The following is a 128,917-nucleotide window of genomic DNA, read 5'->3' on the forward strand; positions in this document are numbered from 1 at the left end:
TCTCCATGCAAGTCAAACAGGCCATCATTAGGCTTCAAAAACAAAATAAATCCATCCGAGAGATAGCTGGAATATTAGGAGTGGCCAAATCAACAGTTTGGTACATTCTGAGAAAAAAAGAATGCACTGGTGAGCTCAGCAACATAAAAAGGCCTGGACGTCCACGGAAGACAACAGTGGTAGATGATCGCAGGATCCTCTCCATGATAAAGAAAAACCCATTCACAGCATCCAGCCAAGTGAAGGACACTCTCCAGCAGGTAGGCGTGTCATTGTCAAAGTCTACAATCAAGCGAAGACTTCACGAGAGCAAATACAGAGGGTTCACCACAAGGTGCAAACCATTCATAAGCATCAAGAATAGAAAGGTCAGATTAGACTATGCCAAAAAACATCTAAAAAAGCCTGACCAGTTCTGGAAAAGCATTCTTTGGACGGATGAAACTAAGATCAACCTGTACCAAAATGACGGTAAGAAAAAAGTATGGAGAAGGCTTGGAACAGCTCATGATCCAAAGCATACAATGTCATCTGTAAAACATGGTGGAGGCAGTGTGATGGCATGGGCATGCATGGCTTCCAGTGGAACTGGATCACTGGTGTTTATTGATGATGTGACAGAAGACAGAAGCGGCCGGATGAATTCTGAAGTGTATAGGAATATACTGTCTGCCCAGATTCAGCCAAATGCAGCAAAGTTGATTGGAAGGCGCTTCACGGTACAGATGGACAATGATCCAAAACACACCGCAAAAGCAACCCAGGAGTTTTTTAAGGAAAAGTAGTGGAAAATTTTGCAATGGCCGAGTCAATCACCTGATCTCAACCCGATCGAACATGCATTTCACTTGCTGAAGGCAAAACTAAAGGCAGAAAGACCCACGAACAAACAACAACTGAAGACAGCTGCAGTTAAGGCCTGGCAAAGCATCACAAAGCAGGAAACCCAGTCTTTGGTGATGTCCATGAGTTCCAGACTTAAGGCAGTCATTGCCTGCAAAGGATTCTCAACAAAATATTAAAAATAAACATTTTATTAGTGATTATATTAATTTGTCCAATTACATTTGAGCCCCTGAAAATGGGGGGACTGTGTATAAAAATGGTTGCAGTTTCTAAAATGTTTACTTGATATTTTTGTTCAACCTCTTGAATTAAAGCTGAAAGTCTGCACTTCAAATTCATCCTGATTGTTTCATTTTAATTTTATTCTGGTGGCATACAGAGCCAAAAGTGTGAAAATTGTGCCTGTGTCCAAATATATATGGACCTAACTGTAATTATGTTATTAATTAAATTAATAAAAAGACAAAAAGACCTTGCGATATGTTTGGTAATTGTACCTGAATTAATTTAAAATTAATTTGCTATATTTCAGATCAATTTTAATCTTAATTTTAATTAACATTATTAATTAACAATGTAAGATTATTCTCATCTGAATTATAAATAATTGATTTCTGTATAAAATAATACTAGGCCTACCATTAAAAACACATTCGATTTTCTTTTTTAAGCAATGTAGAATGTGTAAGATTAGTGCTCCGAGGACAAGAAATGAAAACCAATGCAATATGATGAATGTCCAAAAGATGGGACCCACAGACTGTTTTGAAATGGAGTTGGATAAATATGTTTTGCTTTTAAAACAGTGTGTGTGATTTTGGTTGGGTGACAGTTGTAGGTTACAGTTTGACAAGAGTTTACAGTGTGACAAAAGCACAATGTTGTGTTTTATTGCGAGTGTACACAAATATAAGTAAACACTTTGCAGGTTTAATGATCTGTATGAACAAAATGGACGGAGTATGTTTTTTATGTTTCCACTGTTCGATCGCGCCCGCGCCTCTCTCGCTCTCTCTCTCTCTCTCTCTCTCACACACACACACACACACACAGTTCGATCGCGCCCGCGCATCTCTCTCTCTCTCTCTCTCTCTCTCTCTCTCTCTCTCTCTCGCACACACACACACACACTCCAGCATTGCAATCTTGACATCGCAGCCTGTTCATTATGCGGTCACACCAAACGCGAATAGAGCGTCAAATTCGCGTCTATTCGGCGCTAGTCCAAAGCAAATAGGACGCGCGTATAAAGCCAACGTTTGAAGTGAACGCGCGTTCAGAGCTATCTAACAGTAGTTCCGCATTACATTAATTCATTTGCACGCGAGTTTTATTTATTTTTACACCGTTTATTCTCCGTGTAAATTCGTGCACCGGAATTCGTGTAAATTTCAGGTGTGTGTCAATCAGCGTGTAACGCATTGAGATATTTTTTGTGGCTTATTTTGTGCTTAATAACTCTTTTAAAATCAGGCACATTCCACTCTTTATTTTCTTATTCAATGCATATTCTTTTCATAAAAAAGAAAAATGTTTTGCTTTTGAAGAACATTCACAACTTTCATTAATAAGTTGATATATTAGTTCCCTTTAGTTGTCACTCAAAGCAGAGCAGAGCAGAGCAGGATTGTACCAGACTTAACAGAAGGTGCGAATACATTAATGTACTTTTTCATTGTAGGCTAAATAAAGAACCTCTCGGTTACGTATGTAACCCTCGTTCCCTGAGTAGGGAACGGAGACGTTACGTCGGATGACGACGAATGGGGTTTCGCTTAGAAAGCCTATCAACTTCGAGTCTTACAAAACGAGTCAATGGAATGGAATTTGCATGGTGCAATCCTGCCCCACCTCGTGGGTATAAAAGGAGAACGCCGGCAATATGCAGATATGTTTTCGCTTCGGAGCCAAGTGTATGCTTCACTCCCTAAGCCATTCTGAGATCTTCTTCCTCTTCGAGACGAGCTTCTCTCCAGGTGTTGGTGTGACGGCGATTCCCAGCGAGTGCACATTCCCTGCGATCTGTGCAGTGATCTGCCAGTGTTTGTGTTTTCTCCCTGGTCGCTTCAACACTCTGTGGAGTTTATCCTCTCTAAAAGAGCAGCGCGTGGCACGTCTTTTTAAAGATGCATCGCCCGTGCACTTCTGGTTGTGGTCGACTTCTATCCGACTCTGATGGGCACAATCGTTGCTTTGTGTGTTTGGGCTTTGAGCACACTAAAGCAGCGCTTGTGGATGACTCATGTTTTCATTGCGGAAACATGGCCATCGCAACACTTCGGTCGAGACTCAATGATCTTGCAAAAGGGAGAGTCCTCTCATCCACACCCCGATCTACCGTTCCCACGGGAGCTGGTACTTCGGCTGGTGGCCAGGGTGACCTTAGGGTGACGATGTGGCACAACCAACCGACGATTCGGCCTCGGGCCACATCCCCCTCTCCAGTGTCTCCACCTTCGGGTGTGCCAGCATTGCCTGAGCCAGATCCCGAGATGGCCGCCATGCTCTCCCGGGCGGCCGCGAGCATCGGGTTAGAGTGGAACCCTCCGCCCTGTCCCGAGCGCTCGCGGCTTGATGATTGGTTTTTGGGTGCGGCCGCTGACTCTCGACTTTCCTCCCCTCGATCAGGCCGCTGCCGAAGGGTACACTGGGGTCCCCATGGTGGAACGCTCTGTTGCGATGCAACTGTGTCCGCAGAGTGCTTCTTCCCGTGGTGACCCAGAGCACCCGTCCAAAGCCTGTAGGTTTTCGTCCACTCTCGTGGCGAGGTCCTATAGAGCCGCGGGGCAGGCAGCCGCCTCTCTGCATGCCATGGCCATTCTGCAGGTCTACCAGGCCCAGATGCTCAAGGACATGCAAGAGGGGAGGACTGAACCAGGGCTCTTTGATGAGCTGCATGCCGCCACTGACCTCGCTCTCCGGGCAACACAAGTGACTGCACGCTCCCTGGGTCAGGTGATGTCCACTAACGTGGTCCAGGAGAGACACCTGTGGCTCAACCTGGCCGATATGCGGGATGCCGAGCGAATTCGTTTGCTCGACGCTCCCATATCCCAGGCTGGCCTCTTCGGCGGCGCGGTTGAGGACTTCGCCCAACAGTTCTCAACCGCCCAGAAGCAGACTGAGGCTATAAAGCATATTCTGCCCGACGGCCCGCTACTGCCTCCACCCAGCCGTCGGCACAGAATCCTCAGCCTGCTCGCCGCCGAGGGCTCCCTCCTGCCGCTCCTGCCCCTCCCGCACGGCCCCAGCAGCAGCCTTCACCCGGGCCGCGTCGTGGAGGAAGGCGCCACAGCCCTCTCCAGCCCCGCTAAATGTCAGGCCAAGCGGCGCTCCTGAGACGGGCTGCTCAGAGATGGTCATCAGTTCTTTTCAGGAGATGGTAGCAGGGCCACTCCTTCCCCCAATGGAGGGCCGGGGGATAATCCTTGGTTATCCACTCCCCGCTGCTCACCCCCGGGTGGGCAGCACCCTAATGTGGTTAAAGAAAGAACTGACACATCCTTCTCTGAGCACACAGAGTTCTCGGATGACAGTGTGCGCCGCCCACGGGCCTCGCCACTCTCGTCCCCCTCTGTCACAGAGTTCTCGGATGACAGTTTGCGCCACCCACGGGCCTCGCCACTCTCGTCCCCCTCTGTCGCCAGACCCCTGGCAGAGCAGTCCCCCGTGGAACGCTGGTCCTTCCCTGGCCTCCTCTGTCAGGACGCGGCTAATGACCGGGCCCCCACACCGAGCCGCTATGCCACCCATGTCTGGGCCGGTCATTCCGCCTCACTGCACCACAGAGGGGACGTCTGTGGTTCGCATGACCCTGCTGGTACAGTTCTTGGGAGCCTGGCTAGAGCTTCCCAACCTGTCCCGCTGGGTCGCCCGAACCATCTGGCTCGGCTATGCGATTCAGTTTGCACGGTCTCCTACCCGCTTCAGGGGAGTCTGGTCGGTGGCAATGCCCCTGTCATGAGAGCGGAGGTCGCCACCCTACTGGCGAAGGGTGCGATCGAGACTGTCCCTCTGGCCGAAATGAGGTCCGGCTTCTACAGCCCCTACTTCATTGTCCTGAAGAAAACCGGTGGGTTACTGAGACTGAATCCTCCTCGCCCTCCTCTCGTTCCCTCTTGGGACCTCTCAGTGGTTCTAACTGCCCTGCAGAGTGCTCCCTTTGAGCCTCTGCAATCAGTGGAGCTTAAGTTCCTGTCAATTAAGACAGCGCTCCTGGTTGCATTGGCCTCCATTAAGAGGGTAGGGGACCTGCACGCATTTTCTGTAGACGAAGCGTGCCTGGAATTCGGGCTGGCCTATTCTCACGTGATCCTGAGACCCCGGCCTGGATATGTGCCCAAGGTTCCCACCACTCCCTTCCGGGACCAGGTGGTGAACCTGCAAGCGCTGCCCCAGGAGGAGGCAGACCCAGCCTTGGCACTGCTCTGTCCAGTACGTGCTCTCCGCATCTATGTAGACAGAACGCAGTGTTTCAGGACCTCAGACCAGCTCTTTGTCTGTTATGGTGGGAAGCTGAAGGGAAAGGCTCTCTCCAAGCAAAGGCTGTCTCACTGGATAGTGGACGCCATTGCTTTGGCATACCAGCAGCAAGGTCGACCGTGCCCCATTGGTGTGACTGCCCACTCCACCTGGAGTGTGGCATCCTCTTGGGCTCTAGCGCATGGCGCCTCGCTAACAGACATCTGCAGAGCTGCAGGCTGGGCGACACCCAACACATTCGATAGATTCTACAATCTCCGAGTGGAGCCAGTGTCCTCCCATGTACTCGCTTCAACCAGCCGGTACTAGGACCCGCTCAGGTGTCTTCGCTTGCTCGCCATTCCACTCCACGGACTGGGTACGTGCGATATATTCCTGAGCTTCCCGAAAGCCCTGAGTTCCTCCAGCACTCCTGACGTCGGCGCCAGTGTCTATTGCCTGTGTGTCGGCTAGGTGCCTCCCGTGTGCATGGTCCCTCCCCTGAGCGACCCCCACATGTGTATTTCCACTGTAAGCCTCTCTGAGCATGTGTCTTTCCCTCGGCAAGCCACCTTGCCACCCCTGGGGTTGAAATATTCCACCTGCAGCTGGACACCCGTGTTCTCCATATGCATCCCTCCGGGTCATATGTGTATTCTCTAGCCCCACACCCCCACCCCACCCCCTCTGGGTTGGCAATAATTGCATATTTCTCTGACTTGAGATATGCTCCACAGTGTACCTTGGTATTCCTGTGCTAAATAGGAGTCCTTTGTCCGTGCTAGTCTCACGACAGGGATCTCAGATTTAAGCAGGGCACTGGAAGACAGCTGTGAAGGTGGCGTGATTAGACTGGTAACCCCATTCGTCATCATCCGACGTAACTTAGAGTGACAACAAAAGGGAACGTCTCGGTTACGTATGTAACCCTCGTTCCCTGAGTAGGGACTTACGTTACGTCTTCCTGCCACTTCCGCTGTACCGCGGGGATCGCCTGAGCTCAGCCTTGGCTCCTCAGCGAAGAAACATATCTGCATATTGCCGGCGTTCTCCTTTTATACCCACGAGGTGGGGCGGAGTCCCGCCATGCAAATTCCACAGACCCATGGCATTTCTTTGCCATTGGCTCGTTTTGTAAGACTCGAAGTTGATAGGCTTTCTAAGCGAAACCCCATTCGTCGTCATCCGACGTAACGTCTCCGTTCCCTACTCAGGGAACGAGGGTTACATACGTAACCGAGGCGTTCTTTATTTAGCCTACAATGAAAAAGTACATTAATGTATTTGCACCCTCTGTTCAGTCTGGTACAATCCTGCTCTGGGCAGATGACAAAATGCTCTCTCTGAGGGCAGTTTACATCTTGTTGAGGCAGTGGCCAAGGCCTGGTGATTGGCGACTCCACCCTCTAGTAGTCCATATGGCAGAAGTTCGGCCAGGCTAAAGTGGACTTGTTTGCCTACGAGGAGTCAACCCACTGTCTCATGTGATTTTCTCTCCATCCTCCAGTTGCTCTGAAAAATCTATATATTGCCTTATGTGAATGAGTGGGCAGGATGATTTTCACATCATTTTGAAGCAAAAATTCTAGGCTACATGATCCAGTTCCCAAAAATTGTGTGAATAAATATTAAGGATGGGTTTTATGGCCTTATTTCAGTAACTTAAAAAAAGTATTTTTTCTTTTCACAAACATTTTCTCAAAACTACAAACTTTTGCATACATGCTGCTCACATATTATTGTAGAATAGTTTGTGCTGAATACAGTGTAATCAGACTTTAACCATGAAAATGTTAGTAACAGAAATAAGCACAAATGTCAGGGCATGTAAAAAACACGGTTTATGGTTTTACGGTTTAAAGTTTATGTGGCTGTTATTTCGGTTTGCCACAACCAGATTGACGGGATGTCAGTGGGTTAACATGTTTTGGTGTCCCATTTTCTGCGCGGTGCCAGACGGTTGACACCCTGCTGCAGAACGGGGGTTTCATCTTGGGATTTTTCTGTGCTACTTGAAGGGTTGTCTACTGCTCCCTTCTAACCCCTTGAGACAAGGTGTTTTTTCTTGTTGCTTTTACCTCTCTCTAAAGGATAGGAGATCTGCAGGCTTTCTCAGTCACCTCTTCCTGTCTGGATTTTGCCCCTGGACTGGTCACCGTGATTTTGCACCCAAGGCAGGATTAGGTCCGTAAGGTGCCTTTTTTCACCGTTTCATCCTGTTGTTCTCCAGGCCTTCTCTCCTTCGCCTTTTGAAACTCAGGAGCAAGAGAGGCTGAATAATTGATGTCCATGCCATACTCCGAGTACGCGTCTCGCGCAGGTGTTATTTATAGAATTGATTACGCACTTCGTTGCGTCTCCTAACTTCATCCTATGCTTTGGTGTGTACTACACGTGACTCAGACAACGGCATGCTCTGAAGGCGTTCCCATTGTGTCAACAACATGACGCAGCGTCTCGTTCCCATTTTCACAGAACCGGGTTATTTACATAACCCTGAGACGTTTTCATGTTGTTTTGTGTGAACACACGGCTTATGAGTTCTTGTTTTGTTTGAGTGCATTGCTTGTGAATGTTCTCGCTGGCCATGTGCTTGTGTTTCTGTTTTGTTTACTGCATGGGTCTCCAACTTTTTTGTGAGTGAGGGAAGAAATAAAAAAGTCTGGAGGGCTATATCATATATATACCATTTTGATAAAGTCTTAACGAGTGTTGAGTAGTCTATCTAAATGGATCTATCTAATCTAAATTAAGCTTCGGATGCAGCCTGTGTCTTTTTAGTGGGTCTTGTAAAATATTATTGCTGCCTGCTTAATGTTGCTTTCAACTCACAAACTTTTTTCTTTTCTCAGTGATGTACCTGGTGCATAACAGCCATTGAAGGTCTTGTGGGTTGTGGTAAAATGTGTCTCTTGGCTAACGCTATGCTATAGCTACATAGATAAGGCATACAGCTTGTGAAGTTTGTGAAGAGGAATTCTGCACTCCTTGTTAAAGTAATGTCTTTTTTATTTATAGTATGACCTGGTTCATCAACATCCATAATTAATCTTTTTTATATAGTTCAATTCACCTTATTTATGCCGTCAGTCACCCCCTTAACTCACAGAATAGCATAAACCAACATACATCAAAGTACATTGATACACACAAACTTCTAAATATTTTAAATTATGAAATGATTATTTTATTTAATGTTATATGAAATGTTTCCACAGTTCCTTTTCTCACTTTTTTTTCACGACTCCATGCGGGCACCATTTTGGATACCACTGGTTGAGCAAATGGCTCAAAAAGCCATGTGCTTAAATTTATGAAAATAATCTTTTCTACAAAACAATTTATGATGTATTTATTTGTAAATGAATGTAAAATGAATCACAAAACATTTATTGTTTGCAGTTCACATGCTTAATTCTTTGGCAGTCTAGCCTCTCAGGCTAATGGTTTGACCTAGAGATTTGCTTTGAACACAAGCTAATAAAACTCATATTTATCTCTTATTTGACATAATACCAATGTAGTTACCAAATAAATGGCTGAAAATTGCAGAAATGTGTTGATTTCTGAAGGGTCCCGAAACACCAAATTTTTGGGGTGACTTTGTGTGAGGTCCCCTGAGACAGCATGCACATGGGTGGGGCTAACTCAACATTGCCAAATGTGATTGGTATGCAATAAAAAATGCCAGGGAATTAACAAATCACTGGATTGGTTAAAATGAGCAGCATAAAATATTAATTTTCCTTTTTTTTTTTTGGACTTCAGAGTTGAAAGTGGGCTTAAAGGGTACATGGGCTTAATGGGTACACTTACCCTAAAGCTGAATTTTCAGCATCATTACTGTCTTCATTATCACATGATCCTTCAGAAATTATGCTATGCTGATTTGCTGCTCATGAAACATTTCTTATTATAATCAATGTTGAAAACAGTTGATAAGAAAAGTTTCTTGAGCAGCAAATCATAATATTGATTTCTGAAGGATCATGTGATAATAGCTGCGTTTCCACTGCCGGGCCAGGGCTAACAGCGAGCCGAGCCAGTGGCCTCGGGCCTCAAGCACTGGGCTTGCGTTTCCACTGCCGGGCCAGTAGCCCCGCAGCGCTGCCCTAAACCCCGCCCCTAACGCGCCTTTCTGGATCAAACGTCATACAACCCAACCCATTTCAGCGGGTATTATGAATTTATTTATTTTTTAATTTAGGAAGATAGCATGTATATTAACTCACCGGCCGTGGCTGCAGCCTGCAATAGTGTCCAGATGGTCTCGCGAGTCGCCACTAACAGAGGGACGGTGACCCAGCACACCGTCCATCTTCTCGGAGCTCCGCTTTGTCCATTGTGCGTTTGAATCGCCTACAATACTGCGCCCGCAACTTTTTTTTTTTCCTGAACTTGAAGCGTTGCTCGCTGAATTAGCTTAGAAAGTTCAGCATTGATGTATATTATAATGTCTAAGTTTCTTCACTCGCCGTCAAATTGACGTTGTACCCTTTCTTCTGCCCAAATGCTCAGAAGAGCTTTGGTATCTTCGACAGACCAGTAGTACAGGCGATTCACCATTTCGAGCAGCGATTATTTTGCGCGATATAAAAAAGTGAAATGTGCATCTTGCTTCAGATCATAACGTTCCATAACACCGATAAACTCCGCCTTTTACCTTGACCACGCCTCTAGCCCGAGCTGGCCCGCTTTGGCACAAGGTATTCGACGGGCCAGAAATCCTGGCCGTTGGCCCCGAGTAAGCCCCGATCAAGCCCCGGAAGTGACAGTGGAAACGCGACTGGCTCTGGCACGCACTAGCACGGCTCGGCCCTGGCCCGGCAGTGGAAACGTGGCTATTGATGCTAATAATTCAGCTTTCCATAACAATTGTACAAATTAATAACAAGAACAAATTACATTTTACTATGTTTTTACTTAATTTTTTATCAAATAAATGCAGCCTTTGTTTCAAAAACATAAAAAATAAATCTTTTGACCGATATATGTGACCTGGCCATGTGCTGGGCATTACTGAATTTTTTTTCTTTCTTTTTTTAGCTAATGAGCTCTGACTGATCACTTTAGATCCACAGCAAAATTGCTGTTAGATCCTCATTTTTAAAGCAACCCTGGAAAGCAAAAATAATTATTACCATGAATGTATGCATTTGTGATGTTGTGCATTTTACATCAGAACATTCTGCTGTGGCAAACACTTTTCAGTGTTTATCGGAGTGTGGTAAAGAACTGTCTTGCACAAATCTGTAGGTTAGCAAATATATTTTAATATATAATATAATATTTATATATTCATTTAAGCACAATGACAAAACAGCATCATTTTGGTTTAGCTAAATTTACTCCAATAGAGAAGCCACATTTTTCACTGCAACGTAAGAAAAAAGAAAGAAAGCAAAAAGAATACTAAATAAATGCTAACAGCACACTGCCCATGAAGTTTTAATGTCAGAAGAGAAAAATGAGATTCAAACATCAGCGATTTGCAAAGCGTTTCAAGCCAATGTGTCTTGTGAAGCGATAACTGGCTATGCTGACTTAGAAAAAGAAAAAAGAGAACAACTGCAACACATCAATAAATAAATATGCAATGACCATAAAATGCCCAAACAAAGAAGTCTTTCAGCAACAGTCTAAAACAGACCAAAGTTCAGTATCTATTTTCATTTACAAGCAGCTATTCTACCCGACTTCAGCACAGCATGGCAATCCCACTTCAGTTTACACGCCACTACACCTCCAAAAGAACCAATCCGAGCACTAAACACTAAACACAACTGCACAGCAAAAACTTCTAGGGTGCAAGCTCTTTTTTAAATTGTATGTAGCTTCTTATCATGAGATTAATAAATAGTTCTGCATAATAAAGTCTGTTTTAAGCTTCTGAACAAACAAGAATTCAGTTGGCACTTTGTCATGGCATGAGAGCATGCTTTAATCCTCAGTGTAAACGTTACAAGAATAGCTCTTATGCGCACGATTTTGCATGTGCTCTATATTTGAATGTGTTTTCCTGCTACAAATGTACATTACCAATATATGACGTTTCTCTATTTGCCTTTTTTTTAAATTTTTTTTTTTATACACATTTCCGTTTCTGCAGTAACATTAACTTGTTTATCATGAGCTATTCAGCTCAAACATTCTCTACAAGGTCTTTACATGTGCACCCGAATATTTTAGATATGTGAAGTGAAGAAAAAAAGAAAGTTGCAAGAATATGTTTTGGGCCATATTTCACCCTAAAATAATAAAAATGAATAATATTAACTATTATTATTAATGCTGATTTTAATTCAGAAAATAAATCAATTATGGTTACCTGACACAATTTTACAATGTAAAAGAAGTCTTAATGGTCCTAAAATACATTTGACGGTCTTCATATAAAATAATATATTGTTTTAATTTTGGGTTAAAACTGGCCCAATTTCTCTGTGAGATTCACCGTACAGAAGTTATATCACCATATTTCTCTTTTCTCGGTTCTGTGATGATCAATGTTCCTGTATTCATTAAAGCACTGCACTACAATCCACTCCCTCAAACTACACCATATTTCAACACCGTCAAAATCACTCTCACAATCTTTTGATAATCTCCGTAACAGCATCACATAAATAATGATAAGTGTTGCAATCTCCACGCAAACCGATTCCACATTCCTCAAGACCTCATTTTTAACATTCTGACGGGGAATTTGATACGTACGTAAATTAATGAACCTTAAAGGTGTTCTTGCATTTACAGCCAGTGGCCTCTCATACAAACATTTCACAACATGACACAAGCATGGGTACTACACAGTCAAAATTGTCATATTATGCTGATAAGCATAACTAAGAAAGAGAACAAGCATTTGGAACAACACACAAATTGACAAAAACACATTTAAATGATGCTGTAAAGTTATTAAAACAGAAGATTATAGAAAAGGATCTTGAGCCCAGTGCCCTATGTTAAAACCAACATAACAGACCTAATCTGAGCCATCACACGCACATTTACAATTATGAATAGACGTTCCAATTTTGTCCAATTAGTAAACATACATCAGTACAACCAAAACAAGATACAATTGCATTAAATAAATTAATAATAAAACACTTTTATAAATCCACAATATTTTTGTATGTACAACTTAAGAACAAAACATCAGTCAGAACAAAAACAAAACAAAAAAAGAACATTTGCTAAAGATAACAAAAGCTTTTTTTTTTTTTTTTTTTTTTTGCATTGTGGCATTATTTTGACAAATAAGCACATCCTCCCCCATTGTCATTATTGTAATGGAAAAAAATACATCAAAATAAAAACCTCTATTACAGTAGTGAGACATAATTATATCAATACATATTGTGTGCTTATGCAAATTATATTTTTCATTACATTTATTTTGAGGAGTACTTTTCTTGACAAATCACCCTAAAGGTTTTCAAATTGTTTTCTTTTTTGTTGTTCATTTTTTTGTTTGGCTAGATTCAGTGATTTCTGTTATGCCAATATGAATCTTCATCATTACAAAGCTTTTGCAGCATTATCAAGGCTGATATGTTTTAATACCGTGACATCCAATCTGACAATCAAATGACATGAATTATGTGTATATGGCTTCAGTGGTCTCTTAGTTCTTACAGTATCGTATTGGCCGAACACATAATACTCTAGAGAACTGCATGTAGTGGTCATTAACAACATCGAAAATGTGTCTAGAGTTGACGCGTGTGTACCGAATATATTCTCTGCATAGAGGAAAGGAAGTGGCATTAAACTAGAGAAAGACGCTGCTTATTCCATTGAGCTCTACATTATTTCCTGCTGGCAGAGGAAATTCATCTGAATATGCCTCTATTGTTCAAAAAAGGAAACATGGAAAAGGGAGAGCGATAGCAATATGGCTATTCCAATGTTCTCCAGTTGAGGCGCTGTTTTGAAAATACACTTGTAAAATTATTTCAAGCGCAAAGCACAGTGCTTAACATATGCCCTTGATATAGACGAAGCTGTCATTCAACAAAGGCTAACCTACAGGTGCTCATGCACACAATATGTGAGCGGCAGAACCACATCAGGTGTGAACTGAAAACCACTGTAAATGGCGTGAGGACATCTGAAGCCCTTGGTTGCTGGTCTGGGGACGTTATAAAAGTCTATGATTGGTTGGTAAAACTAGCATAAGCATATAGAGAGCTGATCTAGAATCAGATATCACAGAGAACTCAGTCCACGGATGACAGGACCGGAGGATGCAAAAAAACAACAACCACAACATTACTGAAGAACTGAACAAAACAAACAGAAAAACAAATCAATTCAAAGACTGATCACGGTGTGTCCGATGAGACTGATTTGAGCGTTTGGCCGTGTGTCCAGAGAGACACTAGACAGGGAACATCACCACATGTCACATACCGCAAAATTCACAAGATGACATTTGTACACAATTGAGAAACATCAATACAACAACAACAACAACAACAACAACATAAAAAATCTAATAAATAGAATCAGGTACAATCTGTTTTTGACAGGATTATTTGTGACTCGTCGCATATATCTGGATCTTGCACTTTGGAAAATGACAAAAATGAACATTCTGTAATTTACTCGCCCTCAAATCTGTATGACTTTTATTATTTCTTGGAACGAAAAAGGAGAACTGTTGCATACAATGCAAGGGGATTTACGTGCATTCAAATGTGTTACAGTACATTAAGAGGCATCATGCCAGGTTTGAAGTCATTGATACTAAATGCTATTGGTTCTTACACAAATACAGTGATATTGAATGGGGACAGGTCAAGGCCCCAAATGGACTAAGAAGTATATACACTTTTTTTTTTGTCCATTTGGGGCCTTGACCTGTCCCCATTTACTTTCATTGTATGAACATTCTACTAAATATCTCGTTTTGAGTATATTTGGAACAAATATACAGGCTCGGAATGTAAAAGATAAAGAATTGTCCTTCTTGGGTGGCAACAACAGAAATAAAGTTTACATTTCACTGATCTAAAACTTGACAGGACATTCTTTACAGTCCTCAGAAATCCACAGTAACTATTTCAAATTAAAAGGGCCACAAATGTTCACAGCCAGTTGCAGTCTATCTTTTCAAAATACTTTAACAAATATGTAGTTCTAGATTCGATTTTGATATGGTCTTAGAACTTGTTTTCTTAGATTCAATGAAATCACACAACAGAATAATAAATAGAGAAACAGCCTGTAACTGAACGATGCATCCTGCCCTCATGCGTGGGTTGAAATGCAGACGCATAAAAATACGCATGGCATGTCCTCAATAACCGTTCTGGCTTTATAATATGAAAACAACAGTCTGCAGGGGTTAAGCAACAACACAGTGATCAAGCAAATTTAGAGTCGTGTTTGAACAGTCTTTCAGCAGATGGTGTCAATAAAAGGCGCAATCTTACCAACACAAAGAATATCACAATCATAATCATGATATTAATATTTGTAAACGCAGCATGATCTTAATATTCTGTGTTAGAACGATTGGCAAAGATGTGTGTTTTTCAAATCAATGTCATACTTATTAAAATATAGCCTAGTTTTGTGAAACAAGAAAAGTTAGAGTACAAATAAAAGAAAACACCTAAAAAATGTTGCGCTGTTTGGATCCACAATGTGATCCATACAGACTTTTGGCCACATAGAGTGCTGCAATTTATGGATATGTATTTACCATTTCATTACCATATAATTATTTATTTATTTTGACCACATCCTTGACGTAAATATCTCCGTTTTAGTCGCAGCTGTTTCTTACCCTCTATCAGTATACAAATTATAAACAGAAAATATATGTGATATCATCCTAATGTTTCATATAATGGTATACTGAGGCATCTGAATAAACAATTCACAGTAGAAGTAGTCAAATTTAAAGTTTTAACAAAAATATATGCCTTCTATTTCCTGATGCAAATACTGCAGAAATTGAGTTAAAATGTTAATCTAAACACATTCATATATATATATATATATATATATATATATATATATATATATATATATATATATATATTCATCAGTTTTGTGTTCTACCATGTTCTGTTTTGATGGACTTTTCGTGTTTTTAGGCCCGTTATACATCTAATATAGGATATTAATGTTGTCTCCCATATGTACTAGAACACTATTATAATGATATATAAGACTGCTGTTGTTTGATAATAAACATTTTGTATAATATAACTGATAATTTAATAAACTACAATTCATAGAAGTATGATGCAGAAATATAAAAAGCAGTATTAATTCTCTACTAGGTAATTGCATACCCTGCAACAATGCATTTAATTTCTAAAGAAGGCAAATATTGGCTTTCTAAGTGGCAATCACACAAATTCAGAGATGAATTCTCTGTAACACTTTTAAATGTTGATATGAGCTTTTTTAAAGGGAATGTACCAACCTCAAGTCTACCCACATTACTAACTAGGGAATAAATGTGTCTAAAGGAACAGTGGTCCAGTGGTTAAACCTCTTTCACAACTAGATTCACACCTTAGGCCAGTGGCACATTAAGACATCAACTGCAAAATCCCTATTACATTGGTCTGACCAACTTCTGACAATCCCACTTAATGCTATCAAGGGTCCAAATAAACTCTCTCTCACACATACAATATTCGACACAAGTGTCAGCGAACACAGAATGATTGTTTTTCATTCCGACACACAACTTGACCTATGACCCATTCACTATACAATTGTAACCAGACTACAAGTCTTGTGGTTGCTGTCTTTTTGTCCATTTCTTTGTCTTCCGTGTTCTTCATGTGTTCCATGCCGCCGTGGCATGGGCGTGGCTGTAAAGCATCTTGGCAATCTGATTTGCTGCTTGGCTTCTGTTCATTGGGAGGTGATGTGGGCGGGGTGGTGGGAGTGGTTTGGTAACTATGATGGGCAAGATGAAGTGCCGGGGATGAGGAGCAGAGGTCATGAACATTGACCTCATGCTTTTTTAGGGGGAGGGGCCAGTTTGATAATTTCATCTTCTGACGGTTGGCGAATGATATCTACAATATAGAAGAGAGACACAAAGAGAAATCTGTTACAGACAAGATTATACAGAGTGCTGGGTAGTCACTGATTACATGTAATCTGGATTACATAATCAGATTCCAAAAATTAAAAACTTGTAATTAGATTATATTAGGCCTATATTTTAAAATACTCGTAATCAGACTACAGTAACTTTTCTATTGCTTACATGATTACATGTTATTCTCACAATGGCAGTAACATTTTAACTAATTATTCATAAATCATTAATTCTACTTATTTGCTATATGTTAAATTTCTATAAAATTCTAATTCGTATATATGTTCAGGTTTGTTTAATTGCACACACAGACCAGTCACTAGTCATATGTCTATAGCCATGTTTCCACCGCAGGAACTTTCCCCAGGAACTAGGGACTTTGGGGTGGTACTCTGTGTGTTTCGACCACAGGGACCAGGGTCTAAATGAAGTTCCAGGTAAAAATGTCCCCCTTAGAAAGTCCCTGCTCGTGAGGTAGTGCTTTTTCAAAGTTCAGGAACTTTCGGGGGTGGACCTTGGGCGCTGAACATGCTGATTAGTTAACGCAGCATTTTGATTGGTTGACTCCACGCAGCATTTTATTTTAACCACCATTTTTAAAAGTCTGTTGTATTGTGTACAGTAAGAGTTGTTTGCTTTTCATTCCCCTTCTCAGGAAACTCAAAATCATTTTTTTGCTAGTACTTATGTGTATTTAAATGTCTGAAACCTAAAATAAACATTATGTGGTTGAAAACACTCAATAGTTGTGATATATGACAGCACTGAGTGCGTCTGTCTCTGGCTCAGCGCCAGCCAACGTGCGAAAGCACATTTGAATTTAGCAGTTGATCACGTGATGCACTGACTGTTCTAATCACACCGGTGTGATCGTACGCTCTAGGGACCAGCCAAGACTGATCACACCGGTGTGATCGTACGTGCGAAAGGGTTAAGCGACAGATAATATGGAGGGATGCCCCACAAGCAAACTTCCTCTACTTATTAGAATCTAGCATACATCCTTACTTCAAAACCCTACAGTAGTTAGGGAGGGAGGTAAGCAAAGTAGAGGGAATCTATACTGTCCTACACAAGTCTGTTCACCCTGCATCAAACCTCATGAACCTCCAGAGAGGGATATATCTCATGAAAGCTGCTGACTGAGACCCCAGCTCTGAAAACTTCTCTACGACTGCCTCATTGGCAGACCGAAGAGATCAGAGTGTAAGATCAAAGCATTGAGGATCAATATTTTTCCTTTTTCCTTATTACAGATGCCCCTCTTGGCAACTATAACAACCATAGAACGACCAATGCACTGGCTGTGTGCTTTGTAGCGCGGATGGATAGATCTGTGGCTTGAGCATATATTTTTTTTTGGACTGCCTCGGGAGATAGTACCACTCAATGTGCGGGGCTTCAACACCTGCGTCCTAACCTTAGGCAGGACACCATCCTCTGGCAGCACTGCTGTGTGGAAATTGGGCGGATTTCTTAAGAAGATTTTTGTGAATTCGGCCCAGACTTTCATCCCACGTGAAAAAAGCCAAGCCAGACGGGAGCTCCCTTACCACGACTCATCCTCAAGAGCTGAACGCGTTTGCTCCATTGGCAAGGCAGGAGCAGAGGAAGCGTTAAAAGAGGACGCAGACCCAGGGGCGAGATAGCTAGCAAGCTGCTCTTCAATTGGGGCATCCATTAAAACAACATAGCAGGAGTAGCCCAAAAGAGTAAAACTTCAGTAAGGCTCCTCCCTATGATCCACCTTCAATCCCCACTATTGATCCTGCCCTGCCACCTTGGCAGCCACAGGACTCAAACTGCGAGGTGCCTACGCTCAACTCACATCCCTCAAGAGAGAGCCAAGCATGGGTGTAGCTTCCCTCAGCAAACACATCACAATGAATGCATTCAGCTCCCTTGAGAGCAGAGCACACACCTTGCAAGCGCTAGATTCTTATAGAAGAATCAAGCAATAACAGAGCCTCTCACTGCGAATGCATCACCATGAGTGCCTTCAACTCCCTCGTGAGCCGAAAGTGCTCTGCGCAAATGCTAGTTTTTTATCCCTCTTTAGAAAATCAAGCAAGAGCAGAGTTCTTACTGCAAATGCAACATAATGAGTGCATCCAGCTCCCTATGGAGTCAAACACTCCAACAGACCTTTATCTTGGACATACAAACAAGCGGCTCCTGAAGACAAAAAAGCTGATGACGTGTAAAGGCCCTTTCACACTGAGCGTGACGCGATAAAGCTAAGCGAATCGCACAGAGCTTTCACACTGAAAGCAAAATGATTGATTGTCTTCAGCTAATTCACGTTTGCACGATAGGTGGTGCTGACCGAGAATACATTTTTGTAAGCATCTCTAAGGTTTTCCCATTTGGCTTTAACCTCGTCCGCTGCACAACACACAACAGTAAATTAAATTTCAAGTTCGGTTTAATTCTAAAGGACATTTAAAAACAGCCACAGGCCGACCAATGTGCTGAACAATAAAAGCATAAAGGAACACAATAAATGAGAAACATACAGTAAGAATCACCATAAGAACCAGACAGAACTGCACATTAAAAGCCAAGGAAAAAATATGAATTTTAAGACAGGATTTGAACTTAGATAAAGTGGAAGCCTCAGTGTGATTAGGTAGGTTATTCCAAAGAGTGGGGTCAGCCACTTCAAAAGCTCTGTTTCCTCTGGTCTTTGAGCGGGTTCTAGGGATTTGGAGGAGAAGGTTACCCTCCGATCTTAGACCTCTTGCAGGAGTGTAGGGGTGGAGTAAATTTGTCAAATAGGTAGGTGCATGATAATTTAATGATTTGTAGATGAGTAGCAGGATTTTATACTTAATTCTATAGTGAATCGGCAGCCGATGTAGGGATTTCAGAAGGGGAGTGACATAATAATTTTTTTATGCCCCTTCAGGAATCTAGCTGCATTTTGAACTATGTGTAGGCGGGATATTTGAGTCTTTGATATGCCGTAATAGAGGGAGTTGTAGTAATCCAGCCGAAACATGATGAAAGCATGGATTGCAACCTCTAGAGAACTCTCTGAAAGAAAGGGTTTGATTATAGAAAAAAAAAAAAAAAAAAAAATCGAACTTATGACAATAAGATTAAATAAAGTTTAAGACAATAATAATAAAAGTTTTCAATAAAAGTGAAAACTTTTAAAAGTGATACGGTACTATAGCGATATTTTAAGCCAAAATAAAGAAGAGTTTTTTTCATTATTACTTTATTATTATTAAAATAAAGTTAGTGTATTATTATCAGGACCCACAAATATACCTCCATTGAATTATTATACATTATATTCAACATTATATATAGTAGTTTAATTTAGTTATTTAGTTTTTCTCATGCAGTACTCGCGCTTTCAACACAGGCATTCGTTGGATCTCTTAAAGGGACACTTCACCCATTTGCATTAAGCTTTGTATCTTTAGAAACCCAGTCATATTTTTGAATGGTCATGGTTTATTCCCTTATTTTCCCCTGAGATGGGAGAAATAAGGATTAAATGTTCCACTTCCTGCTTTTTATGACGTAAAAATCGTCATTTTGCGTCATAAAAAGCAGGAAGTCCCATTTCTTTGTATAAGGGTTGAGACTACAAACACTAGCTCATCATTTATTCAGGGTGTGGGACCCACTCACGCTACAGACCTATTACAGATCAGTGGGTGGGACTTCACTTGCAGATACTGAATTCAATATCAGCCATCTTGTTTGGAAGCTAAGCTAACAAGCGCTGTGGAGATAGGAAGTTACGACAATGACGGAAGAAACTAAACATGATATGGAAGAAGAGGATTTTGAAATTCTGCTGCTCGAATCCGATGTTCGTGGCTATCTTTACGAGCCGCAATATAGTGAAGAGCAGCTGAGGCTGATGGAGGAACAGGAGGTGGCTGCTGCGGCTTCTGCAGTCGAGGCAGAAGACCTGCCTGTCACGGACGAGGAGCCCGGACTGGCTCAAGCTGGGCGGACTGCTGGTGCCTGTGCTCTCGCTGTGTGCTACGGACACAGATAGAGTCCGTCTGCTGCAGAGAATTTCAACGATGGCAATTTCTCCTGGACGAAATCTCTGAATCAGACGAGCACACGGACGTTTGTGTTGTGATGTGAACCATCCTAGTTTCGCCTGACTGAACATCCCGGTATCGTGCAATAATTCACCATATAGAAAGAAAGACAAACGAGGAGTAATTCACTAATGAGTTTGCCAATGTAACGGGGTTCATTGTTGTGGGAAGAAGGAGGCGGGAACCGGCGAACATTTAAACATTTTAATAGTAAAATAAACAAATACAAAACAAAAGTATAAGCCAGCAGCCCCTCACGGAGGACTGCTGGCCACACACAACAGAAACAAAACACAACATAAAATCAGGCCTGCTCCTCTCTCGATCTGCCCTGTCGTCGCTCCTCCTTTTATGCGTCCGCTCCTCCGTGAGAGATGCGAGACCGGTACGTCTCACAGGTGTCGTTCATTATCACTCACGCCACCGGCCTCGCGCCGTCCTCTCACGTCCCTCGTCCTGCTCGCCACAGCAAACTAACTAGAAATTTTGTGTGAAATGAATGAAAACTCTGGTGGCAGCTAACGTTAGCCTTGTAGACGAAAGAGTGATTTCTCTGATGTTTGCGCTGTTCTGGATTAGTGGGAGTGGCTTGTGGAGCTGTGCAATGTGGTGCATTGTGGGAGTTGTTGTCTTACATACAAATGCGCCCTAAAGTTATTTTCTGTCTTTTCTCGGTCAAGAGGGTACCAAATTCAAAAATTATTTTACATTTCGACTACATATATGACCCACTTTCAATAAAGATTAATGTTGAAATGGGTGAAGTGCTCCTTTAAGCCCGGGACACACCAAACCATCGCCAAAGAACTAGCGCTGATGAAAGCCGACAGTGTTGTTGCCTTGCGTCACCTGCTTCGGGGAAAAAAGCTGCATTTGAACACACCTAGAGAACTACAGGCGTTCTGAACGCGCCTGCGTGTAAATGAGACAAATGTCTATTTCTGTAGATACAGTATATTCATTTATATTCGTCATTCAAAAAGGGAAACAGATTTCTCACAATTGCGAGTTTACATCTCGCATACTGACTTTATTTATCCAATATTTTTATTTCTCCGATATTTTTTCAATTGTGAGGTATAAAGTCAAATTCAATGGAAATTATTATTTTTTTTATTTATTTTTTTACCTCAGAATAGTTTAATATCTCACAATTCTGACTTTATAACATGCAATTGGGACTTAATATCATGCAATTCTGACTTTATATCTCCCAATTGCGTAGGCTATTATAAAGTCAGAATTGCGAGATATAATGCAATTCTGAGAAAAAAAGTCAGAATTTCAAGTAGCTTATATTTCTCGCAATTGCAATTGCAATTGCAATTGGGACTTTATATCACGCAAATCTGACTTAATAACACGCAATTGCGACTTTATATCACGCAAATCTGACTTAATAACACGCAATTGCGACTTTATATCACGCAAATCTGACTTAATAACACGCAATTGCGACTTTATATAATTTCTGAGATAAAAAGTCAGAATAGTGAGATAAAAAGTCGCCATTACCTTTTTTTATTTCTCACTCTGTGTCGAAAACAAGCTTCCATACCATACCATACACCAGACATGTCTTGCAGACACTGAACAGCAAATTAAGAGGAACCTTATGCTACAGATCACTGTGGAAAAATTACTATAGCCAATAAAGAAGGAACTCTTACCAGGCAAAATATCATTAAGCACTTTTTTTTTTTTTTTTTTTTTTTACATCTGACAGGATTTATTTTCTTGATGCTGTTATTATTTTTGCATTTTCCATTGAATGTGTACTGGTATTTTAAGATGTTTACAGACCTTATTGTATTGTATCTTTAAAATTACAGAGACAATTGGCTACTTGACTCGTTTTTGCTTCCACTCAACAGCAAATATGACCTGAATAAAATAAAATGGCTTTATTTTAAAATGTTCTATATACAAGCATTAAAAAAAAAAAACTTGCGGTGAGGACATGCTATTAATCCATCAAATTTAGGTTTAAAATCATGTGATTTAAAATGTTGTAAAATTAACTATTTTGCATGTAGCCTAGTGTAGAGTGAAACTCGGATAACTTAAAGGATTAGTTCACTTTTAAAAAAACTTTTGCTGATAATTTACTCACCCCCATGTCATCCAAGATGTCCATGTCTTTCTTTCTTCAGTCGAAAAGAAATTAAGGTTTTTGATGAAAACATTCCAGGATTTTTCTCCATATAATGCACTTTGCTGGGCACCAAACGGTTCAAGGTCCAAAAGACAGTTTCAGTGCAAACTGCAAACTGTTCAAATGGCTTTAAACGACACCAGACGATGAATAAGGGTCTTATCAAGCGAAACGATCGCTCATTTAAAAAAGAAATAACAAAGTTTAAGTTTTATAAGCTCAAATGCTCGCCTTGCTCTGTTCTGTGTGACTCTCCTGTTCGAACTCGTTCATCAAAATGAACGAATCTTTTTCCGAGTCAATTCGTTCATTTCGTTCGTTAAATGAACCAAATGACTCGAAAAAAGATTTGTTCATTTTGATGAACGAGTTCGAACAGGAGAGTCACGAACGTGCATCACAGAACAGAGCAAGGCGAGCATTTGACATTATTAAACTTAAACTTTGTTATTTATTTTTGAAATGACCGATCTTTTCGCTTGATAAGACCATTATTCATCGTCTGGAATCGTTTAAAGCCCTTTGAACAGTTTGTAGTTTGCACTGAAACTGTCTTTTGGACCTTGAACCGTTTGGTGCCCAGCAAAGTGCATTATATGGAGAAAAATCCTGGAATGTTTTCATCAAAAACCTTAATTTCTTTTCGACTGAAGAAAGAAAGACATGGACATCTTGGATGACATGGGGGTGAGTAAATTATCAGCAAAAGTTTTTTTAAAAGTGAACTAATCCTTTAAGCATCCCATTTATGTAAATAATTACTTATTCATCAATAATTACTTATAACTATTTAACAGTACTACTACTACACAGGTTAGAACATCATCTCAGTACAATATTGAGCATACATGTCACTTAAAGGTGCTATATGTATTTTCTAGCGGCCTCTATTGGCGATGTTTCAGATTGCAACCAATTTTTACAAGAGCGCTCGTGCTCTTGCGCGTGCTCGAACACAAGAGCGAGCACTCATGGTACATGGCCACACTGAGACTTTCAACACACTGGAGAAAGCATCACACAACATGCTGGAAACTCATGTAAACTCCCACTGCAACGTTACAATAATAGGCTACTTTTATCAGCTTGAGTTGAACTAATGCTCCATGCTCGTACCATGATAACGTTACATTGACTGCATTTAGCCGACATGTGGTGTTAGCATAAGGCATTTCACTAACTATTCGTGTATCTTTCACAATCAGCAAAACATGTCAACATAGGTGAATGTATAATATGATAACGAAAACGGTTAGTGCCTAGACTGAACAATTTCAGTGTAACAGTAAGATCGTAGGAAGTAACATTACTGTACTGAACTTGTCTGGAAATGTGTATTATAAACAATATGATAGTAGTGGGATGAGTGACGTTAGACAGTAGATCTAGTACATAAAATAAAAGTTACATCTTAAAGCACCTACTTTTTGTTATCCTGGAACAGTCTTGTATTCATTTCATATCTCATGCATGTTGTAGTTTACCTTGCTATTTCATTACAGTTTACCATTATTTATTTCAGCATATCTGAAAACTTGTAATTTATCACAATAAAAATAGCGGAGGTCTCTCCATAATTCAAACGCTCTGCCGATGTTGATCCGTGTTTTCGTCCTGAGTCGATCTGATTCACGTTTGGCCTGACGAGCTTCAGCAGATAAATTTTTATTTTGTTTTGTATATTTATGTGGAGTTAGTGTTGGAGTCTGTGTTGTGCTGGAGGCAGGTCGTTTTTTAATGTTATCAGACTCCATGTCGTTAGCTGCAGTGCCGTCGAATAGACTGTATATAAAAAGGAGAGAGGCTCGGGAGCGTGCATGCACGTCACATCCGATGGATTTCGCAGAAAATCTGACCCGGAGACCTCACATAAAATAGGAATACCGGCCTTCAGAGGTAATAGCAAAACCCGACAAGTGGATCATTGTAATGTGTGATTACAACCCCTTCACACACAGGTAATAAAAAAGGATTCATTTTAGAAGAAAAGTTACATATAGCACCTTTAAGACCAGCGCATGCAAATTATAACCCAGAGATCGGTACTGCGCATGCGTCTATGACGTCACCACAACACACCTCCATCCACTACGTATTGGACCATCCAGCTACGTCATTGTGCTACAGCATGCAGCGAGGGGTGTCTCCGCTGGTTCCAACCGTCGGCTTGGTGTGTCCCAGGCTTTACACAGACAAGTCGTGCACAGTCTGCACACACAGACTCTCCCGGTGCTTGCTATGTTGTATTCTAAGTCATGCAAGCATTTGAACAACGTCGTTGTAAATCTGTTCATCATATAAAGTCATTGTGTCTCTTCAAAAGACTTGGATTTGGATTAGGTCGCACTCGATTGATTGTTATTACGATGCCTTTATGAAATGTTTTGGATCTTTTAAGATTTAGAGGCATGGACATTAAGTGGAGGGACAGAAATCTCTGAGGTATAAAAATATCTTAATTTGTGTTTGGGAGTTTAATGAAAATCTTACAGGTTTGAAGCGACACGAGGGTGAGTACATGGTGACAGAATTTACATTTCTGTCAGGACCACTATTGTCAAATACGATTGACAATTAGCATACAGTTTGGATTGGCGGTATGGTTCCGTTCTGGGCGAGAACTCCCTGCGCATCCATGCAGCCTAGCATGGATAAGAGCAGGGAGAGCAGCAATAACCCCCCTTAGGGTAAACAGAACAGAACCAACATGAATGTATTGCAGATATCATTAATTCAAGATTTTAAAATACAACATAATTCGAGAATTTATTCTGATTCAAGGGGAATCAGAATGCCGAATGCTGACTGGGCGAGAGGAGGAGCTGGGGATGGAGGAGGGTAATTAGCTCCTGAGAAACGCGATAGCTGCTGATAATACTGAAGGCGCTTATATGTATACAGTGATAGGCGTTGAATTCCTAGGTAGACGTGGATCAGCTGAGAGACAGCTGATGCAAGCTTGACTAACGTGACCTGCCAGAACTGATGCTACGCTTGATTTTTGGGTGAATTATACCTTATAAATTCAGTAAGCTAAAACTAACTTTATTTCGCGAATCATATAATTTACATCAATGATACATTTTCGTCGCATTTTTATATCGCGATATGTCAATATAACGATGTATCGTTACACCCCGATTTGGTACTACACAGAAACCATCATCGACTATGATCTAAAGTGGTTTTTGATTAAATAATGGGCAGACATGCATTATTTAGTGTTTTATAATAAACTGAACGCTGCTTACCATTTCTCATGCAAAAATTTATTATTCTTTATTGTTATAAAAATACCCCAAGCCACATGAAAAACATATACAGAACATATATCGTCGTAATCATATATTTATTTGGCTTCATGTTTCCACTGTAGAAACGTTTCTCAAAAAGTGAGGGTGCTCAAAATAGGGCCGAGCGATACCTATTGTCTACGACAATATTGTAATTGCTGTTATGTTAAAGGGATTGTTCACCCAAAAATGAAAATTCTGTCATAATTTACTCACCCTCAAGTTGTTTCAAACCTGTATGAATTTCTTTTTTCTGTTGAACACAAAAGATTATATTTTGAAGAATGTCTGTAACCAAACAGTTGATGGGCCCCATTGATTTCCATAGTATTTTCACGAGTTCACACTTACATACAATTAAAGGGAATAAAGTATAATGCGTATTTGGCGTGCTGTCCGGGGGGAGGGCTCCGAGCTCGGAATTTGGCCCGAACCCAGAGTACTCCCCACCGTATGTAAAGTGGTTTTGAACTAGAAGAGTGGAGAAGGGGTGGTGGAGGGACGCTGCTAAACTGTCAGAGAAATGAGGTGAGACTGCTGAGTCTATATATACACGTTTTAATCATGATTGCTGAGTGCTCTCCACCCGTGTTAATTATCTGAACGTGCTTCTCCCGAACTTGTTAATAAAACATCATTTTAATCATGATTGCTGAGTGCTCTCCACCCGTGTTAATTATCTGAACGTGCTTCTCCCGAACTTTGTTAATAAAACATCATTTCTTTTTCCTACTATGGGAGTCAATGGGTGCTTGGGCCTGTCTGGTTACCCATATTCCTCAAAATATCTTCTTTTGTGTTCAGCAGAAGAAAGAAATTCATACAGGTTTGGAACAACATGAGAGTGAATAAATTATGACAGAAGTTTCATTTTTGGGTGAACTATCCCTTTAAACGATATGCGATCTGCATGATCGAGTAGCCTATGTCCCTGTACGAGTTTTTGTGCTTTACATTTATTATATCATATGATATAGTTAAGAAATGTTACACACAGAGTGCTTTTTCCCCAAATATCAGCAGTATTGCAAATGTGTGAAGTATTGAAACTGATTTTATTCTGCAGTTGAATAAAGTTAATATAAGTAACTTACATTATTGACATTTAGTTTCTGACGACAACGAATCAGTCCTTTTAAACGAAACAGCTGATTTAAAGATTAAATGACTCACTCGTTAAGCCAGTCAAATGCTATGGTCACTCGGCGGCGCCGGCCGCGGCACTTGCTAAGATTTATCGCCGGTGTTTGAATGGGTGTCATGCGGTGAGAGTGAGGTTGTAGGGCGGGGTTCGCTGCTGTCATCGCCAGGCGGTGTCATTTCGTCTTGTTGTGATGTAGAGGTTTGAGCTTTCTTGAGCCAATTTCATATGTCCATGATTAAAAAAGGACGATTAATATTTTTAGGCTACCTAAAGGCAGCCCCGTCTCAGAAAGTCAGCTAACGAATTTCCTGAGAGGGACGCACACACGCAAGCAAAGTGGGCAATTAAAGAGACAGCTTCACCTATGCGAATCACGATCGCGAAAGGACACAACCAATCCAATGCATTAAACATGAAAGCATAATGAAATAATTTCTGATTCGAAAAATTGCATTAATGGATTTATTTGGTTTATTATATGAGTGTGAAATCCGTCTGTGTTTCTTTTGTCGGCAAAATCTCGTTTACATGTGTGCTAATAAAAATTTTACCTGAGGGTGCTTTCACTTTTGTTTGAGGGTGCTTAGCACCCTCAAGCACCCCCGTAGAACCGGGCCTGCTTAGACCTTTCTTTGTCAAGATTAGAAAAGGTTTTGATCATAAATTATGAAATATAATAAAATAAAATAATTAAATAATTTAGACTACCGTTTCTATGGTAACGCAATGTTCAATTTCAAAACGGTTTTCACAGGATGAATTCTGAGTTTGTAAGCTTTCAAATGATACCAAATTTATGATAACTACTAAAATATGTGATGTAATAAAAAAAGGCGATAAAAAAGATAATATTATATTTTAGATTTAGAGGATAATATATTATACTTTTTAGAGGATAATATTATATTATAATTTTTTATTAAAAAATACTAGATTATATGTTTTATTATGAACTTTTAGCATGAAAACCAAAGTTTCAATTATTAAAGGTGTGTGCGTCAACTTTTTGTGACAAAGGTCAGAACTCCTGTTATGATGCAGATTTTTTTGAGGTGCACTCTTGTCAAAAATTCATCGGTTACTCTTCTTTCATAATTTGTAGCAAAAAACAGCAGTCAAATATCTATTTAGGATTCTTAGACCTTTCCAACGATATATAGTTTGTCATAATTAGATTAGGATTTAATAGTAATATAGCGAAGTAAAGTTAGGCGTCCCGTATACGGGACGGTGACAGTTGTGTGAAAGGGCCTTAACTCAGGCACCCTTTTATACTCACGGGTGCTCTGTGTGTGACGCCATGGATTGCCATCTGCCTATGATTATTGGCTTTCGTTTACATGTACCTCAGACACTGGTCACGCTGATGGTGTTACCCACAGTGTCAATACCAGACAAAGCATCGAAGTTCCACTTCGAAAGGGAATTGCAATTTGGTGCAGATGCTGATATTTGTATGGTCAAAAAATAAGATGAAATTCTGATAGCTTGTAATGTAAAACAATGAGATCTTTATAACAGTATAGCAGACTACTTTCATAAAATGGATAAAAATATCAGTTCACTATCACTCTATATCTCCCAAAAATATGTCTTAGTGGGATGATATTAAAATGCTTAGTTTTATGATCAAAGCTCTATAGTTTTAAAACATGTAATGCCATGCAATACAATGCTGATTGAGAGATTATCAAATAATTACTACTCAAAAGTATGGATAATCTAGTAAACCTAAATTGCTACAGTCCAGTAAGTGTTCATCTTGAAATATTCCTAATATAACAGTTACTCTTGTGTTTATGTTTTAAAAATCTGTAAAGATTTCACAGCAAAAAGACATGTCACAACCTGAAGATGTACATTTTTATAATTATACTAATAAGCCTTTTACTAGCTAAAAAAAACCTATAAACTACCAATAAGACCACAGAAGGCATGTAGTAGATTGTGTGCAACAAGTTTTTCAGCAAAGTTTTGATCATGTTGATAATGTAGAGGCATTGGAAATTTGTGTATTAAATATAATACAGTTGGCTTTATATGGTTAATGTAATCTGAGGTTCCTTTTGAGTAAATTATTGCCTATGTAGACAGCAAGACTGACGGTAAGACTTACTCCTTCAGAAGTAAATAGGATGAAACAGGGGAGCAATGTCACAAATAATGCTATGATCTGTTGATTGTGTTTATTTTTATGATGTAAAAGACAGAGACTTTTAAAGGGAACTGATCTGTACCCTTATATTTCTTTGCAGAGGGGATGCGTGTGAGTTTGGTGTCAATCTCGTCGTCTTCAGAGATCTTTAGCACGGTTGTGCGGTACTCAATGACCCGGGTCAAGAGGTCAGGTCGCCGTGAGATCTCAAAGATGTGCTCTATGTAGGATAGGTCATCTATGCAAAACAGACAAATCACAGAGATGTCATATAAAACAGAACAAAAGCATAAAAACATATCTGTACAATAAATTAAATTGTTAATGGAATGGAAATACTTGTTATAAATCACTCAGATTTAATTTCTAACGCATTCAACTTCCTTTGTTGTTTTTTTTTTTAACAGAATGCTTGAGCATATTTAAACATGGTGCCTCAAAATGTGTCACAAAATATAAAATATCACATTACGTCACATTTTTGAGCATTTCTATAAATTTTCCATGAAATTATGCGATGATTGCGATCTGATGAGGTTTGAGCGATCTCTCCCATCCTCATCCTTTCAGCCAGAGCAACCGAGGGAGCTCATGAGAAGAAAACGTCTCAGGTTACGTATGTAACCCTGGTTCCCTGAGAGGGAACGAGACGCTGCGTTTGAGACGCGGTGGGAACGCTCTGCGTGATTGCGTCATGAAGCACGTGTAAAATCAGTCCAATGGAAGCCCGATACGTCATGGGTGACGTCATAGACCAGGAAACTATAAATCACCCTTGAAAACAGACCGCGACAGCTTCTGAAAAAGTCTGAAGCAAGTCGATCAGGGCATGCAGGAAGTATGGCAGGCAAACGCAGCGTCTCGTTCCCTCTCAGGGAACCAGGGTTACATACGTAACCTGAGACGTTCCCTTTCAAGGGAACTTCGAGCTGCGTTTGAGACGCGATGGGAACCCCATACCCACTACGCCATAGTGACAAATGCCCGTTCTGTGTGAAGTCCTTGCGCACACTAAGAAGCAAGCAACCTCGCCCCAGGAGTGGAGAAATCAAGGTCATAAAACCTGACAAATGTATGTGGAGAGGACCAACCTGCCGCATTACAAATGTCAAGAAGGGAAACACCCGAAATTAAGGCCGTAGAGGCCGCCATACTCCTTGTAGAATGGGCCCGTACAGCCATAGGTGAAGGCTGACCGGCCGCTTCATAAGCCAATGATATAGCCTCAACTATCCATTTGCTCATAACCTGTTTAGATGCAGGGCACCCTCTTCTGAGTGACCCAAAACATACAAATAACTGCTCTGACTTACGCCACAGGGCAGCTCTGTGAACGTAGGCATCCAATGCCCGAACTGGACATAACAGGTTCAGTTGTTCCTGATCTGGGGTATTAAAAGGTGGAGGATAAAAGGCCTGCAACACTATTGGGCCCCTAACATTAACTGGGACCTTAGGAATATAACCCGGTCTAGGGTATAGAAATGCTTTCACCATACCAGGTGCAAATTCCAGACATGACGGAGCAACCGACAGGGCATGCAAATCTCCAATTCTCTTGATAGATGAAATAGCAAGGAGAAATAAAGCTTTCAAAGTGAGAAATTTTTCTGAAACCTCTTCAATAGGCTCGAAGGGAGCCAGAGCCAGACCCTCAAGTACAATGGCTTAATCCCAAGCCGGTGCTCTAGAGTGCAGTGCAGGTCTCAACCTCAATGTACCACGGAGAAAACGAGTAATCAGAGGATCTCTCCCAAAAGAAGTACCCCCCAGAGGGGTATGATAGGCCGAAATAGCCGCCACATAAACTTTTAAGGTGGAAGGAGATAATCCAGCAGAGAAACGGTCTTGCAGAAAATCGAGAACTGAACCAACAGGGCAGTTAACAGGATCTAACTGACGCTCACCACACCAGGTGGAGAATAATTTCCATTTCAGTGCATAAAGTCTTCTCGTGGAAGGAGCTCTGGAATGGAGAATGTCTCAACGACCTCAGTCGAGAGACTGGATTCTATGAGCCTGGCCCCCTCAGAGGCCAGGCCCACAGTTTCCACAACTCCGGTCGAGGGTGAAATATCGTGCCCCCTGCCTGGGACAGCAGGTCCCTCCTGAACGGAATCTCCATGGGAGAGCCGTCCAGAAGAGACAAAGTCCGAGAACCAAACTCGAGTCGGCCAGTACGGGGCTACTAGTAGCAGATGAGCCCCTTCCCGGCGAACCCTCTCCAGAACCTCCGGGAGCATAGATATCGGGGGAAATGCGTACAGGTGCAGCCTCGGCCACACCTGCACCATCGCATCCAGTCTGAGAAGAGCTGGCTGCGTGAGGGGGAACCATATAGAGCAATGCGTTGTACAAACGATGTGAAAGGTCGACTTGACTTTAGTTAGACCAAAGTTCTCCCTAAGAAGCTCCACCACCTCGGGGTGAAGTCTCCAATCCCCAGTGCCCGGTTGCATAAAGCACCTTAAGTGTAATTTTGCCCTTAAAGTCGCCCTTATGTTTCCCTTAAACCTAAGGGTGTTGCAGAAAAATACCCTTAAGTGTTACTTAACGGTTTTTTTAAGTGAAACGTCATAAACACTTAGAATTTCCCTTAAATGCTGTTTTTTCACTTAAGTAATCGTTAAGTGTTGCATAAAACCCCTTAACGGTAATTTCCCTAAGTATAAGTTAAGGTTTGGAAATCGTAACCTTAAGAGTAACGCGGACAAAAATAAGACGACATGGCTGAATTTATGAAACCAGCTGAAGATCATAGGGAATAGGGAGAACCCTTTGGACCAATTTAGCCATGAAAAATTGTTGCAAGAATACCGATTTGATCGACACGCAATATTTGACATCGCTATCAAACTAGACGGCTGTCTGTCTGTCATTACACGCGACTCGCATGTAAACTATCACAACGTTAAGTCAGTGCGCGCACGGAGAGTGTGTGGCCGACAAAAAATTCACAGGAGAACGAGCTGATTCTGTGTTTTAAAAGGAATCATGACAGAAGAAAACAGGTATGCTATGGAAATATACTCAGCTGTATTTCGAGACACAGAGCCAGAAGTGCATTCACAAAACCTAAACAAATGCCAAAGCATGAGACGGTGAACAACACAAACTGCCGCCACGTTCGGAGCTAACGCGGTGTTGCGTGATAGCGTCACTGGACTGACACGTGATATTCCGACATGTTAGTGTTTTGCGCATCTATGGCAACAACAGACTTTTATAACGTGAATCCAGGATCGCTGTCGTGAAACACTTAAATGTTTCCCTTACCTAAGAGAACCGTTTAAGAGATTATATGCAACACCCTTAAGTTGTTCTCTTAGGTAAGGGTAAATCGCCCCTTAAGTATCATACTTAAGGGAAAAACTTAAGGTACTTTATGCAACCGGGCACTGGGCCTCAGCCCCTGCCTCAACAGGATATCTGCTCTGATATACGAGACCATCAGTGTGTTGTCCGCCATTCGCCGAGCAACCACTCATGATCGCCCCCACTTGTGAGGGAAGCATCCGTCGATAGCAATATGCGTCGACAAGAAGCCCCCAACACTGGGCCTGGGCGAGGAACCAAGGTTCTTCCACATGACCGAAGCACGAAGGCATAGCCGCGTGACCTTGATCATGCGAAAACGTATTTCCCCTCGGAGAAAAACCCCTTGGTCCTGAGCCACCACTGCAGGGGTCTCATGAACAGAAGGCCAAAAGTAATACGTTGGACGCAACTGCCATGAGACCCACCCGTCTGAAACTGTTTCACAGTGAGTGACTGGCCTAGATATACCCCATTACGGCTGTAAGAATTGCTACACCTAGAAAAGTGGTCCTCAGAGCACACTCTTCTTGGCGTTGAGAGGCAACTCCAACATCCTTAATGAGACAGAACGACATCTCGATGCCGAACTGCCATAAACTCAGATTGAGCTAGGAACAACCAATCATTGATGTAGTATAATACGCGAATGCCCTGGAGTCTCAGAAGAGCCAGAGCTGCATCCACGCATACTGTAAAGGTGTGGGGTAATAAACCTAGGCCGAATGGAAGAACCCGATAATGGTATGCTTCGCCCCCGAAAGCAAACCTCGGGAACCTCCCTCATCCTCTTTCGGAAACAATGAAGTAATGGCTGTCTGCTGGGAGGAGGAACCCCTTCTACAGCTCCTTTTGCAGAAGTGACAGTACTTCCTGCTCCATAACCAAAGCCTGCTCGGGGTCCACCAATGAGAGGAGGACCCCTAGAAATCTGGGCGAACGAGAACCGAACTGAATTCTGAAACCCTTTTCTATAGTGTGCAGGACCCACTGAGAAATATGTGGCAGTAGTTTCCACGCTGCCAGAAATTTACTAGGGGAACCAGTCTCTCAAGACTGGCCTCTGGATTTGTTTGAACAGTCACTACGGCGCCCTGAAGCGGCGAACCGGCAGGGAACAACCGAACTGACCATTCTACGACCCTCCTCAGAGGATCGTATGGGGATGCTGACACCTCGGTGCCCTGAACGGCGAACCGGCAGGGAACAACCGAACTGGCAGCGCTGCAACCCTCCTCAAAGAGTTGCACCCCAGAGGAAAAACGATTTCTCAAAACCGTCCCTTGGTTGAACAGTCACTTCGGCGCCCTGAAACGGCGAACCGGCAGGGAAACCGAACTGACTGCTCTTCTTTTTTCTTATTTGAAGGCTCGTTTGGGGACACTGACACCTCGGTGCCCTGAACGGCGAACCGGCAGGGAACAACCGAACTGGCAGCGCTGCGACCCTCCTCAGAGAGTCGCACCCCAGAGGTCGCCGAGGAGAAACGATTTCTCAAAACCGTCCCTGCCCCGGAGGAGCCCTCAGAAGCCTGATAGCCTCGTTTTCTTGCGACAGGACTTCTTGTCTAAGCTTTATTAGAGATGATGACAGTCCTCAGATCTTGCCTACCTCTAACTAGCTTAGTTCCTACGACCCTCCTCGGAGGATCGTTGAAAAAAGCAGGCACTTCGGCGCCCTGAAACGGCGAACCGGCAGGGAAACCGAACTGACTGCTCTTCTTTTTTCTTATTTGAAGGCTCGTTTGGGGACACTGACACCTTGGTGCCCTGAAACGGCGAACCGGCAGGGAAACCGAACTGGCAGTACTGCGACCCTCCTCAGAGAGTCGCACCCCAAAGGGCGCTGAGGAGAAACGATTTCTCAAAACCGTCCCTACCCCAGAGGGGACCACCCTTAGAAGCCTGATCGCCTCGGCGTCAGGGCTTCTTCTTTGTCAAAGCTATTTTAGAGATAAAACAGTCCTCAGATCTTGCATGTCTCTAACTGGCTAGACTGCGACCGCCACCCAGGTACCCCTCAATTGCGGAGGAGCCCGAATGGCGACGCTCTGTTTTGCACTTTGTGCTGAGAGGAGCATAATAGGCCGTCTCAGGAACATTAGATTGGTGAGGAAGAAACCTCTGGAACGCCGCTGAATGGTTTATTTCTTAGTTTTCTTGAAAGCGGAGCGTCCAGAAGAACAGACATAATTATATCTTTATTTTCCTTTATCTTTATATCAGAAAAACTTATATATATATACATATATATCACTCTGCGGCCACCAGCAGTAAACAACCGAACTGGCAGCGCTGCGACCCTCCTCAGAGAGTCGCCCCTCACATTCATCCATGTCCTTATATACTCTACCCACCAGCGCTGCCTAATAAAAATGTATTCATTATTAAGATGGCTGGTGGGTAACGTCGGGGTTAATAACGATAACGCCGACTCGGGAGAGAGAAAGCTCGCAAGCGTCTCTTTAACCCGAGGCAATGTCATACTATGATACTTAATACCCAAACATTACTATAGTCAGACATCTGGGGATTAAACACATAAAATACAAACCGGTTTATTCCACGATCTCGACACCTCAGTGTGGAGATAGGGAAAAACCACAGTCCCCGACGAGGAGGCTGAGATACAGAGTTTTCCTGTTTTAAGATACAGTTCATCTAACAAACTCTTCTTTATTTTCAATCTCATAATGTTCAGCTGGCCAGTAAATATTTAACTGGCAACAGCACTAGATAAAACCTCCTTTTTTTTCTTTAAAAAAGCTCCTCTTTATTCAACAGAGTTATGAGCTGGAAAATTTATTCATTGAAAACTCAAACATCTGCCTTTTTATAAAGATTTGTATTTGTTTTCTTTCTTTTTAAACAAAACACTAACGATACCAATTCCTCGGAACTGGAAATCGCAGCACACTAGATCTGGCATGTGAAAGCTGAGAAAGGGCGGAGCCCGTCCCAACCCCCGCTGTCAGATCCGTTTTCGAACCCCGAAATACGAGCCGTCTCCGAGCCTCGGCAACAGAGAGACCCGCTCGGGGAACGCGAACCGAACCGTCCTCCTCGAAGAACGCCCGGCGGGAGCGGAGCGTCCTCACGGACCGCTTCTCGCAATGCACAGTCAGATCCCTCGAGAAATGACTGTTGCATGCTCCACTCCCAAACAGCAACAAAAAGCTGATGTGTGTCCCCACCCGTGATGTAACGAGGGCAGGGAACAACACAACGTCTATAATATTGCTTTGCTCGCCATAATGATAGATAGTGATATATATATTGGGCTTGACAAACAACAATAAATAGACAAGGACAGAATCACAGAGAGCGCTTGCTGAAGACAACAGAAGCTGTCGCGGTCTGTTTTCAAGGGTGATTTATAGTTTCCTGGTCTATGACGTCACCCATGACGTATCGGGCTTCCATTGGACTGATTTTACACGTGCTTCATGACGCAATCACGCAGAGCGTTCCCACCGCGTCTCAAACGCAGCTCGAAGTTCCCTTGAAAGGGAACAGGATTTATTAGTTATTCGAGTTAACCGGAGTTCATTTTCCATAAACGTATGTAATTATTATCTGAATGATTAGCATAAGCATCCTTTAACATTGCATGTAAGTCCGTGTCTGAATGTGTTTAAATGTTTTAAATGTTGAAGTTAGCTGGTAGCCTGATATAACATGGTAAATGAGCAGCGGTGTTGACCATCTCCTGACTCAGGTAAACTCCGCCTCTCTTCATGGCCACTCCTCAGGCCACAGTTGGCCCGCTTTGGACCAAGCAAGGTATTCAGCGGGCCCAAACAAACCCTGGCCGAGAGAGCCCAGATGAGGCCGATCAAGCCCCGGATGTGACAGTGGAAAAGTGACTTGCCCTGACACGCACTAGTAGCTCGCTTTTGGCCCAACAGTGGAAATGTGGCTAATCAGTCTTGAGGGTAGGGTTTATTGATATAGTCGGAAAGTATGCCACGCCTTGAAGTGGTGGAAAACAAAGCACTGTTTTCATCGTTATTCATTCCTAAAACTACTGTGTAGTTTTTTGGACTTTGAACAAAGCCAAAAACCTGGAACTAAGTATAAATCGCCTGCCAACCAAACAGAAATGAAACCAAAAGAAGCTCAGATTGCTCTGATTGCAAGCTATTTGTCAAGAAGAAATTAAGATACATCTGTGGAATCCCACAACTAAGCAGCATGTATGTCAAAAATGTTTTAAATGTTAAAATAAAGATACAAATATAGTTGAAACAATATGAATACATTTAAAAGAATAATGTTGAATAAAATGCTGAAATGAAGCAGAATTCAGAGCATCCTCCTACGAAACGAACATGAACTGCAGTTTTCTTTTTGCTTCTTTTGTTCTGGTTGCCAGGTAAACATAAAATCAAATCTGGATTTTTTACTTTGTTTGAATTTAAGTGGGGGAAAAAAATTGCCATGTTTTTAGTGCAAAAATAGCCAAATTCCCCGTTTTCCACCACTTGTGGGCATGGCATACTTTCTGACTATATCAATAAACCTCACCCTTTAAGACTGATTGACATTTGACTGTGGGCATCGGAAATGCAAGTGCAAAGGGGATTGCGATTCCATTTGAATATTGTGAGGGTCGGGGCAATAGCAAATGAGTGATTTTCTATTGCTATTCCAAAATAGCAGGGTCATAACTTGTAAGACATTGGAAATGCAATTGCAAATTGACTTTGCATTTCCATTTGAAATTTGGCAAACATGTTACATACACGGAAAAGAAAGTCCAAACACAATTACAAATCACGCATTTGTGTTTCCATGTCACAACATATGTGTGCACAAATTGAAAATGCAATTGCAAATACAATCTGCAATTCCCTTTGAATATTGTCCGGAATATCATTCCATACATTTAAGTACACTTTTAAAAAGTGCATTTTTTGATAATGTCAAATTAAAAGTTTTACTTTACCATACATTTTAAATCAATATGTTTAGCCATATTTCAAAGACAATAGAATTATGAAATTACATGTAAAGATGCAAATCCAAAAAGAAAAAGCACTCACCTATAATATATTGCATTTAATTGCAGTTAACATGCAATTAAGTGTCTGCAAACATTACTCACACTTAAGTATTTTCTTTTAAAGTTTATTAAATACTTTTATTAAAAGTATGTTAAAGTTGACTTCTTTTTCACAAGGGCGGTTATGTCAAACATCGATTGTTCTTCCTTTCAATCACGGCCTTTGAGAGGCATGGCAGAGAGGGAGATTATCAGTGACTAATAATTGAATTCTAATTTATACTTAACACGTCCACAGGGTGAGTAAATTATGCATTTTAATTTAAGTGAACGGAACTTAAGGTTTGATAACTTCATTCACTCTGTTGATTGAAACTGAAGAGGCCAGTGTCTTTTGCTCTCTGTCTCACCTTGTGCCAGTTTGTCATTCTTCTCCAGGTAGCTGAACCACTCTTTGGAGGAGATGATGGAGTTACTCTGTTCTTCAGGGATGTCCTCCTTACAGGCTGACTTCAGCTGCTCCACGTCTTCATTAGTGATGTTCTCAGACAGATCACTCAACAACGAGCTGTATTCAGACATTCTCTGGGAAAGACGGACAGAATGAACAGATAAGCACAAAAACGTATATGTAAGCTCTGCTTCATACAATAGCATTGCACCATATCAGAATAACCTAAGAATGTATTTCTGCAATACGAACAGTATTACTAGAAATAGTAGAAATCCCTCTCTAGGACTAGTACTAGATGCATGTATAAATGTCCTAAGTTTTTGACTTTTTTGTACCTTTTGTCATTGCTTCATTCATTTTTTTGTCAGCCATTTAATTTTTGGCATTTGTTCATTTGCTTGTAATCCTTTTTTGTTTATTTCAATACTTCCTGAAAAAAACTTTACTTAAAGGAGAGCTCCGGCACAAAATGAACCTTTGGTCTAATAAAACATTGGTACCTAGTCAACCGTTCTCTGAGATTTGTTTTCATGATAATCGAATGTAAAGAGTTTTATCTCTAAAAACTGTTTAGCGTATAACGCTAGTAATGGGGGCATTTAATAAGTAAAAAGAAATCGCTAGTTTATACCACTAACAAGGCTCAAAATAGCCCCACACGAACACAGTAACATAATGAGGGTCTCTACATGCAAAACGAAGCATTGAGAACTCTGTAAGTGTACAGACTGTTTAATAAGAAGATAAAGATGAAGACAGTCCACTTCGTGTATAGAGACAGGAGCCATCTTTGGAAAACAGTCTCGACTAATCAAACCACGAACGACGTGCTAAGTGAGCTGAACTGTATGAAGTTCAGTGAACTTCTGAACTGTATGAATGGCGTTCGTGGTTTGATTAGTCGAGACTGTTTTCCAAAGATGGCTCCTGTCTGTATACACGAAGTGGACTGTCTTTATCTTTTTCTTCTTATTAAACAGTCTGTACACTTACAAAGTTCTCAATGCTTCGTTTTGCATGTAGAGACCCTCATTATGTTACTGTGTTCGTGTGGGGCTATTTTGAGCCTTGTTAGTGCTATAAACTAGCGATTTCTTTTTACTTATTATATGCCCCCATTACTAGCGTTATACGCTAAACAGTTTTTAGAGATAAAACTCTTTACATTCGATTATCATGAAAACAAATCTCAGAGAACGGTTGACTAGGTACCAATATTTTATTAGACCAAAGGTTCATTTTGCGCCGGAGTTCTCCTTTAATGGCACTGAAGTTTTGGATTTTTTAGACCTGGGATAGTCTTGTGCACTTATTTCCTGAGGCGCTCTCAATGACGTAATGACAGGCTCAGAATGACGTAATCGGCAACGAACATTTCTGGGATATTTTGGCTACATTTTTCTACGAGGAAGGAAGCGGAGACATCTTGTCCATCTTTTTTTTTTACAGTCTATGGGACAGACCCTGAGGGTAATAGATCAAAGTTTCCCTTGTCACAGCTCTCTGTCTCCCTCTAGTGGAGCTCATGACCATCGCAATTTACAAAAACAACATCTTCCCACTTCCTCAGAAATTCCTGCCTCACAAACAGTGCTGTTATCATCAGCACCTTCATGTTGTCAAAATACCAAGACGTGGTACGATATACTGCAAGATCCATGTGGCCACATTTACTGTGATGGCAAACAAATCAATCTGAACGCGTTTACTGTTGGCAGCCCACATGAGGACAGAGGTCTGAGGAAACTGTGCAGGATCCAAAGCCAAGATGGACGCCTCTGTTATTTTACAATGTATTGTTTGTGCTGTGTGACAGCCGGTTTAACAGTGCAGACATTCTACATTCATCACCCTCAATGTCACTGGTATAATACAGTGTGTGTGAGTGATGGAAGAAATAGAATGAGTGGGAAACATACAAAGGCATCCCCCCCACACACGCTTTATACAAATTTCATATACGTACAAACGCTGTTGGCATGCTTCTGTTTATTTGCTACGTCTGTGACAGTATCTGTAAACCGCACTGATCTGCTGGTGACCTAAATACAGTGCTGCAGTTACGTGATCCACCAGCAGAGGGAGAGAGAGAGAGAGAGAGAGAGAGAGAGAGAGAGAGAGAGAGAGAGAGAGAGAGAGAGAGAGAGAGAGAGAGAGAGAGAGAGAGAGAGAGAGAGAGAGAGAGAGAGAGAGAGAGAGAGAATATATAAAGTCCATGCAAATGTAGTTTGACACATCTCATGTCACATCCAACATCAGAGCAATGCAATAGTGTTAAGAGATTCAGGTAAGTGCACAGGTTTAGATTTAGCTGGTATCATGACACTCAACATGCCTCTTGCTTTTGTTAGTACTGTACACAAATAAAAATGTATGTGCAGCACATAAATAATATAAAGACAAGAACAATCAAAATTCAGTATGCAAATAAATCTAGGAAAGAAGACTGATCATAAGATAGAATGCAAATATTATTATTACAAAAAAATTAGTTTATTCGTGTGTGCTATTAGTAGCCTGTACTTCTTTTAAACTAATACTTTCAGTCAACCTTTTATGTACTTCTCAAAAAAGCACGTAAAAGTCTAAATATATTTGGCCTATACTTGCACTCACTCAATCTTTTGATCGAGATATACTTAAAAGTATAATTAAGTATTCTAAGTATGGATTGGCTTGTAGTTGTGTTTAGTCTAGGGATGTTCCGTTCAAGATTTTTGCAGTCGATACAACAACCAATTTCTTGTCATCATGATCGCCCGATACCGGTCCCAATCATTCAAGCTTTATATGAGTGATATATAAGCTCTCTGTTGAATGTCACTCTTCTAGGGCGCATATCGATGCAAGCACCCTTCTGAAACCTAAAATGACAAATGGGACACCCTACGGTCTCATGGACTTAACGGACACATGCACGCAACAGCTATTGAAAAACCACTAGACCGAAAGTGCATAAGTGTGCCATTTGGGACAGGGCCTAAGTGACAACCGATCGCTCTGTAAAAGATCAATGAGATCATCCCTAGTTTACTCTTTTGATTGAGCATCCTATTATAATTATTTTTTTCACGTAGTTTTACATACTGTCTTAAACTTATGTTTTGGCATCCAATAAAACAGATTAGTTTGAAAATATTGATTTATAAAGAAAACGGAGTGTTCCTAATTCTAAATATGGGAATTTTTGTGTAGTTCACTGGTAGTGTAGGAATTTACTTCAAATCTAAAAACTAAAACTCTCCCCACCATTGATGGAATTTTCCTTCATTTATATTACAACGCTTCCTGGCCATTGACGGAATGTTTTCAATGTTATACGGTAGGGGGCGCTATTACGCATCTTCTGAAAGAGCACAGGATCTCCAGATCAAAACACAGGCGAAGGATACACAGAAACAAGCATTATAAGCATCGCTTACGCTCATGTAAGCTAATGTGATCATTAAACATTAAACAGCATGAAATATAAATGAAAACTTTGTTACTGAATGAAATGTCAACCCAGGAAGAGCTATAGCCAGGACTGTGCAAGCTTTGGGGGCAGTGGCGTGCCCAGAACTCTGCTGAGGCAGGGGAGAAATTGCATTCCGGACGAGGGGATCCCCCTCAGCACTTCAATACGACCGAAAGGCCACTTTATTTTTAGTAAGGGTACATCATCACTACCTGTTGCATTTTGAAAGGTGAACATTCAATAATGAACATTTCAAATTTTATTCCTAAATTCCATTTTATAATCTTTAAGGCCCTTTCACACTGAGTGCGACACGATAAAGGTAAGCCAGGGGTACCCAATCCTGTTCCTGGAGATATACAGTACCTTCCTGCAGAGATCAGATCCAACCTTGATCCAACACACCTGTCTGTAACCAACACACCTATCAAGTGCTCCTGAAGATCTTAATTAGCTGGTTCAGTTGTGTTTGATCAGAATTGGAGCTGAACTTCAGGAAGGTAGATCTCCAGGAACAGGATTGGGCACCCCTGAGGTAACGAATCGCCAATGAACGTGTGAACACTGAACGTGAAACGATTGATTGCCTTTAGCTAAGTCACCCCTGCATGATAGGTGGCACTGACCAATAATACGTTTTTCCTCATGTATCTCATAGGTTTTCCCATTTGGCTTTAACCTCGTCTGCTGCACAACATATACGAGTACGTGTAATAATTTCCAACTGCAATCTAAAGTGGATTTTGATTAAATAATGGACAGATATGAATTATTTGTAGTGTTTTATAGTAAACTGAACAGTACACTTGCTTAGCATTTCTCATTCTTTATTGTTATAAAAAATACCCTGAGCCGCGAAAAACACATACAGAACATATATCATCGTAATCATACATTTAGGCTTCAAGTTTCATCTGTAGAATCGTTTCACTCAGTTGTTTATGTGTGAACTCAGAACAAGGAAGTGAACACAACGTCGTAATTCGAAAGGCCAGGAGTTATGGTCACATAATATGATTGACAGCTCTAGAGTGAATGAGCTCTCTGACTCATAACAGACATGCACAGAAGAAAACTGTACTCTGTACACTGTTTCAAGCTCTTCAGATCACATAATTCAGTGTAAAATTAATAGAAATTATAATCTGTAAAGAACATGTAAAAATAAATCTTGCATGTTTGTAAATTTTACCGCAGTCCGCCGGATTCAGGCCGTATCCAGATCTGATTAAGGACCTGCGTCTGGACGCGACGACAACGCAGTCCTGAAGTGTCACTAGTCCCTCCCTGTGAAGGCCCCCTTCCCTTTACCTCTGTACAGATAATTCCGGTTCACGTGGCTACGCCGAAGCGATAAAATTCTGTATAATAAATTTTAAGGCCAGCCAAGTAGCTTGTTGAGGGTTGGTTTTTTAGGGAAGGACTACCTGCCTGCGCACATATATTCAAATGCGCATACCTATAGAATGAACTCTTAATAACGCATGTGCACGCCATCAGCGTTCTCACAGGTTCGCGTTTTTAATGTTTGCGTAGAGAGAACTTAAGAGTTTTCTGTTAAAACGGTGTCATGTTAGCGGCCCCTAAATTAATAACTAATGATCGTTGCGTCGGAAGTGAGTCAACTAAAATTAACTTTAGCTGGAAAATAACTTTATTCTAGAGCTGTCATAAAGCCAAAACAATCTCTCTTACTTTAATTTCCTATTATCACTGTAAAGCAGCTTTGGAACAATCTACATTGTTAAAAGCGCTATATATAAATAAAGATGACTTGACTGACTCAGGCACCAATGAAAATACTCAGCATCCATTCTCTTCTCTCTTCCAGAATACTTTTCTCAGAATACTAAACTCAGTCCGCTTTTACAGCATTGTTATGGTTATAATTGTGCTCTTACAAACTATTCTAACTCAAACGTTCTGGGAAAGGGATGTAGTGTAAAATGGTGTGGTGTAATTCGTTTATAGCCTACTTTTAGCTTTTTACTTCTGACTGCATTTAGACTTCAAAATTCATAAAGTTTGTGTTCATCTGTGATAATTATCTTGATGGACAAAACGTGCAAGTATCATAAACTTTGGTTTATCACATAATCCAAAAGCCTATGGGGAAAAAATCCTACTGGGCTTTTGTCGAGGGAACCAGTTCGATGCGAATTGCCGGTTGGCCTACAAAGTGATGTCATACCTGCACCACTCTATTTTGATGGTTTGTTTTATCAAGGGGCGACAGGAAAAAATTAAATCGACACACTGGTCAAAAAAAAAAAAAAAAATCTCTGTGATTGATTGCGCCCGGTGTGAATAGCTCCATAGGGATCTATAGTTTCGCTCCATAGGGATCTATAGTTTCGATTCAAGAGCGTCATAGCACCGAGAGGAAATTCAATAGAGCCAATTATTCTGCTAAATACCATGTTTACCACACTTTTCATTTTCCAGGTTTTTGTGTATAAAACTAAACTGGTTCAGCATCTTGATTAGTAACAACCCAAGCTGTTTTAGTTAGTAAAACAATGATTGGACACATAGTAACCCTACTATCATTACAAATACAAAAATGAGCCATACATTTCTTGAGGCAAATCAGAAGAAGTGATCTCCTCTCCTTTTATCACAAAGCATAAAACTGCCAAGAGATGAACCTTGAATGAAGCCCGTCAGCAAACTCATCCAGTCCAGAGGGAAACTCACTTCGTCAGAACCCAAAAAAAACAAAAACAAAAACAGCCTAAAGATGTACAAACCCCGACAATCAAACAAATTATAACACAAGAAAAATGCACTTATTATTGGACAGCACTCACCAAATCCCCAAACAAGAAATTTCATGAAAATTATGCTGTGGTAAGATCTGTGTATATCATACATCAGTTATAAATTTGGTCAGCTATGATTTGATATTCAAAATAAATAGGGTGACTATTAAAAAAAATACAGTGACATGATTTGCATTATACGTTCAAACTCAATGTATTTATAATCCTGTGCTATTATTTAACACTGCATGGAATGAACTATTTTTATAGTTGCCGTGGAGACATTTGCTTGAATCATTCAAATTTATTGAGGGAGTAAAACTAATCACTTTCCAGTTAGAAGTGATGTTGAATTATTATTTTTAGAAAAGTCTCCACCTTTTATTGAAGATAAATCTGAAGGTTTAGTTGCATTTATCATTTCATTTACATACTGAAATAATCAATAATATAAAAGAAGTTGAAAACTAAATTATGCCACAAGTTACATGTGCTGTATGTTGTAAGTTTGTTTCTTTGTTTGATATGTGTACGCCGTCTGCTTTCTGCTGAAATTAGAAGCTTGGCTGTATTGTGAGAAAAGTTTAAAGGGTTATGCTTAATGATAGAGGAAATTAATGCAGTTAAAGCACTCTGTCCTCCACACTGAGACAGGGTAATTGCTTTCAATAGCATCAAAACACAGCGGTGTTAATAGAAGCTTGTTTCCAGGTAAGCACTCTGAGAGCTCTAATAACTACATTAATCACTTTATATCCTCTTTTTTAATGAAAGAGAGAAAAAAGATGACAGATTAGTATTAAACAATTTCAGCAAAACAGGTATAATTTCAGACATTAAAAAAAAAAAAAAAAACTAAATCAATAATAAGTCAGATAACAAGCACATATACACTTTCTTTTTAAATCTGTATGAACTGCAATTGCCCATTTTTAAGAGTTGCCAACAAAGATAATTAAATTCGATTACAAATTAAATAACTTTATTTATCCTCCAAATGGGAAATTCACAGCAGCAGCACATAATATATGTGTATATACTGTATGTATATATAAAGTAATTAAAATTAAATTCAAAAACAGCAATTGCACCAAGCACATCTCAAACACTATTTCAGTGTACAACAAACCATGGTAGATGTTTAAACATACACACACAACACAAATAAATGCCTCCTTTCCAAATAAAATGTTAAATGTAAAATAAAATAATGACACTAAGATTATGTAAAAAGCTTCTAATACGTTATCACATCTCTCCAACACAGACCCATCACTCACAAACAGATGGAAACTCATTAATATGACCTTGTTACATATTTTGTTGCTATAGAATGGTTGCGTAGTAACTATTAGCTTTTTTTTAAAGCGTGTGTGTGTCTGTGAATTCAGCCGTAAGCATTTTTCTCCTCATCTGATGATGTTAGATCAGCGCCAGTGAAATGTTTTCATCCTAATCATGTGTAAGAGAAAGCTCTGTTTGAGTGTTTTAAATATGAGGGGAAGATATAGTGAATATTTTCATGATATTGTCAAATTTGGCTAATCATTTTCAGCCTTTAGATTTGGTTTCATAGTCCATCGCTGTCTCACGAGTATGAGAGCGTTAAGACAGTCAACAACAGAACACAGAATCTGATTGAACCTTGAGAATCAGTTTGATTCTTTCCACAAATCAGTTCATATAATCTGTTTCGTGGTTAAAAAAACAACAGGATTATCTGTTAGTGTCATCATTTAAAAAATGTTCATGGAAGTCTCCATGTTTTTTTTTGTTTGTTTGTTTTTTTCATAATACATTGATTTAGTAAAAAATATATGTAGGCAAATATTGCTGTTTATTATTATATATTGTTATATTGGTGCATATGAAAGATTAAATATGTTCCAAACGATGTAAAAAGGTCCCATTATTCCTTAAAAATTAATACAATAAGTGTTCACAGTTTTTTATTGAGATGCATCGTCAAAATGCTGAGCAATATGGAGATATATTGTAGTAAACTATATCGTCTATGTCCAGTCGTAGTGATGGTCAGGGCCAGTGCAATGTGTGTGCAAATGTATCGACGTGTTTATAAGCGAGTGTGATGTTTTCCCAGAAACAGCCCCATCAAGCTGAAGAGAACGAGTTAAACAGACAACGAGATGGAAAGGAGAAAAAGTAGAATGGGAGAAAGTAAAAGACTCTGCCTCTAAACAATTTTAACATAAGTTCAATTTTGTGTTCTTGTCCATCCAGCCATCTGCTGCGCCATTGGCAGCCATTTGTCATTTATGCAAAAACAAAGTGCTTATTAATACACGTTTCTACACAAAACACACACACCTGAGTCGTGATCATGAGACACATACGTATAGAGGAATATCTACAATAAATAGGGACAAAATCACTGGAATGAAATGTCAGCTCCAAAAAATCATCCTCACTTTTGTACATTAAGTAGACTTGCCACAATAGCTAGCCTGGTTAAAAAAACCCAGACCATTCTCAGTTGTAACTGAGTTATGGTCTGGCAAAGCTTCATAGACAAATCATTTCCAAAGGGGCGTCACCAACGGACGTAGCTCAAATGCCTCTGGGCGCAATTGGATAGACCTAAAACCAATCAGAGCGATGAAGGAGATGACGTATGCAGAGCGACGTTCGTCTGTTATAGAACAACTTAGTTTGAATAAACGAGCAGACACTGATTAGCTACTTGCTCTACGTTTATTTAAAATTAACAGCAAGACAACTAGAAGTGAATGTGCTTTCCATTAAATAAATCACACACAGTAAACAAAACCTTAACAAAAAAAACTTTGCAATTTAGATGCGCAAATGGTTTTGAAACTGCATGTGCGCTAACTGGGTCTGTACTTTACATGAAATGCCTTTAAACAGCAGGAATAGTGATTGTTGGTAGAAGAAAGAGGGGAAAAGGAGCAGTTTATGTCTTGCTTCCGTATCCAGCTGCTGTTTTTTTCCGCTGCCCTCTGAGCCCAGCGAGGAAGTGAAACCACAGTAACAGCAGGAAGTGAAGGCCGGCTGGCCACTCACAGCTGTGTCTCCATGGCAACCATACTTTTTCCAGTTGCAGTGAATAGGCAGAGTGGCGAGGGACGGGAGGATGACTGGCGCGCTGTGTTTATGGACAGAGGATATCCTCCTCCTCTTTGTCACTGGATACAGTGTTCGCTTTCCGTATTTGACCTTTGAGCTCTTTGAGTAATGCAAGCCCCATGTGCATGCATGCGTTCAGCAGGCAGTGAATAAATTCTGCTTCGTCCTACAGTCTGGCATCGCGCCGATGCAGAGCACAGGAATGCGATGAATGGCAGATGTGTGATGCATAGAGATGCCAGAGAGCGAGGACGAGACATGGATGTGTGCGGGTCATGACTCAGCATTTCTGATTGCAAACAGTCTGGAACATACGTGGAATATTTTAGATTAATAAATCAAGAGTAGGGCTGTACACTTAATCAAATGGCGAAATGGACTAGTGTCTGTAAATATGAAATACTGCTATTGAAGTCTGCATGTTGTCTCAGTTGTCTACTACACAAACTCAAGCATGTGTGACAGTCATGGTGTTTTCAGAGTCTCACTATATGAGGACATGAACACATGAACTTCATCTCCAGTCACTTTACCAGCATTTCACCATTACATTAAGAAAACTATCATCAGACACACAGAAACTCAAAGCTCTTCACTACAGCCTACCAAAAAAACTTTAACTTGAAGAAATGATGACAGAAATAAATTAGTATTGTACAGTAGAATGTACTATCAAAGTAGTAGTAGTACTAGTACTGGTAATAATAATAATAAATTAATTTATTAATAAATTAATATCTTTTTTGAGGAATATATATTTTTTCTTCTTCCATGTTTTAGTTTAATCAGAAAACTTCTGTTGTGCAACATTTTTTTTAACAAAAGGAATTGTTCTATTTCAATTGATTGCATTTTAATGTGTTATGCCTTCATTTGATTACCAGCATTTTTGATAATACATTTGTAAATCATAAATCCAGAAAAAGGTTGAACATTTCAAGGGGCCTTATCATTGTAAACATTTGAATACATTTAAGGTTTATGAATTCAATTAATTAGACGTGTTTTATCACTAAAATCTAATTACCGGTAAACTATTTAATTGGGGAAAAAATGGAATTTGGGGAATATAAAATGGTATTTGGGAAAAAAAATGTCATAGAACCCTACATCCCAAACGAATTGAAATTTTCTAAATGATATTTGCTCTTCCCCTCAGTATAAACAATAACCTGATGACATAATTGGTATTGGTTTATTTATGAGCATTTAAAAATTGAGATCTAGCTTACAAGTAACTGTTGCACAGGCTTTACTATTGTTAAAGACATGTTGGCAAGTGATGAAATTTTGGGCAAAACCTGCACACGCATGTGCACTATGTGTCTTCCTGTGGTTTGTTTGCAGGCAAAACTCATGAACAAATGTTCACTATACGTGTGTGTGTGTGTGTGTGTGTGCGTGTTTGCGTGTATGAAAATATTTTGGTTGCTCATCGGCTAATGGAGCGTTTAACTTGATGCTGACAGGAAGTGACCCGTTGACCTTTACAGCGTTTGAATGAAAAGGCTGTTTATTGCATGTGTGTAACAGGAAAAGTAAAGCAAAAATAGAAGCAAGTGGGAATTGCATGAGAACATTTTTTTTTGTTCCAATAATTTTTGTGCGTTCGTGTGTGTGTGTGTGTGTCACCACCTTCTAACTCCATTATGGCTTTATCCACAAACCAGTTTCATTATACATCAAGAGCTCCTAGTGTGAAAACAACACATAACAAATACAACTTCAACAGCATCTGTGACTCGTGTTGTTAAACAAATCTGAAAAAAAGAAATAAAAGATTTGTATTTTGCAACGTTTCATCTTCGTAAATTGAAATTTTATTTATCTCTTCCGGGTCAAGAAGGACCCGAATGCAATAGTAATTTATTCCTGTGATGCAAAGCTGAATATTCAGCTTCATTACTCAAGTCTTCAGTGTCACATGCTCCTTCAGAAATTCTAAAATGCTGATTTGCTGCTCAAGAAACATTTCTGTTCCCTTTCGAGGGAACTCAATGCTTTGTCGAAATCACTCTAATCTCATTGGCGAAACGTAGTCCCGTGACAGACAACGGTGCACCCGGAAGCTTTATAGGACACCCAGACCAAAGATTGTCAGCTTCTGTGTCTTCAGTAAGTGTTCTGTGTGAATCGATTGTCTTTTTTGGTGTTGCTTGTCCCATTATTATTTTACAAAAATAAACGAATAAGCAGCAATTTAAGACCCGTCTCCCTGCCTACGCTTTATTTACAACATAACTGAATAAAAACACTGAACTGACTCCTGCTGAACAATGAACTGTTTGCATTATTGAATAATTTTTCTGTTATCATTATAAAGCTGCTTTGAAACAAATCTACCAGCCCTCTGGTTACAATGGCAGCAAGGCACACCAGCATTTGCCCAAACTTAACCACCATCAAAGCATTGACCCATCAAGACTTTAATCTGAGACTGCATCCGGACGCTTGTTCAATAGCTAAGGCATTGCAAGTATATCGTACATTGAACTAACTAAACAGTTTAGTATAAGCTTGTATAACCCTGTGTTATCAAGTTGCTGATGGCTCTGTTCAAGTGTTTAACTGACTCATACGCTTCATTCCCCTGTTTCTGTTTCATCCATTTACTTTCACTTTCCATTTTACCCATGCATGTGTGATGTGTGTGTATGTGTTTGTTTAGACTACTTATGTTAGTGGTTAAATAAAACTTTTGCACATTCACATGAGTGTTAATTCTGTGGTCACTGCTTGCAAAACAAAGTCCATTTAACACAGCTACATGTTATGAGTAGCACTGCACTCAGTAAGAAAGAGTTGGCCACAAAAATATCCCTTTCTGAGAGTTGATAGATGATTAATAGTGTTCGCTGGAGAAACAGGTTAATTAATTGAATATTAATTATGCTACATCAAGATACTTTTATTAACTATTTTAAATTAATTATAATTAGTTATGAGATTATTTATTCTTCATATTTCCCTTAAGCTAATTTGCTACAAGTTTTAATGTGCCCACTTCTCTTCTGTGCCTTTGGGAGGCCGTTCTGCCAACCCCACAACCCCTGGTGTTTAGTGGGCCAGCAGTTTTCATTGAACTTTTGGCCCATTCTTCATCCCCGGAAATATTGCAGAACTGGGAGGCTCACACCCTCCAAGAAGGGTGTTGGAGAAGTATGTTCGGTTGTACCCTGCAGGCAAGCAGGTCTTTCTAGACTGACCTCTGGTGTAGGCTGGTATCTTTTTTAGACTATTTGGCAGCCATTTCTGCCAAATGTGACTTTGTGGGTTTTGCAAATTATAGAAGCAGAGTGTTGCTACTCGAGGCCCTCCACAGAGAGACCGAGGGTCAAGGTGGCATTTGCAGCATGGCAACTTCTGCCAAATATGTCTCCGTGGGTCCTGCAAATTTTGAGTACTGTCCAAAGTGGTCAGTGCAGAGCAGGCCCAGGTGTTAGAGCAGGACGTACAGTCTATTTTGGCAAAAGAGGCCACAGAACATGTCCCTCTTCCCGAGTGAGACTCTGGTTTTTATAACCGGTACTCTGTGGACTTAAAGATAAAAGATACTTAAATGTCCTAATTTAAGGGCTACTCCTGGCTTAGTCTAAGCCCTGTCTTTAAAACCAGACCATTGTGTTCCAAATCAAGTCAGAGGCGTGGTTTGTTACACTAGAAGATGCTTGCTTTCTCAATACAGGAAGTTCCTTAGGTTCACTGTCAGGGGCAAAGCTTACCAATTATTGTCTTCCGTTCAGGCTACCCTTGTCACCTAACACCTTCACAAAGTATATAAATCCAGCTCTGACTACATTGTGATTCCAGGGCATTTGTGTGCATTCTGAATTGAATTTATGACTGATTTATTCTTGCTTGGTAAAGATAAAACTCTAATGCTTTCTCCATTAAAAAGATAAACTTTTCTATGAGTGATATAGGACACGACTACGATGCAGGCATGTCTGTCTCCTTTTCGTATCAAGTCAATTCTCTCAGCCATAGGCAAGATCAGGCTAGGCTAAGCCATCATTGTAAACATTTTTTAGAAACTGTTGGGACTCATGGCAGTCGTGTCCAATTCGATTCTTTTGAGTCTAAACATGAGAACATTGCAGAAGTGACTCGCTACCATTACTTTGACAAATTTGTCTCTTGTGGCTCCTGCAAATGTTGAGTATTCTCCAAAGTGGTTAGTGCAGAGCAGGCTCAGGTGTTGGAGCAGGAAGTACAGTCTCTTTTGGTGAAAGAGGCAATATAACATGTCTCTCTTGCCAAGAAGAGTACTGACTCAAGACTGAGGGATTTTCCTGGAGGGGAAACCCCTTTCGCATCATCAGAGTAACGCACAGATGCCTTCTTACCCTAGTGATGTGGAAGAAGTCTTGGTTCTTGGCCCATGTTCCTGTGCTGGGGCTTCCTTTCGCAAGATGCTAACGACAGACGCTTCCCTCAAGGGCTGGGGTGCAGTCCTACATGGCTGCTTGACTTGAGGTCTGTGGAGAGGTCACCATCCTTCATGGCACATGAATTGTCTGGTGATGATGGCTGTATTTCTAGCACTGATATCAGAGACTACCATGTCCTTGTCCACTCAGACAACACATCGGTAGTCTCGTTCATAAAATCACACCCTCTCTGCAGTTGGCACACCAGATACTCCTCTGGGTCCAGGGTAAGTTGACCTTGTGATGGGAGTTTACATCCCATGGCACCTGAATCAGGGAGCAGACATCTTGTCAAGACAGGGGACCAGAGAATGGAGACTCCACACAGAAACAGTGGAGTTGATTTAGAGGAATTTCGGCCAGACGGAAGTGGACTGGTTCACATCAGAGGAAATAGCACACTGTCCGCTCTGGTTCTCTCTCTCGCATCAAGTTCCGCTGGGGCTGGATGCCCTGGTTCAGACATGGCTGAGGCTATGCCTGTACACAATTGCCTTGATAGCTCTGCTCTCGATAATTCTAAAGAGAGTTTGGCCCCTGAGCGGGATCAACTATTGAACTATGGTCTCTCCACTGAGGTTGTTGAGACTATTTTTAACTTGCGTAAAACTGACCATTTGTTGGTGTGCTTTGGTTCCCCTAGAAAGGTTCCTCAGTATCCAAGCAATGCATAAGCAAGTGGATCGTTGAGGCAATTTCTGTGGCTTACAAGGCATGTGATATTCCTTCACCGTTAGTCATTAGAGTCCACTCTACTAGGAGTAGCATGCCTTAGACTTCCTCTAAGGCATTGTTGTCAGGGGTTTCCCTTCAAGTTGTTTGTGATGCGGCAAAATGGTCCTCTCCACACACCTTCACCAGGTTCTATAGCCTGGATATGGAAGGCTACCCCAGGCTCTCAAGTGCTTGTGACTTAAAGGGGACCTATTATGCAAAATTCACTTTTGCATGGTGTTTGGACATAATTGTGTGTTGGCAGTGTGTGTACACAACCACCCTACAGTGATAATCCACCCACTCCTTTTTTTTAAATCCCCATAAATCATAAGCAGTGTCTCCCAACGACCTGTTTTCAGAATGCGGCTTTAGGCTATGTTTACACGGAAACGATCTGAAGAGAAAACGCAAAAGTGGCGTTGCGTTATCACTTTTTATTCTGCGTTTAGACGAGCGTTATGGGTGGGAAATCTGCGTGAATATGGTGAAGCAAAAGTGTGTGAAATTCGATGTAGTATGCACTCCAGGCGGCTAGGTGGCCACCGTTAGCAGATCTGTGCCTGCACTGTCTAGCAGACTTTTGCGTTTTTATCCTTTAGACGGGAACGCGACGGTGGAGCATTTTTAAGATTTTCACTCTGGAGGCTGGTTTCACTTTTTTGCGCATTTAAGCCCCAAAAACGTCGCCGTGTAAACGAAAGGCACATCTGATAAAATATTTTTACGTTTTCACCCGCGAGCGCTCTCGTGTAAACAGGGCCTTAGTGACGTCACTAAAGCCACAGGCCCCACCCACGAGTGTTGACAGACACTGCCGTTTTAACATAGAACCGCCCTGAGCAAGTTCACAGCGAGTTGAGAGTTGTACACATCCGCCATTGCTGCACTGACGAGAATGTCTCCCAAGCGTTGTCGGTGTTGTGTAGCTGGATGTATTAATCCACATAGCTCTATCTATTTACTAAAAAGTTGCTCCTGAAGGATGTAGCAGTGCCAGCTGTTCGTGATCCAGCTACACATCTAGAAGTAAGTATTACGCGTTTGTTTTCCAAATTGCCTTTGAATTTGTCAAGCACATAATAACATGTTAGACTTATAAAGTTTGTGATAGCATGTGATAGCACCATGAGTCCAGCTATGTTGTTATTTTTTTTTTATTGCGCTGATAGTGGAATCTTTATTTGTAAAGGACATCACATCAGAAAAAAGCAGCCAAACAAAAGATATTGCTTGTCAGACAGACGCAAAACTGCTGACCAAGTCTGTTGGTACTCAGTTATCAATGAAGACGTTTCATGTTCGCTACAGGAGTTCAGGTATGTTTATGTATTACATGATACTGCTTATACAGAGGACCTCTCTCGTCGGAAAAGTCTGGCGGGAGCAGCAGCTCATTAGCATTTAAAGGGAAACACTAAAACGGTGCGTTTTTGCACAAGCCCAAATTTGGCAATTTTAAAATGCTATAAAAAATGATCTGTGGGGTATTTTGAGCTAAGACTTCACATACACACTCTGGGGACATCTAATAATTGTTTTACATCTTGTGAAAAGGGGCATAATAGGTCCCCTTTAAGTTCCCTTTCGAGGGAACTCAAACTCTGTCGAATGACACTTTGGGGGAACGCCCCTCAGAGTAGCGCCTCTGAAGCATGAATGAAACTAAGCCAATCTCCGATTGGTGCAACGTCATGACGTAATGTGTGACGACACATAGGCGGAACTATAAAGGGACGCCGGCACACATGAAATGTCAGCTTTCTGTTCTTCAGCAAGCGCTATCTGTGACTGTGTGTCTTATTTATTGTTGTCTGTCAAACTAAGCATTTCTATGGCGAGCGCGAGTTTCAGAAAGTGTGTGCATCCTTGCCCTCGTTACATCACGGGCGGGGACACACACCGACTGTGCACGCACTGTCTCGGAATGCAGCATGCGCAGGCAGCTCTCGAGGGGGCTGCTTGCGAGGATTGTGAGAAAATGACAATCCGTGTGCTGCGTTCCCGGCTGGCTATCTTTGATGAAGATGGCCAGCCTCGCGAGCCCCGTGGTGCGGGACCCGCGTCCGCTGAGGCGGCGCGGCGACGCTCTTCATTGGGCTCGCAAATGGATCTGTCAGGGAATCCCGAGGCTGCTGAGGCACCTTCTCGGGATTCTTCTGACAGTTCCGATGTCCTCGAGCCTTGCGTGGAAGCCCGCCCTGCGGCTTCTTTAGCGCAAGCCGAGGACCCGATGCTTGAACTGTCTTCCTCTGAGGAGGTAGATGTGCTCAGCATCGAGGGCGGGGATTTTGGGGACGACTCGCCACCCCATGTCCCCGCATATGAGGAGCTGGTGGAGGTTGTCTCTCGTGCTGTGGCCCGTCTGAACATCAGTTGGCCACATGAGAAGCAGGAAGCGCTTACTAAGAGCAAGTTGGATGAGCGCTTCCTGCAGCACAGAGAGCAACCTCATCACCGGGGCTTACCGTTTTTTCCCGACTTACACAAAGAGTTGTGTAAGTCGTGGAACAGACCGCATTCGTCTCGTGTATCCAACCCCCCAGCCCTTAATTATAGTAACATCCTGGGGGCACGAGAAAACGGTTATGGGATGATGCCACGGGTGGAACAGCCACTCGCTAATTATTTATCCCCCGAATCGGCGTCATCCCTGAAAGCCCCGGTGCTGCCCACTAAACCCTGTAGGGATACATCTTTGTTAGTGGGCAGGGCATATATGGCTGCGGGTCGGGCTGGTGCGAGCCTTCACACCATGGCGCTGCTTCAGGCGTACCAGGCCGACCTTCTTAAAGATATCGATGAGGGCGAGGGTCCAACTCCCGATGACGTCGCGGAGTTGAGGAAGGCCGCTGACCTGTCTCTCCGAGTCACCAAGGAGACGGCCCGTGCTATCGGCCGCTCCATGGCGGCGATGGTGGTCTCGGAGAGACATCTATGGTTAAATCTGTCGGGCATCAGGGAGAAGGACACGGCTTTCCTCCTTGATGCCCCGATTTCGCCTTCTGGCCTGTTCGGCGACGCCGTAAATACCGTCGTCGACAGGTTTCAGGAGGCGAAAAGACAGTCGGCGGCCTTCAAACAATATCTCCCTCGCCGCTCGAAATCTAAGAAGTCTGGCCCTAGTGGGCAGCCCCAGCCTCAGCCATCCACCAGCTCCTCCGCCTACAGACAGGTCCAAAAAGAGAGCGTATCGTCTAGAGCCCCCCCTCAAGGAGCCTGGGGGCATAGACGGCGCTCTCAGGCGAAGCCTCAACAAAAGCAGGGCGACCTGAGGGCCGTCTTGCAGGCGAAAAAGGCTTCGTCAAAGAGATCCTAGCCAGCCTAGGATCTCTGCGGGCGGCCCCACCCGTGGTGGAGCGACCGAGGTCGTCTCCTTCGCGGAGCCCGCAGGAAATCGACGTTGGTCTCCCGCCGTTAAACACGCTTCGGGACACATCGGTTTCCAGCGAACGCAGGTTGCACTGTCCGCCCCACAGGCTTGCGGTCAGGCAGCATTCACGTCCGCCCATCGAGAATCGTTTTCGGTTCAGCCCTGCCGGGAATCCGCTTCAGGGGGTCGAGAACGAATCCCGATTAATACCCGAAGCCAGGCTCGAGAGCCTGGTTCCCTTGGTAAAATATTTCGATGCATGGAAAAATCTGACGAATATTTTTCCTTGGGCCCTGCGCACCATTCAAAATGGGTACAGGCTGCAGTTCGGTTTCCGCCCACCCAGATTCAACGGGGTGGTCTGGACTGTAGTCGACCCAGTGCAGGGTCGGGTATTGGAACAGGAAGTAAACTCCCTGCTGGCAAAGGAGGCTATAGAACGTATTCCTCCACCGGACAGGGAGTCCGGGTTTTACAGCCGCTACTTCATAGTTCCCAACAAGGATGGGGGGTTGCATCCAATAATAGATCTCAGGCACCTGAACCGTTCTCTGAGGAGATTCAGGTTCAAGATGCTCACTATTCCCATCATCGTGAGTCAAATTCAATCCGAGGATTGGTTTGTCACGATAGATCTAAAGGACGCATACTTCCACATATCCATCCTTCCATCTCACAGGAAGTTCCTGAGGTTCGCTTTCGGGGGCGAAGTGTACCAATATCGGGTTATTCCGTTCGGCCTAGCTCTCTCCCCTCGCACATTTACCAAATGTATGGATGCGGCTCTAGCACCTCTGAGGCTTCAGGGCATCAGGGTGCTCAATTATATCGACAACTGACTGATTTTAGCACAGTCACAAGAGCTGGCGGTTCGGCATCGAGATGTCGTCCTCGCCCACATCCAAAGCCTGGGGTTGAGACTCAACACGAAAAAGAGCGTGTTGACACCAGCCCAGAGAACCACGTTCCTGGGAGTGGTGTGGGACTCGGTCACGATGCGGGCACAGTTGTCTCCTGCACGGATCGAGTCCATCCTGACCACAGTGTCCGGGATAAAGCTAGGCCAAGCCATCACTGTAAAGCATTTCCAGAGAGTGTTGGGGCTCATGGCAGCAGCGTCCAATATCATTCCATTCGGCCTGCTGCACATGAGGGCCCTTCAGTGGTGGTTAAAAACAAAGGGGTTCTCCCCGAGGGGAAACCCGTTCCGCACAATCAGGGTTACGCGTAGATGCCTTCGTTCCCTATCTATGTGGAAGAAAGCTTGGTTTCTGTCCCAAGGTCCAGTGTTGGGAGCGTCATGTCGCCGGAGAACCGTTCTGACAGACGCCTCCCTCACGGGCTGGGGCGCGGTCATGGACGGCCGCTTTATGACAGGCCTATGGCAGGACCATCATTCCTCCTGGCACATAAACTGCCTGGAGATGTTGGCGGTGTTCCGAGCTCTGAGGAGCTTCCTGCCGGACCTCAAAGGTCATCATGTCCTTGTGAGGTCAGACAACATGTCGGTAGTGGCCTATATAAACCATCAGGGGGGTCTGAGGTCTCGCCCTCTATGCAGACTGGCGCATCAGATCCTCCTGTGGTCCCAGGGGAAACTGTTGTCTCTAAGAGCAACATACATCCCGGGGAGTCAAAATCAGGGAGCAGACATCCTGTCGAGACAGGGGCTGAGGCCCGGGGAATGGAGACTCCACTCCGAGGTGGTGGAGTCAATATCTCAGAGGTTCGGCCCGGTGGAAGTGGACCTGTTCGCGTCTCGAGAGACGACCCACTGTCCACTGTGGTTTTCCCTCACCCATCCAGCCCCGCTGGGGTTGGATGCCATGGTGCAGACGTGGCCGAGGCTACGTCTGTATGCATTTCCCCCGATCGCTCTGCTCCCGGGAGTTCTAGAGAGGGGCCGTCGCGACGGGATCAGTCTACTACTGGTAGCCCCGTTGTGGCCGGCCCGAGTATGGTTTTCCGACATAATTTTGCTCCTGGACAGCCCTCCATGGGAGATTCCCATCAGGAGGGACCTGCTGACACAGGCAGAGGGCTCAATATTTCACCCTCGGCCCGAGTTATGAAAACTGTGGGTCTGGCCCCTGAGGAGTACCTAGAGGCCGGCCTATCAGCTGGAGTAGTGGAGACCATACTCAGCTCTAGAGCTCCCTCCACGAGGAAATTGTACGGCTTAAAGTGGAACGTCTTCACCATTTGGTGTAGGGAGCGTGAGGTGGACCCAGTTAACTGCCCAGTGGCTTCAGTGCTGGAGTTCCTCCAAGATCGCTTCTCCACTGGTCTTACCCCGTCCACACTCAAGGTGTACGTGGCTGCCATTGCGGCTTTCCACGCTCCTCTGAGTGATGGGCCTCTGGGGAGACACCATTTGGTCGTACGTTTCCTCCGTGGGGCATGGAGGATGAGACCTGCGGCTCGTACCAGGGTTCCCACATGGGACCCGGCAGTGATTCTTGAAGGGTTGGCTGGGGCCCCCCTTCAAACCGCTGGAGTCGGCTGAGGCCAAGAACCTGTCGCTGAAGGTCGCTTTTCTGTTGGCCATTACTTCTCTGAGGAGGGTAGGAGATCTCCAGGCGCTCTCCATATCTAACGAGTGCCTGGAGTTTGCTCCAGGCAACATTAAGGCCATCCTTCACCCTAGGCCCGGCATCTGCCTAAGGTGCCGTCCAGTGCGGCACGGCCTACGGTTCTGCAGGCTTTTCATCCTCCACCTCACGTGACGGCGGATGAAGAGAGACTTCACATGCTCTGCCCTGTCAGAGCACTAAGAATTTACATTCAGAGGTCCTCTTCATGGCGGAAGTCGGACCAGTTGCTGGTGTGTTTCGGGTCGCCCAGGAAGGGGCTTCCCACTTCAAAACAGACCATCAGCAACTGGATTGTCCATGCGATTTCCACGGCCTACCAGGTGCGCGGTATGCCTTCACCTTTGGCCGTGAGGGCTCATTCTACCAGAGGCATGGCGTCCTCTAGAGCCCTTCTCGTGGGTGCCCCCATCCAGGAGGTCTGCGATGCAGCAGGATGGGCTACCCCTCATACCTTTATTAGGTTTTATAGTCTGGACATTCCCTCAACACCCGGCTCTCTTGTGCTCTCGTCCTAAGTGTGCCTGTGAGCAGCTTCACACTAGGGCAGACAGGGCACGTTGTGGCGTAGTGGGCACTCGTTCCCCCAAAGTGTCATTCGACGCAGTTTGAGTTCCCTCGAAAGGGAACGTCCTCGGGTTACGACTGTAACCCTTGTTCCCTGAGAGGGGAACGAGAACTGCGTCCCTTGGCCACGCCTTCCCCTGCCTGGGAGCGCTTGCTTCATCACAGAGGCTGATATTTCATGTGTGCCGGCATCCCTTTATAGTTCCGCCTATGTGTCGTCACACATTACGTCATGACGTTGCACCAATCGGAGATTGGCTTAGTTTCATTCATGCTTCAGAGGCGCTACGCTGAGGGGCGTTCCCCCAAAGTGTCATTCGACGCAGTTCTCGTTCCCCTCTCAGGGAACAAGGGGTACAGTCGTAACCCGAGGACGTTTTGTGATCGTTACAATTCACAACTTTTGGGCAGGCATTTGATCACTATGGCATAGTGGGTATGAACGTTCCCATAGCGTCAACATTCTGGCACAGCGTTGTTCCCTCAAATGGGAATGTCTCTGTTACAACTGTAACCCTGGTTACCCAAGAAAGGAACGAGACACCGTATCACTTTGGCATACTTTCTACATGCCTGAGAGCAACTTATTTCAGCACTAGCTGATGATGTTTGGTCCTGGTGTCATTTATAACTTCCGGGTGCGCTGTCATCTGTCACAGGACTACGTTTTGCCAATGAGATTGGAGTGATTTCACACGTGCGTGCTTCAGATGCAGTCACACAGAAGCATTCCCATAGTGTCAAAAATCTGACACAGAATCTAATTACCTTGTCAGGGAACCAGGGTTACCATCGTAACCAAGACGACTAATATCAATGTTGAAAACTGTTGAGCTGCTTCATATTTTTGTGGAAACTGTGAACTGTGCTTTTATTTTATTTTTTTAGGATTATTTGATAAGTATATATAAATAGAAAGTTCAATAGAACAGCATTTGTTTGAAACTGAAAACTATTTATTTGAAAACAATTTACTGTCCTTGCTGAATAAAGGTATTAATTTCTTCAAAAAAAGAAGAAGACTTCAGATATCTAATAACCATTATTGTTGCATTGTTATCTGAAACCCTAAATCTGAGATTACTGGTTTCTTTCCCTCACAAGAAACATCTGAGAAGCAGGATTTCTCTACATTCAGTCTTATTGGTGTCTAAGAGAAACAACAGACTTATTAAAGAGATCTCATTGGTGGGAGCGTCAATGTGGGGGTGGGGTAACTGCTTGTTGCTAGGTTACAGTCTCCAGGCTGAAAGGCAAGCGGGAACGGTTGTTATGGGGACATCAGCCATGTGGAGGGTGAATGAATTTTGGACACACACACACCCACACACTCAATCACTCACACACACACACACACACACACACACTCTCACGGCTCTCTGTCCTTGAAGAACATGTCATCGCTGGCTAAAGGTAGCGTTGCCATGACGATACGTGACAAGCGGCTGCAAAAAAAGAGACTGTGGGAATGTGTGAGATGAATGAGAAAGTAAGACACCATATTTTAAATTGATTTTTAATTTGTTATTTTCTGGTTTAATTTTAAAGTTTTAGTTATTTTGTTGTGTTTTGTCATTTTTATTAGTTGTTTTTTAATCTTTATATTTTTTATTTCAGTTTTAGTTATTTTAGTACATGAAGTTAAACTAAATCAAAGTGAGAAATGTTGCCTTGGCAACTAGCTAAAATGAAATGTTTAAGCTTTTTATATATTATTTTAGTTAAAATGTATTTTATTTCAAGTGATAAAGATTTTTTTATGGTTTTAGTTTGGGCACAACAAAGTAGATGACTAATAACCAATGTAAACAGCTTCTAGATGTTGCATCGTGATGCGACACGTCAACGGTCGCGTCCTGTGTACATGGTGTAAGTGTGTGTGTGTGTGGTCCTGGTAAACCATACGTTCTGGGGACCATGTCCCCACAACAATAGTAATACCAGTATTTACCAGGACCAGGACATTTTTTAGTCCCCATGAGGAAAACAGCTTATATAATCTATCTTACAGAATGATGTTTTTTTGAAAATGCAGTAAGGTTTTATGTGAGGGTTGTGTTTAGGGGTAGGGTTAGAGGATAGAATATACAGTTGGTACAGTATAAACATCATTAAATCATTATGTCTATGGAAAGTAGCCATAAAACACAGAAACCCAAAATTTGTGTGTGTGTGTGTGTGTGTGTGTGTGCGTGAGCATGTGGATTGGGGCCCTGTGGAGGGGTGTTAAGAGTTTAGTCACGGAGAGGAGACAAACACATGTGAAGAAACTGCCCAGACACACATGGGATCCTCACACTCTGTGCATAGACAGCCTCTGTTTAACACAGACACACACATACACACACACACAATATAAATAATAGCAGACAAAAGCAGGCTGTGTGTTTCAATGTGTGTGTGTGTGTGTGTGTGTGTGTGTGTGTGTGTGTGTGTGTGTGTGTGTGTGTGTGTGTGTGTGTGTGTGATGGTAGTGACAGGCTTCTAAGAGGACAGACAGTGAGTTCAAATGTGTGTGTCAGAGTTAGACAAAAGGAAAACAAATGACTTGCAGGTTTTATACCGTGAATTATGTGACGCATTCATGTGATCTCTGTTCTACAAGTTTACAACATTCACATCTTTAATTTTGCAGACACTACGACTTCTCTCATAAGTGACCATTCTTATAAAAACAAAAATGTCAGATTTGAACAGTTACATTAGTTTTTTTATCTGAACCAATACTGCACTTGTCGGATTTATTCGATAAGTGAACAGTCATAACAAATATTATCTCTTATTCTCCTAGTTAAATGCTGCAAAGAGCTCATGCTTCACTTTTTTTATTAAATTTGTATGATGTATTTCAAATTAGGCCTAACCCCTGCAACAGACTGAATTTCGTCATCAATGTCTGGAAGGGAGAAATATTCATACAGGAGGGAGTAAACACGACCTCAACCACCGCTTCACTCCTTTTTTAATCAAGCAAATTCTCCTTTATTCCCAGATTGACCCTTTAGAACCTGAAGCTAAAAAAGGTCTGCAAGTATGCAAGCATATACACGCACGGACACATATACACATGCACACACCACATGCGAAAGAGTCTCGCTCAGCCTTCTCCCGAATCTCATCAAAAATCATCCCAATCGCATCTTGTGCTGTGTAATCCTTCTTCGCCATGTTTCTGTTCATTTCTTTTATTATTTTATGCAATCTAAGACTCTCTAACCTGCCGCACTCTGTATATCTCTGTTAAAATCCTTCCTTTCCACTCTCCCAGAAAGCTGCCATCATTTGCTGACGGAAAGCAAGAAATTACCATAAATCACATATTGTCTAACTGTTAGGAGCAATTCGAATTGTTTTGATATAGTGCAAACGGTTGAAGTTAAGGTAACATGAATACAGCTTGGTTTGATATGTCTGCGATAACACAGCTGGTTTAATAGGGTTAATGCAGTCCCCCACACCCCCACGGGATGTAGGACCTCGGCTGTGGCGAGGAATACCGCTCGAACTCCACTGACTTAACACTCATTATCTGTATTGTGGTCACACCCACCACAGTACAGGCGATTCATATGGTAATCGCCCATGTGAACCATGCGAACCTGTAAACACCCCCATTACCACGATAAACAAAGCATCAAGCTTTATCAGGTTACTCTACGAATCTGGAAGAAGACGCGCTGTGAGGAACTATCTTACATTAGTTAGCATGTTATTTTTACATAAACTTGTACATATTTTCCTAGATGGGCTTTTCTCAAACCGCCAGACGTTGTAATATGAAATATAGGCAAACTTTCATTGAATCTAATGTGCTTTTTCTTTGTTTATTTACTTCTGTATTTATTATCAGATACCACTGATGAGTCCTGCAGACTCAAACTTTCACACGATTCTCTTCAAACTGTTTTTCTATGACAGCACTGTACCAACACTGGCAAGCTGTTCAACTACATTGGACTCATATTCTATATGAACTTTGTGAATCACTGACTACTGATGGTGGGCCAGTTTTTTCTTCAGTGCATGGCAAAAGAACCAGAAAACACTTCGGAAATGCTACACTGTAAAAAAATTGCTGTAGTTATGCAGCTGTTTGCCAGTAACTTACTGTAGATTTTTGATGTATATTTACTGGCAACAGTTTGTTCAAAGTTAAATGAACATTAAACATTAACAAGTCTTTGTCTTTACAGAATAAAATTATAAAATAACAATCTAATGCAAAGCATTCTGGGAACCAGAAATCTTCTTCAACCTTTTTCTGTTTTTTTTTTCCTTCAGATTTTGGTTCCCAGAATGCTTTACATGAGGCTGTTATATTAGTTTTATTCTGTAAAGATAAAGACTTGTTAATGTTTAATGTTCATTTAACTTTGAACAAACTGTTGCCAGTAAATAACATCAATTTAAAACTACAGTAAGTTACTGGCAAGCAGCTGCCAGTAATACTGTAATTTCTACAGATTTTTTTTACAGTGTAGGTATGGTTTACTTGTATCTACTGTCAAACAGGAACTATTTCCAGGAATGGCACAAAGGTGTGTGACAGTTCAAGTATCCATATTTAGATCAGTGTGCTAAATAATGTGTGTGGCAAGCAGGGTGGAACCGAGAGCAGTGAGAGAACGGCGCGAGGACGGTGCCGTGATTGATAAGGAGCATCACCAGCGCTACTCGAATCTCTCAAGGAGGAGCTTTGGAAGCATAAAAGGGGGAGCGACGACAGTGAAGGATGAGAGAGGACCAGGCCTGGACATTTATGTTATGTTTTGGTTTATGTGTGTGTGGCAGTCACAGATCATTACGTTGATCAGCTCCTCATATGTGGGGGTAAGGGAGGAAGCAGACTCACTCAGCACATCTGTCTCGACTCCCATCACGTCTAGTTCCTCAGAACTAGACCGGGCCAATAACATGCTCTCTGCCAGATCGGAAGAACCCTCCAAGCGGGCTTCCGGGTCTGGCAGAAGAGCTGGAGCAAGCAGGTAATGCCAGAGAAAGCCATCTCAAGCTCATCTGCTAACCCCCTTGAAAATTACCAGGTGGGAGCAGAGCTTGCTCACTGTAAAGCGGTCACAATGAGGGCAACCAGCTTTGATACGGCGGCACACACTTCCTGATTGCTTTGCTAGACATATTTTTTACTCCTAGCTACAAACAAACAGAACGTTTACACACTCAGCTTTGCACACAAATGGCTTCCCTAAGACAAAGCTCATGACGTCTTCTCTAGGTGCCCTTATATACCCTGTGGGCGCACATGTGATGTCACCCGACAACAGTAGCCATTTAAGATTGGAATATATTTTACATATTATTTGGGATTATTACAAAGTGCACTTAAGTGTGTTAAGAATGAAGTATTCATTAAGAATTAAGTCTTTAAATATTACTATCTTTGTGTATACTTAAGTTGCCTTTTATTTCATGGATATCTTATCTAATCTTATCTACAGTTTTTTTTTTCTTCAAAAAATATACTTTTAATATTTGTACACAAGTGCACATTTAATAGAATTAAGCACTCTTCTCCTGGTGAGTATTTTATTTATTTTTTTACAGGCAAACATCAGTTACATTGTCAGAAAAACCTAGTTTAGATCACAGGCATCGGCTCATTCAAAGCTCTGCTTCTGATGAGTCATCGAACAGATGTCTTTATTTTCCACATTTCTTTTTTCAGAAAAGTAAATTGTGGCAGCTGGGTTTCATAAGGAAAGCAGAAATAAATAAACTTACCGTATATCCTTAGCTGCGGTTGTTTTATGAATGTCATTACTTATGTCTTGTGTTATTTTGTGAAGTATAAATGGCTCGAATTCATCAAGCCATTTCTGTCCATGTGACAGAGAGAGATACGGCATATTTGAGGAGAAAGCTTTTACTTCATTAACACTGAAAATATCACCGCCTCAGGGAGAACAAGACAGACGTGTCTTGTGTATGGGATGTGTATGGGAGAGAGAAAGAGAGTTCAAAAGACAAAGAAATGAGAAACTAGTGCCAGTGAATATGCGTGTGCAGTAATTACACAGAATAGCTGCTTAACAAAAAAGTGTGCTTAATTGTATTGAATGTGAACTTGCTTAAGTTCAAATCTTAGTAAAAAAAAAGTATATTTTAAAAACTGCAGATAATATAATATTAATGAAATAAAATACCATTTAAGTGCACTTCAAAGGGATAGTTCACCCAAAAATGAAAATTCTGTCATCATTTAGGCTACTCACTCATGGAAATACTCAGGGCCCATCAACTGTTTGGTTACTGACTTAAAAATGTATTCTTTTGTGTTAAGCGGAAGAAAGAAATCAATACAGGTCTGGAACAACTTGAAGGTGGGTAAATGATTTTCATTTTTGGGTGAATTATCCCTTTAAAGAGAGTATACTTTCATGATGTTTATTACTTTTAAAAGTGCACTTTGTAATAGTCAAATTAAAAGCTTTCAACATACATTTTAAATCAAAATGTTTTAATTATATTTTCTTTAAAGAGGTACACTTTTGAAGTGTTCCATCAAGATGATTTGTAATCCTGTTTTAATTCTATTTTAAAAACTACAATCTTGCTACAGAGGGTGAATCCCTGATATTCTATATCAAAAACAATCGGACCGCTTTGATATCGCTAGTTTTATTCAATTTCCTGAACATCTGCTACCAGCTTTATCCTGTTAGCATATCTAGCGTGTTCCTGGCTACCACGTGTCTTGTTTACACTTTTCTCACTCAGAAAATGACTGTTTATCTGTTCTAATGGCAAATATATCAGATGTTTTGGATATATCGGACCAGCAGCGGAAGGCGAGAACCAGGCCCCGGGCGAGGACCTCTCCCCCCTTCAAGATTTTTGAAAATAATTTATTTGTAAAGACACAGTTAACACAGCACTGTAATAAAAAAATCAAAAAATCTCAGGAGACCTAAATTGTACTTCATTTAGTGACTTCCGAATTAACTGCCCTCAACAATACCAGACAAGTAGTACAGGTGAGGGAACAACTTAGGCCTTGTCCACACGGACACGGGTATTTTTATAACCGGAGTTTTTCCTACAGCGTTTTAAAAAAAAAATCCCGTCCACACATGCTCGGTCTCCGTCTACATGAAAACGCAAAAACACGCTATCAAGCGCGGTCAAGAGCATGCCACGCCAGCAGGCGGCGATATAAACCTTAACCGTAAAGCCATGTTGGCCAATCAGAAGCACAAATCTGACGTCAAACACAGCGGATAACGGCGCACACTCTGACGTCGCAAGGCAAAAACCCCGGTTTCACTGTCTCCACAACAACACTGTAACCGGCGTTTCTGAAAATCCTCACCCTGGCAGGGGTTTTCAAAAATGTTCGGTTTCAGTGCGTTTTCGTGTGGACGAATGGCCGAACCGCGTAAAAAAAGTCACGGTTATAAAAATACCCGTGTCCGTGTGGACAGGGCCTTAGAAAACACAAACGAGGATAATTGATCACACACAGCTGACACATATGAACTAATGATAACGGTAACCAATGAGACAAACGAGTGGCGGGAATCTGAACAAAGAAGACACATGACAACAAACAAAACTGAAAAGTCCATGAAAACTAAACACGCTGAACATATTGTGACACATGTAAAGTACTTGATTATACATTTACCTGTAGTGTAAAATTATTCAGTATTACATTTAAAGTTATATTTTAAATGTACAAAATAGAAATTACATTTTAGTTTACCATAAATGTTTGTCAGTATTTATTATTATTATTATTACTAATATATTACATACATTCACTTTTTAATTTTTTTTTATTGAAGGCAGTATGCTGTGCTATAGTGTGCAAGCATTTCATTCCAGATAGTCATAATCTTTCAAACGTTCAGACAAAGACAAAGAAAGACAAATTTCCTCATTGTCTATTTTCACTCATCTCTGGTATTTCTCCAGTCTGGGCCTTCATCTTCTGTTCATTTCTCAATCTCTTTCTCTCTCTGTCCCTCCTCCACACTGTCAGCAGATATTTTGGAGGCTGTTGCAGAGTTTTGCTGTATTCTCACACAAACTCCCACACACTCCCGCACACATACAGAAGTCAATTTTATGATTGATTTTTTTTCCTCATTAGGATGCTGCTGCATTTTATCTGATGGTACATATTGTGTCTTCAGCCAATTACACCTACCCACGGCATACAAAGTTAAACTTCTGCTTTGCAGAAACCGCAAATGTGATGAAATAGGCATTGGGAGCTAAATCTTAGAATTAGAAATTTTGCCAAACTCTGGCTGCACACAACAATATTTGCTCATGAGTTGTTTATATGACTGAGATAATCATTTCGTTTTAATAACAAACTTAATATAATTAGGAACAGAATTTCCTTACGATTTGTATTCCTAAAATCAAAGCTAAAATTCTATATAATTTAATATCACACAAAGATATAAAGCATTGTCACAGTCAATCTAACTAAGCCAAATCTGGAGGTTTTTCTTTTTTTCTTTGGGGTTTTTGTTTGAAACTTTGCGCAATAAATTTTGGAGCTAGAATGTACAATGTGTAAACACATTTTGATGTTGGCTTGAGAACAGTGTAAATGTTTAAAGTAGTTTAAAAGATAGATAGGCAGACAGAAACGGAAGTTGTGATGGTCTTTTCTTCCCTAATGTGACGTTTATCCGAAGTGAAATGGCTTCTGGAACAAGAACAAATGTAGGGCGGGGCTTGATTTTGTCAATGGGGATTTGATTGGATGGTTGTGGTTTGCTATGGACAGGTTGTCCCACCCTCACACCAGTAAACACGTCATCAGAGAGAACAAGAGATATCATTGCAAGAGGGAGGGGAAGTTATTTTGATTAAATATTATGAGGCACATGAATTAAACAAATATAATAATAATTACGTGCACAGATGATAAATCGTATATACATACTGCAATATTATTCCATAAAAAAATAAGAATTGTCCATTTTGATTTGATGGTGACTTTAAAGGAAAGAACAGTATGCTGGCTTTCTCATGACATGCATGATGCATCTCCAACTGTTTTTGTGTTTCAGAGTAATTCTGCCAATATGAAGTGTAAAATCTGAATGATTTCAGGCCAGATCCTGTAGTGTAGAGGACACTACTGTGTGTCCTGATGGCTCTCTCTCTCTGACTCAGTGCCACACAGGGGATTGTGGTTAATGTAGTTTGAGTGGGAGTCGTGTGCCGTTTGGTCAGATGGATTGTAGGCTGTCAGTTTCACACAGCTCAGGGTTTGTGCTGAGATATCAGAGAGTGAGATGTCATACTGCTTTATAGGTTAGACAGTTTAGAGAGTGTATGTCAGAGCAGTGACAGTTATTACACATTTATTATTTTAATCTACAAACACCAGCAGAGGATGACACAGCTACACAAACAATATGAATGTGTCATTCATAATCTTCTAGTTCATTTTTGCATGAGTTTATTTTTACAGTTTCACTGTCCATCAAAGGCTTCCATTTGTATTAGGAGTGTAAATTTGCTCTGACAGCTATTAGCATATTAATATTCACCATTCTTGACTTTGGCTCACAATTAGATTATTCTTATATGATTTTAATTAAAAATAAGGTTGCATTTGTTAAAGGTGGAGTAGGCTATGTGATTTTCTTTTTTGACCATTTTTTCAAAATCACTTGAAATCCTATTCCTAACCCACTTACAGCCACTGAGTTAGAAGCACTGAAATGAAAATTAAGCAATTTAATCATCTGTGGAACGGGCAGGACTCGAAAAACTCCAGCCAATCATTTCCAAGACCACCTAAAATCATTGGACTGGAAGTGGATCAATCAAACGGTCGCACCATACCCCCCTCCCCCTCGCGTGCGTGTCCCCTTCGAGCGCATACTCAAAGCTCGTGACCCAGTCACAGTAAGTGCAAGTCGGCCCGGTACAGAGAGAGAGAGAGTAAGTGCAATCTTGCGCATCTGAGTTTTGCAGATGCATGATTGCGCGTCCATGTTCTTTCGAATGGGTGGAGTCAGGGCCAGCGTTGGAGGAAAGAAGTTAGGACCTTTTGAGTTGTGTATTTTCAAAATCTGCCGGCCGTTTTGCAAATCCCATACCCTACCTTTAACATTAGCTACTAATATTAGTTAACATTAACTTCTTCTTTATTTCTTCTTTTTATTTATAAAGCACATTTAAAATAAAAAAACAAGGGTTGACCAGAGTGCTGTACAAAAAATAAGAGCATAGAAGACAAATACATTTGAAAAATATTTTCATAGTTAACAATGAAAAATACTTATACGGCATCTATTAATCTTGGTCAAAAGTATACAACATTTACTACATTTTAAAATACAATTGTTGTATTTGTTAACATTAGTTAATGCACAGTAAACTAACATGAACAATTAGATTTTTACTAACTAACGTTAACAAAGATTAATAAATGCTTTAAAAAATGTATTGCTCATTGTTATTTCATGTAGATCGCTATCTTTAGTAACTCATTCCCAGTCAGGATTAACATGGTTCTGTCCTTTCAAAAGAGATGCTGTGCCTTCAGAGTCAGACTAAAGATCAATTCATCCACACATCATCAAACATGACATCATTGAGGTTATAGGAAAGCCGTTGCCATGACAACTCCCATCCGCTTCATCTAAACCGTGTTGTGAAAATGAAATCTGCTGTGAGTTACACTAGCTAGTATCAGGTAATTTGATCAAAGCCTAAAGGGAGAATTCACACACATAAAAATGAAAAAATCATGTGTAACAAGAAAGATGATATTATTTGTTTTGGTCTATAAAATAGAATGTTTTTCGGGACCTCATTGAATTTCATATAGTATATGGGTAAAAAACATAAGACATTTTGCAAAAAAATACTTTTGTGTTCCACAGGAGAAAGACACTCATTGATCTACAAGTGTGAAACGACATGTAAATGATGACTGAATTTTAATTTCTGGCTGAAATATACATTTTATAATTCTTCTTCGATTAAGAGTAGTTTGTTAAAAAAACTATTACTTTATCCATTTGTACAATTGCATATTTTGTATTACAATTTCTGTGTTATTTTAGTATCAATGAGAATCTGCTATAGCATTATTTTAATATTTCAAATTTTCAATATTTAATATTTTTAAAGTTTTTGTTTTTATTATTTTACTACATTAAGTTAAAAAAAATTTCAGTTTATTTTATTTCAAGTAACAATTTGTTTGTTTGCTAGTTTTATTATTATTATTATTATTATTATTGTTGTTGTTGTTGTTGTTGTTGTTGTGTTAGGCTTAGTTTTAGTTAATAGTCCTGTAAATCTTTTGACAATCTAATCGATCAAAGAAGAGAAAATTATCTGAATGTGATATTTCAATTATCTTAATCCCCCCCATCCCCTCCCTCCCTCCCTCCCTCCCTCCCTCCTCCCTCTCCCTGTATTCAGTGATCAGTGCACCATACTTTGTAAACGATTTTATCAGAAAGATTGGTTCAGTTTTCTGTAAATTAACAAATGGAAAGATTAGCTCAGTGTGCTGTAGACAAGTTAAGCTCACGCTATTCTAAGATAATACATATATGCTTATATTTATTTGTTTCCAAATAAAACAGCGAGCAGTGCATTGTTGCCTTTACTTAATAACTCCCACTTCAACACCCACCATCACTCAAGCACAAACACACATACTGTGCTTCGGTCCTTGGCAGATGCTTTCAGTAGCACCACAATTTGAGTGCAGAAGTCTGAACTGAATCAGGTCTTATCAAATCCAATTATTCCCAGCGAGACATTTCATTTGGCTGAAGAGGGAGTAAATTATGAGGGTGCTGTGTGCATGTGTTTGTGAGTGTGTACCTGCGAGCATCTCAGTATGTGAATGTGAGAGAAATCGCAGAGGGCAGATTGGTTGGCAACTCAGCAACCGTTAGTCGACAGATTTTATTTGTTTAGAATCCTTTGATGGGTTTTCAGTCTGAACAACTTCCTAAAGATGTTCTACAACGCACATTTATAGTACTATAGCTATATTTCCATCAGAAGTTAGAATTTAACTTATGCGTAAAAAAATGGAATATTGCTTAAAATATTTGTGAATAAAGCACTGTTTCCATATTCATTAGAAAAAAAATTCACTTCCTGGGAAACTGGCATACATATCTGTAATAAAAATGGATGTTGCTGCAATATGGGAAAAGAAAGAAACTTGCTCTTTTTTCCTCCATCATAAATGAGTTGCGGCTCAGAGCGCAGACGAAACCCAATAAAAGCTTTCAGGTTATCTTACCTGAAAATGTCTGGTGTTTGGAAACGCAAGTGGATATCCGGGGCTTAGCCCAGAGAAATCCATGTATGTGTCACGATACATGGGATAAACGTAAAAAATAAAATGTTTTAAATTTGTTTATTTTTAATTGTTTTTTTAAACAAGGTACATCTTTCTTTCTTATTAAAATAAAAAGTCACAATGTCACACCGAGTTAAACTGAACACATCAATCCACAATCATCGTAATACTGAACAGGTTTAAAATCTACAATAGCGACAGCATGGGACCAAGCTTTTATTGCTTGCCTAGGACACTGCCTACAAATGATCATACTCATCAACAAAAATGTAATAATGCATTTTAAAGTAAGAAAACCAGACATTCCAAGATGCTAGATTTACAAACAGAGGGAACAACACAGGTCAAGTTCAACATGTGCACTGCTATAACAATTGATAGCAGGAAAATCAGTCAATTTCTTTTTCCTATACTATTCTGCTGATTTTGAGTCTCTATCTCACTTTTTTTGTCTCTGTCTCTCAGTTTTCTTTTCTTTTCCAATCAAGCCTGACTGGTCACACTAGTCCTGGTAGAACAGGGATATTAAGAACCAAACATTAAGCATTGCACTGACATACTCTTACTCTACAAAGATATACCAGTCAAAGGACCTTATCTTTCTGTTTAAATGCTTTACAGTAAACAGATTCAAGTTATTCAGTCTAGCACTGCAGATAAACCTTACCCTCTACTGAAGTCTGTGCATCATTCCTGTGCTGTCGCTGCCTCATAAAGTTTTGTCCTAGCTTTGCTGTTGTCTGCTTTCCTCTTCTCTCAATAGTTTTTCTTTCTTCTCATCATAATATCTCTCCTTTTGATTTGGGCTGCTGACTGCTCTCCTTGCCTCTCTCCACTCCTTTTCTCTTCTTGTCATCTTCTCCTTAATCTAATGTCTTCATTCCTCTTCTTGGTTCCATTTATTTTTAATGTCCTCCCTTTCTCTTCCCCATATGTCTTATCCACTCTTTTCCACCCCTCTCTCCCCACTCTTTTTTCTCCCTATACCCTTTTACACTATCCTCCTCTTAAAGTGTGCCCACTTCTCTACTTTGTGTATTTGCCTTTTTCATTTGCTTTGAATTTTCTTTTTGTGATAATGCTTTACAGTAAAATTCTGTTTGTTAACATTAGTTAGTGTAATCGTTAATATTTTACAACATTAATTACTATTAGTCCATATGGTCCGAAAATTATTTATCTTTTTGTAATGAACAATTGTATTTTGATAAAAAAAAAAAAAAGATTTACAAATATGAATGAATGCAATGACAAAAAAACAATTATTAGTTTATTGGTAATGAAGTAACTAATGATAACAAATAAAACCTTCCTGTAAAGTGGTTTTTATCTGCCTTTCTCCTCCCTTCCATCTCGTTTCTGTCTGAACATGGATCTTTATTGCCTTGATGGTGGTAGTTTAAGACTGTATTGTCTTGGTTTAATTTGGGCAAATCTGTCTATCACCTTGTCATGGTCAACACCAGTCAAGTTCTCCTTCTCAATGGACATCACTGCCAGGTGGTTAAGCCGGTCTTGTTCCATTGTGTTTCTTAACCATGTATGCAGTCGACGCAATGCACCAAAGGAACGTTCACAGCTGCAGCTACTAACTGGAATTGTCAGTGCTACTTTTGTCACTGGGATACGTACCAAAAACTTTTAAGCTGGCTATGATTAAACCACTTGTTAAAAAAACACAACTTGATCGTACAGAATTGGTCAATTACAGGCCGATCTTGAATCTACCTTTTCTGTCAAAGATACTAGAAAAGGCAGTATCCTCACAATTATGTTCCTTTTTAGAAAGAAATGGTATCTGCGAGGATTTTCAGTCAGGATTTAGACCATACCATAGTACTGAGACAGCTCTCATCAGAGTCACAAATGATTTGCTCTTATCATCCGATCGTGGTTGTATCTCGCTATTGGTGTTACTCAATCTTGGTGCTGCATTTGATACTGTTGACCACAACATTCCTTTAAATAGACTCGAAAATTATGTTGGCATTAGTGGAATTGCATTAGCATGGTTTAAATCATACTTATCTGACCCTTACCAGTTTGTAGCAGTAAATGAAGAGATGTCTTATCGATCACAAGTTCAGTATGGTGTACCACAAGGCTCAGTACTAGGACCGTTGCTGTTCACTCTGTACATGCTACCCTTAGGAGATATCATTAGGAAGCATGGCATTAGTTTTCACTGTTATGCTGATGATACTCAGCTCTATATTTCTTCACGCCCTGACGAAACTTACCAATTCACAAAATTAACGGAATGCATAGCTGATATAAAAAATTGGATGACTAGTAATTTCCTACAACTTAATTCTGAAAAAACAGAGATTCTAATTATTGGACACAAAACGTCCTCTGATTATCTAATCGATGTCGGGATAATTCCAGTTTATATGGTTACGCCGAAGCGATACAATTCTGTATTATAAATTTTAAGGCCAGACAAGTAGTTTGTTGAGGGTTGGTTTTTTAGGGAAAGACTACATGCCTGCACACATATATTCAAATGCGCATACTTATAGAATTAACTCTTAATAACGCATGTGCACGCCATCAGCGTTCTCACAGGTTCGCGTTTTTAAAGTTTGCGTAGAGAGAACTTAAGAGTTTTCTGTTAAAACGGTGTCGTGTTAGCGGCCCCTAAGTTAATAACTAATGATCGTTGCAACGGAAGTGAATCAATTAAAACTAACTTTAGCTGGAAAATAACTTTATTCTAGCGCTGTCATAAAGCCAAAACAATCTCTGTTACTTTAATTTCTTATCATCACTGTAAAGCCGATTTAGAACAATCTACATTGTTAAAAGCGCTATATAAATGAAGATGATTTGACTTGACTACTTGAAGCATCTTGAACACACTGACTAGGGCTGGGCGCTAAAACGATAACGATAATTATCGCGATATAATTTTTATGGATAAAACGATATCAAGAGGTCGATAAATATTCGATAATGTTTATGCGCCAAAAGCAGAACGGATGAGCAGATGCGTTTACGGTAGAGATCCACTTTTGCGACACGACTGTCGCTTGGTGTCGCGACGCCTCCCCACATTTGTACTTTGATGGGCGTTCCTCAAGTTTACCGCTATGGGCGTGGTTTTGAGCCAGCGGCCAGTCTAGAACAGAGGACCTGCGAGAGACTTCCCCCCGTCTCCACATGCTCTACTTCTATTGGATAGTCGTGTCACGTTCAACGGAATTCATTTGCATAAAGATGGGCATCGGCCAGCTTTTTGACGCGGAGCATTTTTCCAAATGAAGCGCCGCCTTCCCGGGATGCTTTGCGGGCGCGTTAAAGTCGCGTGACGTCACCCATAGGAATAAAGCGGAGCGCGGCGCGACAGAAGTATCGCACGGACAAGTGGATCTGCACCCTTACTCTGATCGGCCTCGCTCACGAGATCCAGTGAGAAGCGCTTGAGTTCAGCGAAGAACACAAATGTCCAGTTTAAACCAGTTTAAAGGCAGATGAAACACTGCTGACAAACAGGAGAAACACTGCACGCAACGATACAGTCAGAATCTGAATTGATACTGAATCCATTTAGCCTACCATGGATTTACTGTAACGTTAGCCTAGTAATATTAACTGCACCATGAAATGTGGGATATACATATTGAATAGGGGTGTAACGATACACGTATTCGTATTGAACCGTTCGGTACGAGGCTTTCGGTTCGGTTTTCGGTACGTATTTTTGAACCGAACGGTTCGTTGGACCATTTTTCCTGCCGACCAAAATTTCATTATTTCAAATGTAGGCGCGTCACGCGTGGCAAGCGCGCTCATAATGTAAGAGACGCTGGCGTGACCACAACATTGCCCAACATCAAATGGCAAATGTAATGTAAGCGGAACGAAACTGAGCTACTCGTTATTTTGTGGTTGACGGACGGTTTATCAGTTTGGACCAATGCAGCGCGAGCCGATCTTAATCAAGCAGCACTGTTACTACACAGCCAAATCCAGTAAAGAAAGCATTTGAATTCGCCACTGAAGTAATAACATCGCTGCGAGATCTAGTGAGAAACATACACATTTCTCCGTTATTAACGGATCAAACAGCGCTGACGTGGAAGGAAGAAACATTGTGCCATGAATGAACTATCCAGTGTCCACAGATCAGCAACATTCACCATGGATTTACTGTAGTAACACTACTAACTGTAACCATGGAAGTTTGGCAGGAATAGTAGGCTATAATGCTTTCAAGTAACATCACGTCGGTTTTATTTTGACATTATGAATACAATTGCTGCCCTCAAATGTTAATCTAAACTAAAATAAACCTTTGTTTATAACTACTACAATATTACATTTCATTTTGTCCAAGGAGCTGTTTTGTTTTATAAGCTCCTAAGGAAAGTCAAGTATAGCTCCATCATTGCTCAAAGTTAAAAAATATCATACTTTATGATGTTAGTTTTAATAAAAATATAATAACAAAAATTAAATCAAGGAAATTTCTCTGGCATTTCTTTCTTTTTGCTGTATCGGAAACGTACCGAATCGAACCGTGACACAAGTGTATCGTATCGAACCGAACCGTGAATTTTGTGAACTGTTACACCCCTGTATAACGAATTGTATAATATTATTAATGTAGACAATGTATTAAATGACTAATGGAATATAATTACAGTATTTAATAATGTATTTAACTGTTAGGCTACTGTTTTTCATACAAATACCATAGAAACCATAAAGTTACATTTTGCCATGATAGTGAGGTACTAAGTTATAGGCTATGCCTGGTTTTATCTGTGGTTATCATGATCTAAATGCATGATACTGGATGACCAATGGTTAATTTTAATAAAACTCAAACAGGCAGAATATTACATTTTACCAAATAAAAATGTGGTCGTTACATTTAAAAAAAAACAGATGTTACTGTTTTTGTTAATGAACATAAATTTAACATAGTAGTATTAGCTTGAGTTAGGATGCAGATTTACTGTCAACTCACTGTCAAATATGCATTTCGAGACAAAACATGTAATTTGAATATTGCAGCCTGCACTGCAAACTGTGCTGAAGAAATATTTTTCTATTCAGATATTTATTTTGTTAAGGAAAAATGACAAATGTTTGAATGTTCTACCTACATATTTGTGAAATGTTCACCTGTTTGGCAAGTGTTTGTCATGATATGTTCTGACAATACAGAGTAGTTTAAAACCACAATTAACGCTCTGGTTTATACAACTTTCACTTAGGAGCAAAAATCTGCCTTTAAACTTGAAAGAAATAAAGATTTGACATTTATCGTGATAATTATCGATATCGACTGATATAAAAAATTATCGTGATACATTTTTTTGGCCATATCGCCCAGCCCTAACACTGACTATGTCAGGAATTACTTCTTTCTCCTTCCTTCTGTTCAAGAAGTTTTTTGGCACCAGGAACTCATCTGACTGCAACTCTATTTTTTAATGTGTGGCAAGAATCTTGAGAGATTCTTCATCTCAAGTTGAATGGCAGGCTTGAATGGCAGGCTTGAATGCCCTTCATAAGATCTACTCCTACTCCTGAGAAACGGATGTCAATCTCTTGCATCATTTGGTCAAGGCAAGGGTAGTACAATGTACACATGAAGTCATGTGAAGAACTGATTTCTGAGGTTGTCCTACATGCTATTTCCACCACATAATCATCAAGCCTCTCCTGTTTCTGTCTAAAACCTGCAGAAGGTTCTGGAATGTAATTTACCTCACACAAGGCCTTTGTCTTTGAAAATAACTAGCACTCTGAGCTGTGCGTTGTTCTTTAAGAGAATCGTAGACTGCTGTTTTGTATTGAACTGCTTGTCCCAGGTCTAGGGTTTCCCTCTGCAGGAATTTGTGGAGGCCTTCAGTGATGGATAGAAGTCTATGAAACATCAACAGCATGTAGACAGTGTTAAAGGGGTGTATTACTGCTTTTTTTCTTTGCATGATTGCGTTTATGGGGTGCAATATAACATGTCTTCGTGTTTTTTTTTTTAAAGCCTTATTTTTCATAAATTTCACCTTTATTGTAAGCCGCTTTCTCCTCTGTCATTTAAACGACCGGTTGACTTCCTGATTCTATGAAAACACTCCCTCAGAAACAGGCAATGGGCTCACATTGGTTTGTTGGGCCGGTGTGTTGTAATTGGCTAAACTGCGTAGTGCACGTTGTCCGGAAACTTCACGCCCATTACCTTTACGGGCGAAAGTTGCATGTGCTCCGGTCAAATGTAAATAATGGTGTCAATACTGCCGTATCAGTTTGAGCCAGAATCAGACCCAGAAAGCGGCAATGAAGAGAGTCAAGCAGAACCTCCCCACACACGGCTCTTACAAAACGTTTCTGAATGGTAATTTTTTTTTATTATTATTATTATTATATTCTATTCTATTCTACTATTATTATATAAGAATTTCGATACGCTGTTACTTGAAAATGCTACTGCTGCTTGTTAGCTTTTGAGATACGGTTTTCTCCTGATTAAACATTTAATATAACTGAATAAATGACTGAGTAATACCGTTTTTTAAATTTATTGTTTTATCGATATAATGAACAACCGTTTATCTATTCACAAAACTTAGTTTACTCAGTGTATCGTTTTCTTTAGGTGTACATGTGGCAATGTGTTAAAATATCTATAACAGTAATACGTATGTAGATAAACAATACATAAAACCTGTAAACAAACCATACTGTACACTTTACATATACTTTTTTGAACTTAATACACGTTTGTCTTATACACACAAAATAGCATCGAACTAACTGGCTACTATAAACAAACAGAATTGGCATTGGTTTACGTTCTTGGTCAAATCGAAAAATTACGTCATAAAGTATACATGGAAAATACATTTACAAAATTAGTACATAATTACAAATTCAGGTCCAAAATGTTTGTACGCGTTTGTCATAGACACACGAAATAGCATAACTAAGTGGCTACTAAAGCCAGCGCTGGCATTTGTTTACGTCCTTGATAAAACTAAAACATTACGTCTGAAATTATACATCCAAATACATTTAAAATTATTAAGTCTTACTTACAGGTTGTGGCCCAACAACTGCTGCCTCTGGTTTTAAAGTTGGAACTGCTTCATGTTTTAATAACAGTTTCTTGTTGAATCCGGCATTGAATTCGTGGAGATTCTGGAAGCTGTCTTCCGAAAAATGCGCAGCACAGAGAGCTAAATTACGATTGTAATTTTCAGGAACATAATCAAACATAAATTTTAGCCATTGTTGACGAACTACAGCGTCCGTGGGAAGCCCGAACACAGAAGACCTGACAGCTGGGTGAAAATAACACACTTTCGACGGCATGGCTACAGCTCTCCACTATAACTCTTCCTCTTCGACAAAGCCGCAGAAATATGGCCATGCCCCCCTTTTGGCATATTCCGAAGGGAGGGTTGATGTAAATTTATGGGTTAGTTACGTATAAAACCCGGGAAGTATCTCGTTGTAGTCCCATTCGAGTTGTTTTTGTAGGCATTAAACTTCCTGATTTTTAAAAGACGATATCTCTGCTTACATTGAACTTTCAGTGCAGCAACTTTGCACATACTGTTCATGCACCAACAGCAACATTACACACTATTTAAAATGAAAAAAGTGAAATTGCAATAAACCACCCCTTTAAAGTTGCTGAGTTTGGACTGGAGGCCTACAGCCATTGGTGTTTTGTCAAGATATTGCAGAATAGCACAGCAATTGTCAATTACAGCACTCACAGACTTCATCTGACGTGCCCAATGTGTTGTTGACTGCTGTGATTGTATTCCAAGCTGTTTTTGACATCAGTAAACTTTTGGTGATTATCTAGAGATGCACTGAAAAATTAATAAAGGCTCTCCAGTAAATCAAAAAAGTTGGTGGCTTCTGGTACAAGATTTAATTCATGTGCATAGCAGTGAAGGTACACTGCTTCTGGATGACGTTCTCTGAAACGGACCTGTCCGCCTCTCACAGCTCCACTCATGACTGCAGCCCCGTCATATGCTTGTGCAACACACAGAAGATGGTCATTTTGCTGAAACCAAGGAAATGTTCCTTGATTCTGCCCTCAGACGTAACGTAACGCACACATACTGCCAGTTGTTCTGAGTGCCTGTCCCGTGCCTCATCTGTCTTCAGAGTATACATCTTTGATTTTCTCATTTCTTTTATGATGCTTTCTGTGACCTCTTTTGTAGCTCTTCCAGCATGTCATGGAAGCCTTATGAAGGCTACTTTGTTCATGCTCTCTGAATGATTCTAAAACGCTTTTCCAGTTGGAGAAACCTGCACTTGTTAATGTGTCTTTGCTGTTTCGAATATGATGCTTCCCAAAGAGACGACAAGAAAAGCAGAATGCAGAATTTCTGGATACGGAATACTCAAGCCACTGAAATTCATCTAGCTAATTCTTATTAAAACTAAATCTCTCTGCTGTGTTCCAAATTGGGTAAAGGGATAATGCTGAAGCTTCACATGTTTTGGGCCTGTCTGTAGTGTTCCTAGATCATCCCTTTCACTTTCTGCCCCTCTCTGTGTTTCTGTTGCTAAAGCCTCTTCTTTCCTTGCTGACTCATCTGAGACATGGTAAAATAGCAAGCTCAGCTCTATTATTGTTTTAATAAATAGCCTTCACTTAACAACAAGATTTTTGTAAGAATAGATAAACAAGGTGAATAAAGAATCTCTATAATAACAAAAAAAACCTTCATCCATTCTTCATGCACATATTAAATCTTACTTTATACATGCACTCACACACATAATAAACACTTAAAGCCAAGTATAAACACAGAGCTCTATACACTTACATTTTTGAAGGAGCACTTGTACATGCATTTACACAGCACTTACAAATTGCATAAATAATCTTATGAGACTAATGTATCAAATATAAAATTTGGAATACAGAAATATGAAATGATGAAAAAATTAGTACTTTGAAATATGAAAGTAAAATTGCAGAATGAGAGTATAGTTCCATGTCAAATCAGCCTAGAAAATTGCCATATGAAAATATAATGTTGTATCTGTTCATTTCAGGTGACATGATGAAGCCCTCTGGATGGCTTATATCCATCGAGGGACATGTCGTGATGGGCCCACACCCTTTCTTTTTACACGGAGTAGCTGCTTTCTTCAGCAGCTATTACGTCTTCAACCTTGAGTATCCTGCCGCTGGATCGTCGACGCTGGAGTTCATTCAAAGGTATTTTATAAAGATCACATTTAATCTTGTAATTCACATTATAGTACAGGCTTCCAACTCAATGATTGTCTTGAGGTCTAAAATGCTGATAAACGAGGTACCTGAGGCTAGCCTGGTGAGACCATGCCGATCTCGCGAACTCATTCAATTTCGCTCTGAAGATCAGTCTGGTTTTCTACACGTTATGCTGACAAATACCTGCCCGTCCAATCACAGCTATTTATTTTGTTTTGGGGCAGGCTATGTGATGATGATTTCGAAACGTCTATTGCGAAATGCGAATGTATTGAATGAAGTAGATGAAATTTTCTTTAAAAGCAGAACAAAATGCTCTCAGGCCCTTAATTGAAAAGGATGTGTTTGTCATACTTTCAACAGGGTTTGGTTTTAATTTACCAACTGGCCAATTGCGTGAAGATGCATTTCAGTGGCGGCGCACGTTGATGGCCTCTCATAGTAGAAAATAAACCACTTTGCCTCAGGCAAACCTAACCTGAGGCACCTTGGCTAAAAATGGCTAAAAGAATTATGGTGAGAGTAAGATCTAACAAGTTTGGATTATAAATCTATTAGGGTTTGATGTGGGGGAAAAGCAGAGCAAAAAGCACACCTTGATAAATGCTGTCTGCAATACATACTGTAAGTCTATTTAAAACTGAAACTATCTTTGCTTATTAACAGGTGCTGAACAAAATCCTGAAAGAGGCTCAAAGACCAAGAAGCGGACAACAATGAACCCTCATGTGAGCACCCTTTTGAGAAAACGTATTGACTTTGAGTGGGCATCATAGTTTTTTTTGCAGCGGTAGTTGTCAGGCTCAGTTTTGAGCCTTGTTCTTTTTGTAATTTTTCAAGACAACTTTGCACAACAAGATTTTTACACAATGCTGTTGCGTGTGGACTCATTATAATGTTTGAGACTGAGAGGAGCGCCTGACCCCTTTACGACATTCCTTCATCGCTCTCTCCCTTGCTCTCTTATCTTGCCATGAAGGCCTCATTCCCATCCAATTTTAGCATGACTTCCACAGTATACATTGTAAATTCACAGTAAATTATTGTCAACTTGTACATTACTTTCACAGTACATACTGTAAAAGTACAGGGCCTTGTTGTAATGATGTACAGCAAAAGATTGTAATTCCCCAGTAATGTACTGTAATATCACAGCAATTGTTTGCCATTGAAGCTGTGAAGTTACAGTATACAGTTGTGCTTTTACAACAATGCATTGTAATATCACAGATATAAAATTACAGTAAATTGTTGTGAGTATATTTCACAGTATGCTGTAATCCTTAATGTGAAAATCATGCAAAATTTATCCAATTATTTATTGTAAATTCACAACGAAAAATTTTGCAGTGTGGCTGGGGGTGTTTTACTTCCATTTTAAGTTTCAAATAAATTAATCTAGTAAAATACTACACACCAACAACCGCCTGGCTCCAAAAGATCTAATCTCATTGTGTCACGGTTCTGTCACTACAGTTCTGGTTATTCTTGGTTTTGTGACAGAGCTGTGACATGCCTGGTCTTGTGTTTATGTTATGGTCTTGTTGGTTGTGAGCACATGGCTATCATGTGATTTCTGTGTGCCATGTGCTCTTGTCGATGTTCTAGCCCCTCCCATCTTGTTACCTCGTTATTGGTTTATTTGTCCCACCTGCTTTCCCTCGTTTCCCTCCTTGTTTGCCTTCCTATTTAGTCTCCCTGTGTTTGCTGTCTGGTGCTCGTTCGTTGTTTAATGTTACCTGAGTTTTGAGTTGTGTTTGTTCTTTGCCTGCTGTGCCATGTTCCTGGATTCTGTAATTAGTTCATGAGACCTGTATTTCTTTGTTTTGGTTGTTTGATTTATGTTTTACTTAATTAAACACAACTTCTCCTCTGCACTTGAGTCCTCGCTCCATTTCCCACAACCCATACGTAACAGAACGAACGAGCCATGAAGAGGACTCAGCGGAGGAAGAGGTCGAGGGGGTCACCTGTTCTCCCATTGTCATGTCCTTCATATGAACGGATGGTGAGATTTAGGGGAGTTGATCTCTCTTCGGCAACTGGAGGCAAAGGTGTGCGACTTTGCCCAGAAATTTTCTGCAGCGGCAGAGGGATTAAATCTTGGTGATGCAGCTTTGAAGGATCTTTTTAACCATGCCCTTGATGACCCAATCCCTTTTGAGATTATGAGAGATCTGGGGGAATTTTCGTTTAAGGAGTTCATAAGACTCTTAGAACGTCTTATAGATCCTCCTGGTTCTGTGAGATGGGAGAACCCATCTTCGATGGTCCAGGAGGACCCAAGTTCGGGGGTCTCAAGCCTTGTGGTCCGGGAGGACTCGTCTTCAGTAGTCTCTAACCCGGTGGTCCGGGAGGAATCGTTTTTGGGGGTCCCTGTGCCGGTGGTCCCAGTTCCGGTGGTTCCGAGTCCGGTGGTCCGGAGACGGAGGAGAAGAAAGGCCTCTTCAACAACTGGTCCGGTGGTTCCTAACCCAGAGACCATCCCGGAGGTAACTGTCATCCCTGACTCGCCGCCCAGGCGTTTCGCCTTGCCGGCCCCGCCCAAGCTGCTCGCCTTGCCGGCCCCGCCCAAGCTGCTCGCCTTGCCGGCCCCGCCCAAGCTGCTCGCCTTGCCGGCCCCGCCCAAGCTGCTCGCCTTGACGGCCCCGCCCAAGCTGCTCGCCCTGACGGCGCCACTCAAGCGCCCTGCCCTGACGGCGCCACCCAAGCGCCTCGCTCTGACGGCGCCATCCATCAAGCCTGAATCTGTTCAGGTCAGGTCTACGGTTCCAGAGACAGTTCACGTCACGTCTGCCCAGTCAGAGATTGTTCACGCCCCATCTGCCCAGTTAGAGACTGTTCATGTCCTGTCTGTTTGGCCTGAGATGGTTCCTGTTTCTGAGCCGTTGTCTGTTCCTGAACCAATGTTTGTTTCTGTCCCTGTGTTTGTTTCTGTTTTTGTGGCTGTGTCTGTTCTGGTGTCTGTCGCTGATCCGAAGCCTGTCCCTGAGCCGGGGTCTGTTCCAAGGCCGGTGCCTGTTCCTGAGCTGGTGTCGATTCCTGATCCAGTGTCTGTTCCTGAGCCGGCGTCTCCGCCGTGGCCGCCCGAGGGGTTGTCTCCGCCTTGGCCGCCCGATGGACTGTCTGTTTTGTCCTGGCTGTCCGATGGTCTGCCTGCTCATCTTGGCCACCGTGCACAGCCTGGTCCACCTTGATCCTTGCCAGGACTCCTGAAAAGCTTGAGGGTCCTTGGCTTAACCCTCCCATCCCTCCCTGGTCAAGTTTTTGGACTTTTGTAAATTTTTATTTATTTTTTGCTCCCTGTTTGCTCCCTCACTTTTGATATTTGTTTTGGTTTCGTGTTGTGGTGTTTTTGGGTTGTGTCTATCTGGTGTTCCTGTCTCGTTTTATGTCTCTCTTTAGGAACGCCAGGTGGCGTTCCTTTAGAGGGGAGGTAGTGTCACGGTTCTGTCACTACAGTTCTGGTTATTCTTGGTTTTGTGCCAGAGCTGTGACATGCCTGGTCTTGTGTTTATGTTATGGTCTTGTTGGTGGTGAGCACATGGCTATCATGTGATTTCTGTGTGCCATGTGCTCTTGTCGATGTTCTAGCCCCTCCCATCTTGTTACCTCGTTATTGGTTTATTTGTCCCACCTGCTTTCCCTCGTTTCCCTCCTTGTTTGCCTTCCTATTTAGTCTCCCTGTGTTTGCTGTCTGGTGCTCGTTCGTTGTTTAATGTTACCTGAGTTTTGAGTTGTGTTTGTTCTGTGCCTGCCGTGCCATGTTCCTGGATTCTGTAATTAGTTCATGAGACCTGTTTTGTTTGATTTGTTTTACTTAATTAAACACAACTTCTCCTCTGCACTTGAGTCCTCGCTCCATTTCCCACAACCCACACGTAACACATTGTCTGGATCGTACAGACGCTTAACTTCTCATCGATGGTTGGCCAGTTTATTGAAACTTGCCGGCCCAGAAAAGTTATTAAAGACATTGTTAAAATAGTCCAAGTCAGGGACGTGCACAGGAATTTTGTGGGGCAGTTGCTCTGACCTGAAAAAGGGGCACCCCCCCCCCCCCCCCCCCCCCCCCCAAAAAAAACTCACGGGCTATATGAAGGAATATATTAAATTGAATTTTGCCCATACAAATTGCCTTATCTGATCATGTTTATGTCCAAACGCAATGCCTCATATTATGGTCTTATTATTATTTATAAAGATTGCAAAACGTCAGAGATGACAGGTTTATGATATACAACTTTGTAAACAGTATACAAAATGTATTAACAATATGTTAATGTCACCAAAATACACATGAGAAAAAGAGTTCCTCATATTATTGTTTATTGTCTTTTTAAATTATTATTATTTATTTTTTAATTTGAAAATAAATAATCTGGATTGAATTGACAGATGGGGAAAAACTCGCTTCTAATAATAAAAAAAAACGCTTAGATTTCGGGAAAAAATACAATCCTTCAGTGCCGATCCTGACCTCCCTGGGGCCCTAAGCAAAATTCTGCTAATGGGCCTCTACCTGACCCATGATGTCATGAGCTATGTAAACCATTTGCCATTGCCACAGTCGCACCTGACACTTCAGTGCTCCCAATACAATCCTCCCTCCTTTAAACAAAACAGTCAAAGAATAAGTACAACAATAGTATAGAACAGAATGAGGTTCAAACAAACAATATTTATTGAATAGAGTATTTTCTATAGAATGTTAAGATAACAAGTGAATATTATTAAGTAAGTGAATATTAACGTAAACATAAATAAGAAGAAAATAATAAATTATAGCCCTGAGCTTTGGCTTTTGGGATTAACTTTGGTTCTCTCTACAGCCTGGGCATTTTCGGCATCAGTATGATTTTTTTATTTATTATTATGCATGTTGAAGCAATTCTTGATTTATGGTTATTATTTACTGAGGGATGTGCATCCATATTGACCAGTATGTCCAGCTAATCAACATTTTAAATTCAATATAGCCTATAAATCAATAGTCAATCAATGTCAAATTGTCATTGCTTTCTATCTTGCATAATTAGTGTAGTAGTTGTTTAGAGTTTTTAACACTGAGACTAGATAATCAGTGTCTTGTTTTAAAAGTATAATGTGTACTTTGATTGGGAGTGCCATCATTCACGTGCATATATTGTACAGTATGTCTGGTCTCCACATATTTCTGCTTGAAAAATGCGCGTTTCATTTCGTGCACGCGCATTTGAACGCACGATAATACACACGACGTGGTTATGTTTTCTGAGCTGCAGTAAACAAACACCGTTGCACTTTGTCGTTTATCAAAAACAAACGTAATAAATAATTGTATTTTACTCTCACTTTTGTCAGGCACAAAGTGATGCAAGAGATGCACTGCCTGCCCAGCTAGGTTAGCAAGACCGAAAAACATCAAACTTTGCTGACATCAAACTTAGAGAGCAGAGAACACAAGTTTACCTGATTGTTGTTCCCGCAATTCACTCTAATGTTTTTTTCTTCTTCCTCTTTTCGTGACCAGAAGGATAGTGTCGCTTCATTTTGTCATGGATGTTGTACACATTAATTGACGCGCTATGACACGAGATGGAGGCGGGGCCTTAAGTAATTTGCGTGGCCCTACGCCGGTCGCGTGCAGTCTATGGTCGCGTGCAGCGCTACAGCCATGTAAACAGTTTGCCCTTCCCTTACTGACTTTCACTTTCGGTGCCCGAATGGAAGTGAATGAGGCTTTGCGATTTTTTTTATTTTTTTATTATTATTTTAATATAGGCCTACGTGAAATTCTGCATCCATTGTACGATTTTTTTTTTTTCTCGGAAGGGCAACCTGAGTCGAGAAGGGCATATGGGCAGTTGCCCGGGCAACCTGAGCAACCCCCCTGTGCACGTCCCTGGTCCAAGTGACTAGTGGCTCAATCTTAAGTTTATCAAGCGACTTTATCAATACTTTTTGTGCGCAAAAACAAACAAAAATAACGACTTTATTCAACTATTCATTTCCTTCTCTGTGGGCCTCGAGTTAGTTCACGTAGTGTAACACACATCACACACATGACCAGCGTTGGCCAATAGTGAGCCTACGTGTGACGTACAACACAGAAGCACTGCGCAGTTACACTATGACCCCTTTTCCACCAAGGCAGAGCTGGTGCTGGTTCGGAGCCAGAGCCTAGTTTCAATTCGGTTCTTTGTTTTTCCACACGCAAAGCACCAGCTCCGAACCAGGAAAAGTGGTTCTTAAGTAGCACCAAATCATTGCTGGTCTAGAACAGAGCCAAGTAAGAACCGCTTGCGTCAGGGGCTGGGGGCGGGGTTACCGTGACCAACAAGACGAATAGAAACTTGTGACCGCCATTTTTAAATAGCAGCTAGTCGAGCTAATAGCAGCTTGATTATAATATCCGTCTATGTAAGTTACGGCGAGCTGCACAAACGCGTTGGATTCCGATGTATTTTTGCAAACCCATGAGCATCCATAGTAACGCAACGTCCGTTATTTGTTGATGGCTTGTTCGAGATGCATCGGAGCGGCGCGGACCGATCGGAGCTGCGGGAGTGTTTGGAGATCATACGACTCCTTGTGCTTTTGGATCGCTTTCGCAGTGCTTTGATGTCATGCGGCGATCGATCAGCGAGAAGCCGATGCATCTCGAACAAGCCTGGCGTGTTTGTGTTTGGCGCTACCGCACTAGCGTTGCTGGGCAACATGAGACGTATGCAGTGACGTAAGATCTGGCTCTGTTGTGGCTCTCTAGCCGGTGGAAAGGCAAACCGGTTCTTAGTAAGCTTGTCAGTCGAACCAACTCCGAACCAGCTCTGGCTCTGGCGCTGAACCAGCACCCGGTTCTTGTTGGTGGAAAAGGGGTATCTGTGAACTAACTCGAGGCCCACAAAGAAAGGAAATGAATAGTTGAATTAAGTCGTTATTTTTGTTTGTTTTTTGAGCACAAATAGTATTGATAAAGTCGCTTGATAAACTTAAGATTGAGCCACTGTAGTCACTTGGACTATTTTAACAATGTCTTTAATAACTTTTCTGGGCTGGCAAGTTTCAATCCCTTAGAAGCCTATGGAGGAGTGATCCAGCTCTCAGATTTAATCAAAAATATTTTAATTTGTGTTCTGAAGATGAACGGAAGTCTTACGGGGTTGGAACAACATGAGGCTGAGTAATTACTGACAGAATTTTCATTTTGGGGTGAACTATCCCTTTAAGACGTTACAGAATCTCTCAATATTCGAAGTGCAAACAGAGACCATAGACACAACTAAACAGTCCAGTGATGGCTATTGGGAGACAGACTATTGTATTTATGCAGTCTAATTTGTGCGCATCAGGTAGCTCGTGTTTTACTTTTACTTTCAAATTCACGATCGCGTGTACTCCATGTATAGGGAGCGGCAGTGCTGAGCGCATATTCTACAAAATAAGACATTTATCAGACGTTTAGGTTCTGTTGCGCAACGAATCCTCCGCCATCGTCACTCGATCAGTGAACTGTGATTCCTGCTGCACTGATTGCGACGGCAACTCGTGCTGGATGAGCAGAGCAGACTTTTACATTAGTTTATAAAGGTTTTTATTTTTTATAAAAACAGCAAAATTACAGTTGAGGCGAATGTGAGTGTGAATATTCTATGCTTATTTCACCGTCATGCTCCGTCATGGCGATATCACGAGACAGCTTTTCACTCGACGGGAAATCTCGTCACATTTTAGTCAACACCGTGCACGAGCGTGAATCCCGCGATATCCACCTTTGATCTCACAGGTTTCTGATTCACTGCGGGAAGAGAAAACTGTCCATCTAGTCTGCAGTTTTTTCACTCCTCCCCTCACTACAGCCGCCTACACTAGACTACATTTCAGGCGAGGCAAGGCGCATCTCAAACAAGCCTATTGTATATCCCCAACAACGAGTAAACAGAAATGGCGACTGCAGTCACTCTGGCTCACTCAGGGCGGGATCTATGCTAATAGGGCAGATCGTCACCAGTCATGGGCGGGACTTCTGAAACTTCATGGGCGGGAGGAAATCTGAAACCACGTGTTTGGAGAGATTGTTAATTATTTATGGGGATTATAAAAAAAGTATTGGGTGGATTTTTATAATTATAGGCTGGTTGTTTATACACACTGAAGACACACATCGGTGTTCAAACACCTTGTAAAATGAATTTTGCATAATAGGTCCCGTTTAAAGACTGACTGTAAACATTTGCCAGCATTAGGCAAAGTTAGCAACAGTCTCACAGAGACGCAGCATGCAGCGTAGCTTTCGTTTTGTGTGGAAACAGGGCGGAAGGCAGTTTTGAAGTTTTACAACCTGCTGAGGGAAATTATAGGAATGAATCTATGAACTAATTAATTGTATGAATGTATTTCTGAAGGGAATGACTGGTTTTAATGGAATTTTCTTTTAATCTTAATGGCATGTAATGCCTAATAAAGCAGTGTTTATTAGCGCAGCTGCATTGTGTACAGCCGTTACCAGGGCGACACCTATAGTCAGAGAGTGGATTTACCTGTCTGCTTTTTTGTTAAAGGGGTCATATAATGGTACCTGCACTTTTACAAGTTGATTGTACTGAAATGTGTGTTGGCAGTGCCTGTACACAACCATCATAAAATGATAAAAATCCATCCAGTGTTTTTGTTTTAATCTCCTTTTATGTTTTCCCCTGCCTCAAATTGAGCCGTTCGACCGTGTGACGTCACACGCTCGGAAGCCCCTCCCACGATTGTTGATTGACAGGAGCGAGTCAACACAGACCCGCCCTCGCTTGTGAACCAGCTGTCAATCATAGTCTGCGCGGACAGGCGCGGCCATTGTTGATATGCTGGAGCACTGTCTATGAGCAGAATGGCGTCTAAGCGATTGTGGTGTTCTGTTCTTGGGTGTAATAACGAACACAGCAGTCATTTTAATGTTCCTAAATCCGAACCGCTGAAGACGCAGTGGCTGTGTTTGTTTTCGAAGGGAATATTCCCCACGAGCAACGTCAATGCTTTCATGTTTGCGCGAATCATTTCACACACCAGACTGCTTTATAAACGAGGATCAGTATAAAGCTGGATTTGCTAAGAAGCTGCTCATGAAAAAGCATCGGTACCAGATATTCGTGTTCCTGCTGAACCTCCAGAAGAACGGAAGTAAGTGTAACGTCTTATTAAACTTTATATTAATATATTAATCTTTGCAAATCGCTAGCTGCACGCTTCACAATGAATGCGTCTAAGGTTTACACTCAGGGTACATTAAGGCATGTTTTCTATGTATGATGTTCTCAATATAATTCATAATCCCACGTTTATACTGAACAACGCGTTATGGTTATTGAGTTATTGAGTTACAAACGGTGTACACAGAACAGAGGGGCGGAGTCAGCAAAGCTCATGATCATTTAAAGTCATATGCACTGAAACGGCGTGCTGAAAACAGAGCTGTTTTTGACCAGGTAAAATAAGTGTTTTCTTACAATACTAATGAGAATTTTTAATTAAAGTATATTACAAACTTTTAATTTAGACCCTAAAGAATCATATTAGCTTGTACAAAAATGGCATTATATGACCCCTTTAAGACCAATGCGAAAAATTGCATTGTGCTTCTAATTTTATTTGTTGGTTGTTGTATATAAAATAAAATTATGTTTGGGTGTGTGTAAAGGCCGTACACACCATGAACGATAACTATAACAATAACTACACTATTAACCCCTTACCTCCTGAAGGCATTTTTAATGATTTCACATGATTTCAAGGGGCATACTTAAAAGTAATGGCTAATAACACTACCAGAAAAAGGTATCAGCAAGTACATACTCTTATTTAACAGAAAGTAAAATAAGAAAATAGATTTTGATCATTTTGGGGGGTTCTTATGTTACACTATTACAACACTGATGAGAAAATGTAATGAAATGTATTTATTTATTTTGTTATTTTTCATGCTTGACATTGACATGATGTCAACTGCATCTGGGCCAAATGTTGTGTTGATATCTCAAAGCAATCAAAAGTTATGGCATTTGGAACCATGGTAGCCTTTTTATCAAAAGTCCAAAAACCAATCCAAACAAGTGATCTGTTCAATAGGCAGATCATGATGACAAGAAATCGGTGGTCAGTATCGACTGCAAAAATGCTGATTGGAGCATCCCCACCAATCAGTTTAAAAAAAAACATTACTATAGGTCAGATGTGCTGTGAACCTTTGACTGTTAGATTCAGCTCGACCTTGTGAGTGAGACTGGACCGGATGTAAAATTGCACGGTCATTCTATCACTCAGGAGATTGAACAGCAGGACTAAGATTTACCAGAGAGAACCACCACAAACACACACACACACACACACACACACACACACACACACACACACACACACATACACATACACACACACACACACTTTTACAGTAAACCTGAAACCCCAAAGGGATCTTATGTAACAGTACTCAAGAGAGACTTGCATGGCACTAGAACACTCCTCATCAAATGCTTTTGTTTGCAATCCAGTGTCATTCTGTATTATGCCAAAATAATATTTCCAGAAATCCAACAAAAACTTGACAGGAACAAAAGCAAGTGACAGCCTTTCTAAAAACTTCAATGTAAACGCCTACATAGACAGTTGAATTTGGGTGAATTGAATTAACTTGGCCCTAACTCAGACTGGTATATTTCAAATTCTGAAAATTGTTCCATGAAAAGTTCATTTTCTTTATAAAAAATGCTAAAACAGGTTGCTGCTGGACAATAATAATAATAAAAAACATCTGCATAAGTGAACACAATTTAGATCAATGGTTCAACTAGTGCCTAACTGCCTAATTCAACTAGATTTTACCAAGTGTAAGAGAAGAAAAAGTGTTACTTACTGTAGCAAAAGATATGGAAGACATTTTGCTTCTCCCTTGATAAGTATCTTGCTATTCCAACTATGAAAGATTATTTTTTATTATTTATTATTTTGCATTCAGATTTGTTTTTTTTTCCCCAAGAACAGACATGCGACTCATTTTTGGGTCACAACATATGGAATCTTATGGGTAGCAATATTCAATTTGAAATGTAATATGCAAAATGGCAATGCAATATGTAAAATGGAAATGTATTTCTGTATTTAAGAATATAAATTATTTTAAATTCTGTATATTTCCGTACCAAATGTGCAAAGTTTGGAGCAAAATATAAATTCAATTTATATTCAATATAATTTACATTTTCTACAGTTTTTCCTCTTTCTCGCCATCTCTGTTCGAAACCTGCAATTGCAGTCATTTGCGGAATTATCAACTTTACGTGAGTTGTGCCTCGGCACGGCACAGCGCAGATGAATACAATGTTTTGAGGAGAATGTGCAGCTGTCAGTCACCGCGCCGGTGTGGATACTGGCATTCGCAATCACAGATTATTATTTTTGGAAGTATGACCAATATAATAATTTTCACCCTAAAATGTCATCTGAACAAGTAAGTAATATCCACTTTTGTTCTACTGACCAACTAACTGAAAAAAAGCATTGCAGTAAATCTATGGAGCTCGAAATGTGTCTTTATTACATGCGAGAAAATAAATTATCTGAGAGAGAAAAAAAAAGTTTGAGAGAAAAAGTTTTAATATCAATAGCAAAAAATATTTGAGACTAAAAAAAGTTGAGAGAAAGTATTAAAAAAATTAAAAACATAAAAAAATTTAAATTTGAATTTTTTTTAATTATTTCTGAGAAAAAAAATCTCTCTCAAAATACTTTGAAAAAAATCTTAAATATATATTTTTTGCTATCAGTGTGAAAATATTTTCAAAAAAAAAAAGTGTTTCTCTCAAACCGCTTTTCTTTGCTCTCAATGCAATTTTTTGCTCTCGTGTCAGGATTTTGCTTTCGCTGTGAAAATTGTGTCATGGGCGGGGCCACGTTCTTTTTTTCCTATTGGAACGTTCCTATTGGCCAGTCGGGTGAGCATCGTCTTGTCTTGGGAGTCGACTGTCGAACTGAATCATTACATCATTGTTCGCGTTCGGTTCACCTCAGATAGAACGATGAATCATTCATCGTTCCGCCTCTGTCTTAGTTGAGCATGGACACTCCAATGTTTGGGTAAGTTGATGACACACACAACTCGATGGGTAGCTGGCTGAGCAAGTTCAGCATCACTGAAGATTAAACATTAAAAAATAGCACTCATGCAAGTTTACCTAGCATGATGGCTAATTAATAATTAGCTTTACTAGCGATTAGCAAGCTAATAATATAATACACATTCATTCATGAATATGAGTGCTATTTTTAATGTTTAATCTTCAGTGATGCTGAACTTGCTTAGCCAGCTAACATCCAGTTGTGTCATCATCTTACCCCAACATTGGAGTGTCCGTGCTCAACTTAGAGCTTAGATCGGGCCCAAAAATTAAAGCCCGACCCTACCCGAGCCCGTGCACGTTGTGTCCGAGCCCGGCCCGACACATTAACTATAATTATGAGGCCGAGCCCGATTTAAACCTGACCATTTTAATACGTGGGTCGTTATAACTGACGTTCTCAACTACTTTCCATGTTACTTTCTCCTCCTCCTCCTCTGTTCTGCATCTCCAAATACTTTCAAGTTAGCCTACGTGTCGCCATCATACACATCAGCATAAATGCTCCTGATAAATTATTTGTTATTAAAGCATTAACACACAAACCACTGTTATAACATAAAATCAAGCAGGCTACTGCGTGCATGGTTTGGCATGACTGAATGCGCGCAAAGTGCGCTACTTTAAAAATTCCTAAAGCTGACATATCAGTTCATCGCGATCTTACACATCTCTGTTATTATCAATGAAGCTGACTGCACAATGAATCTTTCATAATATATAATTAAAAACATTTATAATATAAACACTTTGTTTGTTATAATTAGAGGATTTGCCAGCATACAGAATTCAGCTCTGAACAAAAAGTTCGTTTTGAGCGGTGAGGGGAGTAGCCTATATCTTAAATGCTTCTGATTGGCCATTGCGTTCAAGAAATCAACACATATGTCTGTGATTGGCTACATTCGCTCAACGCTGCAACATGTTATAAAACGAAACTCTGGCCTGTAAATCATTTGTATTTTGTTTTAGTTGTTCTTGTTGCTTTTCTGCAACAGATGAATAAAAATGTATTCGTTTTTATATGTTTTATTCATAGATATTTCTAGTTTGAGGGAGTCCTAAACTCCCACGAATTGTTTTATTCTCCCTGAACCCTCACACATAGAGTGAGTGCATTACAGCCCGCGCCCGCGCTCGCACTCAGCCATCAAATAATCTAGTCCCGCGCCGCACTCTTTTGCGTTGGGGGTGCACGTCTCTAGATCAAGGGCCCGGCCCGGCCCGAGAATTGTGACGGGAAATATCGGCCCGACATCGGGCTCGGGCTCGGGCAGAGAATCTAAAGGCAGAGGAGGCATCTATCTAGGTGAACCGAACAATGGTGTAATGATTCAGTTCGACTCCCAAGACAAGACGATGCTCACCCGACTGGCCAATAGGAACGTTCCAATAGGAAAAAAAGAACGTGGCCCCGCCCATGACACAATTTTCACAGCGAAAGCAAAATCCTGACGCGAGAGCAAAAAATTGCATTGAGAGCAAAGAAAAGCGGTTTGAGAGAAACACTTTTTTTTTGAGAAAATGTTTTCACACTGATAGCAAAAAAATATATTTAAGATTTTTTTTCAAAGTATTTTGAGAGAGATTTTTTTTCTCAGAAATAATTTAAAAAATGTCAAATTTATATTTTTTTATGTTCTATGAGAAAATACTTTCTCTCAAAACTTTTTTTAGTCTCAAATATTATTTTTTGCTATTGATATGAAAACTTTTTCTCTCAAATATTATTTTTTCTCTCATGAAATGCTTTTTTGCTATCAGTGTGATAACTTTTTCTCTCAAACTTTTTTTTTCTCTCAGATCATTTATTTTCTCGCATGTAATAAAACCACATTTCGAGCTCCATATAAATCACGCTGATTAAATCTAACGATCGATTATCATATCACGTCCAACCGTGCAAATTATACTTTGTTCTCAAATTGTTAAAGGGTTAGTTCACCCCAAAATGAAAATTCTGTCAGTAATTACTCACCCTCATGTTGTTCAACCCCGTAAGACTTTCGTTCATCTTCGGAACACAAATTAAGATATTTTTTATTAAATCTGAGAGCTGGATCACTCCTCCATAGGCTTCTAAGGGATTGAGACTTGCCGGCCCAGAAAAGTTGTTAAAGACATCGTTAAAATAGTCCAAGTGACTACAGTGGCTCAATCTTAAGTTTATCAAGCGACGAGAATACTTTTTGTGTGCAAAAAACAAACAAAAATAACGACTTTATAACGACATTTCCTTCTCTGTGGGCCTCGAGTGAGTTCACGTACTGTGTAACTGCGCAGCGCTTCTGTATTGTACGTCACACTTAGGCTCACTATTGGCCAACGCTGGTCATGTGTGTGATGCGTGTTCCGAAGATGAACGAAAGTCTTACGGGGTTGGAACAACATGAGGGTGAGTAATTACTGACAGAATTTTCATTTTGGGGTGAACTATCCCTTTAATGTTAACAACATCAGCATTGCGTGACTACATTTAAAGCCCTTCAGATATTTATCCTTGTACCGTACCGTACCTTTATTATTACCGTACCACCGTACCTTTATTATATCCTTGTACCTTTAATGTTTACAACATCAGCATTGCGTGACAACATTTAAAGCCCTTCAGATATTTATCCGTGTACCGTACCGTACCTTTATTATTACCCTACCACCATACCTTAATTATATCCTTGTACCTTTAATTTTTACAACATCAGCATTTCGTGTCTACATTTAAAGCCCTTCAGATATTTATCCTTGTTTTCGCATGGGCCCGGTTGCAGTCTCTTTTTCCAAACTCTCAGTCCAAAGTCTTTTGCATTTTACATCGGGTGAATCTCTAGTTGTCACTGGTGATTGTCGTTTGAACCTTTCTGGATCCACCATCAAATTAATAAGTTTAATTATATCAAGTGCTGTGAGAAAAGGCTATAAATCTCCACCTCCAGCTCCAGACTCCTTCTTTATGTGTACATATGTGACGTAATGACGCAAAGACATGCTCGAATTTCCCACAGAAATCCACCAGTACCACTGGAATTAAAAACATTATTACAGGCTTACCGCTTGGAATCGAGCTAAGGCAAGCAGATAGTTCTGAACACTGGCTAGTTATGTACTTGCTCAAAAATTTATTTTGGATCATTTTTAACCCAAAAATGTTATGGACTGGAGCTTTAACGTTTTATAAGTTGCAAAATTAAAATGTATTACAGAAATGATTAGATAAGTTTAACATGTGCAAGCAAAATTGTACATTGTAGCAAAATCATTTAAATGTTATTTTTCTTAATTGCATATACACTCACAGTTATCATACTTGCGATTGCATTATCATTATATGTCCCGCAATGAATGTAGCTAAAATTCTATGTGGAATTGAATATGCAATCTGAGCCAATCACATGTCAATCATTGCATCAAGGCAGGGCCAGGTGTTTGGAAACATGGTGGCAGCGATACATTTACTGGCAGATGAACAGAGAAATGTCAATGTTCCTGAAGATTATGCGTGTCCGTCAGTGATTTCATTTTAATTTGGCACCTTTGCAACGTTAAAACATAGGCTACATTTAAATTATATATTAAAACTAGTGTAGAAAATGGAAATTATATTACTGATTTTGAACGCTAGCATTTTTCTCCAAACATTGCACATTTGCTATGGAAAATGTCAATTTAAATATAGAAATACATTGCCATAAGCTTCCATACACATCAGATGCTTTAGATTATCTGCCATTTTTCTGCTTTGCCTGTAATTTCATGAGTCTGTTGGGGGGGGAAAGAAAGACTGAAGACTGCCAGGACCGGAAGAAAACACTATAGCTGGGGTTTGGCTTGTTGTTGATCTAAAGTTTCTGTTAAACAAGGTTTACAGCATCTTTGGCCAGCAAACAATCCCAGCCTGAAAAGCTCTATACACACACACACACACAAGGACAATGAGGGAAGTGTATTTCTGCTGAGCTGCCTCCTTCCCTTACCACAGGCAAAACACAAATCAATATATGAGATAGGAGAGCAGAAACCATTCTCCAGGTGCAGGAAACGCACACACCTGTGTGACTGCCAGATAATGCATCTGGTCATGCACTTGCACACTTGGATCTGGTTTAACTTTGTTCAAGCAAGATTAAAAAACGGGCTGTGAAAGGAAAAGGGAAGCACTAGACTCCAAGAGGAAGAGAGTTTCTGTCATGACTGAGGTTGCATTATGAGTTAGTCCAGACTGCTTCCACAGCAGTTTTACTGAGCTCCTTAAGCTAATAAAAACCAAAAGTGTTCAATGACTGCCAGATTTTGTTAGTGAAAATAATAAAGGTACGGTGGTACAGTACGGTTACAGCAGACAATCTACAGGAATTTCAATTAATTCCCGAAATTGTTATCACTTATAGGCTACATTATGCAACCCCATGACTGAATAAAAAAAAAAGAAATATGATTTCTCAACATGACAATCTGAACAACCAAGCGACGTTTAGTTAAAAATCAGGAATTGAGTCATTATTCTAAAACAATAGGAAGGATTTCGGAATCTGTTTCATCGACACAACTGTAATTAAATTATTAAAAGACGCACATATTCCGCCGATGAATCAGCCGGAGCGGATCGAGCCCATGAAAGCGGTCTGGTTGCGTGGCGGATTGTGCGCCCTCGACCGCTATTTGAATGATGCCCAAGGGATGTGCTTCAATATAGGTACTTCAAAGAATGTCATGCTACCATAGAATGTTTTGGCAAATAGATGAGTGACTTACTCCGGGCGCGGGGATCCAGCGATGGTGATGGTGATGATCTCGGTGTGGTGATGGATGAGATCCGCTGTGCGCTTTGGCCACCCAAATACAAAGTCCAGTTTACTACAAACACAGTTCAGTCAAAACATCAGCGAAAAGCATCAAAACTAGAGTGCGAATATGATGAAGTTAGTGTGGTAATAAACGAAGACGCCACGGAAACTTTAAGCGTCCGTTCACTCGATCGTGCTCGCGCGTTTCTTACCGTCTCGCCGGTTGAGAATGGAAACGCCTTTTTCTCCCTATAACCCCCTCCTCCTTCCCTCACTCTCTTTACCAGTCACACTGTCTGAATCTGAAGCCTCAAACACACACACACATTTTTCGGGCCTGATGTCACTTTGCTATCCGGTCAGATAATCCCTCCTCCTTTTTATTCCACACAATCCCACATCGTCATGCTCGCTTTGTCTCTCGCTGCAATAAATCCGCTGACAAGAGCCACCTTGCCGATATTTAAAATAAAATAAATTACACTATAATATGACAACAATTGTTAAACTAATTAAAAGAGAATTCCAGTGTTTTACATTTGGGAGGAGAATGGAATGTTCTGCGCCCTGCAGTACTGCATCTGCCCACAAGGGGTAGTACATTTATTGGCGCACAATGTCAACAAAAGACATGTGCGATTGTAACCGTGAAATTTATCTATCCATCCATCCATCCATCTAGATCCATCCATCCATCTATCCATCTATCCATCTATCTATGATCCATCCTTCCATCCACCCATCTATCTATCTATCCGTATAGTATATATGTCTGTTTAATTATCGTTTCAGATCATGCTTGTTTGTTTATTGATTTTTTCACCACATGTAAACAGCTCTTGATCTTGCGATGTTATATGGACGTGATTAAACTGTAGCCTACAGCTCTCTCGAGACTGTAAGTCTACCACAAAATACACATCCAAATATCGACTTTAGCCTACATTCATGAAAATTGAATACACTGCAAATCTAAAGAGAACAGAGTAAAGCATTGAAGCATTGAAGTTTAATAAAGAACATGATTGCATGTCTTTATTAATGTTTTTTTTAAAAAAAAAATCCTATTTCAGTTGTTATAAGCTATTTTCTATTTTGTTATAATGCTTTGGCAATATACAGAATTAACTTTTGTCTTGACAATAAAAATATATATGAATTTACCTGACAGAGAGACCTCAGCCAATTAATCACAGTGCAGTGCATCAGTCCTATTTGCATATTTCAGCAGGAGGCAGTTTTATGGAAATTTCATTCGTAGCCTACATATTAAAATGCAAATTCCTGCTTTTGAGAATGAAGTTCATTGTTATTAGTGTAGTAACACAAAGTTAGCTTTTAATTTGCTTTTTTAAAGGGATTTGTAAGTGCAGAAGAGGATTTAGTCGATGTGCTGACGGTGGCATTCCGCCACGCTGCCATGACCCAGTTTGCTTTCACTTACATCACACACGTGCAGCTGCCGTGGAGTGAAAAGCCAACCAGATTCTGCTCTGCATCTGATGCACAGAGGATATTTCTGTATGAGGTCTGATCCTCATATGCACAATAGTTGCTTTGACATATGTTAACCACATAATAATATTCATTATTTATCATAGCCTCAGGCATATATGCATATATGCATGTGTGCATGCTCAGTTTGTCCTGAACATGCAAAAATTCAAGTGCATAGACAGAAAAACACATTCATGCCAATGAGAGCAAGACCCTGACTTCCATAAACCTGACATACAGCATATTCGTACCCTAGGAAACGCTCTCATGGGGAACTTATTTCTCGCTGTCACAAGACCGACTCGTTCACGAAACCGAGAAGAAAGAGACTCATAGAAGAACTTCTAAAAACATCCTGAGGAAACACAGAGACAAAGAGAAAGCAGAGAGGGAGGAGGGAAACTGGAGAAGAAAATCAAGTTTTTTTTTTATCTTTTTAATTTGTTAGGCACTTTACACAAATGGGTCCCATTAAGGGATTAAAGGGATAGTTCACCCAAAAAATTTTAAATAAAAATGTTGTCCTTATACTCACCCTCATGTTGTTCCAAACCTGTAGGAGTTTTAAAGAAGATATTTTTTAAAAAGTCAGTAACCAGACAGTTGACTGCACCCATTGACTTCCATAGGAGGGGGGAGGGGTGATGACAACATTTTCATTTTTGGGTGAACTATCCCTTTAAACGCGCAAATCCCATGGTTATATTAGATATGCTTATTATGTAACATAAATCTAACCCATCATGAAAAGTAGGTCACTTAATTTCACATGAAAATCGGCATTTCCCCTTATAATGAGAATTTTAGGCTGTTACATCTCAGCTGAGGTCTTGATCTTAAATGACATATTAACATTAACATTTTCAAAACTCAAAGTACTAATATCAAAACAGATCATCAAAAGTGTGCTTTAGTAAAAAAACACACAATCAAAAAGTGTTTCATCTTCATTCACAGTAACTTGTCTTTCATAAAGTTAATCAATGAATCATTGTGTATACCCTTATAGATTTCTATTGATATTGATTATATAGACATAGTTTTCTGATATGGATAACCAAAATGTAATGAATTATTTTTACATTAAAAGCGATTTATCTTAGATTATAACCACTCTGTTCAAAGTACGTGCGTGTGTGTGTGTGTGTGTGTGTGTGTGTGTGTGTGTGTGTGTGTGTGTGTGTGTGTGTGTGAGAGAGAGAGAGAGAGAGAGAGAGAGATTTGCAATTTGTGAACAAGGGAGAGGAAACAGTCAATGACTTTGTAACATCAGATTAATCAAAGATGCATCAGAAGAAGGGAGACAGATGGCATCAAATACAGCATTTTACATTACTGTATGCCATGTGATATTGTAAACAGATTACCATATAGAGAACTGGGAACATTTCCCTTAAATCCTGATGTACTCGTTACATCATAAGAAGAATGGCATCTACTCTAACTTTAGTGTCTTTGTTTATCCTGAGGTTTTCCCGCAGCCTGCTGGATCCAGGCCGTATCCAGATCTGACGAAGGAGATTCGCCTGGACCCGATGACAATGCAGTGCTGAAGTGTCAACTATCCTCTCCCGATGGAGGATCCCTTTCCCACTCTACAGATAAAGCATTGTTGAAAATCCGGTTCGCGTACCCCGAAGTGATAAAATAAAACAAAATTCTTTATCAAATGTATAGGCAAGACAAGTAGTTTGTTTAGGCATGGTTTGTAGGGAAATTACAAACCTGCGCACATATATTCAAACGAATATAACTATAGAATAAATTTTTAATGCGCATGTGAACGCATGTGAACGCCATCAGGTCACAGGTTCGCGTTTAAAGTCTGTTTAGAGAGAACGTCGTCGTCTTAGTGGCCCCTAATGTAATAACAAATGATAATTTTGCTGGAAGTGAATCAATCAAAATTAACTTTAGCTGGAAATAAATAACATTATTCAAAAATCGCTATAAAGCCAAAACAATCTCTGTTACCGTAAATTGTACACTGTAAAAATGCTACAGTGAAAAACTGTTAATTGGTTAACAGAAAGTTTCCTTACTAATTTGATTATACGGTAAATAACTGTGATAGATCTAACGGTACATTTAATGTAATTTTACTGTAAAATACCGTTAAATTTACCGTTTTTGAAAGTGAAAAAGAACAACTCATTGTATAATTTACAGTAAAAAACTGTAAATTATAAATAGACATTCCCACAATTCCCTGCGTGACACTTCACATTTGATGTATTTTTGTTGAAATAACTATGTTTCTTCTTAGTTTTCTTAGTTCTTTTCTTATCAGTTATGTACATTAGAGTTTTATGTTACATTTAATTGCATTTTTAAAATTTCATGTGTTACCATGATGCTGTTTAGTGTTTTTGCGAATGACACTGTACTAACTTTATCGTGGAAGAGCTGCTTGTGATGAGCTTTGATTTATCATGTGACTTTCATCACTGTTGTGATGATTGTTGGTTGTCATTGTATTACAATGGTACAAAACAGATATTAATACATAAATAGGTTGGAAAATTAACATTATATCAGATAATGAATTACGGTTTATTGCTGTAAATTTTAAGTTAAGTCTGTAAAACCAATAACATATGTACCATATTTTTGACGGTAAAGTTCTGGCAACCACAGCTGCCGGTATTTTACCGTAAAAATGGCATTTTATTTTTTACAGTGTATGTTTATCTCTGTAAAGCTGCTTTGAAACAATCTCCATTGTTAAAAGCGCTATATAAATTAAGATGACTTGACTTGACTTGACTAGAGACTTCCATATTACTGGAACTCACTCTTATAACTACAGTATAGATTCAGTCATATGGTACAGTGAGAACATTTACTGTATTGGCAGCAAACTCTGTTCTACCTAAAACCTCATGGCTGTGTCATACTTCATCACACCTTTTGATAACACACTGGATATATACTAATACAAACAATATGGATTCAATTACATAAATTAGATAATGTAAGTGTATTTTCTAATGTGGTATCTGTGGCCTGTACTGTAATTATTTTAGCAACAAGGGTGATTTGAAACTTGTATCTTGCAGTGTTTGCTATTAAATGAATTGGTTGTTAAAAGTACTAAATTGAAAGAAGATCATACTGTTGTATATTTGATTAAACCAAATGTTCTCATTACATATTACAATAATATTGTGTTTGAAACGATGATTATGTGGACTGAAAATGTGTATAACTGAATGAAATTAGATCAGGTTTTGAAAAAATGACTAGCTGTGTAACAAGTGTGATCAGATTGGATTTTTGTAATACAACTTTTTTAAATGTACAGTACACCTTACTTGTGAAAATAGAACCAGTAGTGTACTTAAGTGTGTTAAGAAATAGTACACTTTTAGTACACCGAAAAAATACACTTTTTAAGAGACCCTGTTTTGTGCCCTATTTGTGGAAAGCACCATTCACCGACAGAGACCACATGCCTGTGTGTCATCTGATGGTTCTGGAAAGCTCTGTTCCGCTGGACTCATGCTGTGATGTCGCTGAAAGGAACTGGTTGTTGTTTGTGTGTGTGTGTGTGTGTGTGTGTGTGTGTGTGTGTGTGTGTGTGTGTGTGTGTGTACGCGTGTGAATGGAGGGTGTGAGTCAACAAAGAAACAAAGAAAATGCGGAGTCATTTTACCTCTCTCACTCTCTGTTTCTCTCTCACTCTCTTGCTTTCCAGTAAAAGATTTTTCAATAAAACTACCGCAACTCAAACTAATGTCGCAGTATGGTAATCACAGCTGTCCTACAAATAAATATTTTACTTTAGGCCAACAGGCAGAAGTATGTTTCTCTAAAAAAAAAGACCTGCAAACTCTATCACTATTCTTCATCAACAGTGCACAAAAATAATTATGGTTATTTTTCATTTTAACTTTAATTATAATGGTCAATACCAATTAGCTTCTGACATGATTCTTGAATTGACACACCCAAACACAGAAAGTTGGAAATCCAGAGTTTCCCACTTGAAATTACATTCATGGCTTCTCATCTTGTCATAATTCCAACATGACTTGAAGGCAACGTTATTCCCAGTATGCTTATCAATGTCATTTGCCAGACTGTGGTTAATTAACTCTTAGGCTGTCCGTTTGTGCCAAACCATAATTACCCATCCAATTAGGCCCAGAGCCGAGCCACAGTTTAACTGTGCCTCTTCAGACACAAAGAGAAATCAACAGGAAAAAAGACTGCTAATGTGAGGGCAGAAGTCATCCATTCACTTGTAAAATGGGGAGGTTTAGGTCTAACATTGGTTTAAAATCTTTCATTTTTGAGCATTCAAACTATTATTCCGATATACATGAAAACATGACTCCATTCTGCCTTATGAACGGTTCAGGCTGGTGGTCATGTAATGGTGTGGGGGATATTTTCTAGGCACACTTTGGGCCCCTTAGAACCAATTGAATATCGTTTAACCCTCTGGGGTTGTTCGGCCCAAATGGACCCGAATCATTCAAATAAAAAAATGTTAAAAATCACAGCTTCTTCGGAATGGTCCGAAATTTGGTGACTTTGTTGGTATTTGGTATGTGAACACCCAAAAAAATTGGGGACAGGATGTGAACAGTCTAAGTGGTTGTAAAAAAAATAGTCACACTCAGGACCTTCGGGTCCAAATGGACCCCCATAGGAAATGAATGGGAAATTGGCAAAAATGTGAAAAAACAGAGTTTTTTGGGGCGTACAATCTACAAATCAGCCACAATCCATAAAAAAAGCACACAACAGTGAAGGGGAGAATCTATAAAACATCAAGAGTGCAAAACAGACACATCCACACACACACACAAACACACACACACTTTTATACACATACACACTCATAAATTCAGATTACTGTACATAAATCTGTTTAGAATTTTTAAAAATCACAGCTTAATCGGAATGTTACGAAACTAGGTGACTTTTATGGTATTAGGTATGTGAACACACAAAACAAATGGGGACAGGATCTGAATAGTCTAAGTGGTTGTAAAAAAAAATACTCACACTTAGGACCTTCGGGTCCAAATGACCCCCATTGGAAATGAATGGGAAATTGTCAAAAATATGAAAACAGTTTTTTTTGTGCATACAATATACAAATCAGCCAGAATGCAGAAAAAATGACTCAACGGTGAAGGGGTGAATCTCTAAAACATCAAGAGTGCAAAACAGACACACACACACACACACACACACACACACACACACACTGTATTATATATTTATAATAATCTGTATTATAAAGTAAAACTGGCACTTCAAATTACCATTTAAACCAAACAAACAAACAAAAAACAAGACAAAAATAGTCTTTGAGAATCTGTTATTATATTTTAAAAATCAACAACCTGAAAAAAAATTGGTATATATTTGCAAAAATCACTAGAATCCCCAAGCCTTTCTACAGAGAGCTGTAAATCCACTAGTGGTAAAAATGTGCTATTGCGTGATAAAAATGCTCAGTGTGTCCACCAGATGGCATCTATATTTTTTTAAAAATTGCTTTCATGAGGCCTAGGCTTCACTCTAAAATGTAATACAGCTTTGATAAAAAAAAAAAAATTAAACAATAATAATAAAAAAATTCTATTATGTTCAATGGGAAAAAATGGGTCATAATTATTGCATAAATATTAATTATAAATCATAAAATATCTCAAAACACCAAAAAAGAAAAGAAAAAAAATTATAGAAAACAAGTAAAAAAAAAAAATTATGATTTTCTTTTTTAAAATATGAATCCTGCCCTTTGGGTCCATTTGGACCCGAACACCCCAAGTGTGACTGTTAAACGAACAACCCTAGAGGGTTAAATGCCACCAAATCCATCCCTTTATGATCACAGTGTACCCATCTTCTGATGGCTACTTCCAGCAGGATAACTCACAATATCAAGATAATGTCACAAAACTCAAATAATCTGAAACTGGTTCATTGAACATGACAATGAGTTCACAATACTGAAAAAGCCTTCACAGTCACCAGATCTCAATCCAATAAAACACCTTTGGGATGTGGTGAAATTGGAGATTCACATCATAGATGTGCAGCTGAAAAATCTGCAGCAATATGGACCAAACCTCTGAGGAATGATTGTTGAGTCTATGCCACACCTTGTTGAATCTATGCCACAAATAAATTAAGGCAGTTCTGAAAGCAAAAGAGGATCCAACAAGGATCCGGTGAGTGTATGTTGTTTTGGTAACACTTTACATACGGTTAACATTAGTTAACTACATTAGATAACATAAACTAAGAATGAACAATACTTCTAAAGCTTTAATTAATCTTAGTTCATGTTTATTTCAACATTTACTAACACATTATTAATATACAACATTTTTATATCTTAATATTATTTAATGGACCTGAGCTAACCTGAACTTAGAATGAACAGTTATATATACATTTTTTAATAACATCAATAAAGATTAATAAATACTGTTACAAATGAATTGCTCATTGTTAGTTAATATTGGTTAACTAATGTTAACAAATGGGACATTATTGTAAAGCATTACCATTATCCAATGCAGTTGGGGGCCCGTCTAGATCCCCGCTACTGCATACCCGTTGTACGTGGCCCCCCAGCCGGTGTTGGAGGCATCTGTGGAGACCACAGCATACCTGGCCACTTGTTCTAGGGGCACTCCGGCCAGGAGAAATTAAGGGTCTGACCACGAGCTGAGGGTTTGGCGGCAGGCCGGGGTGACTATCACACAGAACGTGCCGCTCTGCCACGCCCATCTCGGGAATTGGTCGTGAAGTCAGTGCTGAAGTGGTCTCATATGAAGCAAACCCAGCGGCGTTACTGCAGCTGCGGATGCCATATGCCCCAGGAGCCTCTGAAAAAGTTGCAGTGGGACCACTGTTCTGCTCTTGACAGTTTTCAAGCAGTTCATCACTGACCGGGCATGTTCTTCTGTGTGGCGTGCCGTCTGGTGGACAGAGCCCAGCTCCATACCGAGAAAAGAGATCATCTGCACAGGGGCGAGATTGCTCTTTTCCCAGTTGACCCGAAGACCCAACTGGCGACTGAGCAACTGAGATGCCGGAGCACCAGGTCCCTGTGCTCGCACAACTGCTCCCGAGACTGAGCTAGTATCAGCCAGATCGAGAGGATGTGAACACCACGCTCTCTCATGGAAGCAATGGCCGCCTCCGCGACCTTCGTAAAGACGCGGGCCGACTGGGCCAGCCCGAAGGGTAGGACTTTGTACTGATACGCTCGACCCTCGAACGCAAAGCGCAGGAATGGCCTGTGTTGCGGGAGGATGGAGACATGAAAGTATGCGTCCTTCAGGTCGATCGCTGCAAACCAATCTCGGGGACGGGTGCATTACCCACCCCCTTTCTCGGGTACAATGAAGTACGGGCTGTAGAAGCCGGTTTTCATATCGGCTGGAGGGACTCTATCGCGTCCTTCGCCAGTAGGACTGCGATCTCCGCGCGCATGACAGGGGCACATTTGCTCAACACCAAAGTGAAGTGAACACCCCTCTACTTAGGCGGGTGCCGAAGGAACTGAATCATATAGCAGAGTCTGATGGTACAGAGGAGCCAGCTAGACAGATTGGGAAGCGCTTTCCAGGCTTCCACAAACTGAGCGAGGGGGACCAGGGGCACCACAGACGTACCCGGGATGGGGCAGCAAAGTAGATGACAGGGACCCGACTCTGAAGGCCCGGGGGCGGCCCGAAGTGGGGTCTGAGGATGCGGTGCAACACTTACCTGTCTCCACAGCTTGGCAGGGGGTGCGTGAGAAGGCATAGTCGAGTCATCATACTGCACCTGGCTGCCGGCTGTGCGATACAAGAGGGGGCTGAGGGTGGCAAGTCTTTGCAGGGTCGTACACTGCCAGTCTGGCCCTCCCGGGACCCAGGAACAGAGGAATTTGCTCTTTTTTAAAAAAATAGGCGGAACAGAAACAAAACAAAGATTCTCCACCTGGCCCTTCTCTCGGGGTTAGGGAGTGATGCGGTCACCATCTACCAAAGAGCTTGTTCCTCCATCCCTGGGTGGCTTGTCTCAGGGACGCTTGTTCTTCCTGCGGCCGGCTCCATGCTGAGGCCTGAGGGGAGGCTGCTGCTGTGGCTTAGCGGGACTGGAGGCAGCGGCAGGGGGACGCTCTTGACGACGAGCAGGTGGAGGCAGCAGCGGGCCGCCGGGGCATGATATGCCGAATCGTCTCCGTCTGCTTCTGGGCGGCGGAGAACTGTTAGGTGAACTTCTCCAGCGCTTCGCCGAAGAGCCCAACCTGGGAAATGGGGGAGTCCAGGAACGCGAGACTTGTCGGTCTCCCTCATATCGACCAGGTTGAGACAGAAGTGTCACTCCTGGACCACTAAGGTGGACATCGCCAGACCGACTGCACGAGCCGCAACCTTCGTGCCCCGGAGGGTGAGGTTGGTTGCGGAGTTCACTCATGAGCTCACGGTCTGGACTACCCTTGTGCATGTGAGTGCCTTGGCCTGGTGGACCTGCAGCAACGCCATGGCATGCAGCGGGGAATTAGCTTGCCCACAGGCTTTGTAAGCCTTCCCCGTGAGAACGGACGAGAACTTACAGGCCTTTTAGGGGAGACGCGGATCAACCTTCCTAGAGGTAGCGGTTCCCGGACACAACTGCATCGCGACAGACCGCTCCACTGGAGGGATAGCCATGTACCCCTTAGCCGTTCCTCCATCAAGGGTAGTGAGGGGGGTGGAGGTACTAAGCCGGTTTCGGGACACGGTAACTGTCTCGGCAGCCCGTTTCAGCATAGCTGACAATTCTGGATCCGGCTCGGGCAACGCTACTCTCCCAGAGGGAGGTAACGCAGCTGAGTCGTCATCTCCTGAGTCCAGCTCCCCTTCCGATGCAGCGATCAACATCCTGTCTTCAGGAGGAGCCCCGAACGAAACGACTGGTCAGCACGTTCGGTCGGAAGCTCCACCGTCTGCGTTATGACAGAGGAGTAAGGGGCCCACGGGGACTGGTTACCGGGTGGGGAAGTCCTCACTGTAATCCTCAGATCACCCATCCTACACGGTGCAGTAGCTCTCTTCTGGGGTTGGCCAGAAGGGGCGCTAGAGCGGGGCATAGGAGCATAGGAATGGGGACTCCACCCTCACGGATGTATGCGAGTCTCGATCTCAACGCCAAGATAGTCATGCTCCTGCAGTGAGAACTTGAACAATCCACAAAAGCTGCTTCAGTGTGCTGAATGCCCAATCACGTGATGCAGTGATTGTGACCGTCAGCTGGGGACAGGGAACAACCACATCCAGAAACGCACGGGTGGAATGACATCTTGAAAAAGACGCAGACACACCCGTGTTGCTCTTCCAGGAAATAGCTCTCTCTCGTGCCGGAGCACACAGGGGAATGGCCGCGGCAACACTGACAGGAGATGGTGCAGCCTGTTACAGTGAAGCACTCACTTCTTCACCCTCTAACCAACCGTCAAACACTGCTGCGCTCACGCTGTAGAAACACCAGTACCAGAGGAGACTTCCAGAAGAGCACCGACACACTTGCTCGTTGAAAACACCAACACTCTTCAGAGACATAGATGCAGATCTCGCAAGCTAATGTGCATTGGTTCGTTTTATTAATACTCGAAGATGACAGGCTCGCTAAGCGTGATCCCAATCAGTACGGTACATCTGACTCACGTCAAACGTGACCGAACTGAAAGGGAACCCAGGAACAATATAACAACTAAATAGGAACATAATCCTGACACAGTAAGCCACAAAAATTATTTTATATTGTATGCTGTTTTATGAATTTATTTCTGTTTCATATGTTTGGTATGTGGCAGTGTGATAGAGAGACCTGGAATTTGTCTTAGATCACGGTTCTTACTGTTGTCCCGGGGTGAAGAACCACACGACAAGGAGAGCTCAAGCAAAATGCCCAGAGGGTGGATTTATTTACAAGGTAAAAAATAAAATAAAAAAAACGGTGAATAATTGGGCTGGGTGCTCCGGTGAAGTGCGTGCTCTCTTCCTTGTGGTGCAGCGAGTCTGGGCTGTGCTCCTGGGAGGCTGATCGGTCAACCGCTGCCTACTGGAGAAAGATAGAGAACAGGCGTTAGAGTTCTGTCTCATGTAGAGATGTCTCGGGCTCTGGCAAAGTCCATGCTGCTTATGTAGCTGTTGCTTGATGGACCGCAGCTGGGGCCGATCAGCCTATGACGAGGGCATGCAGGTGCTCCTCGTCTGTTTCCAGGGCGACGCTGATGAGTCCTCGGGGTGTTCGTCACACTGTTCTTACTGTTCCTGTGCATAATATTTACATGGTGTTACAACCAGCAATATATGTATTTCTCCTGTTCTGTATTTCCGTGTCTTGTTGCTATTCTAGATCACCTGTGTCTAATTGATGGGATGTGCCAGCGCACGAGGCGTGTCCCAGCCTGACGGCATAAAGAGAGCGGCGTTGTTTTGTGTTTGAATTGTTGTCTTAAGTTGGATCTCGGTTATGTACATTCTTCTGTTAAATAATAAATCTTTACACGCTTCTTTACCGAACTCTCTCCTGCTCTATTGTTACTATTTGAGAGATAGTAGTAACAAAGTGGGGGCTCGTCCGGACATAATTTTACCTACACTTTAAAGGGCGTCTATTGTTCTATGGAGTAGGTCGACGGGACGCTCGTGTTCAGACATCTTAACTAAGCGTCTTTCCGTTTTTTTGAATTCGCCGTTTTATTGGCGATTGTAAGTCAGGACAATGGGATTTTTTATGGTGTCGGACATGAAGGGTAAGTTCAGCGATATATATTTAATCAATTAGCCATGACCTTTCCTTTTTGTGCTTACATTGTAGGTTGCGTGTTTTCTGGGACGTGTGTTTTTTTGTTTTTGAACAGGTCTGTGGCAAGAGCATTAGTCTCGGGGGCACTACCGAGGTATTGGGGAAATCACCAGGTTACTGGTTGTTTAACCATTCCTGCGGGCTTTGTGTTTAATTCATCCCACCGCAGTACTGTTTGAAGATCCGCGTCTAGTTAAATAGCTACATGAGATATTTTGATATGCTTAAGGGGAAGGGTTACTTATTTGTTTTTTTGAGATGTCGCTGGCCTTCCCGGTTCGTGTTTAATTCGTTTCAGACCGTATAGACTGTAATATGGTATGTTTATTTGAGTTCATCATAATAATAGCAATCTTAATTGTACGAGGAATGGCGTCACCGGTTGAAACGTTTGTGGAGGAACCCTCGAGGGTTTTGTTAAACGCATTGACAAAAGAACAATTAATAGAACTTGCTACTCATTATAATATAGAGCTTACGAGTAAGCGCTATAAAAAAGAGATAAAAAGTATAGTGAGTGCAGCTTTGTGCGCCGAGGGTTTATTGGTAAAGTCTGGCAGTGCATCTGAAGATGATGACACAAAAATTTCTCCGAGTTCAAGTCATGTGGAAAATGTAACCTTTGCTGAACAAAAAGAATTGTTATTCTTACAGTTAAAAAATCGTAAGTTGGAACATCAAATGCAAATGGATAGGTTGCGTCTAAACGAACAAAATGAACAGGCTAAACGAGTAGTAGAGCAGCAAAAGCTTGAACTCGAAGCTGAACGTTTGGATCTTATTAAACGAGGGAGAATGCCTGGTTCAGGGGATTTAAAGCTTGATATCTCCACTAGTTTACGGCTTCTTCCCTCATTTAATGAAAAGGATTTCGACACTTTTTCTTGTTATTTGAAAGGGTAGCAGGGTTATTTGTAATTTGGCAGGGTTGGCCTGATAAACATCGCGCTCTTATGCTGCAATGCACTCTTACGGGGAAAGCACAGAAAGCTTTTTCTGCTCTCAGTATTGATTATGCGAAAGACTATGAAGTTATAAAGGCGTCAGTTTGAAGAGCATTCGAGTTAATTCTAGAAGCCTATCGGCAGCGGTTTAGAGGTATGCGAAGACGTTTAGATCAAACCAATGTGGAGTTTGCGAGAGAATTGCGGTTACAATATCAACGCTGGTGCGTCGCCTCTAATGTTCAAACATTTGACAACATGATAGACTTGATAGTTTTAGAGCAATTCAAGAACGCATTGCCAGAGCGTGTTGCGATATATATTGCTGAAAAGCAGGCTATGAACGAGGCTGATGCTGCGGTGTTGGTAGATGAATATGAACTAACGCATAAAGCTCATTTTGGCAAACGTCACCGTTCAACAAATGGACAAAGAGACGTGTTTTCTTTTCGTAATAGAACTTCAAATGTTAATCCTCTACCGGTTATTCAAGACCGGTCAGGTGTTGCATCTGATGCAGAGCAAGTTTGCCGTTATTGCCAAGGAAAAGGTCATTGGAAAGGGAACTGTCCTGTGTTGAAGTCAAAGAACAAAGCTTGTTTTTTGTTTGTGAAACCTGCTGCTTTGGCTGTGTCGCCTGTTAATTCAGATGTTGTACTTCCTAACAAGCTGAAGCCCAATTACTTGCCATTTATTTCAGATGGATTTGTTTCACTGATTGGAAATGAGGAGAAGTTTCCTGTAGAAATCTTGCGTGATATGGGAGCATCAGAATCCTTTATTTTGGAGTCTGTTTTGCCGTTTTCTTCTTCCTCAAGGTCTGGGAGATCTCTTTTGGTGAGAGGTATTGATCTTAATACTTTAGAAGTCCCTTTACATAGGGTTGTGCTCTACTCTGAGTTGGTAGAGGGTGAGGTTGAGTTGGGGGTACGCCCTGCCCTCCCTGTTGATGGTGTGTCTGGTATATTAGGGAATAATCTGGCTGGCGGACGTGTTTGGCAGAGTAATCCTATTCCTGTGGTGACTGATTCTCCTCAGTTGAGGAATGAAACTGATGACTGTTGTAAAGAGTTACCTGAGGTGTTTGCGGCTTGTGCTGTGACTCGCGCTGCTAGTCGTGCTGAGGTGGAGGCCCTGGAAGTTAACTCTCTGGGGTCGGCGGTCTCGCCGGCGATACCAGCTCACTTTTTTCCTTATCAGTGCAAAAGAGACTCAAATTACTCTGTTAATTTTGATCTTACATATAAGTGTTGTACATCATTCGATCCTGTTAAGTTTGTATTTTTTTTGTGGAACCTCATAATAAAAACAAAGTGTTGTGCTTTTCGCCTAATAAAGAAAAATAAACATGATGCGCGTTCTGCGTTCTCTCTGTCAGTGAAGTCCATTCTGAAACGCGTCCGAAAAATCATCTGTAACTCTGCAAATACTCAGTCAAACAGGTATACAGGCACACAGGCATGAAGCCTGAATTATCTTCTTTTAAATGAAGTAATTTATATAAAAAATTTTTTTTCTCATTTTATGTAATCTGTACGAAAAGAGAGAGATGATAGTCGTTCTCGTCTCAGCTCATTAAAGTTAATTTGACCACGCCCACGGAGCGCGCGCTCTATTCAAACACAAATGCTCTGAGGCGATCCACGCCCACACCAGCTGGATAACCCACCGAAAGAGACTCATATTACGATGCTGTGAGGAATAATAGTACTATCTTAATAATAATCCTGGAAAAAATTACCTCAGAAGTAGGCTACAGGTAGTTTCATTTGGAGGAGCAACGGATCCAGCCGAGGAAATAGGTACATTCTTTATTTTCAATTGCTTTGTTCTAATCGCGATATGGAATAGTGTCTGTAAACAAAAAGACTGTTTGAATCGCGTTTTTGTGTGTGAATGAATGAACAGCTTTTACCTAACTATATTCCAATACTGAGATGAGTAAAAATCGACTGAAATATGTTGAAATAAAATATTTTTGTATAAGCAACGTATTAAACTGCAAATTAACATTTATATGTCCTAATCAGAAAAACGATATGTTACATATGAAAGACAAGATGTCGTTTTTACTGTAAAATACTGCCACATCAAATAAGCTTGTTGCTAAGATGTTATTATAGTGTTTGTTCGATTGTAAGCTATATTCAAACTAATTAATCCGCAACTGTGAAATATGTATGATAAAATGTATACTTTAGTATATAATACAAAGAAAGATTACATTTGAAATATAGTTTTCACCAAAATCGAATCATATCATCTCCAGACCATGCCGACTAAAAGTTATGGATTTCGTGACGATAGACGAAACCGTTTTTGTAAACCGCAGCAGCAAAGTTGAGGCATGCTGCCAAAATTACTATTAAGTCTTTATCTCTGCAATGCCTTGACATTTTGACACCAAACTTTGTATGTGTCATTGCCACCCCACTCTGACCACATCACATCGATTTCGTAACTGCGCCACCTATTGGTCGAAAGTGATAATCCATTAAATCATCTTAAAAGTTATTGTATATATGATTTTTTAGCCATTTGCCCAAAATTCTCTTAAAATGTCTTTAATTTCTCCTTGCTGCAATTGGTCTGCCACTCCCACGCATGAGGGCATCTGTTGCTGCTTCTTGCGCTTGGCCCCGGTAATGGCTGCTTGCAGCTATATTTTTAATTGTTGTTGTAATTGTAACCTTTTTATTAAAATAGCAAAAATATATGTAGGCTACATATAAATAAATCTTAGGTAAATCTTAAAAGCTCAATATAAGCCTCCTCTTTAAATTATTTGTATTGTGTTTTATTAGTGACACATTTGGGATACATTCCCAAACTTTCTGTAAAAACAGTATGATAATTAACTGCACAATTACTAGAATTTTTTACATTTGATATTATACAATTTGCAAGCACAATTTGAAAAATAAATAAATAATTGGAACTGTGAACCAATTTTGTATTATATAGGCATATATATATATATATATATATATATATATATTGTCATTGCATTCTTGTGGCTCAGTGACACACCTGAATGAAAGGGTCATTAGTATGCAGCCCCATTATGCGCTCATTATGCGGGCCCATTGTCTTCTCAGGTGTGAATCACAGCAGGTCACACCCCTGCGCATATTGCCTTTCCAAACAAAAAGTGTCATTTTTAAATTTAAACCAATCTATTGTTTTATGTGAATGATAAGGCAGGATGATTTTCAGATCATTTTGAAGAAAAAACTCTAGGCGACAACATCCATTAGTCAAAAGTCTTGTGGACACATATTTAGTATGTGTTTTGTGGCCTTATTTCAGAAACTTTAAGTTTTAGTTTTTTCAATAACCACGCATAAACAATATTCTCTCAAAAATACAAAAATGTACATACATGTTGATAACACATTATGGTAGCCCTGTGTGTGCTAAATAGAGTGTAATTACACCTTTGCCAGTAATATGTTTATAAGCAACTGAAAAAAGCACAAATGTCAGAGTATGTCAAAACATCTCAAGGACCCCAAAAACACCTTGGACCCCAGAGGGTTAAGGTTACTGCTGAAAAAATTAGGTTTGCTTTACCAGATTTTCCCTTGTCTCTTTCTCAAGAAGAGTTAGTTAAGAAACAGCATGCAGATCAATCTTTATCTTCATTGTTTGACCGAGCTGTTGCTGCTGAGAGTTTTGAGAATGTGGCTTATGGTTATTTTGTTCTAGATGGTTTGCTGGTGAGAAAGTGGACTCCCTCAACTAACGTTTCACTGGGGGAACCATGGTTTCAGGTTGTTGTGCCTACCACCATTCGACAGCTGGTGATGAAGACTGCTCACGACATGTTGGGGCATTTGGGGGTGAGAAAAACATATGATCGCATTATGCGTCATTTCTATTGGCCTAAATTAAAGAAAGATGTTGCGGCCTATATTAAAACCTGTCACATATGCCAGATGACGGGAAAGCCAAATCAGGTTATAAAGCCTGCACCTTTGCATCCAATGCCTGTTGTGGCTGGTCCTTTTGAACATCTACAGTTAGACTGTGTAGGGCCATTAGTTGGTGCTAAAAGTGGGTCTAGGTATATGCTGACCGTAATGTGTCAGGTAACTCGTTATCCTGCTGCCTACCCACTACGCTCTATTACTACTAGGTCCATTGTAAGGGCTCTTTCTCGATTCTTTTTCAATATTTGGAATACCAAAGGTTGTCCAGACTGACCAAGGCTCTAATTTTATGTCTCATGTCTTTGCTCAGGTTTTACGACAGCTTCACATTAAACATAACAAAACCTCTGCTTACCATCCTCAGAGTCAAGGTGTTCTTGAAAGTTTCCATCAGACACTGAAGTCCCTGCTCCGTGCTTACTGTATGGAGCTGGGACGTGACTGGGAGGAAGGTCTGCCATGGCTGTTGCTTGCCTCTAGGGAGGTGGTTCAAGAAAGTACAGGGTTTAGCCCTAATGATTTAATCTTTAGTCACTCTGTACGTGGACCTTTGGCTGTCCTAAAGGATGGTTTGGACCTTAAGGAGCCACCAAAAGCCTTGTGTGATTATGTAAACGGTTTTAGGAGACGTCTTTATGGGGCGGGGAGGTTGGCCTGTGAGAAGTTAACAAACATTCAGTATAAGATGAAGGAGCGGTATGATAAGCGAACTCAGCGTCGTGTTTTGGCAGTGGGTGATAAAGTACTGGCTCTTCTGCCTGTTTTGTCATCTCCTTTACAGGCGGAGTTTTCTGACCCCTACACTGTTGTTAGGAAGGTTTCAGATGTAAATTATGAAATTGCCAGTCCGGGTAGGAGGAAAAGTACCCAGCTGTGCCACCTTAACCTGCTTAAGCCATATCATGAACTGTAGTTAACATGAGATGTAGTTAAGTGTAAAACTGCTGCACAGCCTGTAGCTCTTACTGACGCCAGTTTGTCTCCTGGTTTTTCTCCGGTGGCAGCGCAGGAGCAAGAGGAGATCAGAGCTCCTGATGATGGGGTGTTGTGTGCGCGTTTGCACAATTCTGAGACATTGAAGCGACTTCCACAGTTGCTGCAACACTTGTCTGTGGACAAGTGTGCTGAGTTAATTTGATTAGTGATTATCCAACTCTTTTCTCAGATACTCCGACTCAGACACATCTCTTGGAACATGATATAGATGTTGGTGATGTTTCCCCAATCAGACAGCGGTTTTATCGTGTTTCTCAAGAGAAGAAGAAGCACATTGACACAGAGGTAGAGTACCTTCTTGAAAATGGTCTGGCTGAACCTTCTGCATCAGCCTGGGCATCACCATGCCTCCTGGTTAACAAACCAGATGGTACTTTTAGGTTTTGCACAGATTATCGGAAACTTAATGCTGTCACAAAACCAGATAGTTTTCCGTTGCCTCGTATAGAGGACTGTGTAGACCAGGTTGGTGCCGCGACATTTGTTAGCAAATTCAACTTCCTCAAGGGCTACTTTAACCTTTAACTGACCGTGCAAGAGAGTTGTCCTCTTTTAACACTTCACAGGGGTTATACTCCTATAAAGTAATGAGTTTTGGGTTACGAAACGCTCCTGCCACATTCCAGCGACTGATGAACACCGTGGTCGCTGGTCTAGAAGGTTGTGCAGTGTATTTAGACGATGTGGTGGTCTATAGCGATACTTGGGGGGAACACTTGGACTCTATTAGAGCTTTGTTTCAGCGCCTTGCCCAGGCTCAATTAACTATCAATCTCGCAAAGTGTGAGTTTGCGAGGGCGACAGTGACTTACCTGGGAAAGGTAGTAGGCCATGGACGAGTGTGTCCTATACGGGCTAAGACTTTGGCCATAGACCAGTATTCGTCACCCACAAATAAAAAGGAGTTGATGAGGTTCTTGGGTATGGTGGGTTTTTATCGTTGTTTCTGTCCAAATTTCTCTTCAGTTGTTGTCCCGTTAACCCTCTGGGGACCAAGAACGCACCCGTGCGTTTTGGCAGATTTTTTTCACATAGCAGAAAAATAGACTTAAACTACTCCATCATTTCTGGTCATACAGAGTTATGAAACATATTAAAAAAAAACTGTTAAATGTCTACTTTTTTATGTGCCCACCTACAATCGAAATAAAATATTGTGCTTTTGTAAAATAAAGAAAATAAACAGGGTGTGCGTTCTGCCTCTCCATGTCCGTGAACTTTTTTTCTGGAGCACGTCTCTAAACTTAAACAAAACTCAGCTAATACTATTCACCCAGACATGAGCAATATATGTTTATGATCATTTAAGTTTGTACTTTTAAATTATCTAATTTAACCCTTTAGGCGCCAGAGGTTTTTTCCTAAAACGTTCGATTTTGACATCTTAATTTCAAAAGGCTATGGGCCCTATCTTGCACCCGACGCAAATGACTTTGTACACTGACGCATGTATCATTCCTATTTTGCACCCGCGCAAAGCGGACTTTTCCCTCCACAGACGCACGTCGGTTAACTAAGAAATACACTTGCGCTCCCCGGGGCGGTTCAGCGCAAAGAGGAGGCGTGTTCCGGCGCAAACTTTCCCTCATGCTATTTTGCTGTTCTATAAAACAATTGCGCCACTGACCAGAATAAAAGTAGTCTAAAGTCAGTAGCGCGTTGCGCGTTGTTCTTTATGCTATTTTAAGGGCGCATGCTTGACCATAATCAATGTAGCGTGTGCACAACGCGCATACACTTTGATTCTCTCATCTAAGTAGCAGTTTTCATTTTTGCAAATCATACATTATTACGATAGATAGATAGATAGATAGATAGATAGATAGACAATTTATTATAAAAGCATACATGTAGCTTACACATTTACCCAAATTATACGCCTGTTTAACAGAAGTTAATTTGGGTGGGTTTCTCCATCCCCAATGTCACTTCTCTGTGTTTTACGGCCCTGACGAGAACGTTGCTCTCCTCGGCTGTGAACCGCTCCTGGCGCGCGCCTGGCAAATCCGCCGTTATAATAGGAATCCGCTTTAGAACAAGCGCACCTGCTCTTAAAGGGAATGTGAGATGACGCTCTAATTGGTTTATTTCACGTTACGCCCAAACCACACCTATGAATAATGAAGCTACTTCAGACCAACCCCTTTTAGATTTGCGCCTGGCGCAAGAGGCATTTAACCCGCCGGGAAAATAGCAACAGCGCCGGGATCCGCCCACAAAGTTACTTGCGCTTTGCGCTTTGCCACTTGCGTTTCAGATCGTTAAAATAGGGCCCTATATCTTAAAAGTGATAAAAGATAGAGACTTTCTGTAAATTAGAGAAATATTAAGGATGACCCAAAGTTTATGTAGGGATTACATTTTCCCATCTAATTTGCATATTATGACGTCATATGGTGGTGGCAATCTTGGATTATAGAATTTTCATGAAAAGTCACATGTTTAAATGATAAAATGCAGCACTTCTTTCCCCCCAAAATGTCCATCACCTTCTCTATGCTATATTGCACAATACTGAATGCTCAGGTATATAGTAAGTAGCAAACAAACGGTGTAAATCATTACTAATAAATGGTAGAAACAAACCGAATGTATGTAGTGGTTGGCCTTTTGCTGTAGAGATTTTCCATTTACTACACTCTGATTCCATGTATGGGGCACATATACTGTATATTATTTATATGACATACAAACACAAGTAGACAAGACCTGTTTAGTTCAAACGCTCTCTCGCACAGATCATGAGTGAGATGATACGAGCAGCGCGGCCAGATCTGCCGAGTGTGCACAGCTCGGACTACTGTCATTGTCATTGCGACTCCTCACCCTGCCTCCACGTTGTCTCCTAACTGTCCTATGAATACTTCGACCTCGTCTAACATACCCAGTGGTATTAGACAAAGTCTCCACCACAATACTGTCGCCGCGATTGCGGAGAGGCTCTGAAAACATGGCTCACTCGCACACTAGCTCCGCTTTTGATTGCACTGATTCAATGCGCTCTAACTCGAACATTTTGTATAGAAACATGACTTTTTTTGATTCGGGGATGAAGTATGACATGTCTGCCATCCAGTGGAGGGGAGGTCGAACGAAATTTGACACCCAATTTGACAAAATCGGCCGTTCCCTTTCGAGGGAACTCTCGATGCGTCACTTGACGCTTTGGGAACGCCCCCAGCGTGTATGCGTCTGAGCATCAATGTCAACTAGTCCAATGGAAAGAATGAGCGTCACGGGCGGGTGACGTCATGACCAGGAAGGGATAAAGGCTCACCCGGTGAAACGCGGCATTAGCTTCTGTGTCTCAGCAAGCGATCTGTGTCATTTTGTCTCTGTCTATTTACTGTTGTCTGTTGCGGAAAAGGATGGAAACTAAACAAGTGTACAAACAGTGTGCTTCTCCCTGCCCGCGTTATTTAACGGGTGGGGACACACACGAGCTTTGTGTCGTTTGTTTGGGAGTGGAGCATGCGGTCTCAGCCTTCGAGGGGGCTGAGTGCCAGCATTGTGAGATGTTACCGCTTCGCATGCTCCGCTCTCGCCTGTCACTCTTTGATAAAGAGAGTGGGCAGGCTCGCGATCCGCAGGGATCAGGACCCGCGTCTGCTGAGGCAGCGCGGAGATTGCATTCCTGGGGATCGCAAAAGGAACTTTCGGAGGGGTTGGAGACGGGTCCGAGGGCTCTTTCTCCTTCCTTACCCGAGAGATCCAGCGCTCTCCCCCCGGTGTCGGAAGCACGCTCTGCGGTTTCTTCCGCCCGGGGAGAGAGCCCTCCATTACTTCATTGCTCTTCCTCCGAGGAGGTTGATGCGATGAGTTTGGAGAGTGAAAGCACACACATGGGGGAAAGAGATTCACAATTTATTTCCCCAGCATATGATGAGCTGGTGGATGTTATGTCGCGGGCTGTAGAGAAATTAAATATTGAATGGCCATCTGAGAAGAAGGGCGCTCGTCCTAAAAGCAAATTAGATGAGCGCTTTTTATCTTCCACCACATTATCTCCACCACGAGGGCTTCCATTTTTTCCCGATTTGCACAATGAAATATCTAAATCGTGGAATAAACCTTACTCATCACGTCTTTTCAGCCCTCAAGTTAACACTTATTTGAGAATAAGAGGGCTGAAAGAGTATGGTTATGAGGCGATGCCCCAGGCGGAAGAGAATTTAGCCAGTTATCTTTCCCCTGGTCCCGCATCGTCTCTGAAAGCCTCGGCTTTGCCCACTAGACCGCTCAAAGCCACTTCGGTGTTAGTGGGCAAAGCTTATACGGCAGCAGGTCAAGCTGGAGCATGTCTGCATACTATGGCAGTGCTCCAGGCTTATCAAGCTGACCTGCTGGGGGATCTGGATAGTAGTGAGGGAGTCAGTCATGACGATATTCGTGAACTTCGTCGGGCTACCGATCTTTCTCTCAGGGCTACTAAGGAGACCGCCAGAGCAATTGGGCGGTCTATGGCAGCCTTGGTAGCTACTGAGAGACATTTATGGTTAAATCTGTCTGAAATTAAAGAAAAAGATCGAGCTTTTTTATTAGACGCTCCGCTTGAACCTTCTGGTCTCTTCGGCGACGCAGTCCACGCGGTCGTCAAAAGATTTCAGGAGTCAAAGAAACAAGCTGACGTTTTTAAAAAGTTTATCCCTCGCCGGGTCCAGCCCCCTGGGGCTGCTGGGCGTGAGCAGCCCCAGCCGTCGAGCTCATCATATCGTGTGCATCAGAAAGAGAGTGTTGCGTCTCGTGCACCTCCACGTAGAGACTGGAGACGGACGCAACCCTCTCAACCGAAGTCTTCTAAGTCGAAGCCGGATCTGAGGACCGTTCTTCAGGCGAAGAAGACTTCGGTTCAAAAAAAAAAAAAAAGGTCCTGATGTTCATGCATCAGGCCTGTGAGGACAGCCCCGACCGAAGTGGAGCGGTGTACACCTCATTATACGGTGCCCGTTCCATTTCGGGGTCCTCACGAGACCGTTCTGCCAACCCTGCCACCCTCGGTGCTTCAGGGCGCAGCGGTCTCCAGCGAGTCGCTGATGCTATGCTGCGGCACAGCATCGGTTTCGCGCCCTCTGAGGGGGGCCTTAGAGCGGCCAGTTCAGGTAGTTCCTGCCATTATGTTTCAGGCTCCGGAATTAGCCGTCTCGATAACACCAGAGACCAGCCTCGAGAGGCTGGTTCCCTTAGTAAATTTTCTGGCAGCGTGGAAGCTTCTGCCGAATATTTCTCGTTGGGTCCTGCAGATTGTAGAGAAAGGATACAGAATCCAGTTTGGTTCTCGTCCTCCTCGTTACAACGGGGTGCTGCCCACAGTGGTGCATCCCGAGCAGGCTCTGGTAATGGAGCAAGAGGTAAAGGCCCTGTTAGCAAAGGAAGCTATAGAACAGGTGTACTCACCCGACAGAGAGTCGGGTTTTTACAGCCGTTATTTCATTGTTCCAAAAAAGGATGGAGGGTTGCGTCCCATTTTAGATCTTCGTCTGTTAAATCGTTCAGTACAGAAACTCAAGTTCAAGATGCTGACACTCAAGCAGATCGTGACTCAAATCAGATCCGAGGACTGGTTTGTCACGATAGATCTGAAGGACGCTTACTTCCATGTCTCCATCCTCCCTCAGCACAGGAAGTTCCTAAGGTTTTCTTTCGGGGGCAAAGAATACCAATATCGGGTTCTTCCTTTCGGTCTAGCTTTATCACCCCGCACGTTCACGAAATGCGTGGATGCAGCTCTAGCCCCTCTCAGGCTTCAGGGCATACGTATTCTGAACTACATCGACGACTGGCTGATTCTAGCGGAATCAGAGCAGTTGGCGGTTCGGCACCGAGGTGTCGTTCTCGCTCATATGCAGATGTTGGGGTTGAGGCTCAATGCCAAGAAAAGTGTGCTTTCTCCAGTACAGAGAACCACTTTCCTTGGTGTGGTATGGGATTCAGTGACGATGCGGGCCACTCTATCGCCCGTTCGTGTAGCTGCTATCCTGACAGCCACCAAAGAGCTAAAGCTAGGCCAGTCACGCACTGTAAAACAGTTCGAGAGACTGTTGGGTCTTTTGGCGGCAGCGTCCAACGTGATTCCTTTTGGCCTGCTGTACATGAGACCTTTGCAGTGGTGGCTCAGGACCAGAGGGTTCTCCCCGAGGGGAAACCCACTTCGTATGATCAAGATCACGCGGCGATGCCTTCGTGCCTTGGTTATATGGAGAAAACACTGGTTCTTAACCCAGGGTCCGGTGTTGGGAGCTCTCTGCCATCGAGTTACGATCTCGACAGATGCTTCCCTCACCGGCTGGGGAGCGGTAATGGAAGGCCGCTCGGTTCAGGGTCGGTGGAGGAGTCATCATCTTTCTTGGCACATAAATTGCCTGGAGATGATGGCCGTCTTCAATGCGTTGAAGCAATTCCTCCCAGACCTGAGGGGCCATCATGTGCTCGTCCGTACAGACAACACATCGGTGGTCTCTTATCTGAACCGTCAGGGGGGTCTGCGGTCGCGTCCGCTTTGCAAGCTGGCGCACCAGATCCTCCTGTGGTCTCTGGGGAAGGTACTCTCCCTGAGGGCAGTGTATATTCCTGGGGACCAGAATATTGGGGCAGACATCCTGTCGAGGCAGGAGCTGAGGCCAGGGGACTGGAGACTCCACCCCGAGGCGGTGGAGAAAATTTGGGAGTTTTACGGCCAAGCAGAGGTGGATCTGTTTGCGTCCCAGCATACGACGCACTGTCCACTTTGGTTCTCCCTTACTCACCCAGCCCCCCTGGGGCTGGATGCTATGGTGCAGACGTGGCCGAGGCTACGTCTGTACGCATTTCCCCCTGTTGCTCTGCTCCCAGGAGTTCTGGAACGAGTCCGCCAGTACGGAATAAGCCTACTGCTAGTAGCACCACGCTGGCCGAGTCGGATCTGGTTTGCGGACCTGATCCATCTCTTAGACGGTCCTCCCTTGGAGATCCCGATCAGGAGAGACCTTCTGTCTCAGGCCGGGGGCACAATATTTCACCCTCGACCAGAAATTTGGAACCTGTGGGTTTGGCCTCTGAGGGGGCCCAACTCATAGAGAGTGGTCTCTCAGCTGAGGCTGCTGAGACCATTCTAAGCTCCAGAGCTCCAGCTACTAGGAAACTATATGCGCTTAAATGGAGAGTTTTTTTCTGTATGGTGTCACCGACATCAGTGGGATCCAGTTAACTGTTCTGTGAACACAGTACTCGAGTTCCTGCAGGAGCGCTTTACGTCAGGTCTATGTCCTTCCACGCTCAAGGTCTACGTGGCGGCCATTGCGGCTTACCACGCCCTGGTGGGGTTTACATCGTTGGGTCGAGACCCCCTGATTACACATTTCCTTCGTGGCACTTTGAGGCTAAGGCCTGCAACTCGCACTAGGGTGCCAGCTTGGGATCTTGCTTTAGTACTAGAAGGCCTGTCTAGGGCTCCATTCGAGCCCTTAGATTCGGTTTCAGAGAAGTTTCTTACCTTTAAGACTATCTTTCTGCTAGCTATTTCGTCCCTTAAGAGAGTTGGAGACCTTCAGGCCCTTTCGGTTTCCCCCACTTGCCTTGAGTTTGCACCGGGGATGGTCAAGGCATTCTTATATCCAAAACAGGGATACGTCCCTAAGGTGCCGACCTTGACTCCGAGGCCTATTGTGCTGCAGGCTTTCTGTCCTCCTCCTTTTACATCTGCGGACCAGGAAAGGCTGAACCTCTTGTGTCCAGTGCGAGCACTGGATACTTATGTTCATCGGACATCGTCAATGAGGAAGTCCGACCAGTTATTTATTTGCTTTGGATCACCTAAGAAGGGTCTTCCTGCTTCTAAACAGATGGTTAGTAAGTGGATAGTTGAGGCTATTTCACTTGCATACGAGTACTCTGACCTGCCGTGTCCTTTGGCGGTCAGAGCTCATTCTACGAGGGGTATGGCGGCCTCTAAAGCCTTACTATTTGGAGTTTCTCTTCAAGACGTTTGTGATGCGGCAGGCTGGTCCTCACCGCTCACATTCGTTAGGTTTTACAGCTTAGACCTGGATGCTGCCCCAGGTTCTCAGGTGCTTAGTGCTTAGTTTCAACAGACTGACACTCAGGTACTTGGAATTCTGGCGTTTTGGGTATTCTCGTTCCCAAAGCGTCAAGTGACGCATCGAGAGTTCCCTCGAAAGGGAACGTCTCAGGTTACGACTGTAACCGTAGTTCCCTGAGAAAGGGAACGAGACGATGCGTCACCCTGCCATACTTCCTGCTTCCCCGTGATTGGCTTGCTTCGACTTTTTGAAGCTAATGCCGCGTTTCACCGGGTGAGCCTTTATCCCTTCCTGGTCATGACGTCACCCGCCCGTGACGCTCATTCTTTCCATTGGACTAGTTGACATTGATGCTCAGACGCATGCACGCTGGGGGGGTTCCCAAAGCGTCAAGTGACGCATCGTCTCGTTCCCTTTCTCAGGGAACTACGGTTACAGTCGTAACCTGAGACGTTTTATTCAGTGCCGCATCTTGTCGAGTAAACTCGACCGTGGCGCCTAGAGGGTTAAAACTAAAATAAATATTCCCTGTTTATGTAATCTATATAAAAAGAGAGAGGTGTCAGCCATTCTCATTATCGTTCTCACATCTCATTATTCCGCTAATGTGACACGCCCACGGAGAGCGCGCGCTATTCAAACGCTAATGATCTGAAGCAACACATTGAGACGTGTAAACACCCACACAAACTCTGTAAACACACTATATTTAGTCAGATTAATGTACTGTCGTCTTGCGCGGCTGTGAGGAATAATCCTGGGACATTTACCTACCTCAGAACAAGTGCTGGTTTATTTTCACTTCGAGGAGCGAGCTGAACTGTAAGTGTTTTATTCTTGTGGTTTGTTCTAATCGCGATATATAATAAGGTTTAGTGTCTGTAAACGCAAAAATAGCCTACTGTTTAAATTTGAATCATGTTTCTGTGTGTGTGTGTGTGACTAGTTTGGGATAGATTATAAAGTTTTAACTCTAAAATAGACATCAAATAAGCTTTTGTTAGCAGTTTCTGCTCATATGTTAAATATATAGTATGTTTTGTCAAAAATAAACTTATCAACTGTTATAGTGTTTGTTCCAGCTAGGCTATATCAAAATAATGAATCCTTAACTTTGAAATATGCATAATAAAATGTATTGGCCTACTTTAAAAAATAATACTTTATAAGAGATTTATGGAAAAAGACAATTTTCTTTTCAAGATGTTTCCAACTCTAACTTTGAACCAATTCTATTGAATTGGATTTGTTTCCAGGTATGACTAAAAATGTGCTTTTGACTTTCATTTATATTTTGATTTTGATATATATATATATATATATATGTCTGTGTGTGTGTATATATGTATATATATTTTCCTTGCATTCTTTCTTGTGACACACCTGTTCACATATTATGGTAGCCCTGTTTGTGCTAAATAGAGTGTAATTTCACCTGTGCCATTAATATGTTTATAAGCAACTGAAAAAAGCACAAATGTCAGGGCATGTCAAAACATCTCAAGGACCCCAAAAACACCTTGGTCCCCAGAGGGTTAACTGACTTACTGAAGTCTGGTGTTAATTATAGTTGGACACCTGTTTGCCAGTCTTCTTTTAAGACTATTAAAGCTCTTTTAACCTAGTAGTAGTAGTAACAATGTGGTTTGCTGTTTTATTTCTTGTTTTAGCGGAGAGGGCGTGGCCTTATTGAAAGCGTGACCTACAGGGGAGTGCTCATTTTAGCTATTTATGGAAATGTTTGTGCAAATGTATGTGTTGGTTTTATCCATCCTATTTATTGTATTTATTTATGTATTTGTTTTAACTTTTGTCTTAATCATCTTGTGTATCTATTTATTAATCATATGGTGAGGCCAGAGTTAATTTTAATAAAATGGTATGTTCCAATTATCAAGCAGGAAACTGTGTGTGTATATAAAGCAGCCGTCACTAGAGGTTTGGAGGACGGATCATTGTTTTTGAGATAGTGAACAAGGTTTTTTAAGCACTGCATAAGCACACTGTAACTCTGGCCTCAATAGTTGATGAGCAGAGTTTACTGTTTTAGTACATAGCAGATCTAGTTTTTAGACTGTTTTTTAGACTGAGACCGCTCAGGTCTCTATCACAGGCAGGAGTTAGTAAACAGCAATAAAGCACATGAGATAACATAAACTGAACACCATTATCTGTTACTATACTCAATGGATTTCCATGGTGGCTGAAGACTGATGACAGACGAAACCCCAGAATCAGTAGTAAGGGTGTCACGATTTCGATTTTAAATCGAAATCGACCGAAATTAATTTACAATCTCGAACTTCGAATTAAAAAATGGAATCGTCGATGCTGCCACGCCCCCATGTCGCGTCCGGTCGGCGTGCCAAGCGGAAAAAAACACACGTGTTGAAGTGCTGCGAGTCTATGGTCAACCTCCTCTAACTTAGCTTCAGCCATTCAAAAGATAGCAACTGCAGATGCAGGAGACCCATCGACAGAACTTTTTTCTCCTCTTTCATTGAAGTCACAGGTGTGGAAGGTTTTTGGATTTCCAGTGAGTTATGTTGACAATGTTCGCGCTTCAAAAAAGCCACAGTTTGCAGACATCCCAAGCCTCGCGGAAGTTCCGGGAGTCTCCCGCATATTGATAGCGGCTCCCTGATGCCCGCAAATTAGTTAAAATCTTCCAGAATCTAGAGTGAGCGAGCAAGAGCTCGCATACGAGACAGAAAAAACGGTGCTCCAAACCGTATAGTGTGCGCATGGCAGAGAGGGAGAGAGCAAGAGACCTTGCGTGTGTGCCTCATGAACCACATGTAAGACAGAGAGCATCCTGATTGGCCAGTTTCGGCTTAAAAAAAAAAAAAGTAAAAATCGAGAATCGAATCGAACCGTGACATTAGAATCGAAAATTTTATCGAATCGAGGATTTGGAGAATCGTGACACCCCTAATCAGTAGGGACATTGAGAGAAAAGGAGACCTCAGTTTGCTGTGATAATTAGTTAATGTTATAGCAAACCAGCAGTCGGATGCAGCAGTGTCAAATGGCCTGACAATATCCACAGCCACTTTCTGCCATGGTCCACCTGGCAGCGGCACCTGCTGGAGAGGAGCAGTGTGTGACTTGAAAGTTTTGTTATTGAGCTGACACACGTAGCAGGAACAGACAGCATCATGAACCTGAGCATCCATCCACCAATAGAGATAACAAAGGCGTTTTTTGCTTCTCACCTATACCTGATGTCCTTTGTGTGCTATATGGAGACCAGCACAGATCGAAGAGCAGCAGGTACAATCAGCTGTGAGCCTCGGAAGAAGCTGTCTTTAACAGTTCCAATGTGCAGTCCCTTGGGTGAAGGAGGTCAACCAGTGGACATCTGTGAACGAAGTTTGGTTAGTGCAGGGCAAGAAGCACATGCAACGTCAACATCAGCAGCAGGCAGAGAATTACAGGCAGCAGATAGAAAAGCAGCGAACTCTTCATCAACATCATCAACAGGAACTGGAGCAACAGCATTATCTGCAGGAGAAGCAGGTAAGGGCAAGCATGACTCAGCAACAGTGCACTGAAAGACTGGCAGAGGAGAAGCAGTCACAGCGAGGGCATTAGGATGTTGGACTTGATTGCAGCAACACTTTGCTTCCTACATTTTTCTAAATAGGGGTCAAAAGGGTCTGGGATTTTCAATGGTCAGTTGAAAACTCAATCATATGCGCACTACTGAAATGTGAAAACGTTTTGATGACCCTCACCTCAAACAATGAATCAACTTGAATCCTGAAAGAGATTCAAACCAATAACCAACAGCAAAAGCAACAATCAACTAACAGTCTGTCAGTTTGTAGTTGCCAAGCAACAAAATTCACCATAAAACGATTTTTGAGAGTATAAACGCATTGCAGGTCTTTTGTCTCTTAATTTACATTTGACTGACATATACTGCACTTGATTGCAAAATGTGAAAATAAATTGGCAGACGGAAGCCTGGAGATTGTAAGTCAGATTTGTAAGTGAATAGGTGTCATGTTTTGTTATGTTTACTTTTGTCACTCTGCCTACAGGTTTTCATGATATACTACTAATGATATAATAATAACCGGATTATTATTTCACATTAACAAAATCAAATCATACCAATCAAAAACAAAAAAACTGAAAATGAAGCAATTACTGGGATCAATTATCTAGTACAAGTCAAATAACAAAAATGGCCCTATGTCAACTTGGTATTAAGATGTGTTTCCAGTGATCCAATGCAAGTAGCTTTGGATAAAAATGCTTGTCAGATGCATTAATGTAAATATGTAAATACTTATTAATGACCATGCCACAAGAGGGCGCCGTCATAAAAGTATAGATATATCATGTCCTATATTTCTTTCTCTTGCTTTACAGTTAAACTATAAAGTCATTAAGACATCCTGGACTAATTTTGAATTGCTATATTGGCCATGTTAAAACAGCAGTAGAATACGGTTGTCAGGCTTGTATTTGAGCCCTTAATATGGTTACGTTCACACACAGTTCAGTTACTTACTGGAGTGACAATAGCATTCTATAACATTTGAAATCACACCCTTAAATTTTCAGAACTCCCAACCGCATTCTTGGAAAACCTGCGCTGAACGGAACCAGACTGGACAACTAGTTGTCTTGACACGCATACAGTGTGAGGGAGTGCTCTGCGATGCACAAACACATGTCTACCTTTTGTTGTGGGGTTTTGTGTGATGTTTTGCTTTCGGTAACTTACAGCGCCGGAGATATGAGGTGTGTGTCATCTGAAGGTTTTAGATACAGTCACTGTTCTCCACCGGAACTGCTCCCATCAGTTCCCTTTTGAGAGAACTTCTACGCAGCATCAGAGATCACGCTATGGCAACATCTCTGCGTCATTGCGTCTGAAGCAAATGTGTAATCACTTTTGACTGTCACTTTGACTGTTTTCCAAGATGGCTCCTGTCTGTATGCGCTAACTGTACTGTCTGTGTAAAGTATCTTCTTATTAAACTGTCTATACACTTACAAAGTTCTCAATGCTTCGGTTTGCATGTAAGGACCCTCATTATGCTGCCGTGTTAGTGTGGGGCTAATTTGAGCCTTGTTGGTGGTATTAACTAGCGATCTCTTTTTGCTTACGCTATGCCCAATATACTAGCGTTATAAGCTAAACTGTTTTTAGAGATAAAACTCTTTACATTCGATTATCATGAAAACAAATCTCAGGGAACGATTTAGTCTGTATCAATGTGTTATTACACCCGAGGTTCATTTTGCGCCGGAGTTCT

General features: G+C 41.4%; 1 protein-coding gene across 1 annotated transcript; it reads right to left on the reverse strand.

Moving 5' to 3' along the window:
- Positions 1-16,161: 16,161 nt before the first annotated feature.
- LOC130082266 (astrocytic phosphoprotein PEA-15) lies at positions 16,162-97,681 on the reverse strand. Its single transcript, XM_056247068.1, has 4 exons — positions 97,414-97,681; positions 37,937-38,111; positions 29,290-29,445; positions 16,162-16,361 (listed from the first exon to the last, which is right to left on the reverse strand). Exons 2-4 carry the CDS (start codon positions 38,106-38,108, stop codon positions 16,297-16,299), a joined length of 393 nt encoding a protein of 130 aa, XP_056103043.1. The 5' UTR covers positions 38,109-38,111; positions 97,414-97,681; the 3' UTR covers positions 16,162-16,296.
- Positions 97,682-128,917: the final 31,236 nt, after the last annotated feature.

Source organism: Rhinichthys klamathensis, unplaced genomic scaffold (assembly GCF_029890125.1).
Source record: "Rhinichthys klamathensis goyatoka isolate OS25496 unplaced genomic scaffold, OSU_Roscu_1.1 h1tg000042l_1, whole genome shotgun sequence".
NCBI classification, from domain to species: domain Eukaryota; kingdom Metazoa; phylum Chordata; class Actinopteri; order Cypriniformes; family Leuciscidae; genus Rhinichthys; species Rhinichthys klamathensis.

Excerpts from the sequence above, each read along its gene's own strand:
- LOC130082266 (XM_056247068.1), bottom strand. The coding sequence starts at position 38,108 with ATGTCTGAATACAGCTCGTTGTTGAGTGATCTGTCTGAGAACATCACT. Across the intron at positions 29,446-37,936 it reads GAATGACAAACTGGCACAAG|ATGACCTATCCTACATAGAG; the intron begins GTGAGACAGAGA and ends TGTTTTGCATAG. Across the intron at positions 16,362-29,289 it reads CTCTGCAAAGAAATATAAGG|ATATCATTCGCCAACCGTCA; the intron begins GTACAGATCAGT and ends TCTATATTGTAG.